The sequence below is a fragment of the Bos indicus x Bos taurus genome, chromosome 5 (genome assembly GCF_003369695.1).
Source record: "Bos indicus x Bos taurus breed Angus x Brahman F1 hybrid chromosome 5, Bos_hybrid_MaternalHap_v2.0, whole genome shotgun sequence".
Lineage (NCBI taxonomy): Eukaryota > Metazoa > Chordata > Mammalia > Artiodactyla > Bovidae > Bos > Bos indicus x Bos taurus.
In genome coordinates, this window is record NC_040080.1 from 91,107,432 (window position 1) to 91,251,610 (window position 144,179).

General features: G+C 39.5%; 2 protein-coding genes and 1 non-coding gene across 7 annotated transcripts; 2 read left to right on the top strand and 1 right to left on the bottom strand.

The window, feature by feature from the left end:
* Nucleotides 1–7,080: 7,080 nt before the first annotated feature.
* Nucleotides 7,081–71,430, top strand: ATF1 (activating transcription factor 1). Of its 5 annotated transcripts, none has more exons than XM_027542844.1 (8): nt 7,081–7,355; nt 15,365–15,463; nt 47,785–47,904; nt 50,369–50,469; nt 61,130–61,260; nt 64,650–64,832; nt 64,919–65,078; nt 69,898–71,430. In XM_027542844.1, the coding sequence occupies exons 2-8, from the start codon at nt 15,371–15,373 to the stop codon at nt 70,040–70,042; spliced, it is 933 nt and encodes a 310-aa protein (XP_027398645.1). In that variant the 5' UTR covers nt 7,081–7,355; nt 15,365–15,370; the 3' UTR covers nt 70,043–71,430. The 5 variants fall into 5 exon arrangements, with proteins under 5 accessions (XP_027398645.1, XP_027398647.1, XP_027398643.1 ...); XM_027542842.1 differs by lacking the exon at nt 7,081–7,355 and adding an exon at nt 7,596–7,940; XM_027542845.1 differs by lacking the exon at nt 7,081–7,355 and adding an exon at nt 7,886–7,974.
* On the bottom strand, nt 13,190–13,261 carry TRNAE-UUC. Its single transcript has one exon. It is a non-coding gene; the product is annotated as a tRNA-Glu (tRNA).
* A 22,710-nt stretch (nt 71,431–94,140) lies between the features above and the next one.
* Nucleotides 94,141–129,930, top strand: TMPRSS12 (transmembrane serine protease 12). Its single transcript, XM_027543494.1, has 5 exons — nt 94,141–94,351; nt 95,329–95,524; nt 114,207–114,475; nt 123,396–123,538; nt 129,595–129,930. The coding sequence occupies exons 1-5, from the start codon at nt 94,141–94,143 to the stop codon at nt 129,844–129,846; spliced, it is 1,071 nt and encodes a 356-aa protein (XP_027399295.1). The 3' UTR covers nt 129,847–129,930.
* Nucleotides 129,931–144,179: the final 14,249 nt, after the last annotated feature.

The following is a 144,179-nucleotide window of genomic DNA, read 5'->3' on the forward strand; positions in this document are numbered from 1 at the left end:
GTAAAGTTGTATACTAAAGACTACAAAATCGCTGATAGAAACTAAAGAAGATCTACACACGTGGAAAGTCATCCCATGTTCATGGATTGGAAGATTTAATATTGGTAGGATAGCAATATCCTCCAAACTGATCTATGGATTCAACATAGTATCAAAGTCCTAGCTGACTATTCTGCAAAAATGAACAGACTAACCCTAAAATTCATCTGGATGTATAAAGGACTCAGTAGTCAAAACAATCTTGAAAAAGAATAATAAAGTTGGAGTACTTACCTGCCCATATTTCAAAACCTACAAAGCTATAATAAAGAGTGTGATACTGGCAGGATAGACCTCTCAGGCAGTGGAATAAAATTGAAAGTCCAGAAATGGGAAAGTGAAATCTCCCAATTTAGCCAAGTTAATAAGTTAATAACACTATTAACACTGCATCTTATGAGGAAATGGTGGAGATGTCACCAGAGGTAGTGGTCCTTGTTTAAGCTCTTTTTAATTCGCCAGTTTGGTCCCTGCAGAAATTCATGGATCCTGGAGAATGGTGGTACATTACTGCAAGCTCAACTGAATAGTAGACCCAATTATAGCTGTTGTATCTTTGTTCAGTTCAGTTCAGTCACTCAGTCGTGTCCGACTCTTTGTGACCCCATGAATTGCAGCATGCTAGGCCTCCCTGTCCATCACCAACTCCCAGAGTTCACTCAAACTCACGTCCATCGAGTCGGTGATGCCATCCAGCCATCTCATCCTCTGTCATCCCCTTCTCCTCCTGCCCCCAATCTCTCCCAGCACCAGAGTCTTTTCCAATGAGTCAACTCTTTGCATGAGGTGACCAAAGTACTGGAGTTTCAGCTTTAGCATCATTCCTTCCAAAGAACACCAGGACTGATGTCTTTTAGAATGGACTGGTTGGATCTCCTTGCAGTCCAAGGGACTCTCAAAAGTCTTCTCCAACACCACAGTTCAAAAGCATCAATTCTTCGGCTCTCAGCCTTCTTCACAGTCCAACTCTCACATCCATACATGACTACTAGAAAAACCATAGATCAGATTAATAAGGTCTCAGTACATAGTATGTGGCCATTGATTTGACAAATGTGTCTTTTGTATTCCAGTCAGGAAAGAGAATCAATTAGTTCTCAAGGAAAATATTTTGTAACTAAATGTGATGGATATTAACTAGACTTACTGTGGTGATCATTTGGCAATATATACATAGATTGAATCATTACATTGTACATCTAAAAACTAATATGTTAATCATATCTCAATTAAAAATGTTAAAGAATCAGAAGTAGTTCACATAGAAAGGACAGGAACATACATTTATAGTTTTGCCTCAGAATTACATTACACGACATCACTCTGATCAGACAGAACAAGAAGTGATTAGTACCCTGAAGGTCTTGGTAAGCTGCATGCAATCCAGAGGATGGGAAATAAACTCTCTGAAGATTCAGAGGTCTAGTGGTCAGGGGGATGCTGACATAATCCCCTAAGATGGAAAAAACAAATCACTGCATCTTGCATCCCCTTTCTCAAAGGAAGACAATCCTTGGTAAGCCTCTCTGACAGCACATTTGATGCCTAGTAATACTGCTCTGGACAATAGCCAGGTGACAACTTTAAGGTTTGGAATCATATGATCTTGCAGATCCCTTGGTGGTGGAGGTGACAGTTGCAGGAAAAGAAGCAGTGGGATGTTTATGGCAAGACCCAGTGGGAGAATCAAATGCAAGCTATTGAATATCTTGAGCAAGGATATGCTAGCTGTAGCAGAGAATTTTAAGTCTTTTGAAAACAGCTTCTGGTGTGCTACTAGGCCATGATGGACACGGAAAACTTGACCAGGAGACACTAAATGACTATGCATCTGGAACTGTCCACCACTGACTGGATTCTGTCAAATGTACCAAGTCATAAAGTCAGATGAGCCTAACACCAAGACATCATAAGACAGAAAGATTACACCTGGGATCAAGCTTAAGCAGAATCGGAGGACACAAGCAAAATGTGTGCAGAGGTAACCCAGAAGCTCCTGTTCCCTACTGCAGTTACACCAGTGTTCTTCACTCAGCTCATGTCTATGGCCATAGTGGAGTACAGGGGTGGCTCCTGCTGAAGCAAGTGGGAAAAGCCCATTTGGCTTATGAGTCAATTATGGCCATTCTGAGGGGTAACTTTGAAAGGCAATTGCAAGGAAAATCTTCTTAATGGGCAGATAGATATTAACATGTGATCATCCATCCATCTTGTGTGGAAGGAGGAGTGGTTCAAAATGAGAATATATATGAATTCATGGGCAGTGGCAAATGGCTTGGCCAGTTGGTCAGTGTGTTAAAAGGAAAAAGACTAGATGATTGGCTGCAGCAAGATCTGGGGCAGAAGTATATAGATGGATATGGAGGAGGGAAGAAAGAGTATGAAGATCTTTGCTTCGTATGTCAATGCCCAAGAAAAAGAATTCACTTTGGCAGAGACACTTAACATCCAAATAGACAGAATGACATGGCTGGTTGATGTTAGCCACATACTGACCATCTCAGCATTAGCACGATAAGCATGTGAATTGAATAGGTACATTGGCAAAGATGTAGGATATGAAAAGACCCAAATCATGGACTCCCACTTAGCAAGGCTGATTTAGCTACTGCTGTCTCTGAATCTTCAAGTAAATACTGACAGAGTCCAACACAAAGCTTCCAAAGTGGCACTGTTTATCTAGGATACTAATTGGCTGCTTAATAGTAAGTCAACCACACTGGGCTTCTTCCAGCCTACAAGGGCTAGTGACTTGATCTTATGTTAATAAACAATTACTTCTGGGACTTACCTGGTGGTCCAGTGATTAAGAATCTGCCTCCCAGTGCAGGGGACATGGGTTCAATCCCTGGTCTAAGATCCCACATGCCACAGGGCAACTAAGCCTGTGCACTGCAATGAGAAACCCACCCATGCCACATCTAGAGAAAGCCTGCATGCCACAACAAAGACCCGGTGCAGCCAAAATTAACCCAAAGTAAAAAAAAAAAAAGAAGAAGAATTGACTCTCCTAGCCTCAGAGCCTTACTCAGCATCACTACCTGTGAGCTTACAAAGGTACATGATACTTGCAGGCTGCTCTGACCAACATGAAGGTTCCTTCAGGAAGCTGTTGTGAGTTGTCTTGCTGCCACCCTGTAATCATAATCTTGAAGGTAAATAATTTGATTACTTATAAACTCCAACTAACAGTAACCAGTATTTGTTCATTGTAGGATTTTACCTGGAACAAGCTAGGAGGCTACTGCAATCAACAATGCAAGAGATAATGATACAGCACTAGTGGTGAGGTACAGAGAAAGGGAGGAGGTCACAGGAAATAGTTTCTTCTATGTCTAGGTGTATTTGTTACGTGTAGTTAGTCTAGAAATAATAGCAACCGAAGTAAGCTACTTTAAATAGAAAAGTTGTGTTGATTACAAGGACAAAGGAGAGGCTCACGGTACCTAAGGGCTGAGGCAAGCAGCAGGTTCTAGAACTGGGACCTAGAAAGCCACTGGGTAGCTCCCTTGGCTCATTGGCTGTTTGCAGATGGAAGGGACTCATTACAAAGCTCCTAAGCTTTAGGTTCATTTACCTAGAGAGAGACTAATTTTTGTGCAAAGATAAATTTCCAGCTGGACTGATGGCCCAGCTTGGATCAGATGCCCACTGTTGGTAAGATATGGATGACTGACAAGTTCCTGTAAAAAGGAGGAGGAATGGATGGACACCACTACTCCAAGGGCCTCACAGTTAGTTCTACGAGTTCAAGCATATTAACACGAAGTAGGAAAGTTTCAGAGCTAAGTTATCTGTGACAACCCTGTTTTAAGAGTGTTAGCTGAGACAAGTACAGCTGTAGTTCGTATAATTCCTGCAGGCATTTAGAACCTATACTTGGTTAGGTTCTCCCGTGAGTGTAGACTTGAGTATTGAAAAGGGACAAAACAAAAAGAGAAACAAGCCTATTATTAGACCACAAAGCCTACATTTACTAGTTTTAATTAATTTTTTCCTTTTGAGAGGTGACCTGTTCCAGATACTGTTTCACAGCTCTCAAGTCCTCTTCTTCAGCTCAATCCTTTCGTTAACCCATGAGGCTTCTTGAAATGTGCAACCAATTAATGTTTTCAGCAGCTAAGTTTCTGGTAGTTATATTGCAGTATCTTTCATACTAATATCCAACATTTATTGAGTTCTTAAGTCTATCAGGCACTGGGTCTATCTTCATTGTGTTAAACGCATTCAATCTGCAAAGCCCCATGACACAGGTAGTGTTGTTTAACCTATTTCATTATAATGTCCCCTCTCTCCTAGCTAGAAAACAGTGGTCCAGGAGAGCCCGTGAGGTGCCACCACTGGTTTGACCAGTTTGCTTTAAAACAGTTACCTTTGAAAATTGAATTTCTTTGTTTTACTCTACTTCCTCACTTCTGAAGTCAAAGACCTGTCCTCCTGGTTTATAAAATTCTTACTATTGGGATAGAACTATGTGCATCTTAAACAAGCCTTTTCTTTTTTTTTTTGGTCTTCATCTTCAGTTGTTCCTCAAATTGCAGAAAAGCAGCTGGTACAGCTTGGGAAACTTCCACGAGAAAGAAACAGGCTGGTAGAAATATTAAATACTTGTGAGTGGCACTGTTGCACAGCATAAAATTTGATTTAGACTTAAATGCTTTATAGGTGGAAAAGGGACTAAAGAAGGAGTCCATGCACATTTTGAACGTTTCAGTAATATTTAGTTTCATGTGCTTAGTCATGTCTGACTCTTTGACTCCTCTGTCCATGGGATTTTTTTGATAAGGATACTAGAGTGGGTTACCATTTCCTCCTCCAGAACTCCCTGACCCAGGGATTGAACCCACATCTCCTGTGTCTCCGGAATTGCAGGTGGATTCTTTACCTGCTGAGCCCTCACGTCTTTCAATGGTTGATATTTTCCAGTCCCCCTCCCTCCGCCCCACCCCCCCACCCCGCAGGCAGTCCCTCTTGCCCAGATAATATTTGTTAAGCATCCGTCTTCCAAGGAGGAAATAACCCAGCAAGAAAAGAACAATAAATGTAGAACCAGCCTTTCAGTCATTAATATTCTGGATTCTAGAATGACTGTTGCTAGGCTTTGTTAATCATGAAAGGTTGATGTCTGAGAACCTCTTCTCCACTCTTTACTTTTATCAGTTCAGTTCAGTTGCTCAGTCGTGTCCAACTCTTTGCGACCCCATGAATCACAGCACACCAGGCCTCCCTGTCCATCACCAACTCCCAGAGTTCACTCAGATTCAGGTCCATCGAGTCGGTGATGCCATCCAGCCATCTCACCCTCTGTCGTCCCCTTCTCCTCCTGCCCCCAATCCCTCCCAGCATCAGAGTCTTTTCCAATGAGTCAACTCTTCGCATGAGGTGGCCAAAGTACTGGAGTTTCAGCTTTAGCATCATTCCTTCCAGAGAAATCCCAGGGCTGATCTCCTTCAGAATGGACTGGTTGGATCTCCTTGCAGTCCAAGGGACTCTCAAGAGTCTTCTCCAACACCACAGTTCAAAAGCATCAATTCTTCGGCGCTCAGCTTTCTTCATAGTCCAACTCTCACATCCATACATGACCACTGGAAAAACTATACCCTTGACTAGATGGACCTTTGTTGGTACTTTTATAGGACTATGCTTTCCTATGATATATGACATTTTGATTCTTTAAGTAATGTTGGGACATAAGATGAGTATTACACTTTCCCCAATTTTGATAAGACACATTTAGGCTGGATAATTTACCTAATCGAAAAGCTAAAGTAAGGGCAGTTGGGGACGTCCCTGGTAGTTTAGTGGTTAACTTTGTGTTTCCAATGCAGGAGATTTGGGTTCCCTGGTTGGGAGAACTGAGATCCCACAAGCCACAAGGCGCTCTGCCAAAAACAAATAAACCTCGGGCAGTTAACTGTTGTAGGTTTTAATAGGTAGTGTTTTTCTGAATGAATGACAATGGATAAATATTAGTGAGTTATTAGGAGAGTCTGGCACAGAGTAACTCTTGAGCTTTAAATCACATTATCCAGCCCTAATTTAATGTGATAACTAAATCACATTATCCGGCCCTAAAGGTCAAATGGGGAAGGGCCCTATCAACTCAATCAAGTTGCCTACATGGAGATCTCAAGCTAGGAAAATTTTAGAAAAATTATGGAACTTTTTGTCAAGAGCAAATTAAAAGGTCTATCATTTATTATCTCCAGAAAGCAAAGAACATTTTGCAAGGAAATGGATAAAGTTCAGGATGTATCAGAATAATACACCATCCCTTCTCCAGAAAGGTAGACACTCATTTTAAAAAGTTAAAAAAGCTTTTTGTAATGTATCAGAACCACGGTGTCACTGTATTATTATTATTTTTTTGGCCGGGTTGTGCGGCTTGCGCGATCTTAGGTCCCAGACCAGAGATGGAACCTTGCTTCCCCTGCAGTGGAAGCGCGTGATGCTAACCATTGCACCGCCAGGAAATTTACTGTAACTTTTCTCTAGTTTAAGTGGGCTAAATCTGTGCTTCAGCGACACTCTAACACACCCTACCGACACCTTGTGGGCTTTTAATCCTTTCATGTGTGATTAAAGATACAACTCTTAACGCAGTTTTATGGGATTAACATTAGTTTGGGTGGTAAGAAAAACTGAGGACAAGCCTTCAGGCTTCAAGTCACTCTGTCTACAACAGGCGGCAGGTCAGACGTGGGTCAAAGCCGGGACGACAGCTCTGGGCCGCACCAAGTAGGAGCTGAGCTGAGACTGACGCCACGAACCGAAGAAAACTGCCTCAGGCCGAGCGGCCTCTTGAGCCCCCGAGCGGGTGCTGGCCTCTGAAAACAGACGTCTGGGAGTAGTGAAGACAGAGCCCCTGAAGCTGAAAGGAACTGCAGGTAACGCCACGCCCAACTCTCGCCAGAATAACACCTTCGCGACACGAACTCGCCATCCCGGGATACCCCGGCACAAGATGGCGGCGCGTCACGTGCGCAACGTGGTGACGTAGGACGGCGCCCTCACGGAAGGACCGCCCTAACCTCACCCCCCACGCTCTGTTACTCAGTTTTACCCCCCTTCACTCCCCCGCCCCCGGCCTGGTGTAGATCATGCCGCCAGTGGCGGCCCTGACTGCCGAGGAAACGGTAGCTTAGGACAGTTGGCTGTTAAGTGACACTGATTCTCCCCGCCCCGCCTGACCCCTAAGAAAGAGGCGCGTCCCCCGCCGCGTGAGGGGGTGGGGAAGTGGGTAGTGAATTCGGATCCACCTGGGAGGGGGGAGTGGAAGTTCCCCGCCCCGGACAGCGGCAAGGCAGCAGCCACAGGTAAGCAGGGGGCGGGGGAGGCGGGTGGGGACGTGCTCCGTGTCCTCGGGCAAGAGGAGGGCGCGGGGACACGGCCCCCGCGGGCACGCCGAGGCGGGTCGCGCGTCTGGTGGGGGTCGCGCGGGGCGGCTGCGGTGGGGGAGGGGTGCGGAGGGCGCCTGGCGGAAGGGGGAGGGGCTGCTCGCTCTCCCCCGGCGGGGCGCGCTTCCGGTTCTCGTTGCCTGGCCTGCTGCACCCCTTTAGTCGGCAGTGTTTTCCTCCCTCCCTCCCGCCTGCTGTCGCCCAATGAAAATTAAAACGAAGACCTCCCGCCGCGGGGCGGTTTTCGCCTCTGAAGCCGCCTCCGCGGCCCAAGGCGAGAGCCCTCTGTCGAAGGTCTCGGGGTTGGGACGGGAGCCGTGGGGAGGGCAGCATGGCCTTGGCCTCCGCGCGTCGTCCGCCGAGCGCCGCCAGAGACCGGTTATCTTCGCCGAAGACCGTAGAGCGTGCCCGGCGCCCTCGGGGTGCGGGGCCCGGACCGCTCGCTGTTGGAGCAGAGCCATCCCTTACCATCCGGGAGCTTCCAGTCGAGTGGGGAGACATACGGTAGAATAATCATACACGAAGCAGTCATGGGAAGGTAGTGTGGAGTGACAGAACTCGTCTGTTTACCAACTGGACAGACATTCAAACCGAGAAAACGTTCTCTTCTATTTCCGCCTGTGTCACAAAACTAAGCATGGTATTTCAGAGCGTCCACTTCGCCGTGGAGCATCCCGCTTGGTCTCTACTTTTATTGTAGATGTCAATGACTAGTTGTTTTGTCAACTTTTGAGGTGTAATGGGCTAATAATAGTCATCCGGATCCTTTCCGTTTCTGAGGCTTAATTCAGCATAAATTTGGCAAGCATCTTCGCCAAACTGGCCTCTTTTGTGATGTTTGTTTTATCATAGCAAAGTATATTTGCTTATGTTTGCAAAAATCATTTTATCCCGAAAATTTCATTATGAACAGATGTATACCTTTTTATTTAAATGCTGTTTTTACTATAGACTGTATAATATGCAGTTTTTCTCTGTCTCAATTAGAATCAGTGCGGTGTTCTTAAAGCCGAATATGTGCTATTGAATTTGCGGTTAACTTTTAAGATTTGTCTGATACGTTTGTGCAGTCCTGCTATATCACCAGTAGGTGGTAGTGCCTTCAAAATGTTTTTTTCCCTTCACATGTCATCCCATTTATTTATATTGATACTACTGAATTTTCAGCTCTTAAAATAGGGTGTTCTCTTGTGCCTGAATTTTCCTGTTTCTAAAGCTGGGTTGAAGTAATTTTCTGAAGATATCTTGTTTGATAAGGTATTTGAAGATATCATTGTTTCCATCAGTTTTATGTAGGTAAACCCAACTAAACACGTTTTATTGCATAGTAGTAAGTGCAAGGTATTATTTTGGGAGTAGGATGTGGTCTTTGACTCCCTAGAGCTTGCCTTCTGGTAGGGAGACAGAAAACAGGTCATTTCAATTCTGTGATGAGTGCCATGAAAGGTAGAGGAAACTTGTACCATGGGGATACAGCCAAAGCTTCTAGACTTCATCTAGACCAGTCTAAGGGAGGCAGGAAAGTTTCCCTGTAAGACTAACTCATAGGAATAGGTCACATGAGGAGGGATAGTGTTTCTGGCAGAGGAAACAGCATACATAAAAGCTGGAAGGTGAGAGAAAGCATCGCAGGCACATTGGAAGATCTGAAACAAAATAAGTATGACTAATAGCAATTTTGAGGGGATATCATGAGTTGAGTTGTGGAAATGTTTAGCAATACACTTCTTGTCCTCAGACTTGTCCATCATCTACAGGTGGAGAAACTTAAGACCCGCTTCATAATACTGTATTTGTTGATGTTTACTGTTTTACCACATACCTGATGGTCTCTGCTGGACACAGACCATACATTCACGAGATAGAGGCCCTGTTCTTAGGCACCTTGAGACTGAGGGAAACAGACATGTCAGTAAACAGAGTTTAGAAAGTTAAGTAACCTCATTATAAATAACAAGGTACAGTGGAACAAGGAAGGAAGGACCCAGAGCAGTTGGGTTTGGGATGAAACTTAAGTTTGCCAGGTGGATAAGTTGGGGAGGTGAAGGTATTCCTGGAAGAGGGGCAGTGTAGAATGAAAGAACATGGATTTTGGGTTAAAAGAGTTTGGCTTCAGATCTTAAATTCACATCTTAGGTGAGATCCATAGAAGCAATTTCTTTGAACCTCCATTTCCGTTCAGTTGAGTTCTGTAGGACAATTGTGTCCAACAGTTCGCGACCCCATGAACTGCAGCATGCCAGGCTTCCCTGTCCATCACGAACTCCTTGAGTCCACCCAAAGCCATGTCCATCGAGTTGGTGATGCCATCCAACCATCTCATCCTCTGTCATCCCCTTCTCCTCCTGCCCTCAAATGTTTCCCAGCATCAGGGTCTTTTCCAATGAGTCAGCTCTTCGCATCAGGTGGCCAAAGTATTGGAGCTTGAGCTTCAACATCAGTCCTTCCAATGAACACCCAGGACTGATCTCCTTTAGGATGGACTGGTTGGATCTCCTTGCAGTCCAAGGGACTCTCAAGTCTTCTCCAACACCACAGTTCAAAAGCATCAATTCTTAGGCACTCAGCTTTATTTATAGTCCAACTCTCACGTCCCTACATGACCGCTGGAAAAACCATAGCCTTGACTAGACGGACGTTTGTTGACAAAGTAATGTCTCTGCTTTTGAATATACTGTCTAGGTTGGTCATAACTTTCCTTACAAAGAGTAAGAGTCTTTTAATTTCATGACTGCAGTCACCATCTGCAGTGATTTTGGAGCCCAGAAAAATAAAGTCAGCCACTGTTTCCCCATCTATTTCCCACGAAGTGATGGGACCGGATGCCATGATCTTTGTTTCCTGAATGTTGAGCTTTAAGCCAACTTTTTCACTCCTCTTTCACTTTCATCAAGAGGCTCTTTAGTTCTTCTTCACTTTCTACCATAAGGGTGGTGTCATCTGCCTATCTGAGGTTATTGATATTTCTCCCGGCAATCCTTGATTCCAGCTTGTGCTTCCTCCAACCCAGCGTTTCTCATGATGTACTCTGCATATAAGTTAGATAAGCAGGGTGACAATATACAGCCTTGATGTACTCCTTTTCCTATTTGGAACCAGTCTGTTGTTCCATGTCCAGTTTTAACTCTTGCTTCCTGACCTGCATATAGGTTTCTCAAGAGGCAGGTCAGGTGGTCTGGTATTCCCGTCTCTTTCAGAATTTTCCATAGTCTGTTGTGATCCACACAGTCAAAGTGTGGCATAGTCAGTAAAGCAGAAATGGATGTTTTTCTGGAACTCTCTTGATTTTTCGATGATCCAGCAGATGTTGGCAATTTGATCTCTGGTTCCTCTGCCTTTTCTAAAACCAGCTTGAACATCTGGAAGTTGACAGTTCATGTACTGCTGAAGCCTGGCTTGGAGAATTTTAAGTATTTACTAGCGTGTGAGTTGAGTACAGTTGTGCAGTAGTTTGAACATTCTTTGGCATTGCCTTTCTTTGGGATTGGAATGAAAACTGACCTTTTCCAGTCCTGTGGCCACTCTGAGTTTTCCAAATTTGCTGACATATTGAGTGCAGGACTTTCACATCATCGTCTTTCAGGGTTTGAAATAGCTCCACTGGAATTCCATCACCTCCACTAGCTTTGCTTGTAGTGATGCTTCCTAAGGCCCACTTGACTTCACAGTCCAGGATGTTTGGCTCTGGGTGAGTGATCACACCATCATGATTATTTGGGTCATATGATAGTCTTATTCCTAGTTTTTCAAGAAATCTCCATACCGTTCTCCTTAGTGGCTGTATCAGTTTACATTCCAGCAGTGCAAGAGGGTTCCCTTTTCTCCACACCCTCTCCAGAATTTATTGTTTGTATATTTTTTGATGATGGCCATTCTGACTGGTGTGAAGTGATAGCTCATTGTAGTTTTGACTTGCATTTCTCTAATAATCAGAGATGTTGAGCATTTTTTCATGTGCTTATTAGCCATTTGTGTGTCCTCTTTGGAGAAATGTCTGTTTAGGTCTTCTGACCATTTTTTAATTGGGTTGTTTGCTTTTCTGATATTGAGCTGCTTGTATATTTTGGAGTTGAATCTTTTGTCAGTTGCTTCATTTGGTGGCTCAGAGGTTAAAGCGTCTGCTTCCAATGCGGGAGACCTGGGTTCAATACCTGGGTCTGGAAGATACCCTGGGGAAGGAAATGGTAACCCACTCCAGTATTCTTGCCTGGAGAATCCCATGGACGGAGGAGCCTGGTAGGGTACAGCCCATGGGGTCGCAAAGAGTTGGACATGACTGAGCAACTTCACTTCACTCTCCTATTCTGAGGGTTGCCTTTTAATGTTGTTTATGGTTTCCTTTGCTGTGCAAAAGCTTTTAAGTTTAATTAGGTCCCATTTGTTTATTTTTGTTTTTATTTCCATTACTCTAGGAGGTGGTTCATAGAAAACCTTTTTATGATTTATGTCAGAGGGTGTTGTGCCTATGTTTTTCTCCAAAGTTTTATAGTTTCTGGTCTTACATTTAGGTCTTTAATCCATTTTGAGTTTATCTTTGTGTTGGTGTTAGGAAGTGTTCTAATTCCAGTCTTTTACATGTAGCTGTCCAGTTTTCCTAGCACTGCTTATTGAAGAGACTATCTTTTCTTCATTGTATATTCTTGCCTCCTTTGCCAAAGATAAGGTGCCCATAGGTGCATGGGTTTATCTCTGGGCCTTCTTTGTTCTTCCATTGGTCTGTGTTTCTGTTTTTGTGCCAGTACCATACTTTCTTGATGATGGTAGCTTTGTCGTATAGTCTGAAGTCAAGAAGGTTGATTCCTCTAGCTCCGTTATTCTTTCTCAAGATTGCTTTGGCTATTCGGGAACTTTTGTGTTTACCTATGAATTGTGAAATTTTTTGTTGCAGCTCTGTGAAAAATGCCATTGGTAATTTGGTAGAGACTGCATTGAATCTGTTGATTTCTTTTGGTAATAGAGGCATTTTCACAGTGTTGACTCCTCATCCCCAGGAACATGGTATATCTCTCCATGGTTTGTGTTGGCTTTGATTTCTTTCATCAGTGTCTTAACAGCTTTCTGTATACAGCTCTTTTGTCTTCTTAGGTAAGTTTATTCTTAACTATTTTATTCTCTTTGTTTTCTGCTCTATATTCTTGTGTTTTCTGAAATGGCATGTTTAAAAAGGCATTTTCAGTAGCAGTAATATGTAGAAAGTATAAAATTCCATCTTTGATGCTATCTCTATGTTTAATCTGTGGGATTACTACTTCTCTTAGTGTAGATTAAAAATCACTGCACTCTTCCTAAAGAAGAGTCCATATGTAGCTTCAAAAGCAGTTCCAGAAACAACAGGGAAGCACCAGATGAACTTGTCAGAATTTTGAAGTAATCATAATAAAGTCAAATTGGAATAGTATTTGTATTAACATGATAGAAAAAGTTTATATGAAGAAATAATACAGGGTAATAGGGACAACACTAAGATCTGATGAGTGGACAAATAATATAAACAGAGCTCACGCAATTAATGGAGAATTTTAAAAATGTATGACAGTGTACCATTTTCCATCTATTGTGTTGTAATGACTTTAAAAAATTCCCATTGCTTTCTCATGTGCTTCTAGTGGACTACAGTTCTTTCAGAAAGCTTTAAATATTCATACTGCTTAACCAAGTAATTCTCCTTTTTAGAATATATCTTGTAGAAACGATTTTGTTATGTTTATTTTAATTTTTTAATCAATTGGGCTGCATGACTTGTGGGATCTTAGTTCCCTGACCAGGTATTGAACCTGGGCCCCAGCATTGAAAGTGCCAAATCCTAAACACAGGACCATCAGGGAATTCTCTCTCTTTAAAAATTCTTTGAATTATGGAAAAATACACATAAAATAAGATGTATCATCATAAGTATTTTGAAGTATACAATTCAGTAGTGTTCAGTACATTACGTTGTTTTGCAGCCAATCTACAGAGCTTTTTCATACCATTAAACAACAACTCTCCATCTCTCCCTCCCATCCCTGTTAACCACCATTCTTTGTTTCTATGGGTTTGATTATTCCTAAGTAACTTAAATATGTGAAAACATTCAATATTTGTCTTTTGGGAACTGGTTTATTTCACTTAGCATTATGTCCTTAAAGTCCATTTATATTGTAGCATGTATCACAATTTCCTTCCTTTTTAAAGCCGAGTAATATACCATTGTGTACGTATATCACATTTTGTTTATTCATTCATCCATTGATGGACATTTTAGTTGCTTCTGCCTTTTGGCTACTGTATACAGGGCTGTATTCTGCCATGTACAGGGCTGTACAAATATCTCTGTAAGACCCTGCTTTCAATTCTTTGGATAGAGGCACAAATATGGGATTGCTGGATTATATAGTAATTCTGTCTTTAATTTTTTGAGTTACTACCATGTTCTTCCTAGTGATTGCACCATTCTACATTCCCAGCTACAGTGCACAAATGTTCAGTTTCCCCACATCCTTGCTAACCCTTATTTTCTGTTTTTTAATATTAGCCATCATAATGGATGTGAAGTGGTATCTTATTGTAGTTTTGATTTGTATTTCTCTAATACTTAATGAAATTGAGTATCTTTTCATTTTTTGCTGCCCAGCCTTTTCTCTTTTTATGTCTTTCAAAATGATTATAAAACCTTTAAATTCTGCCTAAAACTTCTGCTGCTGCTGCTGTTAAGTCGCTTCGGTCGTGTCCGACTCTGTTCAACCCCATAGATGGAAGCCACCAGGCTCCTCCATCTCTGGGATTCTCCAGGCAAGAACACTGGAGTGGGTTGCCATTTCCTTCCCCAATGCAGGAAAGTGAAAAGTGACAGTGAAGTTGCTCAGTCGTGCCCGACTCGTAGCGACCCCATGGACTGCAGCCTACCAGGCTCCTCCGTCCATGGGATTTTCCAGGCAAGAGTACTGGAGTGGGGTGCCATTGCCTTCTCGCCTAAAACTTCTACCAGTCTCTAAGTAGTTCTACTTGACATATTCCATCTCTCATAACCCACTTATTCTCATTCTTATCCAGCCTACATGTCCTGCAGTTGATTAGATCATCTAGATCTTTAGAAAGTCCTTAGGTATGATTTCATTCGTTTATTCTGTTCAACCTTTGCTCAATAAATTCTCTATATTAAACTGTGTATCCAATTAGAAACTGTTCCCTAGACTGCAGAAAAAAATGCTTGTGTCCCTGCATATCATACTTTTTAAAAAAACATTTACCTAATATTTAGTTTCAGCTGTACTGAGTCTCGTTACTGCATGTAGGCTTTCTCTGTTGCTGACGGGTGTGGGCGGGGGCGCTGCTCTTCGTTGTGGGCACAGGCTTCTTGCAGTGGCTTCTTGTTGCAGAGCAGAGCCCGGGATCAGTAGTGGTAGCACACGGGCCTAGTTGCTCCATGGCGTGTGCAGTCTTTCTAGACCGTGTCCGCTGCATTGGCAGGCGGATTCTTAATCACGGGACTTCCAGGGAAGTCCTGTCACACTTCTTGAGTGGGGTAGCATTTGAAAACGTAGTCATAATAATTTATGTTTGTATACCATTTATTAAATTTAAACATGATCATATGGGTCAAAACTCAAAAAAAATTAAAAGAATATGCAAGGAAAATCTTTATTCTCTTTCTATACCATAGCTACCAGTTGTCTTCCATGGAGGCAGCCAAGTTATATTCTATAGCACTTTTTATTTGCCATTTTAAAAGATTTTATCATTAGGTCACTGAACACCCAAGAGCAGAGGTATAGGAACATGAGTCTGGATAAACTGAACTAAGCCTTTAGTTTTGTTTTGTTTCTTCAAAACAAAAAAGCTCTGTTTTATTCTTCTGAAAAAGTATGCATGTTAAGAAGAGAAATGTCACAAGATTTCTTGAAAATGAAGTTAGCATCTTTTAACTGATTTTTTTTTTCTCCTTACAGTTGATTATGGAAGATTCTCACAAGAGTAACACTTCAGAGACAGCACCTCAATCTGGTTCCACAGTTCAGGCAGCTCATATTTCTCATATTGCTCAACAGGTAAGGCAGGAACCAGCCAAAATATTGAGCCAGTTAGCAGTGTTTGTTATTGCAGATGAATCTGTTGTTTCAAGTCAATAATTACTAACATTCAAAAAAATAAGCAATAGAGAAAAACTAAAATGTTGAAATGTATGGAAGGAAGGAATATTTACATATGTTGTCAAGATGATTCAGTTTTATTATCTTTTCTACAAAATATACTTAGTGTTGTTTTAATATGTATGTATTTCTCAGAACTTGAGATACTGATAAATTTCATGTGGTACATGATTGTTAAAATATTTTTGCTTAATGGAAAATAGGTATATTCATTTGATAATTTAAATTGATATACATGTACATTGCAGAACTGATGATTTTTTTGCTTTAATTTTTAAGTTAAAAAAAAATTTTTTTTGGCTGCATGGTAGGCAGGATCCTTAGTTCCCCGATCACGGGTTGAACCAGTGCCCTGTGCAGTGGAAGCACAGAATTTTAACCACTGGTCCGCCAGAGAAGTCCCGAGAATTAATGATATTTTAAAAATTAGTTTATTTATTTTTGATTGTGTTGGGTCTTCATTGCTGCATGGGCTTTTCTCTAGTTGTGGAGATTTAGTGACTACTTAGGTTGTGGTTGGAGAAGGCAATGGCCACCCACTCCAGTACTCTTGCCTGGAAAATCCCATGGACAAAGGAGCTTGGTGGGCTGCAGTCCATGGGGTTGCACAGAGTCGGACACGACTGAGCGACTTCACTTTCACTTTTCCCTTTCATGCGTTGGAGAAGGAAATGGCAACCCACTCCAGTCTTCTTGCCTGGAGAATCCCAGGGATGGCAGAGCCTGGTGGGCTGCCGTCTATGGGGTCGCACAGAGTCAGACACGACTGAAGCGACTTAGCAGCAGCAGTAGGTTGTGGTACATGAGCTTCTCATTGCAGTGGTTTCTCTTGTTGCAGAGCACAGGCTCTAGGGCGTGCAGGCTTCAGTTGGTACAGCTCATGGGCTCAGTAGTTGTAGCTGGTGGGCTCTAGAGCTCTGGCTTCAGTAATTGTGGTGCACAGGCTTAGTTGCCCCATGGCATATGGGATCTTCCCAGACCAGGGATTGAACCTGTGTCCTCTGCACTGGCACGCAGATTCTTATCCACTGTATTTTTAAAATTTCAGATTGTCTGATCCATGCATCTTTCTTCATATACCTCCACCAAAACAACATGTGGCATATATTTAATGTAGCAGCAGATAAAGAGAATTCAGGCATTTTCTATTAACTCAAACATTAAGGAGATAACACAGAAATGTAAAACAATGTCATTTCTCTCACTAACCTTGGGGGGAAATATTTAGTTTTATTAATTAAAATATTATGTTAATGTGTAGTGGATTTATGATTGTTATTTTAAAATGAACTATCAAATATTTTTAAAATATCATTTAAATCTTAAATGTAAGTATTAGATGAAAAGCTGACATAAATGAAAGTTCCCCAATAATTTTTCAGAGTATAAAACAGATGAAAAAGTGGGAAAACTAAGCATCTAAAGGATTAATCCTTCAGGCTTGATTTATTCTCTATTATTTGGCTATATCTGTGAAGAATAACAATATTGTCTCCATGTAGGGCTGGAAAAACAGTGATAGAGTTTTTCAGTTACCTTTCTGTTAGTAGAGCCTGTCACAGATGTTTTAATTCAGTTTACTTACTTACACATTTCAGTAATTTTGGTTAGATGTGAATGTTTTCCAAGTTTCCTTAAAAGCGCTTTTACAGAGATAGAATAAGTACACTTCTAGATCTTGAATAGTTTTATAGTGATTTTTAAAAATAATGACTTTGTATCCAAATTGTTGTTGCTTGCCTGCTTTATTAGACTCTAAATTCTGTGAGGAAAAAGTATCTAATACAGTAATTATTCAGTAATTCAGTATAAGGTGGGGATATAGCAGTGAACAAAGGTTTCAGTTCTCATGGAACATATATTCTAGTATTGGAGAGAATAAAACATATTAGTTGGTAATATGTGCTGTGAGGCTGATAGAGCAGGATAGGAGGGATCAGTTCAGTTCAGTCGGTCAGTCGTGTCCGACTCTTTGTGACCCCATGAATCGCAGCACACCAGGCCTCCCTGTCCATCACCAACTCTCGGAGTTCACTCAAACTCATGTCCATCGAGTCAGTGATGCCATCCAGTCATCTTATCCTCTGTCGTCCCCTTCTCCTCCTGCCCCCAGTCGCTCCCAGCATCAGGGTCTTTTCCAATGAGTCAACTCTTCACATGAGGTGGCCAAAGTACTGGAGTTTCAGCTTCAGCATCATTCCTTCCAAAGAACACCCAGGACTGATCTCCTTTAGAATGGACTGGTTGGATCTCCTTGCAGTCCAAGGGACTCTCAAAAGTCTTCTCCAACACCACAGTTCAAAAGCATCAATTCTTTGGCGCTCAGCTTTCTTCACAGTCCAACTCTCACATCCATACATGACCACTGGAAAAACCATAGCCTTGACTAGACGGACCTTTGTTGGCAAAGTAATGTCTCTGCTTTTGAATATGCTATCTAGGTTGATCGTAACTTTCCTTCCGAGGAGTAAGCATCTTTTAATTTCATGGCTGCAGTCACCATCTGCAGTGATTTTGGAGCCCAAAAAAATGAAGTCTGACACTGTTTCCACTGTTTCCCCATCTATTTCCCATGAAGTGATGGAACCAGATGCCATGATCTTCGTTTTCTGAATGTTGAGCTTTAAGCCAACTTTTTCACTCTCCTCTAAGGAGGGATAGGGGATTGTTAATGGGGATGGGGACTTGCCGTCTGATATAAGCTGGACAGAGAAGTCCTATGTGTGGAAATACCTCTTTAATTATATGGACCAACAACTGTGAACTCAGAGACTGAACTGCATTTGGCATGGTTAAGGGATAGCAGGGCAGCCACTGTGGTGGGAGAGGCAGGTGACACAGGCGAGGTGGAGAGGTTGGGTTGGGAGGGAAGAATGCCAGATAACGCAGGCCTTGCATACTACTATAAGATGTTTGCCTTTTAATCTCGGTAAGATGAGGAACTTTTGGAGTAGTGTAAGTAAAAATGTAATCTGACTGATATTTTAATAGGATCATTCTCTCTGCTCTGTGGAGTAGAAGTAGGAAAACCAGTTAGGAGGCTGTTAAAGACACTAAACGTGCATGAAAGACAGTTGTGGCTCAGACTAAGGTGAACGCGGTGGTGGTGAGATAAAGGTAGACTCTGGGTGTAATTTGATTGTAAAGCCAACAGTGTTTGCTTTGGGATTGGATGTGGGTTTAGAGGAAAAAGGAGTTAAGATTGACTCTACAGTTTTTGACTTGAATAACTGTAATAATGGAGTTGCCATTTATTGAGATGGACAATACTGGAACTTTTTCTTTGTTTTTGGGGGGATGTTGCAGGAATTTGGCTTTTGGGCATGTTGAGTTTATGGTACTATCTGTATTAGTTTTCTGTGTTGCAGAACAAATCACTACAAATACAGTGGCTTAAAACAACATGTATTGATTATCTCATAATTTCTGGAGGGTCAGGCACTTCTTAGTTGGGTTCTCTGCTTCAGAGTTTCACAAGCTTCATCAAGATGTTGGCTAGGGCTGCCTTTTTATCTGGAGACTAGGACAGAGAAGAATTCACTTCTAAGCTCACTCAGTTTGTTGGCAGCATTCATTTTGTTGCAGCTGTAGGACTGAGAACTTCTTTTTTGACAGGCGTCCACCTTCAGTTCTTAGAGATCATCTGCAGTTTGCAACTCACAGTATGGCAGCTTGCTTCTTTAAGTTCAGCAAGAGAATTAGAATGAGTCAGCTGGCAAGACAGGGCCTTATATAACATAATCAGGGGTGATACCCTATTCCTTTGCCATAAAATGTGACGTAATCACAGGAAATAACATTCCACCATCTTTGCCTTATTCTGATGGCTAGAATGCATTGGAGAAGGAAATGACAACCCACTCCAGTGTTCTTGCCTGGAGAATCCCAGGGACGGAGGGGCCTGGTGGGCTGCCGTCTATGGGGTCGCACAGAGTTGGACACGACTGAAGTGACTTAGCAGCAGAAGCAAGCTACAGATCCCTCTAACACCCACACAAAGGCATATACACCAGAATGTGGAGACCATGGGGGCCACCTTAGAATCTGTCTGGCAAATCATACAAGTAGACTTGTCCAGCAGGTAGTTGGATATATATGGTCTGGAGTCCAGAAGAGAGGTCCAGACTAGAAATACAAATTTAGAAGTTCTACATATATATATAGGTAATATTTGAACTCATGGAGTGATTTCTGGCTTCCTTTTAGGATGTAGAAAGCTGGAGAGCATATTGCTTCCACTGTGAAACAAGAATAAGCTATAGTATATAAAAAATCATGACTTCTCTCAATGCATTAGAAGTGGGATGTGGGCATGGCTCACCTGTAGCAGAGCACAGGAAGAAAGTAGGGCTTTACTACGGGGGAAAAAAGAATTTAGCTAAATTTCTAATGAATTGCCAAAGTCTAAATGTAGGCTAGCAAGGAATGACCCCTTGGGAGCTGCAAAACAAGGATAGGTAACACCCACTTTTAGGCTTTTCTCCAAGGACCTCCAAGAGTTGCTTATGAGAAAGATTAGGAAGCAAGGGATATAGAGAATACCTCTCTAGGTGGTACAGGCCTGCCTGGACCATTCATCCTTGTGGAAAAAAGCTTTAAGCAACCTGGGTAAGGGAATAAACCCAATTTTTCCATTATGGGTGGGAGAAGTGAAAAGAAAAAGAAAATCCATAAACCCTGAGGGAAGGGCAGAAAACTTTCCCAGGTTCAGATCATTAGTTTGCCTACTACTGGGAGAAAGCCTCACTTCCTGAGACTGACACTTGTTCAGTTGCTAGGTCATGTCTGACTCCGCAACCCCATGGACTGCAGCACACCAGAACCAGACATCCCTGTCCTTCACTATCTCCCGGAGCTTACTCAAATTCATGTCCATCACGTCGGTGATGCCATCCAACCATCTCATCCTCTGTCGTCCCCTTCTCCTCCTGCCCTCAGTCTTTCCCAACATCAGGGTCTTTTCCAATAAGTTGGCTCTTGGCATCAGGTGGCCAAAGAATTGGAGCTTCAGCATCAGTCCTTCCATTGAATATTCAGAATTTCCTTTAGGATTGACTCCTTTAGTTTGATCTCATTGGTGTCTAGGGGACTCTCAAGATCTTCTCCAGCATCACAATTCAAAAGCATCAATTCTTTGACGCTCAGCCTTCTTTCTGGTCCAGCTTTCATATCTATATGAGACTACTGGAAAAACCACAGCTTTGACTATATGGACCTTTGTCTGCAGTGTGATGTCTGGTTTTTAATACACCGTCTAGGTTTGTGATAGCTTTTTTTCCAAGGAGCAAGCGTCTTAATGGCTGCAGTCACTGTCCACAGTGATTTTTGGAGCCCAAGAAAATAAAATTTGTCACTGTTTCCACTTTTTCCTCCATCTGTTCGCTATGCAGTGATGGGACTGAATGCCTTGATCTTAGTTTTTTGAATGTTGAGTTTGAAGGCAGCCTTTTCACTTTCTCAATTTCATCAAGAGGCTCTTTAGTTCCTCTTTGCTTTCTGCCATTAGAGTGGTATCATCTGCATATCTGAGGTTTTTGATATTTCTCCTGGCAGTCTTGATTCCACCTTGTGATGTGTCCAGCCTGGCATTTCGAATGATGTATTCTGCATATAAGTTAAATAAGCAGGGTGACAAGTATACAGCCTTCACGTACTCCTTTTCCAATTTTGAACAGGTCAGTTGAGACTAGGCCAGGATAACAGAGAACTTCCCCATCTGCCCCCATTCCTCCAAGCACGTAAAGCAACAGCAGTCTATCCCCTACCCTTGGGGAGTGCTAAGAGTTTAGAGAGACACTGGGTCAGGTGTACAGAGAAAGCCTAAAGCTGAGGGTGGAGCAAGAACATTGAGAAAAACCCTCTGGCAAACCAGACCCTACCCTAAGCAGGTCACAGCAGAGGAATTTGGAGCTGGTAGTGCACTTAAAGGGAAGCCAGTGTCTCAGAGGTAAAGAATCCGCCTGCAGTGCAGGAGCCACAAGAGATGCCGGTGATCCCTGGGTCTGGAAGATTGCTTGGAGATGGAAATGGCAACCCACTCCAGTATTCTTGTGTGGAAAATCCTGTGGACAGGAGCCTAGTGGGCTACAGTCCAGAGGGTCTCAAAGAGTCGGACAGGACTGAGCGACTAAACACAGAAAGTGTACTTAAGGTAATCATAACAGAACCCAAGCTCCTGAATGGGGGTTTCAACTCCTGAATGGATTGACTCATCCCCCCCCCCACCATCACCTCCACTAAAAGCTTAGTAAAAGGGTGCCTATTTTTAGGCATAAATACTGTTTCCTCAGTCTCTACTCTCCTTACACATGATGTCCTTACACATGAAGCACATACAAAAAAGCAGGGGGAAAAAAAAAATCACCCACTGTCAGAAGTAAAAATGATCAGTAGACTCAGGGTGACTCAGTTGTTAGAAATATCAGATAGTGAATTTAAAATAACAATAATATATTAGAGGTTCTAGTAGAAAAGGTGGAGAACATGTATGAACACGAGGTAAATTTCAGCAGAGGAATAGAAACTATGCAAGAGTCAAATGGAAATGCTAGAAATAACAATTGTGAAACAGAAGAAGTATGTGTTAGGGTTTATTCATGCGCCTGACACAACTGAGCAAAGAATCCATAAACTGAGGATAGACCAACAGAATTTTTCCAGAGAGGAAACAGAGCAAAGGGAAAAGGAAAACAGAGCACCTGAGGTCCATGCCGCAGTATCTCGAGGTTACTGGGCTTGAGTGTAGTCAGAGATGAAATCAATGGATTTGATTCTGGGACTCCCAACATTTGGGGTTTGGGGAGATTGAAATGGGATGGCCAAAGTGGGGGGGAAAAATTAAGAGACATTAGGATTTTGGAAATTAAGAATGAGGTGATGGTCAGCTATGTAAGTTGCTGCTGGTAGGTCAGATGAGGAGTAACAGTAACTATTAATATAGTTGATTTTCACTTTTCAAGGATTCTGTATTTGCAAATTTACCTACTTAGTAAAATTTGTTTGTAAGCCCCAAATCAGTATGTACTTTTATGGTCATTAGTGGACATGTGTGTTGTAGTGAACAATATGAGTCACTTTCTCAGTTGAGGCTGAATAATGGCAGTATTTTGTCTTACATTAGCTCTCATACTATAAACTGTTCTCTGTGTGGTCTAGTTATTGCCGTGTTTTTCACATTACTGCGCTTTTTGTTGGTGATTTTGCTGTTTAAAATGGGTTCTAAGCCTAGACCTTAAGTGTTAGGTGCAAGAAGGTTGTGATGTACCTTGTGTAGAAAATAAATGTGTTCGATAAGTTTCATTCAGGTATGATTTGTAGTGCTGTTGACTGTAAGTTCGGTGTTAATGAATACTGTGTTCCAGACTGCTACAGTAAAGCTGATATTGCAATAAAGCCCAAGTCACACAAAGTTTTTGGTGTCCCAGCACATTTAAAAGTTATGTTTATAATGTATTGTAGTCTGTTAAAATGTGCCTTAGCATTCTGTTTAAATAGAGAACATACTTTAATTAAAAAAATACTTCATTGTGGGAATTCCTTGGTGGTCCAGTGCTTAGGTAGGTTAAGTAGGTAGATTGGGGATGAGCTATTCTGAAATTTTTCTTTTGATACATTGTTTTTCAGTCAAATAAAACATTTTGAGAACATAGGTAGACTAGGGATATGCAGTAGGATTGTTGGAAAGCATTAACAGTCCACTTGAGGCTAGTGATCATGAACTTAAAGTGAGACCATTAAGTTCAGTATGTTTTTTTTCTCCAGTTGGATTCAGATACTTACTTGTGTACCAGTTACAGGCATAGAGGATGTGAGTTAGCAGGTTGCTGTTTAGTCCAGAGACTACAGCAAAGCAAGAAAAGACAAGGACATTGAAGGTGTATGTGACACAGGGGTAATAATGCTGGACCTTGAAGTTGAAGCTGTGTAAGGAAGAAGTGGGTACTTGATGGAGTCGAAAGCAGGGAAAAGATGCAATGGATTATAGGTTTCTGTGGAGTCCAAGGATTGTCGAGATTCCAAGTCGTAGAGTTAATGAAGGCAGAAAGCGAAGAAGAATTAAAGAGCCTCTTGATGAAAGTGGAAGAGGAGAGTGAAAAAGTTGGCTTAAAGATCAACATTCAGAAAACTTAAGATCATGGCATCTGGTCCCATCACTTCATGGCAAATAGGTGGGGAAACGATGGAAACAGTGAGAGACTGTATTTTTGGGGGCTCCAAAATCACTGCAGATGGTGACTGCAGCCATGAAATTAAAAGACGCTTGCTCCTTGGAAGAAAAGTTATAACCAACCTAGCCAGCGTATTAAAAAGCAGAGACATTATTCTAAACATGTTTTAACACCTTCAAACCTCTTATCAACCTATTGTGGTTTTATAATCCCCATTTTAGAGGTTCTTACAACTATTAAGGCTAGAGATATAATTTGAATTCCAGCAGTTTGACTTCCCACACAGCTTGGGTTTCCTGGGTAGCAGACAGGACATTAGCAGGCAGGAAGTTTATTAGGAAGACTTTTGGGATTACCACCTGTGGAAGGGAAAGAAAGAAGTAGAAGGAAGCAGGATTGGGCAGAGGGAAAAGTTGGACTTTGATTCAGTCTCACTGAGGACCTCAGTGGGGATCTTTGAAGCTCAGATTGCTCTTCAGAATTGGGGTAAGGAACCAGCCAGGCCTTTTTATTCCTGCATGTACCACCAAGCATTGTGTCGTGACTGATCTGGGAAGGGGTATGTGTGACCTCAGGCAAGGTGACTCTAATCAGCCAGGGCTTTTCCAAAGGGGGCTGACCCCTGTCAGTAGCTGTCCTCCAGTAGCTGGGGAGTAAGGCTTTTACTGGAGAAAGGGATCGGCTGTTGTATCATGGTGTCTGTTACAACTGCAGACTTTATAATCACCACAGTTGTTTGTTGGCTCCAGGCAATGGATGAGGATAAATGAGGCTAATTTAAGAAATTCCAAATAAGCTTGGCTCCAGAACATTTTTAAAACTGATTGATTTTCATTCCATTCATATTTTTGACATGAGAACTTGACCCAAGGAGGGATAAGCTAAGAGTGTGTGTGTACGTGTGCACAGCAGTGTTTTTGGTAATCCTTTCTTACCTGGAGGTTCTCTGTCTAATGTCTTGGATGTTCTCAGTCATCTGGATTTTACTTTTCAGGAAAGAAAGAACTCTTCTATAGAGAGTTAGAAATCTAAGTTTACTTAGGTGTTTCCAGTATGGATGGTATGGGAACTAGAAGGGTAACTTTCCTTTTTCATTTGCTTAAATAGGGTCTTTCACAGAGCTGAAAGTTTTAAATTTTGATTAGTTTCAGTTTATAAATTTTTCCTTTTATGGACTGTGCTGACTCTAAGAACTCTTTGCTTAGTCCTAAATTTCAAAGACTTTCCCCCCATTTTCTCCTAAAGTTTTATAGTATTATATTTCACATTTAAGTCCATGATTCATTTTAAGATAATTTTTGTGTAGATTTGAGGGTTTTGTTTTCTGCTCGCCTGTGTGTGTACATTGCTATAGCACTGTTTGTTGAAGAGAGTCCCCTCCTCCACTGAATTGCTTTTGCCCTTTTATCCAAAATCGTTCGGGGATATTTGTCTGTTTCCAAGTTCTCTGCTGCGCTCCTTCCGCTGATCTGTGTGTCTGTCCCTGCCTCGGTGCCGCGCTGTCTTGTGTACCGTGTGTAGTGAGCCTTAACATTGAGAAGATGACTCCTCCCATTTCATTCTTTTTCAAAATTGTTTTGGCTATTTTAGGTCCTTTTCCTTACAGATTTTAGGAGAAGCTTGTCTGTGTCTGAACATGTAGATCAGTTGGGGAGAACTGACGTCTTATTCCCATATCTGTTTTGTTAGTCTTACAGCTAAGTATTTTATTTTCCTTAGAGCAGTTATAAATAGTATTGCATATTTTCTTTAGAGCTGGTGTAGGTGATATTGTATTAATTTTAGATTTCATTTATTGTAAGGACATAGAAGTGCAGTTGATTTTGGTTATTGATCTTGACCATGCAACATTGCTGAACACACTTATTCTAGGAGGGATGATTTTGGTGTTTTCATTTGTTTTTAATATTTCTTAGGATTTTGTATGTTTAGTAGTGTCAGCTGCAAATAGAGTTGGTTTTATTTCTTGTTTTCCAATCTGTATGCATTTTGTTTCTTTTTCTTGTGTTATTGTAATGGCTAGAGCTTCCAGAATTTTCTTGAATAGAGTGATGAAATGGACATCCTTTCTTTTCCCAGTTTCAAATGGAAAGCATTCATTTTTTTATCATTAAATCTGACATTAGCTGTGTAAGTTTTTATAGATCCTGTTTGTGAGTTTGAGGAGGTTCCCTTCTAAGTTTTCCGAGATTTTTTTTTTTTTTCCCCCATGAAATGATATTAAATCTGTCAGATGCTTCAGATGCTTTTTCTGTATCAGGTAGTGTGATCAGATGATTTTACAACTGGAAGTTTGTACCTCTTGATCCCCTTCATTTATTTCGCCCAACATTAATTCCCCTCCTTTCTGGAAAATCTGTTTGTTCTCTGTGTATGTGAGTGTATATCTTTTGTTTGTTCATTTAAAAAAAAATAGATTCCATATATAAGTAAAACTATATAGTGCTTGTTTTTCTCTGTCCCACTTATTTCACATAGCGTAATACCCTCTAGATGCATCCAGTTCAGTTCAGTCACTCAGTCGTGTCTGACTCTTTGTGACCCCATGGACTGCAGCATGTCAGGCTTCCCTGTCCATCACCAGCTCCCGGAGCTTACTCAAACTCATGTCCATCGAGTCAATGGTACCGTGCAACCATCTCATCCTCTGTCATCCCCTTCTCCTGCCTAAATCTTCCCAGCATCAGGGTCTTTTCCATGTTGTTGCAGATCACAAGATTTCCTTCTTTTTATGGCTGAGTAATATTCCATTGTTCATCATCTTTATCCATTCATTTATTGAAGGACACGTAGGTTGCTTCCATATCTTGGCTACTGTAAATAATGCTGCCATCAACATAGAGGTGCTTATACCTTTTAATTTACTTTTGGACGGTGCTGGGTCTTTGTTGCTGTGCTCTGGTTTTCTCTAGCTGTGGTGAGTGGGGGCTCCTCTTCATTGCGGTTCCTGAGCTTCTCATTGCAGTGGCTTTTCTTGTTGTGGAGCATGGGCTGTAGAGCACCTAGGCTTCGGTAGTTGTGGCACATGGGCTTAGTTGCCTGCAGCCTGTGGAATCTTCCCCCACCAATGATCGAACCTGTGTCCCCTGTAGTGGCAGGTGGATTCTTAACCACTGGACCACCAGGGAAGTACACATACATCTTTTTGAACTAGTGTTTTGGTTTTTTTGGTAAATACCCAGAAGTGGAATTGCTGGGTCCTATGGTAGTTCTATTTTTAATTTTTGAGGAATCACTATACTGCTTTCCATTGTGTTTGGACCAGTTTACATTCTCAGCAGTGCATGAAGATTTCCCTTTTCCTCACATGCTTACCAACATTCATTTATTGTTGTTTGTTGTCTTTTTGATGATAGCCATTCTGACAGATGGTGAGGTGATATCTCATTGTGGTTTTGGTTTGCATTTCCCTAGAGATAAGTGACATTGAGCATCTTTTCATGTGTCTGTTGGCCACGTGTGTGTCTTTTTTAGAAAAATGTCTATTCTGGTCTTCTGCCTATTTTAACATTTGGATTGTTTGGGGGGGTTTGGTGTTAAGTTATTTTGAGTTCTTTTTGTATTTTGGATATTAACCTTTTTTTGGATATATCATTTGCAAATATCTCCTCCCATTTAGTAGGTTGCCTTTTTTTGTTGTTGAGATTATCTTTCACTGTGCTAAAAGTATTTAAGCTTGATGTAGTACCATTTGTTTATTTTTGCTTTTTGTTGCCCTTGTCTGAGGAAGCAGATTCAGAAAAATATTACTAAGACCAGTGTCCAACGTCTACTGTCTCTTTCCCTGTAGAAGTTTTATGGTTTCAGATCTTGCACTTAAGTCTAGTCTTTTTTTTAAAATTTTTATCTGTGTATAAGAAACTGGTTCACTTGTATTCTTTCATTTTGAAAGCAGATTAAGAGTTATGAACAGCTCAGATTTTCTCATCATCTACCCATTCATTTTGCACAGTGTAAAATAAGATTTTGTTATAAGGGGATTACTCTTAGCTTCAAAAAGTATTAGAAAATGTGTAAAGAATAGCTAATTTCTTCAGTGGGATGTGAGAGTAGATATAAGTTACAAATATGCTAAAATAAAATTTTACCTATAGTAGACATTTTCGGATAATTTAGATACATCATTTTATCATAACAACTGTTTATAGTGTTAATACTCTGGACTTGGCCTAATGAACTGTTGGATTATAGTCCAAAATTATATAAAGTAATATGACTGAACTAATAGACCAAAGGTTCATAATTTAAGTTAATCAGTATATATGGAGGGACTTTAACATGAGAAGTCTCACTTAACAGTCTATGGTAAGAAATTAATGTTCCTCAGAATAGAACATTCTATCAGAACAAAATGTTCTGATTTATATCTGAAGTATAGTAGTAGCAAAATAGTTATTGTAATGTGTTAAGGTAGACTTGGTGAGGTCACTGAAGATGTCCAAATGTTGGAAACCCAAGAGGTCTTGAGTATATGTGAGCTTTTTCAAAGGAAATCTGAGTATACACAATAGCATTTTCTGTTGATGAAAAGTAGCATTTTCAAAGGAAATATGAGTAGCTTTTTCAAAGGAAATCTGAGTACACACAATAGCATTTTCTGTTGATGAAAAATATGAGTACACACAAATAGCATTTCCTGTTGATGAAAAGACCAAGAGGTCTTGAGTATATGTGAGCTTTTTCAAAGGAAATATGAGTACACACAGTAGCATTTTCTGTTGATGAAAAGAGGTTTTTGTAGTAAGAGGACTAAGAACAACAATTACACCTTAGAAGAAAACTCAGTACATTATATCATACACAACTATTTAGAGGAACGGTGACCAGCAAATTTCTGTCCTTAGGGTTATTAAGACTCCAACTTTGTTGAATTCATTAAAAAAAAAAAAAAATACTGAGTTTCAGAGAATTCCCTGGCGATTCAGTAGTTAGGATGCCTTGCTTCCACTGTCAGGGGCACAGGTTCAGTCCCTGGTCAGGAAACTAAGATAACAGCCTTTTTGTGTGTGTAGCACAGACAAAAACAAAACAAAACTGAGTTTGTATTTCAGAACTTTCATGTTGAGTGCATTTTGCTAAGTAATGATATAATTTGGAGTACCCTTTTTTTTTTTTTGGTAGCTACGTGTTTTGGCTTGTGAGATCTTAGTTCCCCTATCAGGGATTGAACCCAGGCCTTGGCAGTGAAAGTGCTGAGTCCTAATCATCAGACCACCAGGGAATTACCTGTTTTTTTCTTGAGAAGCAATTCTGTGGTTTCTTGATATATCTTCTAATGAAGTAATAGAACTCAATTTTGGTCACAAAATTAATAATTCCAAAACTAATTTGCAGTAAACTTTGCTATCACATAATCCATGGTAAGCTTTCAAAAATGTTTAGTGTGCTTTTGAAAAGAAGGTATATTCTGCATTTGAATGCAGAGTTCTATATTTATTAGGTCAGCTTAGGTTGTGTTGTTAAACCTTGTATGGCTTTATCACTTTTTGTTGATTCTTTGATTTGAGAGCACTGCATTTAATCTTCCATTGTAGTTGTATATTGTGATTGAAAGTGTGCTGTGAGGCTGTTTTAAATGAATGTAGATTTTAAAAGTATATTCCTGGAGAATTACCCCTTTTGTGTCTTTATTTCTAGAAAAAACTTTGACCTTAAATTCTGATTTGATACTAATTTTAGTATCTTAATGGCAATCTTTTTTCCTGCATCTCTACTTTCAGTCTTTCTGTGTCTTTAAGTTAGGTTTTAGGTGTATCTCTTGTTAATGCTATATAACTGGATTAAAAAAAAAAAAAGATCTCTCCTAGACGTTTTCCCCCTCAGTTTTTAGGTATTATAAATTACACTTAATGAATACGCTTGTACATATCTGCTGCATACGGGTTGGTATGCAGATATTTAGTTATATTCAATTCATTTCAGTTCAGTCGCTCAGTCGTGTCTGACTCTTTGCAACCCCATGAATAGCAGCACGCCAGGCCTCCCTGTCCATCACCGACTCCGGGAGTTCACTCAAACTCATGTCCATCGAGTCGGTGATGCCATCCAGCCATCTCATCCTCTGTCGTCCCCTTCTCCTCCTGCCCCCAATCCCTCCCAACATCAGAGTCTTTTCCAATGAGACAGCTCTTTGCATGAGGTGGCCAAAGTACTGGAGTTTCAGCTTTAGCATCAGTCCTTCCAATGAACACCCAGGACTGATCTCCTTCAGAATGGACTGGTTGGATCTCCTTGAAGTTCAAGGGACTCTCAAGAGTCTTCTCCAACACCACAGTTCAAAAACATCAATTCTTTGGCGCTCAACTTTCTTCACAGTCCAACTCTCACATCCATACATGACCACTGGAAAAACCATAGCCTTGACTAGACGGACCTATGTTGGCAAAGTAATGTCTCTGCTTTTGAATATGCTATCTAGGTTGATCGTAACTTTCCTTCCAAGGAGTAAGCATCTTTTAATTTGATGACTGCAGTCACCATCTGCAGTGATTTTTGGAGCCCAGAAATATTTGGGCTTTGCTGTTTCCCCATCTATTTCCCATGAACTGATGGGACCAGATGCCATGATCTTCGTTTTCTGAATGTTGAGCTTTAAGCCAACGTTTTCACTCTCCTCTTTCACTTTCATCAATACGCTTTTTAGTTCTCTTCACTTTCTGCCATAAGGGTGGTGTCATCTGCATATCTAAGGTTATTGATATTTCTCCCAGCAGTCTTGATTCCAGCTTGTGCTTCCTCCAGCTCAGCATTTCTCATGATGTATTCTGCATATAAGTTAGATAAGCTGGGTGACAATATACAGCCTTGATGTACTCCTTTTCCTATTTGGAACCAGTCTATTGTTCCATCTCCAGTTTTAACTGTTGCTTCCTGACCTGCATACAGGTTTCTCAAGAGGCAGGTCAGGTGGTCTCATATTCCCATCTCTTGAAGAATTTTCCACAGTTTATTGTGATCCACACAGTCAAAGGCTTTGGCATAGTCAATAAAGCAGAAATAGATGTTTTTCTGGAACTCTCGTGCTTTTTATATGATCCAGCGGATGTTGGCAATTTGATCTCTGGTTCCTCTGCTTTTTCTAAAACCAGCTTGAACATCAGGAAGTTCACGGTTCACGTATTGCTGAAGCCTGGCTTGGAGAATTTTGAGCATTACTTTACTAGCGTGTGAGATGAGTGCAATTGTGCGGTCGTTTGAGCATTCTTTGGCATTGCCTTTCTTTGGGATTGGAATGAAAACTGACCTTTTCCAGTCCTGTGGCCACTTTGAGTTTTCCAAATTTGCTGGCATATTGAGTGCAGCACTTTCACAGCATCATCTTTCAGGATTTGAAATAGCTCCACTGGAATTCCATCACCTCCACTAGCTTTGTTCGTAGTGATGCTTCCTAAGGCCCACTTGACTTCACATTCCAGGATGTCTGGCTCTAGGTGAGTGATCACACCATCGTGATTATCTGGGTCGTGAAGATCTTTTTTGTACAGTTCTTGTGTATTCTTGCCATCTTTTCTTAATATCTTCTGCTTCTGTTAGGTCCATACCATTTCTGTCCTTTATTGAGCCCATCTTTGCATGAAATGTCCCCTTGGTATCTCTAATTTTCTTGAGGAGATCTCTTGTCTTTCCCATTCTGTTGTTTTCCTCTATTTCTTTGCATTGATCGCTGAGGAAGGCTTTCTTATCTCTCCTTGCTATTCTTTGGAACTCTGCATTCATATGCTTATATCTTTCCTTTTCTCCTTTGCTTTTCACTTCTCTTCTCTTCACAGCTATTTGTAAGGCCTCCCCAGACAGCCATTTTGCCTTTTTGCATTTCTTTTCCATGGGGATGGTCTTGATCCCTGTCTCCTGTACAATGTCACGAACCTCCGTCCATAGTTCATCAGGCACTCTATCAGATCTAGTCCCTTAAATCTATTTCTCACTTCCACTGTATAATCATAAGGGATTTGATTTAGGTCAAACCTGAATGGTCTAGTGGTTTCCTTACTTTCTTCAATTTAGGAGTTCATGATCTGAACCACAGTCAGCTCCCAGTCTTGTTTTTGCTGGCTGTGTAGAGCTTCTCCATCTTTGGCTGCAAAGAATATAATCAGTCTGATTTCGGTGTTGATCATCTGGTGATATCCATGTGTAGAGTCTTCTCTTGTGTTGTTGGGAGAGGGTGTTTGCTATGACCAGTGCATTTTCTTGGCAAAACTCTGTTAGCCTTTGCCCTGCTTCATTCCGTATTCCAAGGCCAAATTTGCTTGTCCAGGTGTTTCTTGACTTCCTACTTTTGCATTCCAGTCCCCTATAATGAAAAGGACATCTTTTTTGGGTGTTAGTTCTTTTAAAAGGTCTTGTAGGTCATCATAGAACCATTCAACTTAAGCGTCTTCAGCGTTACTGGATGGGGCATAGATTTGGATTACTGTGATACTGAATGGTTTGCCTTGGAAACGAACAGATCATTCTGTCGTTTTTGAGATTGCATCCAAGTACTGCATTTCGGACTCTTTTGTTGACCATGATGGTTACTCCATTTCTTCTAAGGGATTCCTGCCCAGAGTAGTAGATATAATGGTCATCTGAGTTAAATTCACCCATTCCAGTCCATTTTAGTTCACCGATTCCTAGAATGTGGACGTTCACTCTTGCCATCTCCTGTTTGACCACTTCCAATTTGCCTTGATTCATGGACCTGACATTCCAGGTTCCTATGCAATATTGCTCTTTACAGCATTGGACCTTGCTTCTATCACCAGTCCCATCCACAACTGGATGTTGTTTTTGCTTTGGCTCCATCCCTTCATTCTTTCTGGAGTTATTTCTCCACTGATCTCCAGTAGCATATTGGGTACCTACTGACCCGAGGAGTTCCCCTTTCAGCATCCTATCACTTTGCCTTTTCATACTGTTCATGGGGTTCTCAAGGCAAGAACACTGAAGTGGTTTGCCATCCCCTTCTCCAGTGGACCACATTCTGTCAGACCTCTCCACCATGACCCGCCCGTTTTGGGTGGCCCCACATGGCATAGCTTAGTTTCATTGAGTTAGACAAGGCTGTGGTCCGTGTGATTAGATTGACTAGTTTTCTGTGATTATGGTTGCAGTGTGTCTGCCCTCTGATGCCCTCTCGGAACACCTACCATCTTTCTTGGGTTTCTCCTACCTTGGACATGGGGTATCTCTTCACAGCTGCTTCATCAAAGTGCAGCTGCTTCTCCTTACCTCGGACAAGGGGTATCTCCTTATGGCCACCCCTCCTGACCTTGAACGTGGAGTAGCTCTTGTTGGCCCTCCTGCTCCTGCGCAGCCGCTGCTCTTTGGACGTGGGGTAGCTCCTCTAGGCCGCAGCCCCTGACCTCAGACGTGGGGTAGCTCATCTTGGCTACTGCCCGTGACTAGGTGAGTAATTTTTTCTACAGTATGTCCAATTACCATCCCTTACTGTACAGTTTCAAAAATTCTTTTCCTTGTGCTGAGGAGTTTTAAGTTTTATTCTCTCAGCAATTTTAAAATAGGCAATACAGTATTATTAACTATAGTCATCATGTGGTAAACTGCCTTCCTGTGACTAAGCTGTATTTTAACTGGAAGTTTGTATCTTTTGACCCCCTTTACCCATTTTGCTCACTCCCTGCCTCTGGCAGACACCAGTCTTTCTCTGTGAGCTTGATGGTGGTGGTGTTTTTATTCCACATGTAAGTGAGGTCATGTGGTTTTTGTCTTTCTGTATCTGACTTATTTCACTTAACATAATGCCCTCAAGATCTATTCATGTTGTCCCAGCTGACAAGAGTCCAGTCTTTTTATGACTGAATAGCATTCCATTGAGGAGAAGGCGATGGCACCCCACTCCAGTACTCCTGCCTGGAAAATCCCATGGACGGAGGAGCCTGGTAGGCTGCAGTCCATGGGGTGGCTAAGAGTCGGACAGGACTGAGCTACTTCACTTTCACTTTTCACTTTCATGCATTGGAGGAGGAAATGGCAACCCACTCCAGTGTTCTTGCCTGGAGAATCCCAGGGACGGGGCAGCCTGGTAGGCTGCCATCTGTGGGGTCGCACAGAGTCGGACACGACTGAAGCGACTTAGCAGCAGCAGCAGTATTCCATTGTAGTCTTAGACTGAAAATCTTTTATTTAGTTAGTTTTGGCTGCACTGGGTCTGCATTGTGGTGCGTGGGCTTCTCGTTGCAGTGGCTTCTCTTTGTGCATCACAGGCTCTAGGGCTTGTGGGCTCAGTAGTTGCGGCTGGCAGGCTCAGAAGTTGTGGCACATGGGCATGTGGAATCTTCCCAGGCTGGGGATTGAAGCTGTGTCTCCTGCATTAGCAGGCAGGTTCTTTACCACTGGACCACCAGGGAAGTCCCTCCTAGACTTTTAACAGAGCTTTGATCCATGTACAGTTGACATAATTACTGATACGTATTTATTCTACTATCTTATTTTGTACTTTTCGACCCACAGGCTCCATGTTTCTTTTTCTCTCCTTTCTTGTCTTCTTTTGAGTTAATTGTTCTCATTCCATCCTGCCATGACTTTTATTAATTTGAACTATACATAAACTCACTACTAGTTTATTAGTGATTTTTCTTAATTACAGCATGCCTACTTAGTAAAGCCCAAAGTTAATTAATACTTTTCCTCTCAGATAGTCCAGTAACTTCAGAATATTTATTTCCCATTTATTGTCTTACTTTCTTTTAGTCACATAAAACATAATTATTTTATGTATTCATCATTTTATTCCCATATATTTATCACTTTTTTTGCTCCTCATTCCTTCTTACATGTCACAGCTTCCACTTGAGATGACTTTTAAGTATCTGCTTTAGAAAAGCCTCAGGACTATGGACATTTGGGGCTGGACAGTTCTTTGTTGTGGGGGACTGTGCATTGTGGGACATTTAGCAGCACCCGCATCTCTGCCCACTAGATGTCAGTACCAACCCCTCCACCCAGTTCTGACATCCCAAATGTCCCCACATGCTGTCAGATGTCGTTGAGGGGCAAAATCATTCCTGGTTGAGAACCACTGCTTTAGAATTTACTTTGGTGTAAGTCTGCTGCTCAGTTTTTGTTTCTTGAAAGTACCTCTTTCGTTTTCATTTTTAAAAGGTACTTTGCCTGAACGTAGAATTCTAGGTTATTTTTTAGCATGTTTAAAATAGCAGTCTGTTGGCTTCTGTCTTCCATTGTTGCTTTTGAGAAGTCAGATTAAGATATGACTATTGCTGTTTTAAATATAAACTTTTTTTTTCTTTCAGGTACTTTTATAGTCTTTTCTTTACCTTTAGTTGTTTTGCAGGTTCCCTTATATTGTGTTTCGGTGTAGAATTCTTATTTATTCCCCATGGGAGTTACCAGGGTTTTTGAGTCTATGGATTGGGGTCTGTTCTAAGACTACTTTTAGCCATTTGTCTATCCTCTTCTTTGTCCTTCTCACTCAACCTCTCATTTTCCATCTGTTTGTCTGTCCATATTGCAGTTCAGATAATTTCTTCATACCTATAATCCCACTCACTAAGTTTCACTTTAGCTTTATTTGGTGTATCTGAACAGTGATTTTTAAAATTTCAAGAATATCTTCGTTTTTAGAAAATGTTTGGTTCTTTTTCAAATCTACTATAGTTTTGTGTTTACTGAAGATATTTTCAAGCTTTTCTTGAAATATAGCCTACCGTTTACTTAAACATAGCGTAATTGTTTTATAATCTTTGATACTGTCATTATTTAAAATCATTTGGGTCTGATTGTGCTGTCTGTTGTAGTTTTTGCATCTTGTTCCTCCTACCTTGTGGTTATTTTTTCTTTACTGTCTATTAATCTTGAGAAACTGTGGACATTTTTTGTGGCAAAGGATGAGAGTTTTTCTCCAAAAAATATTTACTATTGCCAGGTGCCTGGGGAATCACCTCTAGAGTTTCAGGCTCTTCTTTTCTTTTTTTGTACCGTCTAGGTCATGTTAATTTGGGTTCTACTGGAGAACTAGTAACATTTTCTTTACCCCTTCCCTCCTCCATACCTATGGAATGTTCCTTTTATTACCTTACCCTGATGATGTGGTCCTTCTTATCTTTACCTAGAGAAAACCCTGGCTTCTTAATGTTCCCCTCTCCTTTGAGAGCAGTTCAAGTCCGCCTTGATAGGTGGTTTTATTTACTCTTTTACTTGTTCTTACTGTATTTCCGGTTTTGGCTTGGTGATTTAGAATCTTGAGTCTTTAGAATATAAGAAGCAGAGGACAGAGAAGCATTAAGTATGAAACATCTAAGATTGTATGCTGTTTTTAAGTTCAAAATATATTTAATAGCAGCGTTGTTTTCATTATTTTTATAGTTACCATATAGTTACAGCAAATGATACTAGTTTCTGTTTATCGTAGTGAAATAAGGTTTTCTTTTTAAGTACACTTGAGTGTACAAAAGGATATGTACTTAAAGAAAAATAAGAATTGTATAGGAGATACTTGAGTTTGGCATTTTCCTGAAAGCATACTTCTGAGTATGAATTTATTTTGTTTGTAATTTGAGTATGAATTCTTTACTTTGGTCAGTTTACCATGTATGAATCCTCTCTGCCCAATCTTGTTTTAAAGTGTATTTATTTTTGGCCGTGCTGGGTCTTCGTTGCTGCACGTGTGTTTCCCTAGCTGCGACTAGTGGGAGCTGCTCTCTCGTTGCAGTGTGCAGGCTTCTCTTTGCGATGGCTTCACTTGTGGAGCACGGGCCGTAGGGTGCAAAGGCTTCAGTAGTTACAATTCCAGGCTCTGGACTGCAGGCTTAATAGTTGTGGTGCACCGACTTAGTTGCTCCGCAGTATGTGGGATCTTCCTGGACCAGGGATCAAACCCATGTCTCCTGTGCTGGCAGGTGGATTCTTAACCACTGAGCCACCAGGGAAGCCTCAGATCATTTTGAATCTTTAGAGACCTAGAAAGAGAAACACTTTGGGGCAAGTACAGCATACTACGGGGAAAATGTTTTTTAAACCACAAGAACTACAGTTAAATTATCTTTAAATAATAAACCAAAAGATGTAAAAATTTGACTCATTTTATTTTTCATTTGTATTTTGAATTAATGGCTCCAATCATTAATGACTGAGCAGATACCCTGGGCTTACGGGTTTGCCGTAGTTGATACTGAAGTAAGTAAAAAATAATCATTCCAAATGTCAGAATAGTCTGTTCTTTCTTTTTCCTTGAAATGAAAAAGCAAAACAAATAAACTTATTATGTGGGAAGCAAATGAGAACATGCAGTGTGAGAGGTTTTAAAACTCAGTGGTAAGAAGGAAGAAGATGTCTTGCAAAGAGGATTGGGCTCTGGAGCCACACAGGATCAGCCACTATTGTGTTCACTGTTGCCCTGAGTATTTTTCAAAAAACTTAATATGGAAAATTTCAAACACATTCCGAAGACGAGATGTTTGAGCCATTATGGTTCCCATCACCCTGTTTCAGCAGTTATTAAACTCACGGCTCCTTGTCCCCTCTGGTCCCCCGACAACTGGATTATATTGAAGCAAATTCTAGTTAGCATTTCAGCCTTCAATGTTTTATTCTGTATCTCAAACAGAAGAACTCCTTTAAAAACATAACCACATTACTATTATCACCCCTAAATATTACTATTATTGTCATAAAATAACCAGTATTTAAATTTTCTTGTTATTTGTTGTGTGTGTGTACACAAACAAATCTTTTTTTTTCCCTAACAGTTTCTTGAAACAAGATCCAAGTAAGAGATATATATGCAGGCTCTTTCTCTTCACCTCCCCCATTCCATTTGTTTTTTACTTATTATTTAATCTTCACTACAACTCTGAAAAAGTAATATTCTATTTACAAAGGAGAACTGAGGCCCTTGGGGGGTTACAAATTTGTTCAGTGTCACAGAGCTGAAAATGACAGCCTTTAGCTGAAAATCAGCCTACATCTGTCTGACTCCAGAAATAGATGTGCCGTTTCTGGAGTTAGAAGACTTTGGATTCATACTCTAATAAATAGAGGTTTCTTGACCATACCATTCCACTAACTCTCCAGCCTCCCTCACCCAAGTGTTTATGGTCCAAGGACCCCCCAGTTAGTGAGGTGAAAGTGTTAGTTGATCAGTCATGTCCAACTCTTTGTGACCCCAATGACTGTAGCCCACCAGTCTCCTCTGTCTATGGAATTCTGTAGGCAAGAATACTAGACTGGGTAGTCATTCCCTTCTCCAGGGGATCTTCCCAACCCAGGAATCAAACCCAGGTCTCCTGCACCGCAGGCAGACTCTTAGGGAACCCCAGTTACGGAGCTAAAAAGCACTATGCTAATTTTTTGCCCAGCTATTTGTATAAGAATGAGCCCAGCTACCGTAGTGTGACAGGCAATCAGTTCCCCGAAGTTCCCAGTTTAAGCAGCTGCTGCTGCTGCTGCTAAGTCACTTCATTCGTGTTCAACTCTTTGCGACACCATGGACTGCAGCCCACCAGGCTCCTCCGTCCACGGGAGTTTCCAGGCAAGAGTACTGAAATGGGGTGCCATTGCCTTCTCCTCAGTTTAACCGAAGCAGCTCCAAAAAATCATTTTCTACTTCTTCTAACATCTCCCAAGAGAGATTCTGAGGTTAGTGCCATGGTGTACTAGTAGGTTCTACAGCTCTAAGGTCTAGAACTGTTCAGTGTGGTAGCCACAAATGGGTATTTCATTTTTAATTTAAATTACAATTAAATAAAATTAAACATCCCTCAGTCACACTAGCCACATTTCAAATGCTTGATAGTAACTACCATATTGCATAGTGCCGATTTATAACATTTCTATCATTGCAGAAGGCTCTGTCAGTGCTGAAAAATAACAGGTGGAGGCAATCATCTGTGTTTCAATCACAGATTAAAATTGGGGGGAGTGGGGAACAGCAGCTCCCTCTCCTTTTCTTTCTTTAAGAAGGACCTCAGGATTTAGATGGCCACGTTTGAGAGTGGCAGTGGGAAGACACAAGGCTTTAGGACTCTGAGTAGTAGGCATTTTGTGAAGTTAAAACAATGATTAGTAAGGCAAAGTGATGACTACTAGCTGAAACAAAATCTGGTGCCTTTTTTCCTTAAAATGTGCCAGATCCACAGCCTGCACAAAACACTAGGATTACCAGAAACTCTGGAGGAATGATTTACTTTTATCCTTTTAGAAATGTAAATTATCCCCCTCACAAGCTTGCCTCATTATTTGAGTGACTGGCTTTAGTTGTTCAGCAGCGAGTTGCTGAATAACCGTTGCTGGAGAATGTTGGATCACATCACCCACGTCTAAGGACAAAGCAGAAGCCCCAGCAAGATGGTAGGAAGGGCAAAATTGCGTTTAGACTCAAAACCCTTAGTCGCCAGAGAGTCTCAGAGGGCTCAAACAAACCTTGGGTGTACCAGGACCCACAGAGACTGAGCCAGAACTGTGATTGAGTGTCTCCTGGGAAGGTACAGGTCAGCAGTGGCCTGCCGCAAGGGCCTGCTGCAGGTATGGCATAAGCCCTCTTGGAGAAGGTCACCATCATCCCCACCATAGAGCTGCCAGAACTTACACAGGACTGGGGAAATGGACTCGTGAAGGGCACAAACAGAACCTTGTGAGCACCAGGACCCAGGAGAAAGGAGCAGTGACCCCACAAGAGTGATCCAGACTTGCCTGTGAGTGTCCAGGAGTCTCTGGTGGAGGTGTGGGTTGACAGTGACCTGCTGTGGGGTCGGGGGCACTGAGTGCAGCAGTGCTGCACTGGACCTTTTGAAGGAGGTCGCCATTATCTTCATTACCTCCACCTCAGGTCTAACAACAGGGAAGGAACGAAGCCCTGCCCATCAATAGAAAGTTGGATTAAATTTACTGAGCATGGCCCCACCCATCAGAACAAGACCCAGTTTCTCCCTCAGGCAATCTCTCCCATCAGGAAGTTTCCATAAGCCTCTTATCCTTACCCATCCAAGGGCAGACAGAATGAAAACTTAACCTAACTGATCACATGGACCAAGCCTTGTCTAACCCAAAGAAACTATGAGCCATGCATGCCCTGTAGGGCCACCCACCCATGGTGGATGGGTCATGATGGAGAATTCTGACAAAATGTCGTCCACTGGAGAAGGGAATGGCAAAGCATTTCAGTATTCCTGCCTTGAGAACCCCATGACCAGCATGAACAGGCAAAAACATAGGACACTGAAAGATGAACTCCCCAGGTCAGTAGGTGCTCAATATGCTGTGGGAGATCAGTGGAGAAATAACTCCAGACAGAATGAAGAGATAGAGCCAAAGCAAAAACAACACCCACTTGTGGATATGACTGGTGATGGAAGTAAAGTCCGATGCTGTAAAGAGCAGTATTGCATAGGAACCTAGAATGTTAGGTCCATGAATCAAGGCAAATTGGAAGTGGACAAACAGTGGCAAGAGTGAACGTCAACATTTTAGGAATCAGCAAACTGAAATGGACTGGAATGGGTGAATTTAACTCATATGGCTGTTAGTTACATCTACTATTGTGGGCAAGAATCCCTTAGAAGAAATGGAGTAGCCATCATAGTCAACAAGAGTCTGAAACACGTACTTGGATACAGTCTCAAAAACGACAGAATGATCTCTGTTTGTTTCCAAGGCAAATCATTGAATATCACAGTAATCCAAGCCTACGCCCCGACCAGTAACACTGAAGAAGCTGAAGTTGAACGGTTCTATGAAGACCTACAAGACCTTTTAAAAGAACTAACACCCAAAAAAGATGTCCTTTTCATTATAGGGGACTGGAATCCACAAGTAGGAAGTCAAGAGGCACCTGGGGTAACAGGTAAATTTGGCCTTGGAGTACAAAACGAAGCTGGTCAAAGGCTAACAGTTTTGCCAAGAGAATGCACTAATTATAGCAGACACCCTTATTCAACAACAGAAGACTCTACACGTGGACAACACCAGATGGTCAATACCGAAATTAGATTGGCTGTATTCTTTGCAGCCAAAGATGGAGAAGCTCTATACAGTCAGCAAAAACAAGACCAGGAGCTGACTGTGGCTCAGATATGAACTCCTTATTGCCAAATTCAGACTTAAATTGAAGAAATTAGGGAAACCACTAGAGCATTCAGGTATGACCTAAATCAAACCCCTTACGATTATACAGTGGAAGTGGATTAGATCTGATAGAGTACCTGAAGAACTATGGCCGAAGGTTCGTGACATTGTACAAGAGGCAATGATCAAGACCATCCCCAAGAAAAAGAAATGCAAGAAGGCAAAATGGTTGTCTGAGGAGGCCTTACAAATAGCTGAGAAAAGAAGGGAAGCCAAAGGCAAAGGAAAAAAGGAAAGATATACCCATTTGAATGCAGAGTTCCAAAGAATAGTAGGGAGAGATAAGAGAGCCTTCCTCAGTGATCAGTGCAAAGAAATAGAGGAAAACAATAGAATGGGAAAGACTAGAGGTCTCTTCAAGAAAATTAGAGATACCAAGGGAACATTTCATGCAAAGAACACAATAAGGGACAGAAATTGTATGGACCTAATAGAAGCAGACGGAGAAGGCAATGGCACCCCACTCCAGTACTTTTGCCTGGGAAAATCCCATGGATGGAGGAGCCTGGCGGGCTGTAGTCCATGGGGTCGCTAGGAGTCAGACACGACTCAGCGACTTCACTTTCACTTTTCACTTTCAAGCATTGGAGAAGGAAATGGCAGCCCACTCCAGTATTCTTGCCTGGAGAATCCCAGGGACGGGGGAGCCTGTTGGGCTGCCGTCTATGGGGTCGCACAGAGTCGGACACGACTGAAGCGACTTGGCAGCAATAGAAGCAGAAGATACTAAGGAGAGGTTCAAGAATACACAGAAGAACTACACAAAAAAGATCTTCATGACCCAGATAATCATGATGGTGTGATCAGCCACCTAGAGCCAGACATCCTGGAATGTGAAGTCACGTGGGCCTTAGGAAGCATCACTGTGAACAAAGCTAGTGGAGGTGATGGAATTCCAGATGAACTATTTCAAATCCTAAAAGATGATGCTGTGAAAGTGCTGCACTCAGTATGCCAGAAAATCTGGAAATCTCAGCAGTGGCCACAGGACTGGAAAAGGTCAGTTTTCAAAATCCCAAAGAAAGGCAATGCTAAATAACATTAAAACTACTGCACAACTGCATTCATCTCACATACTACCAAAGTAATGCTCAAAATTCTCCAAGCCAGGCTTCAACACTATGTGAACCATGAACTTCCAGATGTTCAAGCTGGATTTAGAAAAGGCAGAGGAACCAGAGATCAAATTGCCAACATCCACTGGATCATTGAAAAAGCAAGAGAGTTCCAGAAAAACATCTACTTCTGCTTTATTGACTATGCCAAAGCCTTTGACTGTGTGGATCACAGTAAACTGTGGAAAATTCTGAAAGAGATGGGAATACCAGACCACCTGACCTGCCTCATAGAAGCCTATATGCAGGTCAGGAAACAGCAGTTAGAACCAGACATGGAAAAACAGACTTGCTTCCAAATTGGTAAAGGAGTATGTCAAGGCTGTATATTGTCACTCTGCGTATTTAACTTATATGCAGAGTACATCATGCGAAATGCCGGGCTGGATGAAGCACAAGCTGGAATCATGATTGCTGGGAGAAATATCAATAACGTCAAATAGACCAGTGACACCACCCTCATGGCAAAAAGCGAAGAAGAACTAAAGAGCCTCTTGATGAAAGTGAAAGAGGAGAGTGAAAAATGTGGCTTACAACTCAGAATTCAGAAAACGAAGATCATGGCATCTGGTCCCATCACTTCATGGCAAATAAATGGGGAAACAGTGGAAACAGTGAGAGACTGTTTTCTGGGCTCCAAAATCACTGCAGATGTTGACTGCAGACATGAAATTAAAAGACGCTTACTCCTTGGAAGGAAAGCTGTGACCAACCTAGACAGCATATATAAAACGCAGAGACATTATTGTACCAACAAAGGTCCGTCTAAGCTATGGTTTTTCCAGTAGTCATGTATGGATTTAAGAGTTGGGCCTTAAAGAAAGCTGAGCACCGAAGAATTGATGCTTTTGAACTGTGGTGTTGGAGAAGGCTCTTGAGAGGCTCTTGGACAGCAAGGAGATCCAACCAGTCCATCCTAAAGGAAATCAGGTCTGAATATTCATTGGAAGGACTGATGCTGAAGCTGAAACTCCATTACTTTGGCCACCTGATGCGAAGAATCGACTCATTGGAAAAGACTGGTGCTGGGAAAGATGAAGGCAGGAGGAGAAGGGGATGACAGAGGATGAGATGGTTGGATGGCACCAATGACTCGATGGACATGAGTTTGAGTGAACTCTGGGAGTTGGTGATGGACAGGGAAGCCTGGCATCCTGCAGTCCATGGGGTCACAGAGAGTCGGACACGACTGAGTGACTGAACTGAACTGGCTTTAGTTAGGATCTGAAAAGTAAGGGAACCTCTGAGTGTAATGGTACCTCTAGAGCTAGACTCTTAAGATTCATGAGTTCTGTTTATTTTTACTCATTAATTTCTGGATCTCCATAGTGGGATACTGTCAACAAAAACACAGTTAGACACCTGTTAAAGGCAGCAAGATTTCACAATTCATTCATACAGTAGGGAAGAGAAACTCCAGCATAAATTAAGCTCAACTCTGCTAAAAGAAAAGTTGGGTCCCTTTTAAAATGCTGGGGTGTCCTAAAGGAAAAGTATTGAAGATGTTAGGTGGAGAGGTTGGTCAGTGTGATCAAGCCGTCTGTATCCGCTTGCTAATTGGTGCTTCTCAAATTGAGGTTCCCATCCTTCCACAAAGACTGGTAGACAAGGGCCCTTTCCTTCTCGGTGATTACATTTCAAAGGGAGGACTTTCAAGTCCTTGAGAGAGACATTTCTGGGTTGTAAAAGATTTGTATTTCAAGGGTCAGAGAAAGGATTGACAGCTGCAGTTTTTCTAAGGTTAAGTGCTCCAAGAAAAGCGAGGTCATAGGTATTGGCAAGAACAAGCAGTTAATTATTTTGGCAGCATTAAGCTTTCTCAGGGAGACCTTTTGAAGGTTCTGGGTCATCCTAGGGACACAGCCTTAAGCTGACAGAAGGTGTGCTAGAGTTTGGTCTTGTCTCTTAAAGTGTGTGAGGGCGGTTGAATGGAGTTGTTTGTGCTGGGAATCTACAGTTTTCAGTCCCTGGATAAAGGGGTTTCTGTATGTTTTTAATCGAAATATAATTGATTTGCAATGCTGTTACTTAATGCTGTTCAGCAAAGTGATTCAGTTACAACTAATAACAATAATAATAATCTCTCTTCTCTCTCTCTCCATATATATATGTGTGTGTGTTAGTCGCTCAGTCATGTCCAACTCTTTGCGACCCGGTGGACTACAGCCCACCAGGCTTCTCTGTCCATGGAATTCTCCAGGCAAGAATACTGGAGTGGATTGCCATTCCCTTCTCCAGAGTGTATGTGCAATATTCTATGCTGGGGCTTTCCAGATGGCACTAGTGGTAAAGAATCCACCTCCCAATGCAGGAGATGCAAGATATTGCTGGGTCAGGGAGATCCCCTAGAGTAGGAAGTGGCAACCCGCTCCAGTATTCTTGCCTGGGAAATTCCACGGGCAGAGGAGCCTGGTGGGCTACAGTCCGTTGGACAGCAAAGAGCTGGACACGGCTGAGTGACTGAGCACACACAATATCCTGTGCCAAACCATAAGGGAAAATAATGTTGACAAGAATAGTGTATGTATGTATGTTTTTTTTAAATATTCTTTTCCCTTATGGTGTAGCATAGGATATTGAATATAGTTCTCTGTGCTGTACCTGAGTGGGACCTTGTTGTTCACCCATTCTGTGTATAAAAGCTCACATCTAACTCCAACCTCTCACTCCACTCAGTCCCTCAACCCTCCCCCTAGGTAACCACCACTCTCTCCTCTCTCTGTCTCTGATTCTGTTTCATAGGTAGGTTCATTTGTGTCGTATTTTAAATTCCATATGTAAGTGGGTATCATATGGTGTGTGTCATCCTTCTTTCTGACTTCACTTAGTATGATAATCTCTAGTTGTATTCATGATGCTGCAAGTGGCATTGTTTCATTCTTTCTAATGGCTGTGTAGTACTCCGTTGTTTAGATATACTGCATCTTCTTTATCCGTTCATCTGTTGGTGGATGTTTCGGTTGTTTCCATGTCTCGCCTATTGTGTATAGTGCTGCCATGAACGTAGGGATGCATGTATCTTTTGAATTGTGGTTTTGTCCAATATATGCTCAGGAAGTAGGATTGCTGGATCATATGGTAAATCTGTTTTTAGTTTTCCAAGGAATTTCATACTGTTTTCTATAGTGTCTGCACTGCTTCACCAGCTTACAGTCTCACCAACAGTGTAGGAAGGTTCTTTTTTTTTTCTCTACACCCTCTCCAGCATTTGTTATTTGTAGACTTTTAAATATGGCCATTCTGACTGGTGTGAGGTGGTACCTCATTGTATTGTTTTGTGTGTGTGCAGGATCTTAGTTCCCTGCTACTAAGTCACTTCAGTCGTGTCCGACTCTGTGCGATCCCATAGACGGCAGCCCACCAGGCTTCCCCGTCCCTGAGATTCTCCAGGCAAGAATACTGGAGTGGGTTGCCATTTCCTTCTCCAATGTAGGAAAGTGCAAGTGAAGTTGCTCAGTCGTGTCTGACTCTTAGCGACCCCATGGACTACAGCCTACCAGGCTCCTCCGTCCATGGGATTTTCCAGGCAAGAGTACTGGAGTGGGGTGCCATTGCCTTCTCCATCTTAGTTCCCTGCTGCTGCTAAGTCGATTCAGTCATGTCCGACTCTGTGCGACCCCATAGACGGCAGCCCACCAGGCTCCCCCGTCCCTGGGATTCTCCAGGCAAGAACACTGGAGTGGGTTGCCATTTCCTTCTCCATCTTAGTTCCCTATCAGGGATCAAATTTGTGCCCACTTCAGTGGAAACTTGGAGTCCTAACCACTGGACCACCAAGGAATTCCCCTCCCTATAGTTTTGATTTGCATTTTTCTAATAAATTAGCAGTGTTGAGCATCTTTTCATGTGCCTGTTGGCCGTCTGTGTGTCTTCTTTGGAGAAACGTGTATTTAGGTCTTCTGCCCATTTGGGGATTGGGTCGTTTGTTGAGTTGTATGCTCTGTTTGTAAATTTTGAAAATGAAGCCCTTGTTGGTCACATCATTTGTTAATATTTCCTCCCATTCTGTAGATTGTCTTTTTGTTTTATTTATGGTTTCCTTGCTGTGTAAAAGTTTGTAAGTTTGATTAGGTCCCTTTTCTTTGTTTTTGTTATTATTTCTGTTGCCTTGGGAGACGGACCTAAGAAAACATAAGTACTATTTGTGTCAGAGAATGTTCCGCCTACGTTCTCTCCTGGGAGTTTTACGGTGTCAGGTGTTATTTTTGTATATAGTGAGAGGGTGTGTTGTAGCTGTCCAACTTTCCCAGCACTGCTTGCTGAAGAGACTGTCTTCTCCCATTGTATGAATATACAATATTCATACAATATTGTTTCCTGTGTTGAAGACTGACTGTAGGTGTGTGGGTTTATTTTTGGGCACTCTTTTCTGAGCCATTTATCTATATGTCTGTTTTTATGCCAATACCAGCCTGTTTTGATTACTGTAGCTTTGTAGTATTGTTGAAGTCTGGGAGGATTATACCTCATGTTTTGTTCTTTTTCTTCAGGATTTCTTTGGCAGTTCTGGGCCTTTTATGGTTCCATATGAATTTTAGGATTATTTGTTCTGGTTTGGTGAAAAACATCAGTGGTAATTTGAGAGGGATTGCATTAAATCTTTAGATTGCTTTGGGTATTATTGTGTTTTAACAATATTAACTCTCCCAATCCAAGAGCATGGCCTATCTTTCCATTTCTTTCAATTGTCTAATGTTTCCTTTATTCATGTTTTATAGTTTCAGCCTATAAGTCTTTCATCTCCTTGGTCAGGCTTATTCCTAAGTATTTTATTTTGGGAGAATGCAATTTTAAAAGGTGTTTTTTTTACACTCCCTTTCTGATAATTTGGATAAATTTTTATAGACAATATTTTATGACCTTTAGGCATTCAGGGGATAGTGAAACGAATTTTAATCCAACTTTGGGAAAGGATAAAGAACCTTAAATGAAAGTGAATAAGGCATTGTTATTGGGAACCTGTTGCATACACAGAAAAGAGTCACAAAGGTGATTTTCAGAACTTGAGGAGCAGCCTTGAATTTTATTTTGTGTTTAAGCCCAGGATGAATGATTAGAACCAGTATAGTCTAGGGGAAGGCAAGAGATCTGAAAATTTTTGGGAAAGCTTCTTGGAAGAGGTAGAACCTGAGCTGAGTCTTGAAAGATGATGGGTGGACTTTTCTTGGTTTAGTATTTTATTGTGGTATTTCCATAAATCCCCATCTGCTTTCCAAAGAAATAAAATATTTTAAGTAAAAAATTGAATCATGAAAAAAAATTTTTTTAAAGATGCTGCCCAAAGTTGGTATTTCTCACTTTTTAAAAAATTTAAAATTTTTTCTTGGCCACACCACAAATCATGTGGGATATTAGTTCCCCAACCAGGGATCGAACCTGTGTCCTCTGCAGTGGAAGCACAGAGTCTTAACCACTGGACTACCAGGGAAGCCCCTCTCTCACTTTTTGACCCTTGATTTCTTAATTGTTTTTTAACCAGCTGTCTTCAGAATGACATGTCCTAAAGAACAATGATGTTTTTATACAATCAGTTCCACCACCCAAAATATCTTCCAACCCTATTCCCCATGCATACCATCAGGAAATTATGTATCTTTCAAGACCCAGCTGAAAGAGCACTCTATCTTTGCTCCCACAGTAGATTGGTTTCTGTATTTTTGCTTGTATTATAACTCTTACTCTGTTCATTTTATACTCCTAGTGCAATCCCCTGCACACAGAAAATAGCTAATGTGTGATTAATAGATGTGGTTATATATAATAAGCTCTAAAATGTGTTTTTTAGTATAAAGAACTCAGCTTCTTACATGCACAGGTATTATATTATGTTAATTGAATTTTTATTTGTTCTTAGATGTCATTAAGAGGATCTGCGCCAGTGACAATTGTACCTCTTCCTGGAAAGCAAGTACAGGTTCAGGGGGTCATCCAGACAGCTCAGTCTTCTGTAATTCACCCACCACACGTGCAAACGGTACAGAAATTAAAAGACTTAGTGGCTGAGAGAGGGCACTTGTGAACCTGGAGTCTCTGGACAACTGAAGTTGCTATAGTTTCAATATTATAGACCAAGATAATGATGTCTTAGAGATTGGACTATAGAACAAATGAAGTGAATGGAAAAGTTTTAGAACTTCTAGTTTCATGTATATACTACCCAGTGAAAACAGAAGGCAATTTTGGGGAGAAGTTATTGTTTAGAATTTAAGGAAATGAAAGATTTTCTGAAGGGAAAGCACCTTTTTATCCTAGTGGTATCCTTCACGAAAAAGAGAATTCTGAAGAAAGGGTAATGATGTGAGTGTCTTAGCAAAATAAGAAAGTACCTACTTTATGCTTAATGGTGATCAAATAAAAGAGAGTTCCCTCATTGTAAAGTTCTTACTTATACCTGTCTGTCTGTTTACACCTGGCAACAATAGGAAGGAAAGAGCCATCCTGGGTTCTTTGCTTTTTACTCTTTCTCCCCATTTTATCTTCTGGCTCCTGTGAGTCTCAGAATGCCTTTGGTCATCTCTCATTTTTAGAAGCAGCTGTCTTGGAAGAAAAGCTGTGTAGCCCATTTTCCCTCTTGAGTATATACAGTGTCTGTATAACTCATACAGTGTCTGTGTAGCTCATTTCCCTCTTGAGCATATGCGGTGTCTGCATAACTCATTTTTCCTCGAGTATATACAGTGTCTGTGTAGCTCGTTTTCCCTCTTGAGTATATACAGCACCTGGCAGGGCTGTCAGCTCTGGAGCTGCGTCTTCATGTGTTTTTTCCTTTGTGAAAGGTGATTGCTGCATGGTTTTGCTGAGTTTTTAATGTGAAGATTTTACTCTTACTTGCTAGTGAGAAGTAAGGTTCTTCCTCTTAGTTATAAGTAATGTCTTAGTTCTAGAAATTATTTTCTTACTTGAGTTCACTGGGAGGCTTTGGAGTAAATCTGCAGACAAAAGGCAAAACAGCTAAGATTTAGATTAGAAATGGTATATCTGTGATGCTTGAGGAAGCAGAAGCGACTGATCTTCTTTAATTATTACTGTATTGTTTGTTACTGTGATTATTTATTAACTATTACTGATTATGACCCGTTCTTTCTTTTCTATCAAAAGATAAAGATTTAAGATATAAAAAAGTATAAGTACACTTGAACTCATTTTTGAAGGTGATTATACAGTGTAAAACAAGCTTCTTTGGAAATTTAAGATCTAAGTCTAAATAGTTTAGGGGAAGGCTTTCTGTATACAATAGGTAATGTAGAGAATTTATTTATTATGTCCTTTCTAGAAGCCTGTTTTATTTTTTTTAAAGAAGTGTCACAATGTAGCTTCAGAAAAATGAGAAATTTAATACGTTTTAAAAATTCTTATTTCCTCAATTGTAAGATGTAACTTAAAACTTTCATATGGTTATTGTGCTAACTAGTTTTAATAGGTTTTCCTTTTTTTCTCTGCTTGAAAGCTTTCTCCTCAACATCTCCAGTATTGGCTTCTCTTGCCTTTCAGATCTCAAGTTAAATATCAAGGAGGCTTTCACAAACAATCAATAGGTTTATTATTAATAGCAGTTAACATTTAATGTGTGCTTGTGCTGTGCCGTGCACTAAATGCTCTACATGTATTTACTAATTCAATTATGAAATGAGATAAAGCTAATTATTACAGATTTTTAAGTTCACTTGTTTGTACCTGCCCTTGCCAGTGACCTCCACTTTGCCAGATCTAATGGTTGTCCTGGGTCCTTATATTATTTCACCTGCTAGCAGAATTTGACATGGTTGATCATTCTTTTCTCCTTAATACTCGTCTTTGCTAGTTTTTCAAGGACACCACACTCATTTGGTATTCCTCCTGCCTCACTGGTGGCTTATTCTTGGCCTCATTTGCTGGTTCCTCCCCTTCTTTCCAACCTCTTACTGCTAAGAATGTCCCTGGGTTTTGTCCTATCTCTCCTTCCTGAGCTCACTCAGTCTTGTGGCTTTAAGGACTGTCCTAGAGAGCTGACTTCCAATACATATTTCTAGCCCAGAGCTCTTCCCTGACACAGGTTTGTATATTCAGCAGACTCCTCAATGTCATCATCTATTAACTAGATATTAGTTGGATATCTAGTAGCATTTCAAAGCATGTCCAAAATCCAAATCAGATAGCATTAATGATAAAAAAAATCTGAGTAGTGTGCATCAGTCTCAAGACTGATATTTACAACTCTAGTGCAGTAGTAGTGCTTTATTTGGGGGATAGACATCTTAGTTCTGAGCCTGTTCCTATAGTTTAGACTCCTGAAATAAACTTTCTCCTTTTTCTTTTTCTTTCTTCTTTTAGACCTTAGATTTAATGACAAATGAATTTGGGTGGTAGGAGACAGATCATTTTTTCTGAAAGTAAAAATGAAATTTAATTCTTTTCCCACTTGGTTTGTTCATCTTAGTAAAACCAGTTCTGTTTTTCAGGTATCATCTTTATCAGAGAGTGAGGAGTCTCAGGACTCATCTGACAGCATAGGCTCCTCACAGAAAACCCACGGGATCCTAGCACGGCGCCCATCTTACAGGTTAGTGCTCATGTATCAAATCCTGTGTGTGTTATATTAACCACAGGAGTTTGAATGATGTTATACAAAGCAAATTACATCAAGAAGGAACATGTGTTTGTATCAGAAGGCATGTGTTAAGAGAGATAGGCTTGAGCCAGGTTATGAAGGGCCCCTGTTGCTGTCCTAAGGAGGAATTTAGACTTACCTTCTGGCAAAGTATTAGATATCTGTATTTACTTTTAGTTAACTTTAATAGTAATTTGAAAGGACTGTAGATTTTAAGAATTGAACTACTCTGTGTTCCCTTCCTTAGCCTCCTAGCTTTTGTCTCTTCCTTATGTGTGTCCCTTTGGTGAAACACAACTCTTCTACATTCTAGGCCTCATTTCCTCCTGGAAGCATTCTTTGTTTATTTCTCTGCAGCTTCCCAAGACCAGGTTAGGTCTTTCTTCAGTGGCATCCTGTAACTGATTCCTTTTATAGTACTTTATCTCATCCTATTAGAATTCCAGTTTATTTATGGGCATGGTCTATGCATTATTTTTTGTGATTCCAGAACCTATCAAAACGACCAGCTGAAAGTGGATGCTTAATAATTACTTGCTGAAGTAATGGAGAGCTGAAGTAGTACAACTCACAGAAAGCTTTTAAAATAACCTGGGTGATTTCATATAGGGTAGTGGGATATCCGGAGAAGGCAATGTCACCCCACTCCAGTACTCTTGCCTGGAAAAGCCCATGGATGGAGGAGCCTGGTTGGCTGCAGTCCATGGGGTTGTGAAGAGTCAGACACGACTGAGCGACTTCACTTTCACTTTTCACTTTCATGCATTGGAGAAGGAAATGGCAACCCACTCCAGTGTTCTTGCCTGGAGAATCCCAGGGACGGAGGAGCCTGGTGGGCTGCTGTCTATGGGGTCGCAGAGTCGGACACGACTGAAGCAACTTAGCAGCAGCAGTGGGATATCTTTGACATGGGTGGATCTGAGACATTTCTGTGTTAGAATCGACAAAACCTGGTGACTAGAGGGTAGGAGGAAAGGGAGACAGAAAAGGATGAAATGTTTTTGAAAGACATAAACAAATGCATAAGGTTTTAGATCTTATAAGAGAATTTTGTATAGGGTGTAGGGTCATTCCTGCCTGATGGAACAAATGGGAAAGACTTCATAAAATATGTGATTTAGTTCATTATCAGTCTGATAAATTTTGAGAGTTAGGAGCAGGAATAGGTTTTGTGAGGCAGAAAGAGAGCTTCTTAGGCTGAGGAAACAGGGTAATAAAGGTGGATTATATGATATCGAAGAAGCTGGCCTGTTCTGGGAACTGGGAATTTAAGGTACAGAGAGGAATGGGTTGGTTTAGCAAGAAAAGGTAAACAGGAGCCTTGTTACTTAGAACCTTGTTACCATGTTAAGGAATTGAGACTCTACTGAATAAACAGTTAATGAACAGAAGAAATTTTGTCTGGAATTTGGGGGAAGGGGTATGTGAAAAATAAGCCTACTAAAAGGAGCTCGTAATCTGAAACTAAAAAAAAGTAATCCAGGGACTTCTCTGGTGGTCTAATGATTAAGACTCCATGCCTCTATGCAGGTGGCGGGGGTTTGATCCCTCATCAGGGATCTAAGATCCCACATGCCATACTGTGTGGCTTCAAAAAAGAGTAATCCAGTATGAAAGGAATTTCTCAGCTTTAGAAAACAATGTCCCAACCAGATAAATTAATATAAACTTACACCTAGATATATCTTATGAAGCAATAAAAATAAGATCTTTGGAAGAAAGCTTCCAAAGAGAAAAGATGTGACCATTAGACAGACAACAGATTTTTGAAGTGTAGTATTAGAAGACAATGGACTAAAATCTTTAAATGACAAGAGAGCATATCAGTTGGCCGGAAATTACACATCCACCTGAACAATCACTCAGAAATAATGGTGAAGTTAAAATCATTTGAAGCTGATACAAGAAATTACTAAAGGGTACATGTCAGGAAGAATAAAATGAAATGAAACAAAAGGAATGTGAATATAAGAATGGTGAACCAAGACATTAAGATACCATTGACTTTTTAGAATAATACTTAATAATGATTAATTTGAGTAGTTTAAAATGAAATGTAAAAAATATACCAGACAGAAACATATAAGACTGGAATGGTCTTCCAGAGTCTTGTATTAATTACTTTTAGACTGTTAGACATAATGACCAAAGGAATATGGGTAAAATGTTTACTTTTCAAATAGGGCTCTCTCAGCACAAAACAGTTAGCTCCTAGATAAAATACTTACTAATGAATTGTGCATTTATAGGAAATAATAGAAATGTCTTCTAACCCTACTCCAATAAATATAAAGCCATGTACATTAGCTGAAACCAGAATGGGAAGCAGAAGCAAGCAAGCATGAAAGCCAAGGTATACCCATTACTTCTGCAGGAAGGGACCATGAACCCAAGATTTTTGTATTAAGCTGAGAACCCTACAAGAAGCTAGAACATCTGAAACAAAGCTTCCCCAAGTTAAGTTTTCTGAATTTATCAAAAGTCAACCAAATATGGATTTACAGTCAGAAATCAAACATACGAGGAAATAAACCATCATAAGTGAGAATCAAAAGAAACAATATATAATCAACTCAAATGCAGAAAAAGTACTTAATAAAATTCAGCACCTACTCATATTTTTAGCAAGTAAAGAATAAAAATGGACTTTCCTAGCATACATAGACTTTGAGAACTGAACTATACATACGGCAGATCATAGGTCAAGTTCCAAACTGGCCACTACATGGTGCACACAGGGTCAAATCTGAAGAGCACTGCAGAGTCTTTGAAAACGGAAACGGATGTTGGAACTACAATGCACAGAAGGCCAATCAGGACTTGTGGCTTAGACACAACCAGGTTGATAGCCTGCTAAAAGAAGAATATCAAAAATTCTCTGCAGGATTTAAGAGTCAGGTGTCATAATATTGAAAATGTCCATTACTTGGCATACAAAGAACCTGGAAGAATCTTAAATTGTAAGGAAGACTATCAGCAAATGCCATCATCTCCTAGATGAACAAGATAAGATACTGGAATTATATGACAAGGACTTTAAAGGAGCTATTACTGCAATGTTCTGACTAACAAGTAAGGGTAGATTCTCTTGAAATGAATGGAAAGATAGAAACTCTCAGGAAAAAAAATAGATATAAAGAGAACAAAATAGAAATTCTATAGCTGAGAAATACAGTTAACAGAAAAAAAACCTCACTGGATGGATTCAATAGGAGAACAGAGGTAAGAAGTTACTCAACTTAAAGATAGTTCAATGGAGAGCATCCAGTCTGAAGAATAGAGATCAGAAAAATTAAGTCTCAGGGACTGGAGAAACAGTACCCAAAGATTTAACATTGTGTCATGCGAGTCATAGAACAGAAAAAAAGTATGTTGCAGAAAAAATAGTTTTTGAAATAATGACTGAAATGTTCCCAAGTTCAGTGAAACCTACAGATTCAGAAAACTTGGCAAATCTTAAACAGGATAAAACACAAAGAAACCTCTGCCCAGACATACCATAATCACATAGCTATGAAATAAACACATATTGTGAGCAACCACTTATATGACATACCACTTATAAGGGAATGCTGTGAAAGACTCTAGATTTCTCACCAAAACTGCAGGTTAGAAGAAATGAATAGCATTTTTAAAGTGCTGAAAGAAAAGAACTGTTAATCCAGAATTCTGTGTCTTGAAAAATAACCCTAGGAAATGGAGTTGAACTAAGTATTCTCAGATAAAAGAAAACTAAGAGAAATCATTAACAGTAGAGTTGCTCTAAAATAACTACTAAGTTATTAAGACCAAAAGAAACTTGGAATAGCAAGATTTGGGCAAATAGACCGTTCTTCTGTGAATAGTTTGATAGTTGAAATGTATTTGACAGTTGAAAAATGACACTGATGGGGCTTTCAGTGTATGCAGAGGTAATATATAAGACAACTTACAAGATAAATGGGATAAGGTAGGGATTTAATATGGTAGTAAGGTTTCTAAGGTTCACTTCAAGTGGTAATACATTGACTAAGTAGACTTGTCATCTGTATTGTAACACCAGAGCAACTACTAAAGAAACTATACGAAGAGATTTAGTCAAATACACAATAGGTAAATTAAAATAGAGTTTTTAAAACTCTTAACTCAAATGCAGAAGAATTTTTTAAAAAAGCAAATAATAAAATGTTAGTTCCACCAGTATCAATAATTATATTAAGAGAGCATGGGACTTCCCTGGTGCGCCAGTGGTTAAGACTCTGCACTTTCCAACCTAAATGTCCATCAACAGAGGAATGGATAAGAGAAGATATGGTCCATATACACAATGGAATATTACTCAGCCATAAAAGGAACAAAATAGTGCCATTTGCAGAGACATAGATAGACCTAGACTCTGCCATACAGAGTGAGGTGAGTCAGAAAGAGAAAAACATTGTATAATATTGTTTATATTTGGAATCTAGGAAAATGGTACAGGTGAACTTATTTGCAAAGCAGAAATAGTGACACAGATGTAGAGAAAAAATTTACAGATACCAAGATGGGTGAATGGGATGAATTGGGAGATTGGGATCGACATATATACACTATTGTGTATAAAATAGATAAATTAATGAGAACCTGCTGTATGTAGCACAGGGGACTCAACTTAATGCTCTGTGGTGACCTAAACAGAAAGGACATTTAAAAAGAGGGGATATATATGTATGTATAACTGATTCACTTTGCTGTACAGCAGAAATTAATACAACACTGTAAAGCAACTACACTCTATAATAAAAACCAATGTTAAAAAAGACTGCACTTCCACTACAGGAGGCATGGGTTCCATCCATGAGCAGGGAGGTTCCACATGCCCTGTGGTGTGGCCAAAAAAAAAAAAAAGAGCACATGACTTAAACTCACTAGTTAAAAGAGATTATAAAACTGTATACCAGTATTCCTTGTGAATACAGACACAAAAATCTTCAACAAAATACTAGTAAATCAAATTAACAAATAGAAGGTATTATATACCATACTTGAGTAGGATTTATTCCAAGAATGGAAAATTGGTTTAACATCTGAAAGTCAATTAATGTAATAAATCATATTTGTAGGATAAAACCAAAAAACGTATAGTCATCTCAACAGACACAAAAAGCATTTGATGAAATCGGGGTTAAAGGGCTTCCCCAATGACTTAGCACTAAGGAATCTGCCTGCCAATTCAGGAGATACAAGAGACACAGGTTCGATCCTTGGGTCGGGAAGATTTCCTGGAGGAGGGAATGACAACCTACTCTAGTGTTCTTGCCTAGAGAATCCCAGGGAGAGAAGAGCCTGGCAGGCTGCAGTCCAAAGAGGCACACACAGCTGAATGACCAGGCACACACGCAGTGCCCTTTAATGATAAAAATCCTCATCAGACAAGTAGATGGGAATTTCCTCAACTTGATGATAAGTATCTACAAAAGCCTGTAGCTGACATATTTAATGGAGAAAGATTGAATATTTTCTCCTCCTAAGAGCAGGCACAAGACAAGGCTGTGAATATCTCATTACTTCTACTCTCAGGCAGTTAAGAAAATTAAATAAAAAGCATACTGGAAAGGAAGAAATAAAAGTTTGCAGATGACAGTGATTACGTATATAGAAAATCCCAAAGGATCCACTAAAGTAGAAATAATAAGTTCAGCAGGATTGCAGGATACAAAATGAATTGTATTTCTCTACATTAGCAATAAACAATCCAGAAATGAAATTAAGAAAACAGTCCTACTCATAACAACATAAACTGTATAAAATACTTGAAATTAAATTTATAAATCCAAATTATATATCAGATCAGCCAAAAAGTTTGTTTGGGTTTTTTCCATATGGAAAAGCCTAAATGAACTTTTTGACCAGTCAAGTAAATTTAACAGATGTATATAATATTAATACTTGCATATTGAAAACTATAACACTTCATTGAGAGGAATTTTAAAAAATCTTACCTGAAGAGACATTACATGTTCATCAACTGGAAGACTGAATATTGTTAAATAACCCAGTTAAAACATGAGGAAAAGACTAGAATATCCAGAGAAGAAACACAAATGGCCAATAAGCATGTAAAAAATTGTTTAGCATGATTTGTCATTCAGTTCAGTGCAGTCGCTCAGTCGTGTCTGACTCTTTGCGACCCCATGAATTGCAGCACGCCAGGCCTCCCTGTACATCACAAACTCTCAGAGTTCACTCAGACTCACGTCCATCGAGTCAGTGATGCCATCCAGCCATCTCATCCTCTGGCATCCCCTTCTCCTTCTGCCCCATCATTAGGTAAATGCAAATCAAAGTAATGAGATACCACTTCAAACCTAGTAGGATGCTTAAAAAATCCCAAACAAAGCATAACATATGTTGGTAAGGGGGACAGTGTCTGTGGAAACAAGCTGGCAGTTCTTCAAAATACTGAACATATTTACCTTATAAACCACTACTACTATTGCTATACATATAACCAAGAGAAATAACATAATGAAAACAAAAATAAAGTGGATGTATTAGTATCATACAAAATAGACTTCAGAGCAAAAAAATTTATCAGAGATAAAGAGAAAATCAGTTCACCAAGAAGATATAACAACCTTAAATATGTATGCACTTAACAACAGAGCTTCAGAATACATGTATCAAAAACTTACAGAACTGAAAAGCAATATAAATCCACAGTTATAGTTGAAAATTTGTGTACATCTATCTTAGTATCCAACAGAAGTTACAGCAGAAAATAAGCAAGATTATAGAACTGAACAATACCATCAACCAGTTGGATCTAATTGGCATTGTTAGAACACTTCACCTACGTGCACAAAGAATATCCACCAAGAAAGACCACGTCCTGGATCATAACAAACCTTAACAAATTAAGAAAAATTGAAATTACACAGAGTTCTTTACTCATACTTGAATTAGACTAAAGCCAATAAAGGAAAGATAACAGGAAATCTCCATACAGAAATTAACACACTTAGAAATAATCTGTGGACCAAACAGAAAATCTTAAGGGAAATTAGAAAACATTGAACTTAATGAAAGATAAAAATACAAAATACCAAACTCTGTAGGAAATAACAAATCAGTAGGAAATAGACGGAAATTTACCTTATTAAAAACACTTTATAGGAAGGAAGGTCTCAAATCAACGGTCTCAGCTTTCACTTTAAGAAACTGGGGGAAAAACAAAATAAGCTTAAAACAAGCAGGAGAAACAAAATAATAGAGATTAAGAGCAGAAATCAGGGAATTCCCTGGCAGTCTGTTGCTTAGGACTCCATGCTTCCACTGCTGGAGGGTTCAGTTCCTGGTTGGGGAACTAACATCCTGCAAGACAAAGTGGCGCACGTGGGGGTGTGGGAGAGCAGAAACCTGTGAACTTAAAGAGAAAACAAATAGAGATAATATAACTGAAAGGTGGTTCTTTGCGGGGGTAGGGGGTGTGGAATCAGTAAAATTGATAATCTTGTAGCAAGATGGCTGGATGGTGACTATAAAGGGAAGAAGTCACAGGGACAAACCTTGGCAACCTTGTCATTTATTCTGGTAGGGAACCATTTTGCACACGAGTGATTTGATCTCACTGACATTTTAAAAAGATGACTGGTTGTTGTGTGGAGAGCAGGCTGTAGCAAGGAGAACCTGCTAGAGGCTGTTGTTCGGTCAGGAGGAGCTGGTGGCATGGACTTGGGGAACTATAGTGGAGGTGATGAGGATGGGTAAGATTCTGAATATATTTTCAAGATAGAGACAATGAGATTTGTTTATGAATTGGATAAAGGTTGTGAGAAAGAGGACAACTCCAAAATTTTTGAAAAGTAGAGTTGATATTTACTGACATGGGTAAGACTGCCAGGGGTAGGATATCTGATACTAGATTTGGAGGTATTAAGTTTGAGGTGCCTATTGAATGGAAGCATTCAATAGACAATTGGATATGTGAGTTTCGAGTTCAGGAGAGAAGCTGAGAAAATACCATTTTGAGGGGTCATCAGTGTACACAAGGTATTCAAGCCTTTGGGACAGATGAGCTCATTGGAAAGAATGTAGATGGAGAAGTCCAAAAGACGGCTCTTTAAGATGCTCCAAGGTTGAATAAGGAGGATGAGGAAGAATGTAAGACAATGGCAAATAGTATCTCAAAATATAGTAAAAATAAAGTAATATATGCGGGAATGATAAATAACAATTTAGATAATGGCACTCATTGAGAGGGAAAAGGGAAAGGAATTGGTGGTGACATTTTGGTATATATGTAACTTAATTCCTGTTAAAATGAGGTATCTGAAGCAAACATGGCAAAATGGCAATCAGTTGATTCCTGGTATATGGTACATAGGTGTTTTACCTTCTATCCTTTTTTTTGCTGAGCTGGGTCTTGCACAACTTTTCTCTCGTTGAGGTGAGCTGCTCTTGAGCTACTCTCTAGCTGTGGCGTGCAGGCTTCTCATTGTGGTGGCTTCTCTCGTTGCTGAGCACGGGCTGTAGGGTGCACGCGCTCAGGAGTTGTAGTTCTCTGGCTCTAGAGCACAGGCTTAGTAGTTGTGGCACAGACATAATTGCTGCACAGCGTGTGGGATCTTCAAGGAACCAGGGATTGAACAGTGGCTCCTGCATTGGCCAGCAGATTCTTTACCACTGAGCCACCAGGGAAGCCCTTCTGTACTTTCTGTGCTCAAAATCTTTCGTAACTTAAAACTGAAAAAGATGGGCACAGCATTCCACCTCTTCAGGCAAGGTTGGCTGCTTAGGACCATGCAGGCAGTTTGTTAAATGTATTCTCGAGCTCTGTCCTGACCAGCTCACTCAAATCATCAGAGGCGCCATTTGGGAGCCTGGATTCAATAAGCCTCTCCAGATGATTCTGGTACATAGCAGGTTTGGGAAGCACAGTGGCGGTTCTGCAGATGGCTAACACAGAGTTCACAGGACCGCCACGTCCTTTGTTCTCCACTGTGGAACTTCTGGTAGTGTACTCTACACTTGTAGTTCTTGCTGGGAAGACTGTCCAGGTTAAGGGGACCAAGCTGGGAAAGGATCTTCAACATGTGATAAGAGAACATCTGAAGGATCTGAAGTTATCTGGCCGCCAATGAAGAACACCTGAAGCAGTTGTCAGATACTGCAAAGCTAGGGCATGGATATAGGATTAGGGTATAAAGTTTAACTTTCTCTGGTTTCACTGGGTGGAATTAGCTTTGAATCTAAACAAGGATGAGCTCTAGCCATCCAATAATTGAATAGTTTGCTTTGTGAAATTGTGGATGCCTTATTCTTATAAATAGAAGCTGTTAGTAATGTTAGAGAATTCCTGAATGGACTGGAATTTTAGCATAGGTAACATGAAAGATCTCTTTTAATGCTAAGGGTTATTTTGTTTTTCTTTGTGATTCTTTTTTGTTACTGTTTTTGCACAAGTAGTTAAGGTTTTCTAATTTTTCTCCAACAAACGTGGAATTCTTGAGTAAAAATTTCTTTTTTCTTTTCTTCTCAGAAACAAATAATGCTCCTTCCATCCCCAGCTGTGTTTTGGAAGACCTTTCTTTTCAGCAAGGCATCTTTTTCCATTCCCTTATTTTTGCCTTATTTTTGTGGAGTCAAGTATACTTCTTGTTAAAATAATGAATTTTATTTATCACAAGGTACTCTGTTTTTATAGTATTTTTTTTATAATTTCCATCAAAGTTAGGAAAATGGACTCTATCCCCCTAATTTATACACACATATATACATTTTTTTACACATGGTTTATCACCAGATATCGACTGTAGTGCCCTGTGTTATGCAGTAGGGTATTGTTTATCCATTCTAAATATTACCAGTTTGAATTCACTAACCCCAAACTCCCAGTTCATCCCCTTCCACCTTGGCAACCACCAGTCTTAGAGTAGTATTTTTAATCTTCTTGTTTCTTTCTGAGAACTATAGGTTTCTCTTCCTTTATAGAGTTGAAGGTTGAAAAATAAGTTTAATCTATTGATTGATCACTGCACCATGCAGCATGTAGGATCTTAGTTCCCAGACCAGGAATCAAACCCGTGCCCTCTGCAGTGGAAGTGTGGGTTCTTGACCATTGGGCCGCCAGGAAAGTCCCCAATTTGATCTTTTTAAATAAAGGTAACTGACACTGTTTAGAAAATGAATAGCACCTTGTACTCACAGTGGAGCCACCTCTCCTATAAAGAGACCTTTTCTACCTCTGCAAGGGCCTTGTTGTTGGAAAGGCACTCTGTGGGTCTTTGTTCGTTGTCTCTTTTCAGGTCATCATAAACTAAAATGTAACCAGCCTGCTAAACAACGTCTTGTTGTTTAGTCACTAAGTCATGTCTGCTTCTTTGCAGCCCCATGAACTGCAGCACACACCAGGCTTTCTTGTCTTTCACTATCCCTAGCTTGAGATAAAAAAATAGTATGTGCTAAACAAATGATTCCTTGACACCACAGTTGAGGTGTTTACTGCTGCTGCTAAGTCGCTTCAGTCGTGTCCAACTCTAGGTGTCTCCTAGATCACTGTATTTTTAACCTGAAATTGAAAGAGGTTTAGTAATTTCTTTTTGTAAAGTTGTCCTCATTACCAACATTAATAATTGAGTTCTATTTTTCACAGAAAGATTTTGAAAGACCTATCTTCTGAAGATATACGGGGCAGAAAAGGAGACGGAGAAAACCCTGGAGTCTCTGCTGTCACTTCTATGTCTGTTCCAACTCCCATCTATCAGACCAGCACCGGACAGTACAGTACGTACCGGAGGCATTTCCCACCTGACAGACACAGAAAATAACCTTCCTGGGTGAAGAAGCTGGTATAGACTGTCATGCTTTAATAGTGATGAGTATTAAAGGATAATAAGTAACATTTTGAGCCAGAAATAATGCAGAGTTCTTTTTTAGCATTATCTCATTTATTCCCTACAACAATTTTGTAAGGTGGGCGGTTACCAATTTATGAGGGAACTGAGGTTAGAGAGTTAGACAATTACTATCCCTAAAGTCACACAGCTTGCTAGTGATACATAGCTTACATACTTATTTTGGGGGTAAGTCTGTGAGTTTTGACAGATGGAGTTGCCTAAGCACCACCACAATCAAGATACTTCATCACCCCCAAGAAATTCATTTGCGTTGTCCCATCTGTAAATAACCTCTCCCTTCTCTCATAAGCCCTGTTCTTTAAGTCTAATTGGCTCTTGCCACAAAACAGCTGTCCTATTCTAACCACCTCTCACCATCTCTACCACCTGGGTTTATACTGTCATCTGAACTACTGCAGTATCCGATTAGTTATCTTGCTTCCCATTCTTGCTCTGATAGTTTTCAATATTGCAGCCAAAGCAGTTTCTTTTAAATGTCTATTAGATTATGCCACTTTAGCTCAAAATCTTCCAGTGGCTTTCTGACACATTTAGAATAAGTCCTACACGTCCTGCATTCAGGATCTGGCTTTGCCTACTCTGGTCTCATCTCCTGCCACTTGATGCCATTTGGCCACACAGACTTTCTTGCTGCTGCTTAAACACATGAAGCTCATTTCTGCCTCAGGATCTTTGGAGGTGTCATCCCTACCACCTGCACGTTCTTGACCCAGATCCTCACATGGCTTACATCCTCACTCTTGCTCTGCTTAAGTGTCACCTCCTCAGAGAGACCACTGTGGCTAAAATATATTGCTCCACCCTTTATTTTCTTAGGTACTTTTCCAATATAATTACATGTAAATGCTTTAAAGTATATTTGTTTAATTATAGAATATATATAATTATAGATTAGCTTATTTGATTTATGAATATAGTTCCTTGAGGGAGAGAACTTTGTCTTGTTCACAACTATAACCTTGGCATATTGGGTCTGGCACATAGTAGGCTTTCAGTAAAATGTGTTATGAACATGTAGTTTAAGAATATATATAGAATATTTTTGAGAACACAAACTGGGAAAAGTGGTTGCAAGGAAGGAAACTTAGGAGCAGAGCTTAGAAGCAGTTGGGAGGTTCACTTTTCATTTTAAACAAAACTGAATTTTTTTAATCATACATGTATTATTATTTCCAAAAATATTTACGACAGCGTATTAGCAAAAGTTATGATACATGGTTTACTATTATGAAAACTATATAGAAACTTAGGCCAGTATTTCATATGTTACAATCCAAGTACAGAACAGTACATGTTGTATTAAGGGCAGTTTGATGCAGCAGAACTTCCTTGGTGATGCAGATGTTCTATATCTGCATTGTTCAGTACAGTAGCTCCTAAGCTGTGTGACTACTGAGCACCTGGTGAGACTGAGGAACTGAATTTTTTATTTTAATTAATTTAAATAGCCATATGTGGCCCATGGCCACTATACTGAATAGTACAGATAGAGAGTAAATTCAACCAGGTAAATACATATGTTAATCAAGTACAGGAAGATATATTGCAAAAATGAAAACACTTCTGTATTAATGTATACATTTGCATAAATCAGAGGACGTGTATCTATAATGTGTGTGAATAGATACATGCATCGGGTCTTAGTTGTGGTGCACGGACTCCCTAGTTGTGGCCACGGGCTCAGTCGTTGCAGCACACAGGCCTGGTTGTTCTGCAGCATGTGGGATCCTAGTTCCCCGACAGGGGATGAACGAATGCAAGGTACCTCTGTCTGCTGCATTGCAAGGCAGTTCTTAACCACTGGACCGTCATGGAAGTCCCTGTATTTTGATATTATATATCAGTCTATATGAGCATAGGGAGATGCCAGGAAGGATGTGCACCAAAAATAATGGTTACCTCAAGAGGGTGGTAGGAAATGGCAAGTGGAATAAATAGGGATAATGGGCCTTTTACTTTTTTTTTAATATATTTTATTTTTTATTTATCGGCTCACTGGGTCTTCATTGCCGCGTGCAGCCTTTCTCTAGCTGTGGAAAGCAGGGGCTGCCCTCTGGTTGTAGTGCATAGTCTTCTGACTGTGGCAGCTTCTCTTATTATGGAGCATGGGCTCTGGGGCAGGCCGGCGCAGTTGCCCTGTGGCTTATGGGATCTTCCCAGACCAGGGATCGAACCTGTGTCCCCTGCCTTGCAAGGCAGATTCTTAACCACTGGACCACCAGGGAAGGCCAGACTTTTCCTTTTTATATATATTTATGTATGTATGTATGTCGGAGAAGGCGATGGCACCCCACTCCAGTACTCTTGCCTGGAAAATCGCGTGGACAGAGGAGCCCAGTAGGTTGCAGTCCATGGGGTCACGAAGAGTCGGACAGGACTGAGCTACTTCACTTTCACTTTTCACCTTCATGCGTTGGAGAAGGAAATGGCAACCCACTCCCGTGTTCTTGCCTGGAGAATCCCAGGGACAGGGGGGCCTGGTGGGCTGCCGTCTGTGGGGTCGCACAGAGTCGGACACGACTGAAGCGACTTAGCAGCAGCAGCAGCATGTGTGTATGTAGTGTCTGTTACAGGGAAAGAGATGAAAGTAAGTGCTACTGTAAATTTAAAACAAATCTCTACATCTAAAAAACTTGAATGTCTTTTCTTCTGAAGTCATTTTATAAATTATGTGGGAGTATTTGTGGTGTGGCAGTAGGGAAAGGCTGAGGATAACTAGAAACAGTGTCACCACTGGAGAGTGGAGCTGAGAAAGCCTGTGAAGATTTATTTTTTCATTACGTAACCTTTTATCCTTTCTGAATTCCATAGGCACACTTACCTAGTCAAAAAATTTTAAGATAAAATCTTTCTAATGCTTTTAAATAAAAATTACAGACTGTGTTACTCTTTCCTTCTACTTACTTTTGCTTTAAAAGTTAGTTGTCAGTGGTATCCCCTTCTCATGCCCCAGAACTGCTGTGACAACATTAACAATTAGCATGTAGTGCTCCATAGAGCCCCAAATGACCAGTTATTGTATAATTTAAGACTAAATTTAAGATTAGTGCAAACTTTTATCTGAAATACAAAATTTTATCAAGAAATGCCAAATTTTCCTTCTTTTACATGGAGCTCAACAAAAGTAACCAACAGTCATCAAGTGAAATTGCATTTAAACCTGTTTTAATAAAAAGCGATTGTTTTGTTTACCAGTCCTTTGTAGTAAGTATGTTGTATAGCCTTACATTAGCTATGTTTTCTCTTTGGTTAAAGTTGCCATTGCCCCAAATGGAGCCTTACAGCTGGCCAGTCCAGGCACAGATGGAGTACAGGGCCTTCAGACATTAACCATGACAAATTCAGGCAGTACTCAGCAAGGTACAACAATTCTCCAGTACGCACAGACTTCTGATGGACAACAAATACTTGTGCCCAGCAACCAGGTTGTTGTACAAAGTAAGTATGCTTAAGTATCTATGGAAAGCATCCAGAGTACTTTGAAAGATACGTATGAATTTTAACTCATTCTTTGGACCACACAGCTGCGTCAGGAGATATGCAGACATATCAGATCCGTACTACACCTTCAGCTACTTCACTACCACAGACTGTGGTGATGACATCTCCCGTGACCCTTACATCTCAGACATCCAAGACAGATGACCCCCAACTGAAAAGAGAAATAAGGTTGATGAAAAACAGGTAAGTAGTAAAATTATACTATCAGAATGGGTGATGCGTGTTTATAAATCTCAGAAAGATTTTAACTGAGATTATATGTTAGAAATGAGAAGAGTTTGTATCAGTTCTATTTTAATTGTTAATCTGTCTTGTATGTTTCTAGCAGCTCAGTGAGTCCCTTTGCACAGTCTCTTATTAATATGTGACCTAGAGCTCTTCCATTTCTGTTGTGTTCTTCAAATAGCACTCTTAAGAAAAACTTTTTAAACAGTATTGTTCTTGTTGGGTTGACAAAGTTAAGTGAAAATAATAATTTGCTGCTTGCTGTTTGTTGACTAGAGTAAGAATAGGGAAGAATTACTAGGTTTCTGCCATAATACCTAGTATACTTATGGATACAGAATAGTTCTTAAAAATGAATTTTGATCGTGAAAATGTAGTAGTCATTTAACCCCCAGAAACATTACCTTTCATTTACTATATATTTTAAACAACGCTGTTTGCATCTCATGTACATCTGGTATTAAAACTAATTCTTTGAGAAAAATAATCTAATGGATAGCTTTTTGCAGTGTGTTCAGGGGAGAAGAAAAAAGATACCAATAAACTATATTAGAAACAAAAAAGGGTAAATAGCTACAGATTACAACAAATTTTTAAAATTTTAATAAAGTTCTATTTTCAGATCCTCTTGAGTAAGAAAATCAGAATAAAAGGATAATTTTCTAGAGCAATAAAAATTACCATAAAGGAGCAGATGGATACACTTAGTTACTTCAAGATAAAATGTTTTACTAAAAATAAAAGGGAGCAATTATCACTGTAAATAAAATTGGAAACAAGGCAGAGACCATCTGTTGTTTTGGAGGTTCCAACAAATACAGTAAGACAAGTAAATGAAATAAGTCATGTAAATATTAGAAAAGAATCCTATTTCTTTGCTGATGATATGATTGTGTACCTAGGAAACCCAGAAGACTTGTTAAAAATTACTAGAGTGAGACTTCTCTTTCTGACAGTGTAACTTCAACTGCATAATATTTTTAAAAGCTTGATGAAATATAAAAACCATTCTTTTACATGATTGGATGAGCATACAGAAAGAGATCTGTTGAGGTTAGAAATGAACCAGAAGCACAGGACCATGATGTTAATAAGCACTGAAGCAGCTGCTATATATTCCTGGGGATAAGTTCAGATCTTTGTAATTGGCATAGCTTTTGTATGCAGAGGGGACCAGGGACAGAGCGTAGGGACTCCACCTTGGAGAACTGGACCAAAGATTTTCTTCCTTGAGGTCAAGACCCAAGAAGATCTACACCCATAAGCTGAGAATTGTAACTTAAAAAATGGGTATCGGGACTTCCCTGATAGTCTGGTGGCTAAGAATCTGCCTGCCACTGCAGGGGACACTGATTCAGTCCCCTGGTCCAGGAACTAAGATCCATATGCCACTAAGCCTGTGCGCCCTATAGCTGTCTTCTGCAACAAGAGAAACCGCCACAGTGAGAAGCCCACGTGCCACAACTAGAGAATAGCCCCGCGCACAGCAACAGAGGTCCAGTGCAGTCCAAAAAAATAGAGAAATAACGGGTGAGGGTTCATAGGGCCCCCGGTTGCTTGGAGAGAGCAACCTCAACACAGGCTCTAAAGAATTCCTACACATTGAATTCTAACAAATATAAGTTGAAAGATCAGAATACCCGAAGAATTAGGCCTCCGTTATATATGCCAAGCCCTTAGACCATTTTCACAAAAAATTATTTCCATTTTCTTAAGGAAACTGAGGCCTAGAGAAGTCTAGTTACTTGACCAAGATTACACTGCCCAGTAAGTGATAAGAGGTAGGATTTAAATTCATGGGTCCAGGTTTTAGGGTCCAGAGTCTTGAGGAATAATACCACACAGCCTTTTAGAAGCAAGAGTCAGCAGAAAGAGCAGACAACAGAATGAGTGTTGTGAAGTCTTCAGTTATCTAATAAGAGAGATGGAAAGAAGCATGTTTTTCATATTTAGAAAAGGATGTCATTGAAAATCATCAAAGATCAAGAGACTATAAAAATGATAAAAATTGGAGAAGAAAAGTAAAACTGCTATTTTAATTTTAACAAAGATACATTCATTTGCTTAGAATATCCAGGAGAATAATCTGCAAACTCTCTAGAAATGAAAAAGAACCAGTTCTCTTCAACACTATACTAGAAATCCTTGCCAGTTTAGTAAATCAGGAAAAAAGAGGGGATATTACAAGGATTTAAATGATTCTTCATTTAATAGCTGTTACTATTTTTTGTGTGATTGCCTGATTTAAAAAAAAAAATTTTGATTTAGAGAAGGATTACTGTAAGTAATGAATTTATAAGGTTACTAGATATAAAATCAGTTTCAAAGATCAACTGTCGTCTTCACATCAGCAATAAAGAGTTTGGTAAATAGTTATTTAAAAGATACTTATATTATCAATAAATGAAATATATGAGAATAAATCTAACAAAAGATGTCCAGGACGCTTATGGAAAATATTGTTTTTTAGAGACATTAAAGAAGATCTAATAAATAAATGGAGAAATATACAATGTCCACAGATACAGAAACTCAGTATTATAAAGATGACTATTTTTCCCCCCAATTGATCCATAGATTCAATGCAGTTCCAATCAAAACCCAAACAGGTTGTTTGAAGAACTTGACAAGTTGATATTAAAATTTATAAAAGAGTAAAAAAAAGGGTCAAGAGCAGCCAAAATATTCCAGACAAGAATAAGATGAGGAGATAATCAAATCTTGTTTAAACCGTGAATTAAAATAATGTGATACTGGCATCGAGGTAAACAAAATCACTAGTGAAATAGAGTAGAGAGCTCAGAAACACATCTGTGAATACATGAAACCTTGGTAGGGCAGATTATTGGGGGAAGGAGGGACTCCAATAAATGATGCTAGGATAGTTACTTTATGTGAAAAAATTTCAAATTTCTTCCTCACACCATAGCAGATGAATTAAAGAGTATGTGAAAGGTGAAATTTTAAAGAACTTTTAGGTTGAAAATATATAATCTCATAGTTTCAAGTGTAGGCAAGATTCCTTAAAATAACACACACATAAAAAATTAACATGAAAGATTGATGAATCTTCATTAAAATCAGTAACTTATTAAAAGAAAGTGAAAATATAAACTTCAAACCTATAGAAGATATTAGCAACATATCTGCCCCCCCAAAAAAAGATTTCTTTGAAAAAATATAAAGATCATCTGAATTAATAAGTACAACCCAACTGAAAAAAAGTTGAATATGTTTTTGAAATGATACACAACTCCACATCCAGAAGAAAATTAAATTGGACTCCTATTTAATACCACATACAGAAGTAATTACAGATGGATTAAAGCAAACTCTGAAAATTAAGCAATAAACTCTTGAAAATAAAATTTAGGAATATATAGTGCATGGTAGTTTTTAATCTAAGCCAAGAAAAAGACTAAAAAAGAGAATTTATCATATAAGAAATAAAAATATCAGAAATCAAGTGGTAGATTAGAAAATTATATAGAAACAGATAATGGGTTAGTATGTATAATTCATTGAGAGTTCTTAGGTTGTGTGTCTTTATAGTAATTTCTAAATGTAAAATAGGCAAAAAGTATGAATGAACAGGCAAATAAATAAGAGCAGACCCAGAGCAGACTGTTAAACTTTTGAAAATGTTCCGTTTCACTAGTAGTTAGGGAAGTGAAATTAACAATGAAATGCCTGCATGACAAAGAACTGTGTACCAATATAGAGACATCATTAAAATAGTATGTGTCAAAAAAAGCAAGTTGCAGATAATAATATCTTCAGTTTTTAGTTCAAAAAAAAATTCAAAATACTTTACTTGTTGTATATGTATATAAAACTTCAATGAAAATCCACAGAAATATTCTAACAGGACATGTACAAAACTGAGTATCAAAACATTGTTTATAATTAAAAATTGGAGTTTAGAGGACTTATATGTCCAAAGGTAACCAGAGGACCCACACATTTCACTTCTTGGTGTTCATCCAAGAGAAATGGGACATATGTTCTCAGAGACTGGCACAAGGACATGCGTAGCAGCTAAAACTAGTAAATGGCTCAACAGAATGGATAAACTGTATCCAGTTTATCCATGTATCCAAACATGATAAAATGTAATGATATCCATACAGTGGAGGATGGATAAACCTCAAAAATACACTGAGTGACAGGAGACCAGACACAAGAGTGCATTCTGGATAACTGTTGTCTGAAGGAAATTCTGTTACAGAATAGGAAAAACTTCATCTCCGGTGATAAGAGGGGACTTCTGGGGCAGTAAACATGTCTGACTCGATGGATGTGTGGGTTATATAGGTGCATGCATGCATTTGCCATAGCAAATTGAATTCTGCACTCACTGTATATAGATGATACCCTAATTTTGTTTTAATGAGGGGAGAAAAAGGATGACCAGGGAAAATTACTGAAGTGCATTTACCATTTAAAGAATGTGAACTTTTTTCTAACTTTTTTCACCTGGGCTTCCCAGGTGGTGCAAGTGGTAAAGGAGCTGCCTACCAATGCAGGTTAGATGTAATAGACATAATACGTGCCGGGTCGATTCCTGGGTCAGGAAGATCCCATGGAGAAGGGAATGGCAGTCCACTCCAATATTCTTGCCTGGAGAATTCCATGGACAGAGGAGCCTGGCGGGCTGCACTTCATAGAGTGGCAGAGTCAGACACTACTGAAGCAATTTAGCACACACACAGCACACATTTACCATTTAAAGAATTTGAACTTTTTTCTAACATTGGTTTTTAATGCTTATATTTAGAGAAGCTGCTCGAGAATGTCGCAGAAAGAAGAAAGAATATGTGAAATGCCTGGAAAATCGAGTCGCAGTTCTGGAAAATCAAAACAAAACTCTAATAGAAGAGTTAAAAACTTTGAAGGATCTTTATTCTAATAAAAGTGTTTGATTCTTAAGAAAGAAAATATTTTTGTGGACTTGCCTAAAAATTAGATGGATTTCTTTTTAGTGGAGTTTTATGAATTAAAAGGTCAAAAATGAAGCTTTTTATTTAGGTTTTTACAACTCAAAGAGAAATACCTTACATGAGAGATCTGGTGACAGAGGATAAAGTGGAAAAAGACCTTCAAGGAAGTTACTGGCACAACTGGAAGCTCTGTAAAAATTAAACATACTCAAGAAACATTTGAAATGAACTTTCACCAATTCAAATTTTCTAAATAACAATAGTTGCCAATATTCCAGAAATGGTAGATAAGATGAAATTTGGTAAATCAAATCTTTACAAATAAATCAGTTTACCGTTACAGGTTTGCATTTCTGTTTCCTAAAATTTATCTTTCTTCAATTGTGTGTGTGTGTTCTGTTTCTGCCAATAAATTCTACATTGCAAATAGAAAAGAAAAGCTAATACATAACTAAATATATAAATTATGTATCTTGATTATATATACTTGTTCCGTTGTCAGGTCTCAAATGGGTTTTTAAAAGTCTGTTCGTTGGACTCAGGAGGGGTTTTGAGACTAGGTTAACAATTTTTGAGGCCTTGTCCTAAAAGACATCTAAGGTACATGAATGGAGTATGGTGATTTTGTAACATTTTTTATCAGAAAGGAAAAAGAATTGTTTAAAAGTTTGATACTTTTAAATAGTTTTTTGGTTACTCTGGGAATGGTGATTTTCTACCAATATTTAATAAATTGTTTTTTGATTCTATATTCTGTATGCAGTTGAATATACCTTACTTACTCTGTTGTGCTTTAATAGAATGGAATGTTTACAGGCCCTTAAGATAGAGTATTTTGAAAACCTTCTGAAGATGCATACCAAAGTTTTCCAAGAGGATTTTATAATCAGTTTAATGTAAGGTTTATCAGATTCTAAATACAGTTACTAAGGCAATTTTATGTTAGAGACTATTTTGTAATGTAGTGAATGGTACATTTATAAGAAAAGTGACTGCCAATATATTTTTATAGCTAATCTTTATAAATTCTAAAGTTAAGTTTTTAATGATTATTTTAAATGTTTATATAGTTTGTTAGTAAAAAATATTTTGCATCTCAAAGTATCATTTTTATATTATGGGAAGCAAAGTTTCCAGATTGGCTAATATTTGAATTGTAAGTTTTGTATGCAGTTTATCCAAAGTCAAGAAATGCTGTCAGCACACCAGTGTTCAACCTCTGTATTCCAACTTGTACACACTTTGAAATTGTACTGCAAAACTATTGTGCGCTTCTTATACAATATGTATCATATTGTTGTGTATGAAATTAAAGGACATTTGATAAAATTAAGTTTGCTGAATATAAAATACATTGCTTGATATATGAATGACAAGCTTCCTGATAACCGTTTTGTTAATTATACTAACTATAGTGCATTCCTAGTTTTGAAATGATAAATTTACAAATCTGGGCTGCACAACCTATTTTAAGAAGGGGATATGTTTAAATGTTTTGCTTCAGTCAGAACCAATTATAATAAAGATAGCTAAATATTTTGTTCTACAAGTGTTTAGAACATGGTTAAGGGGCCTGTCATGTAGAAATTTTAATTGATAAATCTATTAATTCTAATAAAATTTTTCATTAACAGGGTCAGGGTCTTTTAGAATGGGGCTTTTTGTTGATCTTTTAAAATGGGACTTTTTTTTGTTGATTTGTCAGCAGTTTATGAAAAGAAAGAAAAGTCTGAACACCAGTGAAATTACTTCTATCACTATCCTAAAGCCTGAGTCTCAAAACAGTGGCCCATCAGGCTAAAGAATATTAGGGGTATGGGGTCAGTGGATTATATCAAGAGTGTTTTAAAAGTTAATTTATTGGGTGGATGTTGCATTTGGCTCCAGTAGCCTAGCTCTTAGCAACTGGACATAAACAAATACTGTAAACTCTCCACAACCTACACATCTCTGGTGTAGGGTCTTGCTCACTAGTTCACATTATGTAGTTAAGCTGTATGTAACAGGCATGGACAAGCCACTGAGGAGTCCATAAATGCATACCAATTTATGAGGCTTATGACACTTTAAAGGTGATTATACTACAAGCCTGAAATTAAGATTTCAAAAGTTTGAGAGACCAATGAAATTATTTCCTTAGTTCAATTTACTATTGAATTTATAAGTAAATTATCACTTACAGTTTGTTACATTGATGGAAATAACATTACTGCCCACAAATGCATCCTTGAGCATATAAGATTTAAAAAAAAAAAAAAAAATCCCTTTAATTTTATTCCTCTTCTGTGAAGAATGGACATGTGTTAAAGCTTCAGAAATCTTACCATATTTATTTTTTCATTCAGCAATTACTATTTTAAAGTTACTGTGTTTTTCTCCAGTTAAAACATATATTATGCCTTGGAATTATAAAGTTATAATTGCAATTCAGATTCCCAGATGCTGAAATGATACAAACTGAGTGAATTTGACTAAGTTAAAGGAAAAGTCATAGGTTATAGTGAAACAAAATGTCAAAGTATATCAGTCTAATTGCAGTAATTGTATTATTTACTATTACTCAAATTTGGTTTTTATTTTTTAATAAATACTGCCTTTTTTCCCCCAAAACTTTTCCCTATAAAGTAAGTAAAGGAACACTTAAATCAAGGTTGTAGAATTCAGAAGCCCACTCTAGGGAGTGTTTCGCAGAAGTATATTTTTTTGGCCATGCCATGCAGCATGCAAAATAGCATGTGGAATATTAGTTCCCTGACTAGGGACCAAAGCCACGACCCTTCAGTGGAAGGGTGGAATGTTAACCACTGGACCACCAGGGAAGTCCTTGGCAGAAATCTTTGAGAGTCAGTTGAAGGAGATGTAGGCCATTTGACTTTTTTTTTTTAAGGGATTTTGGTAACTCAGTCCCTTTTTATTCATGTACATTTCTTTACAGCAAACACAGGGATTAGAGACCAAGTCTTTGCCATTTCATGGTTGAGATCCTTTTCCTCAAAATTGATGGATATATGTGATACTTTGCTGCCTTCAATAAGTATATATGTTTTAACATATAAATATATATTTATTACAAAATTGAGTTACCTATATATATAACATGAACAGTTTTACCATTTCCTTAACATCTACTATTTATTGAGTAATTACTATGCATGTGTGTGTGTGTGAAATCGCTCAGTTGTGTCCGACTCTTTGCGACCCCGTGGACTGTAGCCCGCCAGGCTCCTCCGTCCATGCAATTCTCCAGGCAAGAATACTGGAGTGGGTTGCCATTTCCTTCTCCAGGAGATCTTCCCAACCCAAGGATTGAACCCGGGTCTCCCACATTGTAGGCAGACACTTTACCGTCTGAGCCACCAGCATAAGAAACTATTAAAGTAGACATTCATTCTGAAGATACTTATTGAAGGCCTTTTACATGCCAAGCATTACAGGAAGAGTGGCAGACAAGGCAGAGTTGTGTCTCGTATGGAACTTAGGTAAGTACCAGTCTCACAGGATGACATTAATATCTAACTAAGGTTATATGAGTATTAATAACTAGGGATCTGGGATTTAAACCTAACCTCTAACCATTCACTATAAAACAGCACATATACCCTTACCCCCAACAACACACACCTTTATTTTAAACTTGAAGGGGAGCCTGCATGCATCTTCTGCTTTTCTGTACCCCCGCCCCCCCAGGTCTAGGGCAGTCCTTACCCGGTTTAAAGGAGTGCTCTATTGTTGTGATAGTCACTATGTCGTGTCCGACTCTGCGACCCCCACGGACTGTGAAAGTCACTCAGTTGTGTTTGACTCTGCAACCCCATGGACTGTAGAGTCCATGGAATTCTCCAGCCCAGAATACTGGAGTGAGTAGCCTTTCCCTTCTCCAGCCTTTACCCTCCAACCCAGGGGTCGGAGCCAGGTCTACCCATGGATTCTTTACCAGCTGAGCCACAAGGTTCCTCTGTCCATGGGATTCTCCAGGCAAGAAGATGAGGGGGTTGCCATTTCCTTCTCCAGGGGATCTTCCTGACCCAGGGATCGAACCCTGGTCTCCCGCACTGCAGGCAGATTCTATAACTAATGTTATTCTACCTAGGGTTACTTGGTAAATAGGGTTTGGACCTCAGCTTGATCAACTCCAAAGTCTGTGGTCTTAATCTAGAGCGTACCTTCTTAACATGTGCTGGAAAGCCTGAAAAGCTTCACTGAATCTGTGCACTAGAATAGCACAGATTTTTAAAGTTCTATTTAAATGTGTCCACTAGATGGCAACCTCCGTTTTAAAAATCACAGAAGTTTTACAAACTTTAAAAATTACATAGAAAACTACACAAGTTAACATATCAAATCCTTGTACATGCACCATTCAGAATTAATAAATGTTAACATTTTGTTGCCTTCAGCTCATTTTCTGAATAGGAAAAAATGCACAGATAAACTCCTCATCTTTCTTTCCCTAGTCCAATTTCCCTCCCTGAAGGAAACCACTATCATGAATTCAGTATGGAACCAGTCCGTGTTTTTATGTTTACTATATGAACCCATAAATAACATGTCAGACTAGTATCTCTTAGAAGTTTATAAATGGTACTTTAATTCCTCAAATGAAAGATCAAGCAGACCAAAGAAAGTTTAGGATTTTAGCTATGATAAAGTAATAACTTTCTTTTGGAAAAAACCTGAATATGAGAGCAATTTTTTTTTTCTCAGCTGACAATTTTCAGAATTTACCATCATTTCTGAAAAAAATGCTTGCCAAGAAAAAAAATTTTTTTTAATTCATAAGATGTGCAAGAAAGCTTAGGCTTAGTTGATAAAACAGTAAACAAAAACAGACCTGCAATGAATTTTAAAAAGAAAAAGTTACATAATTTCTTTCCCCACTACCCACTGCCATCATAAATAAGCAATCAAATAAAATTTTGAGGAATTAACTGCTCAGTGAAGGATGCTAATTAAACATGAAACATGGTGTTTCACAAGCTCAGACTCCTTGCGGAAATGACAGAGGACATTGGAAGACCCGCTCTACTTTTCACTACATTATTTGCATGTTCTAAGAAATCTAGAAATCTATACCCACTAAAAAAATTCTCATTAATCCAAAAGAAACAGGCAGGACAAATTGCCTCCCCCCCAAAATTATAGAAATCTATGGATATTAGTAATCATAATAAATGTAAATGCACTGAGCATTTTAGTTAAAGACTGCCATGTTTGATTAGAAAACAAAATTCAGCTATATGTTGTTTATATCCCTAAAATATAAGGATACAGCAAGGTTGACAGCAATTATTAGCCAAAAGAAAGCACAAAGCATAAATAGCAGATCAGATCAGATCAGTCGCTCAGTCGTGTCCAACTCTTTGCGACCCCATGAATCGCAGCACGCCAAGCCTCCCTGTCCATCACCAACTCCCAGAGTTCACTCAGACTTCACGTCCATCGAGTCAGTGATGCTATCCAGCCATCTCATCCTCTGTCGTTCCCTTCTCCTCTTGCCCCCAGTCTCTCCCAGCATCAGAGTCTTTTCCAATGAGTCAACTCTTCGCATGAGGTGGCCAAAGTACTGGAGTTTCAGCTTTAGCATTATTCCTTCCAAAGAAATCCCAGGGCTGACAGCTATATTTATGTTGAACATAAAAAACTATGGCTTGGGACAAAATAGTCACTATAAAAAGATTTTAACTCACTTGGAAGATAAAAATACATCTAAACTTATATGCACCTAATAATACAGGGTCAAGATGTTAAGCAAAATGCAGAAATAAGAGAAAAAAATTCATAATCTTAGTAGAATTTAATATACCTCTCTCATAATTGATACAAAAAGCAGGAAAGTAATCAGTATAGCGGAGAAGGCAATGGCACCCCACTGCAGTACTCTTGCCTGGAGAATCCCAGGGACAGGGGAGCCTGGTGGGCTGCCGTCTATGGGGTTGCACAGAGTCGGACACGACTGAGGCGCCTTAGCAGCAGTAGTAGCAATCAGTATAGAGACTTGAACAATGAAAAAACTTGACCTAACATACTGAATTTCATCATCTGTAAGCCATCACTGATTATAAGACAAGCTATTAAGTACCACTAAGAAGGAAAGGCCATTGCCAGTTAACTATACCACGCCATTGATGGCCAGATGCATACTTGATTTCAGAGATGTTTCAATGTGGAAAACACATCTTTTAATCAACGAAATTTGATGTAGAAAATGCAACTGTAAATAACAAGTATTATTTATGAAAGTAGAACCATATAATATGGGCAATAAAGTAAGTCTCAACAAATTTTGAGGGCTTCCCTTGTGGCTCAGCTGGTAAAGAATCTGCCTGCAATGCAGGAGACCTGGGTTTGATCCCTGGGTTGGGAAGATCCCCTGGAGAAGGGAAAGGCTACCCACTCCAGTATTCTGGCCTGGAGAATCCCATGGACTGTATACTCCATGGGGTTGCAGAGAGTCAGACACAACTGAGTGACTTTCAACAAATTTTCAAAGAGTTGGTTTGATATGGACTATGTTCCATTGGTCTATATGTGTCTATCCTTTCAATAAAACCACTGTCTTGATTACTGTAGCTTTATAATAAGTCTTAAAATCAGGTGGTATGAATTCAAGTTTTTTTTCCCCAAAAAATTATTTTAGCCATTCCAGTTCCTTTGCCTTCTATGTGAATTTTAGAATCAGCTGGTTTGTATCTACAAGAGATCCTTCTAGGACTTTGGGGTTGTTAAAAATATATGTAGATTAACTGGGGAAGTACTGACAACTGAACAATATTGAGGCATCCAATCCATAAATACAATATATCTCCACTTAGTGTTTCTGATTTTTTTTTCTTCACTGTTTTGTACTTTTTGGCAGAGACCATGTACATATTCTGTTAGATTTGTACCTAATTACTTTTTCTTTTTTCTTATGGGTATTTTAAATGTTTAAATTGTTCTTGGCTAATATATGAAAAGAGAAATTTTGTCGTGGGATCATACTAAATGCACTTAGTAGTTCTGCTGCTGCTGCTGCTGCTAAGTTGCTTCAGTCATGTTCGACTCTTCGCAACCCCATGGACTGCAGCCTACCAGGCTCCTCCGTCCATGGGAGCTTCCAGGCAAGAGTATGGGGTGGGGTGCCATTGCCTTCTCCGTTAGTAGTTCTGATGCTGCTAAGTGGCTTCAGTCGTGTCCGACTCTGTGCAACCCCATAGACGGCAGCCCACCAGGCTCCCCCGTCCCTGGGATTCTCCAGGCAAGAATAATGGAGTGGGTTGCCATTTCCTTCTACAGGTTAGTAGTTCTAGGAGCTTTTAAAACAGATTTTCTTGGGGGATGGGAGGCGGTTTCTATCTAGACAGTGACATTTGTGAATAGAGACAGTTTTATATCTTTCTTTAAAGTATGTCTTTATCTTGCTTTATTGTACTGCCTAGGATTTTTTGTACAGTATTAAATAGCACTGGTAAGAGTGGACTTCTTTTTTTTCCTTTGGTCATGCTCTGTGGCTCGTGGAATCTTAGTTCCTGTCCCAGGGACTGAATCTGGGCCCCGGCCATGAAAGCACCCAGTCCTAACCATGGACCTCCAGGGAATTCCCACTAGTTAAGGGAATTCCCATACTGTTAAGTCCTAATGCAGTAATACAAGAAAAGGAGATAAAAGGTATACAGATTGAGAGGGAAGAAATAAAATTTTCTTTGCTCATAGATGATATGATAATCTATATAGAAAATCCAAAAGATTCTACAAAGGAACTCCTGTAATTAACAAGTGATTACAGCAGGGATGCAGGATACAAGATTCATATACAAAAGTCATTTGCTTTCAGATGTAACAGCAATGAATAACTGGAATTTTAAATTAAAAATATAATACTATTTACATTAACACCCCCCAAAATGAAATACTTAGGTATAAATCTAACAAAATAAGTACAAGATTTGTATGAGCAAAACTACAAAACTCTGACAAAAGAAATCAAATAAGAACTAAATAAATGGACAGGTATTCCATGTCAATGGATAGACAGTTAACACTGTCAGGATGGCAGTTCTTCCAAACTTGTTCTACAGGTTCAAAACAAGCCCAATCAAAACCTCAGCAAATTATTTTGTGGATATTAACTGACTCTAAAGGTTATACAGAGAGGATAAAAGACTCAGAATAGACAACACAGTATTGAAGGAAAAGAACGAAGTTGAAGAGCTGCCAGTACCTGACTTAAAGACATACCATAGAGCTACAGTAATCAAGATGATATTCACAAAAGGACAGACAGATAGGTCAATCGAATAGAACAGAGAGCCCAGAGACAGACTTCAATAGGTACAGTCAACTAATCTTCAGCAAAGGAGCAAAGGCAATAAAATGGAGCAAAGACAGAGTTTTTAATAAATGATGCTGGAATAGCTGGAGATCCACGTGAAGAAAAAGGTGAATCTAGATATAGACCTGTATCCTCCACAAGAATTACCTCAAAAATGGACCACAGACCTAAATGTAAAACACAAAAGTATAAAACTCTTAGAAGATAACATAGAAGAGGGCTTCCCTGGTGGTCCAAGGGCTAGGACCCCATGCTCCCAATTCAGGAGACCCAGGTTCAATCCCTGGTCAGGGAACTAGAACCCACATGCTGCAACTAAGACCCAGCAACAGTTAACTAAATAAATAACTATTTTTTTTTTTTAAAAAAAAGGAGAAAATCTAGATGACCTTGGGTTTGGCAATAATTCCAAAAGTATGATCCATGAAAGAAATAACTGATAAATTAGACTTCATTAAAAGTAAAAGTTTCTGCTCTGTGAAAGACGATGAAAAGAAAAGCTACAGACTGAGAGAAAATATCTGCAAAAGACATACCTAACAGAGGACTAGGGGCTTCACAGGTGGTGCTAGTGGTAAAGAATCCACCTGTCAATGCAGGAGACATAAGAGACACAGGTTCGATCCCTGGGTCGGGAAGATCCCACATGCTATAGAGCAGCTAAGCCCATTTGCCACAACTACTGAAGACCACACACCTAGAGCCTGCGCACCACAACAAAACGTAGCCCTGTTCTCCACAACCAGAGCACGGCCATAGGCAGCAAAGAAGACCCAGTGCAGCCAAGACCTAATTTTTAAAAAATGAGATTCCACTAACACACTCACTCATTGTTCAGTCGCTAAGACTCTGCGGCCCCATAGACTGCAGCACACCAGGCTCCTCTGTCCTCTACGGTCTCCTGGAATTTGCTCAAACATGTCTGTTGACTTGGTGATGCTATCTAACCATCTCATCCTCTGCCACTCCCTTCTCCTTTTGCCTTCAATCTTCCCCAGAATCATGGTCTTTTCCAGTGAGTGGGCTCTTCACATCAAGTGGCCAAAGGACATGATGGAGTTTCAGCATCAATTCCTCCGATGGATATTCAGAGTTAATTTCCTTTAATATTGACTGGCTTGATCTCTGTGCTGCCCAAGGGACTCTCAAAAGTTTCTCCAGCACAATTCAAAAGCATCAGTTCTTTGGCACTCAGCCTTCTTTTTGGTCCAATTCTCACATCCGAACATGACTACTGGAAAAACCAAAGATTTGACTATACAGACCTTTGTTTGCAAAGTAATGGCTCTGCCCTTTTTTTTTTTTTAATTGAAGCATAATTGCTTTACAGAATTTTGTTGTTTTGTGTCAAACATCAACATGAATCAGTCATAGGTGTACATACGTCTCCTCCCTCTGGAACCTCTCTCCCATCTCCCTCCCCATCCCACCCCTCTAAGTTGATACAGAGCCCCTGTTTGAGTTCCCTGAGACATATGGCAAATTACCATTGGCTATCTATTTTACACATGATAATGTAAGTTTCCATGTTACTCTCTCCATACATCTCACCCTCTCCTCCCCTCTCCCTGTGTCCATAAGTCTGTTCTCTATGTTTGTTTCTCCACTGCTGCCTTGAAAATAAATTCTTCAGTACCGTCTTTCCAGATTCCATATATATGTGTTAGTATATGAACTGTGGTGTTGCAGAAGACTCTTGAGAGTCCCTTGGACTGCAAGGAGATCCAACCAGTCCATTCTGAAGGAGATCAGCGGGGGGGATTTCTTTGGAAGGACTGATGCTAAAGTTGAAACTCCAGTACTTTGGCCACCTCATGCGAAGAGTTGACTCATTGGAAAAGACTCTGATGCTGGGAGGATTGGGGGCAGGAGGAGAAGGGGACGACAGAGGATGAGATCGCTGGATGGCATCACCAACTCGATGGACATGAGTCTGAGTGAACTCCAGGAGTTGGTGATGGACAGGGAGGCCTGCATGCTGCGATTCATGGGGTCACAAAGAGTCGGACATGACTGAGCGACTGAACTGAAACTGATATGATATTTATCTTTCTGATTTACTTCATTCTGTATAATAGGCTCTAGGTTCAGCCACCGCATTAGAACTGACTCAAATGTGAATATTCCATTGTGTATATGTATCACAACTTCTTTATCCATTCATTGGTCAAACATCTAGGTTGCTTCCACATTCTAGCTATTGTAAATAGTGCTGCAGTGAACACTGGGGTACATGTGTCTTTTTCAATTTTGGTTTTCTCAGGGTATATGCCCGGGAGTGGGATTGCTGGGTCATATCGAGGTTTTGTTCTTAGTTTTTTAAGGAACCTCCATACCATCTTCCATAGTGGCTGTATCAACTTACATTCCCACCAACAGTGCAAGGGGGTTCCCTTTTCTCCACACCCTCTCCAGCATTTATTGTTTATAGACTTTTTGATGAGGGCCAATCTGACAGGTGTGAAATGATATCTCATTATAGTTTTGATTTATATTTCTCTAATAATGAGCGATGTTGAGCATCTTTTCATGTGTTTGTTAGCTATCTGTATGTCTTCTTTGGAGAAATGTCTGTTTAGGTCTTTTCCCCACTTTTTGATTGAGCTGTTTCTTTTTCTGGTATTGAGTTGTATGAGCTGCTTATATATTTTGGAGTTTAATCCTTTGTCAGTTGTTTCATTTGCTATTATTTTCTCCCATTCTGAAAGTTGTCTTTTCACCTTGTTTATAGTTTTCTTTGCTGTGCAAAAGCTTTTAAATTTAACTACATCCCACTTGTTTACTTTTGCTTTTATTTCTATTACTCCAGGAGGTGGGTCAAAGGGGATCTTGCTTTGATTTATGTCATCAAGTGTTCTGCCTATGTTTTCCTCTAAGAATTTTATAGTTTCTGGTCTTATATTTAGGACTTTAATCCATTTTGAGTTTATATTTGTGTACGCTAGTAAAGTAATGCTCAAAATTCTCCAAGCCAGGCTTCAGCAATACATGAACCGTGAACTTCCAGATATTCAAGCTGGTTTTAGAAAAGGCAGAGGAACCAGAGATCAAATTGCCAACATCTGCTGGATCATGGAAAAAGCAAGAGAGTTCCAGAAAAACATCTATTTCTGCTTTATTGACTATGCCAAAGCCTTTATGTGGATCACAATAAACTGTGGAAAATTCTGAAAGAGATGGGCATACCAGACCACCTGACCTGCCTCTTGAGAAACCTGTACGCAGGTCAGGAAGCAACAGTTAGAACTGGACATGGAACAACAGACTAGTTCCAAATAGGAAAAGGAGTACGTCAAGGCTGTATATTATCACCCTGCTTATTTAACTTATATGCAAAGTACATCATGAGAAACGCTGGGCTGGAGGAAGCACAAGCGGGAATCAAGATTGCCGGGAGAAATATCAATAACCTCAGATATGCAGATGACACACCCTTATGGCAGAAAGTGAAGAGGAATTAAAAAGCCTCTTGATGAAAGTGAAAGAGGATACTGTATTGGTGTTTTTCTTTCTGGCTTACTTCACTCTGTATAATAGGTTCCAGTTTCATCCATCTCATTAGAACTGATTCAAATGTATTCTTTTTAATGGCTGAGTAATACTACAGTATACTAACGCACATATATGGAATTTAGAAAGATGGTAACAATAACCCTGTGTATGAGACAGCAAAAGAGACACCGATGTATAGATCAGTCTTATGGACTCTGTGGGAGAGGGAGAGGGTGGAGAGATTTGGGAGAATAGCATTGAAACCTGTATAATATCATGTATGAAACGAGTCGCCAGTCCAGGTTCGATGCACGGTACTGGATGCTTGGGGCTGGTGCACTGGGACGACCCAGAGGGAGGGTAGGGGAGGGAGGAGGGAGGAGGGTTCAGTATGGGGAACGTGGGTATACCTGTGGCAGATTCATTTCGATATTTGGCAAAACTAATATAATATTGTAAAGTTTAAAAATAAAATGAAAACAACAACAACAAAAAAAGAAAGTGAAAGAGGAGAGTGAAAAAGTTGGCTTAAAGCTCAACATTCAAAAAACTAAGATCATGACATTTGGTCCCATCACTTCATGGGAATTAGATGGGGAAACAGTGGAAACAGTGTCAGACTTTATTTTTTTGGGCTCCAAAATCACTGCAGATGGTGACTGCAGCCATGAAATTAAAAGACCCTTACTCCTTGGAAGGAAAGTTATGACCAACCTAGATAGCATATTCAAAAGCAAAGACATTCCTTTGCCAACAAAGGTCCATCTAGTCAAGGCTATTGTTTTTCCAGTGGTCATGTATGGATGTGAGAGTTGGACTGTGAAGAAACCTGAGCACCGAAGAACTGATGCTTTTGAACTGTGGTGTTGGAGAAGACTCTTGAGAGTCCCTTGGATTGCAAGGAGATCCAACCAGTCCATTCTAAAGGAGATCAGCCCTGGGTGTTCTTTGGAAGGACTGATGCTAAAGCTGAAACTCCAATACTTTGGCCACCTCATGCAAAGAGTTGACTCATTGGAAATGACTCTGATGCTGGGAGGGATTGGGGGCAGGAGAAGGGGACGACAGAACGTGAGATAGCTGGATGGCATCACTGACTCAATGGACATGAGTTTGGGTGAACTCCGGGAGTTGATGATGGACAGAGAGGCCTGGCGTGCTGCAATTCATGGGGTCGCAAAGAGTCGGACATGATTGAGCGACTGAAATGAACTGAACTGATGGTGTTAGGAAGTGTTCTGATTTCATTCTTTTACATGTAGCTGTCCAGTTTTCCTAGCACCACTTACTGAAGAGGCTGTCTTTGCCCCATTGTATATTCTTGCCTCCTTTGTCAAAAATAAGGTACCCATAGGTGCATGAGTTTACTTCTGGGCTTTCTATCTTGTTTTACTGATCTATATTTCTGTTTCTGTGCCAGTACCATACTGTCTTGATGACTGCAGCTTTGTAGTATAATCTGAAGTCAGGAAAGTTAATTCCTCTGGCTCTATTCTTCTTCCTCAAGACTGCTTTGGCTATTCAGAGTCTTTTTTGTTTCCATATGAATGGTAAATTTTTTTGTTCTAGTTCCTTGAAGATGTGATTTTAATTTGATAGGGATCACACTGAATCGCACTGTAGACTGCATGTGGTAGCTTAGTCATTTTTATAATATGAATTCTTCCTATTCAGAAACATGGAACATCTTTCCATCTGTTTATGTCATCTTTGATTTCTTTCATCAGTGTCTTATAATTTTCTGTATACAGTTATTTTGTCTCCTTAGGTAGGTTTATTCCTAGATATTTTATTCTTTCTGTTGCAATGCTGAATAGGATTCATTTCTTAATTTCTCTTTCTGATTTTTCATTGTTAGTTTACAGGAATGCAAGTGACTTCTGTGTATTGATTTTGTATCCTGCAACTTTGCTAAATTCACTGATTAGCTCTAGTAATTTTCTGATAATATCTTTAGAGTTTTCTATGTATAATATCATGTCATTTGCAAACAGGGAGCACTCTTACTTTTCTGATCTGGATTCCTTTTCTTTTTTTTCTATGATTGCTGTAGTCTAGACTTCCAAAACTATGTTGAATAATAGTGGTGAGAGTGGACACCCTTGTCTTGTTCTTGATCTTAGAAGAGATGCTTTCAGTTTTTCACCATTGAGAATAATGTTTGCTGTGGGCTTATCATATATGGCCTTTACTATATTGAGGTAGTAGGTTCCTTCTGTGCCCATTTTTTGAAGAATTTTAATCATGCTGCTGCCGCTGCTAAGTCACTTCCGTTGTGTCCGACTCTGTGTGACCTCATAAACGGCAGCCCACCAGGCTCCACCATCCCTGGGAGTCTCCAGGCAAGAACACTGGAGTGGTGCCGGGAGCCAGCACGGGAGTTCCCACCCATGACAAGGTCATGTGGGAGAGCCCTGATGGGCAAGGCGAGTCAGGGCTCGAGAGGCCCCCTGGACCTGCCTGAGCATCTACCCCAAAACCAAAATCTGTCTGTTTTACTATTTCACAACTTTCACCAACTCTTCTGACATGAACGGGGGGCTATCCCCGACCACCTTTCTCTGTAAGAAAATCAACTTAAAACTCTAGTTAATAAGTCTCCTGGGCGTAAAAGGAGTGTTTCAATTCAAACCCCTCTGATGACTTTCTAGCTTGCCTGACAGGTTTGTTCGGACTCCTGCAGCTACGCATGTGATTGTTCACAGCCTCCGAACCACGAGAGGCACAGGAAGCTTAAGATATTCTAACAATGCAGAGCTTCTCAGAGAGTTAAAATTGTTAGAATAGAACTAGTAGAGGATTTCTTTGTTGAGCTAATGCTTGCTGCCAAGTTTCCATATCCCTTACCTACTGTGTCCCTGGGAGTATATTGATTAATATAGTTGGTGTATAGAAATGTAAGTAGTAGCTTTAATGTTTGTAACCTTGGACCCTTGAGTTAATTCTTTTCTTGTTATAGCCCACCACATTTTTGCCCTATAGGAATGCAAACTTTAATGCTTTTGGAGGGTGGTGCCTGACTTTAGAATAATCACCTTTAGAGAAAAATAAGTTTTCTGAAGAAAGGGTCATAAAATGTTAACAGGCCTCCTGGCCAGAAGATTATGTAAATCACCTAAAGCTTTTGCATATGATAAGTTTGTAGAAAGAAAGCCTGGCTTCAATAAGGATCAAGGACTGCTGACCTTGCATGACTCTACCCTTCCCGCCCCGCCCCTCCCATTATCCTCTATGCACAACTTAAGGTATAAAAACTACTTTGTAAAATAAAGTGTGGGCCTTGCTGAAACTTGGTATCCCCATGTCGTTCTTTGTCTTTCCTTTTCAGGCTGATTCCCTGGAGCACAGGGGCCCTCTGCGTTCACTTTCCTGCCTGGGCTTCTAAGACCCACTTGAGAAGGTGCCTAAGGTGGGGCACCTTCAGCTATTTGAGAGGGCGCCTGCGGCCTACATGAACAGAGCAAGTCCCATGCTGGGGCTTTATTGGCTTTCTGTGTAAACCAAGGAATATCAGCCTCTTTTCTCTCCTCTATTTTCTTAACTGCAAAATTCTTTCCTTATCTCTTTCTCTATTTCTCTCAGTCCCCGATGCCATCCTCCCAAGGGAATCCCTGGATTCAACCAGGGCTGGACCCCGGTAGAGTGGGTTGCCATTTCCTTCTCCAATGCATGAAAGTGAAAAGTGAAAGTGAAGTCGCTCAGTCGAGTCCGACTCTTCGAGATCTCATGGGCTGCAGCCTACCAGGCTCCTCCATCCATGGGATTTTCCAGGCAAGAGTACTGGAGTGGGGTGCCATTACCTTCTCCCATTTTAATCACAAATGGGTGCTGAATTTTTTCTGTATCTATTGAGATTATCATATGGTTTTTATCTTTCAATTTGTTAATATGGTATATCACATTGATTCATTTGTGTATATTGAAGAATTCTTGAATCCCTGAAATAAACTCACCTAGATCATGGTGTATGAGCTTTTTAATGTGTTGGTGAATTCTGTTTGCTAAACTTTGTTGAGGATTTTTGCATCTATGTTCATCTGTGATATTGGCCTGCAGTTTTCTTTTTTTGTGTTGTCTTTGTCTTGTTTTGGAATCAGGGTGATGGTGGTTTCATAGAATGAGTTTGGAAGTGTTCCTTCCTCTGCAATTTTTTGAAAGAGTTTTAGAAGGATAGGTATTAGCTCTTCTCTAAATGTTTGATATAATTCCCCTGTGAAGCCATCTTGTCCTGGGCTTTTGTTTTCTGGGAGATTTTTTATCACAGTTTTGATATCAGTGCTTGTTCATAATTTCTATTTCTTCCTGGTTCAGTCTTGGAAGACTGAACTTTTCTAAGAATCTGTCCATTTCTCCCAGGTTATGCATTTTATTTCCATACAGTTGCTCATAATAGTCTCATAATCCTTAGTATTTCTGCATTGTCTGTTGTAGCCTCTCCTTTTTCATTTCTAATTTTGTTGATTTGATTCTTTTCTCTTTTTTCCCTGATGAGTTTGGTGAAAGGTTTGTTAATTTTGTTTATCTTCTCAAAGAACCAGCTTTTAGTTTTATTAATCTTTATTATTGTTTCTTTCATTTCTTTTTCATTTATTTTTGCTCTGACTTGTGATTTCTTTCCTTCTGCTAATTTTGGGGGGGGGGGGTTCTGTTGTTCTTCTTCTTTTCCCAGTTGTTTTAGGTGTAAAGTTAGGTTGTCTATTAGACGTTTTTCTTGTTTCTTGAGGTAGGATTGTATTGCTATAAAATTCCCTCTTAGAACTGCTTTTGCTGCATCCCATTGGTTTTGAGTTGTCATGTTTTCATCTCATTTTGTTTTTTCTTTATTTCCCTTTTGATTTCTTCAGTAACCTGTTCCTTATTTAGAAATGTATTGTTTACTCTCCACATGTTTGTGTTTTATACAGTTTTTTTCTTGTAATTGATATCTAGTTTCACAGTGTTGTCGTCAGAAGAGATGTTTGATACAATTTCAGTTTTCTTAAATTTACTGAGGTTTGATTTGTGATCCAAGATGTGGTCTATCCTGGAGAATGTTCCATGTGCACTTCAGAAGAAGGTGTATTCTTCTGCATTTGGATGGAATGTCCTGAAGATATCAATGAAATCCATCTCATCTAATGCAGCATTTAAGATTTGTGTTTTTGTATTTTCTGTTTTGATGATCTGTCCACTGGTGTAAATGGGGTATTAAAGTCTCCTGATATTATTGTGTTACTGTAAACTTTTCCTTTTATGTTTGTTAGTGGTTGTCTTATATATTGAGGTGCTCCCATGTTGAGTGCATAGATATTTACAATTGTTATGCCTTCCTCTTGGACTGTTCCCTCATTATGTAGTGTCCTTCCTTATCTCTTGAAACCGTCTTTATTTTAAGGTCTATTTTGTCTGTTATGAGAATTGCTACTCCAGCTTTCTTTGGATTTCCATTCACATGGAATATATTTTTCCATCCTTTCACTTTCAGTCTATATGTGTCTTTAGATCTGAAGTGGGTTTCTTGTAGACAGCATATATATGGGTCTTATTTTTGTATCCACTCATCCAGTCTGTGTCTTTTGGTTGGAGCATTGAATCCATTTACATTTAAAGTAATCATTGATATGTTCTTATTGCCATTTCCTTAATTGTTTGGGGTTTGTTTTTGTAGATCTTTATATTTTCTTGTATTTCCTGACTATATAAGTCCCTTTAACATTTGCTGTAAAGCTGGTTTGGTGGTACTGACTTCTCTTAACTTTTGCTTGTCTGTGAAGCTTTTGATTTCTCCATCAATTCTGAATGAGATCCTTGCTGGGAAGAGTAATTTTGGTTGTAGATTTTTCCCTTCCAGTACTTTAAATATATCCTGCCATTCCCTTCTGGCCTGCAGAGTTTCTATTGAAAGATCAGCTGTTAAACATATGGGTTTCCCTTGTATGTTACTTGTTGCTTTTCCCTTGCTGCTTTTAATAGTCTTTGTGTTTAATCTTTGTTAGTTTAATTAGTATATGTCTTGGCGTGTTTCTCCTTGAGTTTATCCTGTATGGGACTTTTTGCATCTCTTGGACTTGATTGACTATTTCCTTTTCCATGTTGGGGAAGTTTTCAACTATAATCTCTTCAAAAATTTTCTCATACCCTTTCTTTTTCTCTTCTTCTTCTGGGACCCCTATAATTTGAATGTTGGTGCATTTAATATTGTCCCAGAGATCTCTGAGACTATTCCCAGTTCTTTTCATTCTTTTTACTTTATTCTGCTCTTCAGCAGTTATTTTCACCATTTTATCTTCCAGCTCACTCATACATTCTTCTATTTCAGATATACTCTTGATTCCTTCTAGAATATTTTTAATTTCAATAATTGTGTTGTTTGTTTATTCTTTAATTCTTCTAGGTCTTTGTTAATTGATACTTGCATTTTCTCCATTTTCAAGATTTTGGATCATTTTTACTATCATTATTTTAAATTCTTTTTCAGGTAGTTTGCTTATTTCCTCTTCATTTATTCGGACTTGTGTGTTTCTAGTTTGTTCCTTCATTTGTGCAATATTTCTCTGCCTTTTCATTATTTTTTTTTAACTTATTGTGTTTGAGATCTCCTTTTTCCAGACTTAAAGGTTGAATTCTTTCTTTCTTTTGGTTTCTGCCCTTGTAAGTTTGGTGCAGTGGTTTATATAAGCTTCATGTAGGATGTAACTTGTGCTTATGTTCTGGTGGAAGGAGGTGACTTTTTTTTTTTCCTCTGATGGGCAGGGCTGAGTGCGGTGGTACTCCTGTCTGCTGATGACTGGGTTTGTGTTTTTGTCTTGTTTGTTGTTTGGATGAGGTGTCCTGCACAGGGTGCTACTGATAGTTGGGTGATGCCGGATCTTGTATACAGGTGGTTGCCTTTGTAGGAGTTCTCACTATTTAATATTACCTAGGGTGAGGAGTTCTCTGGTAGTCTAGGGTCTTGGAGTCAGTGCTCCCACTCCAAAGGCTCAGGGCTTGATCTCTGGCCAGGAACAGAGATTCCACAAGTGGTCTGTTATGGCATTAAATGGGATTAAAATAAATACCCCAAAACGAAAAGCCAAAGACAACCACAGACAAATGGCAATTACAAAATCAGGCAAATAATAATTAAAATAATGGACTATACACACATACATATACATCCATAAGCAAAATCAAAACAGTCCAACAAAAATGAAGTATAACAGACTGACCCGGTGAACAAAGGAAACCAAAAATGTTACCCACCAGTTAAGAACAAAACTAACTAAAGCACAAACTGGAAAACAAAACTAAAGCAGGGTACCAACTGGGGAATAAAGCAATGAAAGCAAAACTAACAAATATGGTGAGAAAAAGAAAGGAAAGAGAGAGAGAATAGAAATGCAAAGTTAAACAGAAGTAGATAAAGAATACTTATATATATTAAAGATTAACAGCAAGGGGTAAAGAACAGTAGGAAAAGCAAACAAAGGAATAAATGTAGAAAAAATAATAAGTTTTAAAAATTTAAATAAAAAGAGAGAGAAAAGGAAAACTCTACAGAACTGCAAAAGGCCAACATAGAGACAGAAATAACAGTGTGATTGAAAAAAAAAATCTCAAAAGCTTAAATAGATTTCACAATGCTAATAAAACCAACAACTACAACAGAAGGGAGGGAAAATAACAAAAATAAATCCAAAGAAACTAAAGAACAAGTCAAAATATAAGAATAATAAATGTTTTTCTTGAGCCTCTGCTGTCAGCGTCCTTTCCCTCACTGGGAGTCACAGTCCACCTCACTTTGCTAGGATGCCCTCCAACACTGTGCTGGTCTCTGGACCTGCTGTGAGGGCAGCTTAGACTATAATCTGGTCCTACTCCTGTGTGTTCTTGCCTCCAATGTCCACAGCTGTCAGAACTAGTGCATTTTCTTTTGTGGGAGTGCTCAATGTCTTTTTATATATTCCATAGACAACAGGGTCTGACTAGTTGATCATGTGGATTTAATCTGCAGCTTGTACAGCTGCTGGTAAGGTTTTGGGCCTTCTTCCTTAGCCACACTGCCCCTGGGTTTCAATTGTGGTTTTATCTCCACCTCTGCATGTGGGTAGTCCACTGGGGTTTGCTCCTGATGCTGCCTTGAAGAACTTAGGTCTGCTCCAGTGAGTGCCAGGTATTGAGGTGGTGCAGCTGCTTGGGTTGCGGGGACCCTGGTGGCACCAAGTGTGCAGGGATGTGGACTGCCTCAGCCACAGGAGTTAAAGGAGCGTATGAGGGACTTAAAGGGGCACACTGGGTGGAGTCCTACTCTACTGTTCCCTGCATCAGGCAGTTGATGGGCCAGCCTTTATTGTTCAGCTGCTGGTGCTGATGTGCGGGGAGAGAGAGGCTATGGTGATGGCTCCACCCCTCATGCATGACTCAGCAGTATCCCTGCTTCCATGGCTGCCTCGCTTTCCTCTATAGGCACTTCCTCCCTCACGTCCTCTCAGTCTGTCTCCAAGCAGTCAACAGCAGCCTTCGCCCTGGGATTGTCCACAATCTCTATGCTCCAGTTCCCACCTGCTGCACTTTCTAGGGGACCTGCGTCCCTGTCCAGGGTACATATGTCTGTAGCAAGGATTGTCTGATTCTCATTTCATTTAAGTTGTCACAGATCAGCCGCTTTATGTTTCTTAGCCTCAAATGTTTCTCCTCTGACCCAGACAATTGCCCTGATGTGGGGATCAGACCCCTGCTTCAGTTCCCCCACCCGCCGAGGGTAGGTCCAGTCCTACTAACACTCCCTGCTTTTCCCCCTAGTTCATTCATCCTACTGAGTTTTGCGTGGTTCTATATATTCTTTTCCAGTGGTCAGGTACTCCTGCCTGTTCTCAGTAGGTATACTGCAAGCCCTTCTGTGTCTGAAGGTGTATTCTTGATGTATCCGTGGAGAGAGATGTACTCCACGTACACCTACTCCTCTGCCATCTTGTTCTCTCTCAAAAACTTTTCTGCTTTTTAATACACTCTCTAGGTTGGTCATAGCTTTTCTTCCAAGGAGCAAGCGTTTTTTAATTTCACGGTTGCAGTTACCATCCACAGTGATTTTGGAGCCCAAGAAAATAAACTCTGTCATTGCTTCTACATTTCCCCCTTCTATTTGTCATGAAATGAGGGAACTGGATGCCATGATCTTAATTTTTTGAATGTTGAGTTTCAAGTCAGCTTTTTGACTCTCCCCTTTCACCCTCAAGAGGTTCTTTACTTCCTCTTCACTTTCTGCCTTTAGAATGGTGGTGGTGGTTGTTCAGTCACTAAGTTGTGTCCAACTCTTTGCGACCCCATGGACTGCAGCCAGGTTTCCCTGTTCTTCATCATCTCCCGGAGTTTGCTCAGATCCATGTCCATTGAGTCTGTGATGCTATCTAACTATCTCATCTTCTGCTGCCCTCTTTTCCTTTTGCCTTCAATCTTTCCCAGCATCAGGGTCTTTTCCAATGAGTTGGCTCTTCACATTAGGTGGCCAAAGTATTGGAGCTTCAGCATCAGTCCTTACAATGAATATTCAGGGTTGATTTCCTTTAGGATTAGAATGGTATCATCTGTATATCTGAGGTTGTTGGTATTTATCCCAGCAATCTTGATCCAGCTTACAATTTATCCAGCCCAGCATTTTACATGATATACTCTGTATGTAAGTTAAATAAGCAGGGTGACAATATATAGCCTTGACATACTCTTTTCCCAATTTTGAACCAGTCTGTTGTTCCATATCTGGTTCTAACTGTTGCTTCTTGACCTATATACAGGATTCTCAGGAGACAGGTTAGGTGGTCTGGTATTCCCATCTCTTTAAGAATTTTCCACAGTTTGTTGTGATCTACAGTCAAAAGACTTCAGTGTAGTTAATGAAGTAGATGTTTTTCTAGAATTCCTTGCTTTCTTTATCATCTAACAGATGTTGGCAATTTGATCTCTGGTTCCTTGGCCTTTTCTAAATCTAGTTTGTACATCTGGAGGTTCTCAGTGCACATACTGCTGAAGCCTAGCTTTAAATATTTTGAGCATAACCTTATCAGCATGTGAAATGAATGCAACTGTGCAGTAGTTTGAACATTCTTTGGCACTGCCCTTCTTTGGGACTGGAATGAAAACTGACCTTTTAGAATAGGCCAATCCAAATCACCAAATGCTGCTAAGAATGTGGAACAGGAACCCTCACTCATTGCTAATGGGAATGCAAAAATGGTACAGCAAGTTTGGAAGACAGTTTGGCCATTTCTTACAAAACTAAACATACTCTTACTGTATGATCCAGCAATTGCACTGTTTGATATTTGCCCAAAAGAGCTTAAAACTTATGTTTATACAGAAATCTGCACACAGGTATTTATAGCAAATGTACTCCTAATTGCCAAAACTTGCAAGCAACTAAGTTATTCTTCAGTAGGTGAATGGATAAGCTTCGGTATATCCAGATAACAGAATACTATTGACCACTAGAAAAAAGTGAGATCTCAAGTCATGAAAAGATATAGAGAAATGTTAAATGCATATTGCTAAGTAAAAGAAACCAATCTGAAAGGCTACATACTGTATGTATGTATTATATATTCTGAAAAAGGCAAAACTATGGAAACAGTACATGAAGAGTGGCTGCATTAACGAAATCCATAAGACAAACACATAAAAGACCTAAGCAGGTACTTAATATGACATAATTAATGTCCCTTAAATACAGGATGAAAACATGAAAACATATTCAAATATTCAAATTCATTTAAAGTCAGGAAAATGCAGATTGAAACCATGAGCCCTCAATTTATACCCATCAGACTGCTAAATTAAAAAGCAGCAGAAAGGAGTACATCAAGGCTGTATATTGTCACCCTGCTTATTTAACTTATAGGCAGAGTACATCATGAGAAATGTGGGGCTGGAAGAAGCACAAGCTGGAATCAAGATTGCTGGGAGAAATATCAATAACCTCAGATATGCAGATGACACCACCCTTATGGCAGAAAGTGAAGAAGAACTAAAGAGCTTCTTGATGAAAGTCAAAGAGGAGAGTGAAAAAGTTGGCTTAAAGCTCAACATTCAGAAAACTAAGATCATGGCATCTGGCCCCATCACTTCTTGGCAAATAGATGGGGAAACAGTGGCTGACTTTATTTTGACTCCAAAATCACTGAAGATGGTGATTGCAGCCAAGAAATTAAAAGACACTCCTTGGAAGGAAAGTCGTGACCAACCTAGACAGCATATTCAAAAGCAGAGACATTACTTTGCCAACAAAGGTCCGAATAGTCAAGGCTATGGTTTTTCCAGTAGTCATGTATGGTTGTGAGCACTGGACTATAAAGAAAGCTGAGCGCAGAAGAATTGATGCTTTTGAACTGTGGTGTTGGAGAAGACTCTTGAAAGTCCCTTGGATTGCAAGGAGATCCAACCAGTCCATCCTAAGGAAGATCAGTCCTGGGTGTTCACTGGAAGGACTGATGTTGAAGCTGAAACTCCAATATTTCGGCCACCTGATGCAAAGAGCTGACTCATTTGAAAAGACCCTGATGTAGGGACAGATTGAAGGCCGGAGGAGAAGGGGATAATAGAGGATGAGATGGTTAGATGGCATCACCGACTCAATGGACGTCAGTCTGGGTAAACTCTGGAAGTTGGTGATGGACTGAGAGGCCTGGTGTGCTGCGGTTCATGGGGTCACAAAGAATTGCACACGACTGATCATCTTAGGCTGAACTGAACTGAACTGAAATTTGATTCTATCAGCTCAGCCTAAGATGATCAGTTGAAGGTAAACTACTACAAAAATATAGTAAGATCAATGTGTACAAATGAAACTGGCCTCAGATCCCAACCTCCGTACTTCTCTGCCTTCTGCTTTACATTTCCCTTCTCCAGCTTACCCACTTCAGTTTAGACGCTCTTCCTTCTGGAAGCCTTCCTGGCCCTGGAAATCTGAGCTAGCAGCGCCCTCCAGTGGTTCCAGCTCTAAGCGTGTAGATCTGGCTCAGGAAGGTCTCATCAGCGAATCCGCAGACCCTGGCTGAGGGCGATACTCCGTCTGTCCGGTAACTAGAACAACGGGGAGGCCTGATTCATCCAGGTTATCTCGGCAGCCTCACAGGCCTCACGTATGGCTTCTAGCCTACTTCACGTGCACAGTCCTTCCCCGCCGCCCCGCGCGCTTCGCCACTGCCTTCCACTCCCCTCTCTCCCACCTCGCAAACCACATCATCTAGGCCGCAGGCCCACGAGCTCGCGGAGAGGCGGGAGCCGGCAAGAAATGCCTGCCGCCATCTTGCCCACCGGGAGTTCAGACATGGCGCTGGGGCTCCCGAGTGCAGCGCTGTTGTTTCTGGCGAGCGCTCTCATATGCTCAGAACACTACTCGCTCTTCTCTGAAAGGAGTAGGCGCGGCTCCTCGTGGGAACAGGCTGGCGGTCTGGGGTGGCCTGAGGCCGTGAGTAGGAGGCCCAGAGGGCAGAAGGCGCGCGAGGCCCGCGAACAGCAAGAGTTGGACGCAAAGGGCAGTATCTGTTCTCTTCTTTAGTCAGTCGCCCTTTCTTTCTTTTGTCCCACTTAAGTAGTATTTGAATTTGGGGCCCTCCTTTTCTGTTTTTACCAACTGCCTTTACCTAAAAATGTACAGACCCTAGCTGCTGCTGCTTCTAAGTCGCTTCAGTCTGTCCAACTCTGTGCGACTCCATAGACGGCAGCCCACCAGGCTCCCCCGTCCCTGGGATTCTCCAGGCAAGAACACTGGAGTGGGTTGCCATTTCCTCCTCCAATGCATGAAAGTGAAAAGTGAAAGTGAAGTCGCTCAGTCGTGTCCGACTTTTAGCGACCCCATGGACTGCAGCCTACCAGGCTCCTCCGTCCATGGGATTTTCCAGGCAAGAGTACTGGAGTGGGGTGCCATTGCCTTCTCCCATACAGACCCTTGCAGTTCTATATTAATGATGACTGTAATAGTAGTACTTTTGGTAGAAATGACATACACTTGTGCGTCTGTATATGCACCTTAAAATATTCTGGGGTGTGTCATTCCCACTTTACAGATTAATAGTTCATTGAAATTCAAAGCTTAAAGGGCTGTTAGGTGACTTTTTCATGCTGTTCAGAAAAATTAACCCCACAAGTTAAACGGCAAGTATTAGAAACTATAGCTCTTGGTTCACCAGTCCCAGGAGCTCTCAGTTGCCATTTCAGATAGGGAAAAATGTGTTACCTGACCAGAGAAACTTATCTCACTATTACACTTTTCAGAAGTAAAGTTTTAAAATTCATGAATTGAGCTTATTTGATGTCTATTTGTAAGCAATCTGACATCATGTTTGTTTTAACTCGCTAAGATTTTTTTGTCAAATATGGGCATAGCTTAGGTATCCAGCTTGCTCTATCAGTTTTTTTTAATAGGAATTTAAAGATTATATAAATGTATTAAGATTAGAAACAAATACATATAATAATATGTTCAGTTCAAATAATATATCATTTTTATTTTTAGATTGTGGAATAGCACCACTTATGCATATGTTCAAGGGGTCTCGGATTGTAGGGGGCACAGAGGCTCAAACTGGCGCATGGCCATGGCTAGTTAGCCTACAGATTCATTCTGGCAGATTTGGTGCTCATGTATGTGCGGGAAGCTTAGTGAAAAATAGATGGGTCCTCACGGCTGCCCACTGCACTAAAGACGCTAGGTATGTATTCAGAACATTCCTACTTTATTATTTTAGGGGATATTTTGAAGCTCTTCTCACCTATTAAGTCCTGACATTGCACCTTTACTGGTCTGTTCCTTTGAGACGGTGGGGAGACTAACGCATTTGGAGAGGGGCAACCTGTATCCTAGTCCTCCTCTGACACTTTGTGGTGCAGTGGTTTTAAGTAAGGTTCCAGAACCTACTAGATGTACCAACTTGATCAAATAATATAGCTGTGTTATACTGTCACAGAGGGTGACTTCCCTGGTGGCTCAGACGGTAAAGCATCTGCCTACAATGCGGGAGACCCAGGTTCGATCCCTGGGTAGGGTCGTGAAGAGTCGGACACGACTGAAGGACTTCACTTTCACTTTTCACTTTCATGCATTGGAGAATCCACTCCAGTACTCTTGCCTGGAAAATCCCGTGGACGGAGGAGCCTGGTAGGCTACAGTCCATGGGGTCACAAAGAGTAGGACACGACTGAGTGACTTCACACTTCACATACTGTCACAGAATCTAAGAGTTCACAGAGGTATTTTAAGGGTTTAGTTCAATTCTCTGTCCTATATTTGAATCCTTCTTACAGTACTGAAATAAAGGGTTCTCTAGTCTGAAATAATTATTGCTTTAATGCATTGAGCCGGGCATTTTTTCATACACAATTTCCACTACTCCCCACAACCACTCTTTGCTAGAGGGAGACCCTGACTGGAAAGCAACAAAATCAGGGATCAAATCCAGGTGTGTCAGAATGAAAATCCACACACGTAACCATACCATTTGGCTTTCTACTTAAAAACTACCTTTTGTGATGATGAACCTTGGAAAGAACCTCATTTAAATTTTGTACAGCTTTAATTCTTAGAAAGCCTTTCCTTATGCTGAATAAGTGTCTTGACTTTTATTCTGCCTGTTGAAGCCATATGTATTAAATTTCATTCCTCTTCCAAGCATTTGAAGATATATTAATTTTCCACCTAACAGTTCTCAAACCTAAATCTTATTGATATTTTTACCTTTTTACTCAACAAAAACTTACTCAATATGTTATATACTAGGAACTGGGCAAGATGCTGAGGAAGTCAACATTACTGAAGTACAGTCTAGTTTTTAGGAGTTCCTCCTGTTTCAGAAAACTCTGCTACTTCTATTCCTGTTCCCCTTCATTTTCTAAATCTTGCACCATCAGCTGTCCCTTATTCCTCCTTAAAACAACTATTTATCAAAGACCTGCTCTGAGATTAGGTACTGTTTAAGGATGTTACATATAATTCTGTATTTAAATAGAATACCCTCTCAGTAGCCCTCTGGGAGAAGGCAATGGCAACCCACTCCAGTACTCTTGCCTGGCAAATCCCATGGATGGAGGAGCCTGGTAGGCTGCAGTCCATGGGGTCGCTAAGAGTCAGACACGACTGAGTGACCACTTTCACTTTCCCCTTTCATGCATTGGAGAAGGAAATGGCAACCCACTCCAGTGTTCTTGCCTGGAGAATCCCATGGACGGAGAAGCCTGGTAAGCTGCAGTCCATGGGGTCGCACAGAGTCGGACACGACTGAAGCGACTTGGCAGCAGCAGCAGCAGCCCTCTGAAATTGCTGTTACCTCCATTTCACACTTGAGGAATCCAGAGATCAGAGAGATTTGGTAACTTGCCCAAGATCACACTGCTGTAAAGTGGCAATCTATTGATTTAAACCTATTCTCAAATCTATGCTGTTTCATTATATCTCACTGTCTCTTTAGTATTTTTCAATATTTTCCTCGTTTCTTCCCTACAGCTTTCAAACATGTGTAGCTCAACTCATCATTATTTAACAAACAAACGAACCCTACCTGTTTCTGTTCTTCCTTTCTGTTCGGGTTTTTTTCTCCAGGACTTGGAAATGACGAACCTGAAAGAATGACATTTGGACAGTCTCTTGTAAGGACTGACAAGTTTATTTTTGTAGTCAAGTTTTTTTATAGAAGCAGGAACAAAGAGCTTAAAGTATGCGGCCGGCAGAGCGCATATGGAGTTAACACATAATCAGTAAAGACATTTTAAGGACAGCGCGCTCTAAATGACTCATGGGCTTATCTCACCACCCGCTCTCACAAGTAACATCCCTACTTATTATTAACTCTTGGTGCTGAGCATAACCAAAGGCAGGAGATATTTTATTGTCTGCAGTGTAAAGCTGAGTATTTTTGGCCCTTTGTCATTTTTTCAAGGACTTTCTCCTTTTACGGCTATTTTGCACTATGCTTCTCAACACTTTCACTACTAGATTCCTTGAAAAAAAAAGGCTCCTTTTGTTCCACCTGCATTGACTCATAAAATCCCAGTTGCAATCTGATTTCCCAGCGTGCAATAGAACACACTATTAAAGACCCACCTCCATGCCAAATCCAATGAGCTCCACTCAATCCTTATCCTATTTTATCTCTATAACATTTGGCAAAGTTGATTACTGTTCTCTTCTTTCTTACTGGCTGCGCCATGTGGCTTGTAGGATCTTAATTCCCTGACCAGGGATCCAGCTCACACCCTCTGCATTGGAAGTGTGGGGTTTAACCACTGGACCACCAGGGAAGCCTTGTCATCTTTTAAATGACAGTATTTTCAAGAGTTCCACCTTCTATCCTCTTTCCTTATCATCTGAACTCTTTCTGAGAGATGTCTCATCTCGGAAATGAGATGAGACTCCTGTTTTAGGAGTCATCATGTGCTAGTAACTCCCAAGTCTCTCCAGCTGAGTCATATTTCCAGCTCCCTCCTATACATATATATTGGAGTCACATTCTCAAGAAGTCTAAACATGAAATTTTAAAATCTTTCTTCTAATTCTTTCCCTTCTCTATTTTCTTAGATAATAGCTTCACCAACAGTTCCATTACCCAGAGAGTTAGTTGACTCTCTGCAGTATCTCTTAAATTTGTTTCTTTTTGTCTCCCAATACTACTCTCCATTGATTAGAAGTAGATTCAGAATATCAGTCTCCATATCCTTAGTTCCTTACTCCTTACACTGTTACTGTGGTAAATATCTGAATGAATGTGAAGTGGTATCTCATTGTGGTTTTCATTCACATTTCCCTAATGATTAGTGACGGTGAGCACATTTCCATGTGCTTTCTGGCCATCGTATTTCTTCTTCCTTTTTTTAAAGTTTGATTTACTTTAGCTTTGGCTGCACCATGCAGCATGTTCTGTATGCAGGTCAGGAAGCAACAGTTAGAACTGGACATGGAACAACAGACTGGTTCCAAATAGGAAAAGGAGTACGTCAAGGCTGGATATTGTCAACCTGCTTATTTAACTTATATGCAGAGTACATCATGAGAAATGCTGGGCTGGAGGAAGCACAAGCTGGAATCAAGACTGCCGGGAAAAATATCAATAACCTCAGATGTGCAGATGACACCACCCTTATGGCAGAAAGTGAAGAACTAAAGAGCCTCTTGATGAAAGTGAAAGAGGAGAATGAAAAAGTTGGCTTAAAGCTTAACATTCAGGAAACAAAGATCATGGCATCCAGTCCCATCACTTCATGGCAAAGAGATGCAGAAACAGTGGAAACAGTGACATTTTATTTTTGGGGGGTCCAAAATCAGTGCAGATGGTGACTGCAGCCATGAAATTTAAAGATGCTTACTCCTTGTAAGGAAAGTTATGACCAACCTAGAGAGCACATTAAAAAGCAGAGACATTACTTTGCCAACAAAGGTCTGTCTAGTCAAGGCTATGGTTTTTCCAATGGTCATGTATCAATGTGAGAGTTGGACTATAAAGAAAGCTGAGTGCCGAAGAATTGATGCTTTTGAACTGTGGTGTTGGAGAAGACTTGAGAGTCCTTTGGACTGCAAGGAGATCCAACTAGTCCATGCTAAAGGAAATAAGCCCTGAATATTCATTGGAAGGACTGATGTTGAAGCTGAAACTTCAATACTTTGGCCACCTGATTCGAAGAGCTGACTCACTGGAAAAGACCTTGATGCTGGGAAAGATTGAGGGCAGGAGAAGGGGAGGACAGAGGATGAGATGGTTGGATGGCATCACCAATTCAGTGGACGTGAGTGTGAGTAAACTCCGGGAGTTGGTGATGGACAGGGAGGCCTGGTGTGCTGCAGTCCATGGGGTTGCAAAGAGTCGGACATGACTGAGTGACTGAACTGAACTGAACTGAACTGAACTGATGCAGCATGTGGGATCTTAGTTCTTGGACTAGCAATCAAACCTGGAAGCATGAACCACCAAAAAAGTTCTGTATTCTTCTTTGAAGAACCATTTATTCAAGTCCTTTCCCCATTTTTGAACTGGGCTGTTTGGATTTTTGTGGATATTGAGCTGTAGGAATGCTTTATTTATTTTCAATATTAATCCCTTACTAGTCAAGGCTATGGTTTTTCCAGTGGTCATGTATGGATGTGAGAGTTAGACTATGAAGAAAGCTGAACGCTGAAGAATTGATGCTTTTGAACTGTGGTGTTGGAGAAGACTCTTGAGAGTCCCTTGGACTGCAAGGAGATCCAACCAGTCCATCTTAAAGGAGATCAGTCCTGGGTGTTCTTTGGAAGGACTGATGCTGAAGCTGAAACTCCAATACTTTGGCCACCTCATGCGAAGAGTTGACTCATTGGAAAAGACTCTGATGCTGGGAGGGATTGGGGGCAGGAGGAGAAGGGGACGACAGAGGATGAGATGGCTGGATGGCATCACTGACTCGATGGACATGAGTTTGAGTGAACTCCGGGAGTTGGTGTTGGACTGGGAGGCCTGGCGTGCTGAGATTCCCGGGGTTGCAAAGAGTCAGACACGACTGAGTGACTGAACTGACTGACGGAAATATATATGATTTGCAAACATTTTCTCAAATTCTGTGACTTGTCTTTTCACTCTCTTAATAGTGTCCTTTTATGCAAAAGTTTTAACTTTGACCAACTCCAATTTATTTTTTTCTTTTGTTATTTATATGTTTGATGTCACATCTGAGAATCATTGCCAAATCCAATATCATGAAGCTTTTCTTCTGTGTTTTCTTCTAAGAGTTATATAGCTCTATTCTTACACTTAGGTCTTTGATCTGTGTTGACTTAACTTTTGCATATGTTATAAAGTAGGATCCAATTTCATTCTTTTGTATGTAGATATCCAATTTTCCCAGCACCATTGCTGAAAAGTCTTTCCTTTCTCTATTGAATAGTCTTGGTACTCTTGTTGAAAATCAACTGACCACATATGCAAGAGTGTATTTCTGGGCTCTCTAGTCTTTTCATTGCCATATATGTCTGCCCTTATGCTAGTACCACACTGTTTTGATTACTGTAGCTTTTCATTAAGTTTTGAAAACTAGAGGTATGATCCTCCAACTTCATTCTTCTTTTTCAGATTTATTTTGGCTACTTGGGGTCTTTTGATATTCCCTATGAATTTTAGGATTTTTTTTTTTAATTTCTGCAAAAACATTGGTATTGGTATAGGTGCTGCATTGACTCTATGGAGCATTCTGTGTAGTACTGTCATTTTTAACAGTATTAAGTCTTCCAATACATGAACAAGGGATGTCTTTCCATTTATTTACATCATCTTTAATTTCTTTTAGCAAAGTTTTGTAGTTTTCAGTGTATATAACTTGCTTTCTTAATCTTATGGTCTGAATATAAATTGAAGTCAGTTCAGTTCAGTTGCTCAGTCATGTCCAACTCTTTGTGACCCCAATGGACTGCAGCACTCCAGGCTTCCCTGTCCAGCACCAACTCCTGGAGCTTGCTTAAACTCATGTTCATTGAGTTGGTAATGCCATCCAACCATCTCATCCTGTCATCCCCTTCTCCTTCTGCCTTCAATCTTTTCCAGCATCAGGGTCTTTTCCAAGGAGTCAGTTCTTAGCATCAGGTAGCCAAAGTATTGGAGCTTCAGCTTCAGCATCAGTCCTTCCATGAATATTCAGGACTGATTTCCTTTAGGATTGACTGGTTGGATCTCCTTGCAGTCCAAGGGACTCTCAAGAGTCTTCTCCAACACCACAGTTCAAAAGCATCAATTCTTCGGTGCTCAGCTTTCTTTATAGTCCAACTCTCACATCCATACCTGACTCCTGGAAAAACCATAGCCTTGACTAGATGGACCTTTGTTGGCAAAGTAATGTCTCTGCTTTTTAATATGCTGTCTATGTTGGTCATAGCTTTTCTTCCAAGGAGCAAGCATCTTTTAATTTCATGGTTGCAGTCACCATCAGCAATGATTTTGGAGCCCAAGAATATAAAGTCTGTCACTGTTTCCATTGTTTCCCCATCTATTTGCCATGAAGTAATGGAATCAGATGCCATGATCTTAGTTTTCTGAATGTTGAGTTTTAAGCCAGCTTTTTCACTCTTCTCTTTCACCTCGTCAAGAGGCTCTTTAGTTGTTCTTCACTTTCTGCCATAAGGATAGTGTCGTCTGCATATCTGAGGTTACTGATATTTCTCCCGGCAATCTTGATTCTAGCTTGTGCTTCATCCAGCCCAGCATTTTGCATGATATACTCTGCGTGTAAGTTAAGTAAGCAGGGTGACAATATACATCCTTGACGTACTTCTTTCCCAGTTTTGAACCAGTCAGGTTCCATGTCTGGTTCTAACTGTTGCTTCTTGACCTACATACTGGTTTCTCAGAAGGCAGGTAAGGTGGTCTGGTATTCCTATCTCTTTAAGAATTTTCCAGTTTGTGGTGATCCACACTGTAAGTAATACAAACTGATTTAGCTATTCTTTGTCATTTGATGGAGGATTTAATCTGTTTACATTTAAACTAATTATTGATAGGTAAGGACTTACTATTGCCATCTTAATTGTTTTCTGGTTTTTTTTATAGATCCATTATTCCTTGTTTATTAGCCTGCTGTTTTGTGTGTGCGTGTGCTTTGATGTCTTTTGGTATGAGTAAGCCTTGACTTCTTTTTTTAAATTTATTTTTAATTGGAGAATAATTGTTTTACAAAGTTGTGTTGGTTTCTGCCATACAACAATGTGAATCAGCCATAAGTATACATATGTCCCTGCCCTCTTGTCACAGAGCACAAGGTTGGGGTCCCTGTGTTATACACCAACTTCCCACTATCTGTTTTACACATGCTAATGTTGCTTTGACTTCTTTATTGTGTCCTTTTGTGTAATTGCTACAGGTTTTTCCCTTGAGATTTATCAAGAAGTTTACACAAACTACCTTAAAATTATAACATCATATTTTAAGCTGTTACAACTTCAATAGAATTCCTAAACTTTACACTTTAGCTTTTCCTCCACCTCACATTTTAGGATACTGTTGTAATGATTTATGTATTTTTATGTAACTAATGGATGATTATAGTTATGATTATTTTTACTACATTAATTTAACTTTTAAACTAAAATTGTAAGTAAATTATATGCCACTATTACCAAATTACCGAATGTAAGTTTGACTGTATGTTTACCATTACCAATGAGTTTTGCACTACCTTTTAATGTCTTTATGATGTTAATTAGTGTCCTTTTACTTTCACTCAAAGAACCTCCTTTAGCACTTCTTGTAAGGTTGTTGTTCAGTCGATCAATTGTGTCTGACCCTGTGACCCAATGGACTGTAGCACGCCAGTCTTCCAAGTCCTTCACCATCTTTCAGAGTTTGCTCAAATTCATGTCCATTGAGTCAGTGATGGCATCCAACCATTTTGTCCTCTGTTACCTCCTTCTCCTCCTGCCTTCAATCTTTCCTAGTATCAGTAAGTGTGTTAGTCACTCAGTCATGCCTGACTCTTCGCGATCCCATGGACTGTAGCCTGCCAGGCTCCTCTTTCCATGAAATTCTCCAGGCAAGAATACTGGAGTGGGTTTCCATTTCTTTCCCAGCAGAGGGTCTCTTCCAGTAAGTCAGCTGTTCACATCGGGTGGCCAAAGGATTGGCACTTTAGCTTCAGCATCAGTCCTTCCAATGAATATTCAGGGTTGATTTCATTTAGGATTGACTAACTTGATCTCCTTGCAGTCCAAGGGACTCAAGAGTCTTCTCCAACACCATATTTCAAAAGCATCAGTTCTTTGGCACTCAGTCTTCTTTATGGCCCAGCTCTCACATCCATACATGATACTGGAAAAACCACAGCTTTGACTACATAGACCTTTGTCAGAAAAGTAATGTCTCTGCTTTTTAATACACTGTCTAGGTTTGTCATAGCTTTTCTTCCATGGAGCAAATGTCTTTTAATTTCATGGCTGCAGTCACCATCCACAGTGATTCTGGAGCCCAGGAAAATAAAGTCTGTCACTGTTTCCATTGTTTCCCCATCTATTTGCCATGAAGTGATGGAACCAGATGCCATGATCTTAGTTTTCTGAATGTTGAGTTTTAAGCCAGCTTTTTCACTCTCCTCTTTCACCCTCATCAAGAGGCTCTTTAGTTTCTCTTCACTTTCTGCCATTAGGGTGGTTATCATCTACATATCTGAGGTTATTGATATTTCCCCCAGAAATCTTGATTCCAGCTTGTGAATCATCCAGCCCAGCATTTCACATGATGTACTCTGCATATATGTTAAATAAGCAGAGTGACAATATACAGCCTTGACGTACTCTTTTCCCAACTTTGAACCAGTCCATTGTTCCATGTCCAGTTCTAACTGTTGCTTCTGGACCTGCATACAGGTTTCTCAGGAGGCAGGTAAGGTGGTCTGGTATTCCCATCCCTTTAAGAATTTTCCACAGTTTGTTGTGATCCACACAAAGGCTTTAACATAGTCAATGAAGCAAAAGATGTTTTTCTAGAATTCTTTTGTAAGGTTAATGTAGTAGTAATGAACTCCTTCAGCTTTTGTTTGTTCAGGAAGTCTTTATCCAACAATTTTCTGTCTACAAGGGACTCACTTTAGTTTTAAAGGCACACATAGGGGACTTCCCCGGTGGTTCAGCAGTTACAAGTTTGTCTTGCAATGCAGGGGGTGCAGTTCAGTTCCAGGGAACTAAGATCTCATATGCCATGGAGCAACTGAGCCTGCATGCCACAACCAGACAGCACACACATCACAGTGAAAGTTCCCACATGAGACTATGAAGGTCCCATGTGCAGCAACGAAGATTCCATGTGCAGCAATCTTCATTGCTGCACCAGACCACCTTACCTGCCTCCTGAGAAACCTGTATGCAGGTCCAGAAGCAACAGTTAGAAGCAGCCAAATAGATAAATTAAAAAAAATTTTTTTAAGGCACATATAGACTGAGAGAGAAGGGATGGAAAAAGATATTTCAAGAAATTGGTAACCTCCTAAAAAAGCAAGGGTATTTATATTAGACAAAATAGACTTTAAGCATAACATGGTAAAAGAGACAAGAAAAGATCAGCATACAATGGAAAAGACCCTGATGCTGGGAAAGATTGAAGGGAAAAGGAGAAGAGGGTAGGAGAAGATGAGATGGTTAGATAGCATCACCCACTCAATGCACATGAATCTGCAAACTCCAGAAGATGATGAAGGACAGGGAAGCCTGTTGTGCTGTAGGCCATCAAAGAGTCAGACACAACTTAGTGACTGAACAACAATAATAAAGGGGTCAAGCCATCAAGAAGATATAATAACAGTAAGTATTTATGCATCCAACACTGGAGCGTCTAAATATATAAAGCAAGAACTAACAGAGTTAAAAGGAGAAATAAATAGCAATTCAGTAATAGTTGGGGACTTTAGTTGGGGATCTTAACAATTGACAGATCATCTAGAGAGAGAATCAATAAGGCAACAGCAGATTTAAACAATGCTATAGATCAAGAAGGACTTAACAGACATAGACAACCTTCTAGCCAACAGCAGCAGACTATACATTCTTCTCAAGTACACATGGAACATTTTCTATGACAGACCATATGTTAGGCCACAAAACAAGTCAGCAAATTCAAGGAGACCGAAATCATACCAAGGATCTTCTCTGAACACAATAGCATGAAAGTAGAAATCAATAAAAAGAGGAAAATTGGAAAATGCATGAATACATGGAAATTAAACAATACTCTCCTAGGAAACCAATGGATCAAAGAAGAAACTAAAAGAGAAATTTAAAAAGGATTTTGAGACAAAAATGGAAACACAACTTAAGCAGCAAAAGCAGTTCTAAGAGAGAAGTTCATGGCAATAAATGTATATATTAAGAAGCAAGATAATACCAAATAAAGAACCCACCTCTGTACCTGAAGGAACTAGAAAAAGAAGAAACTGAACCTAAAATTAGAAGGAAGGAAATAATAAAGATTAGCACAGTGTTAAATAGATACCAAAAATATATAAAACATTAACCAAACTAAGAGTTGGTTCTTTGAAAAGATAAACAAAATGGATAAACACTTATTTACCAAGGAAAAAAGAGGGAGGACCCAAATCAACAAACTTATAAATGCAAAAGGACATAGTATAACTTATACCACAGAAATACAAAGGATCATAAGATTTTTTAAATGAGTATAGAATCTGAGTAGATATTTTTCCAGAGAAGATAAATGGTCAACAGGTACCCAGAAAGATGCTCAACTCACTAGTCATTAGGGAAATGTAAATTAAAACCACAATGAAATATTACCTTACAATGACCATCATCAAAAAAGACAGCTAACAAATGCTGGTGTGGATATGGAGGAAAAGGAACACTTGTGAACTGCTTATAGGAGTATATAAATTGGTATATCTACTATGGAAAAACAGTATGGAGGGTTCTCAAAAAATTAAAAATAGTACTATAACATGATCCAGCAATTCTATCTCTGGGACTATATCCAAAAGGGATGAAACATTAACTCGAAAAGATACCTGCACCCCATGTTCATAGCAGAATTATTTATAACAGCTTCTAAGTGACAAGTAATGGATGAATGGATAAAAAAGTAAAGAAATGTGATGTGTGTGTGTGTGTGTATAATTTAGCCATAAATAATGAGGAAATCCTATCATTTGTGACACTGTGGACGGATCTTGAAGGCATCATGCTAAGTCAAATAAGTCTGACAGACAAATTCATACTGCATGTTCTCTGTTATAAGTAGAATCCAAAAAAATAAAAAATCCCCACCAAATTCAGAGAAAAAGAGATGAGATTTGTGGCTTGTTTCCAGAGGCAGGCTGTGGGGAGAAGGGATATTGGAGGAGAAGTAGTCAAAGGTACAAACTTCCATCATTAGATAAATAAGAACTAGGAATATAACGTACAACATGATGAGTATAGTTAAGACTGCTGTATGATATACAGGAAAATTGTTAAGAGAGTATGTCCTAAGAGTTTTCATCACAAGGAGAATTTTTTTCTTTCCTTTTTATTGCATATAAATGAGATAATGGATGTTACTTAAACCTTTTGTGGTAATCACTTTACAATATATGTAGATCAATGTGCAGTACACCTTAATCTTATACAATGATGTATGTCAATTATTTCTCAATAAAACTGAAAAAATTTTAATTCAAGAAAGATAAATTAATTTTATCTTTATCTTTAAAGATAATTTAATTCAAGAAAGAAAAGAAACATTATTTAAAAGTTCAGTTCAGTCGCTCAGTCGTGTCCGACTTTGCAACCCCATGAACCGCAGCACGCCAGGCCTCCCTGTCCATCACCAACTCCCAGAGTCCACCCAAACCCATGTCCATTGTGTCGGTGATGCCATCCAACCATCTCATCCTCTGTTGTCCCCTTCTCCTCCAGCCCTCACTGTTTCCCAGCAACAGGGTCTTTTCAAATGAGTCAGCTCTCCACATCAGGTGGCCAAAGTATTGGAGTTTCAGCTTTAGCGTCAGTCCTTCCAATGAACACCCAGGACTAATCTCCTTTAGGATGCACTGGTTGGATCTCCTTGCAGTCCAAGGGACTCTCAAGAGTCTTCTCCAACACCATAGTTCAAAAGCATCAATTCTTTGACATTCAGCTTTCTTTATAGTCCAACTCTCACGTCCATGCATGACTACTGGAAAAACCATAGCCTTCACTAGATGGACCTTTGTTGGCAAAGTAATGTCTTTGCTTTTTAATATGCTGTCTAGGTTAGTCATAACTTTCCTTCCAAGGAGCAAGCGTCTTTTAATTTCATGGCTGCAATCACCATCTGTAGTGATTTTGGAGTCCAGAAAAATAAAGTCAGCCACTGTTTCCACTGTTTACCCATCTATTTCCTATGAAGTGATGGGGCCAGATGCCATGATCTTCGTTTTCTGAATGTTGAGCTTTAAGCCAACATTTTCACTCTCCTCTTTCACTTTCATCAAGAGGCTCTTTAGTTCTTCTTCACTTTCTGCCATAAGAGTAGTGTCATCTGCATATCTGAGGTTATTGATTTTTCTCCCAGCAATCTTGATTCCAGCTGGTGCTTCCTCCAGCCCAGCGTTTTTCATGATGTACTCTGCATATAAGTCAAATAAGCAGGATGACAATATACAGCCTTGACGTACTCCTTTTCCTATTTGGAACCAGTCTGTTGTTCTATGTCCAGTTCTAACTGTTGCTTCCTAACATGTATACAGGTATTTAAAAGTAGCTTAAAGCATTTAAGCTATAATTTCCTTTTAAACACAATAGAACTAGGACTTTAAAATATTTTTACAAAGTTTTTAGAGGTTACCTAGTCCACTTTTAAGATAGCTAAATATCTTCTACTTCCTTGGAATAAATTCTAGAAAGCTGAATTGCAGTGTCAAATACAACATAGTTTTTATAGGTTACTGGTACATGCTGCCAAAGTACCCATCTATTTGTATTTTCCCCAATGAATGAGAGTAACTTTGTTCCTCTGACTCTTGTCTGTACTGAGCATAATCATCAAATATGCATACACACAGTTTGCCAATTTGAAGGATGAGAAGAGCTTTAGCATTTGTAAACAACAGGGTATAAAGTAAATAGTTCCTCCAAACCAAATTCAAATGCAGTAACTATTAACCACTTGGGGCTTTAATTGTTAATTTTTGACCTATAAAAGATTTTTTGGTTTAGTTTGATTTCTGCTTGCTTTTTTTTAAAAGACTGTCAAGATCCATTCAGTTCAGTTGCTCAGCCATGTCCAACTCTTTGTGACCCCATGAATCGCAGAACGCCAGGCCTCCCAGTCCAACACCAACTCCCGGAGTTCACTCAAACTCATGTCCATCAAGTCGGTGATGCCATCCAGCCATCTCATCCTCTGTCGTCCCCTTCTCCTCCTGCCCCAAATCCCTCCCAGCATCAGAGTCATTTCCAATGAGTCAACTCTTTACATGAGGTGGCCAAAGTATTGGAATTTCAGCTTTAGTATCATTCCTTCCAAAGAACACTCAGGGCTGATCTCCTTTAGAATGGACTGGTTGGATCTCCTTGCAGTCCAAGGGACTCTCTAGAGTCTTCTCCAACACCACAGTTCAAAAGCATCAATTCTTCAGCACTTAGCTTTCTTCACAGTCCAACTTTTACATCCATACATGACCATTGGAAAAACCATAGCCTTGACTAGATGGACCTTTGTTGGCAAAGGAATGTCTCTGCTTTTGAATATGCTATCTAGGTTGGTCATAACTTTCCTTCCAAGGAGTAAGTGTCTTTTAATTTCATGGCTGCAGTCACCATCTGCAATGATTTTGGAGCCCAAAGAAATAAAGTCTGACACTATTTCTACTGTTTCCCAAGAAGTGATGGGACCAGATGCCATGATCTTCGTTTTCTGAATGTTGAGCTTTAAGCCAACTTTTTCACTCTCCTCTTTCACTTTCACCAAGAGGCTTTTTAGTTCTCTTCACTTTCTGCCATAAGGGTGGTGTATATGCATATTTGAGGTTACTGATATTTCTCCTGGCAATCTTGATTCCAGCTTGTGCTTCTTCCAGCCCAGCGTTTCTCATGATGCACTCTGCATATAAGTTAAATAAGCAGAGTGACAGTATACAGCCTTGACGTACTCCTTTTCCTATTTGGAACCAGTCTGTTGTTCCATGTCCAGTTCTAACTGTTGCTTTCTGACTTGCATATGGATTTCTCAAGAGGCAGGTCAGGTGGTCTGGTATTCTCATCTCTTTCAGAATTTTCCACAGTTTATTGTGATCCACACAGTCAAAGGCTTTGGCATAGTCAATAAAGCAGAAATAGATATTTTTCTGGAACTCTCTTGCTTTTTTGATGATCCAGCAGATTTTGGCAATTTGATCTCTGGTTCCTCTGCCTTTTCTAAAACCAACTTGAACATCAGAAGTTCACGGTTCACGTATTGCTGAAGCCTGGCTTGGAGAATTTTGTGCATTAGTTTACTAGCATGTGAGATGAGTGCAATTGTGCGGTAGTTTGAGATCCATTAGTTGCTTCTTTTACATTTAGTGTCTTGCTTTATAAAGTCCTTTCTCACAAAGATACAGTCCAGAGGAATATATAAGTCGTTCCCAACATCAAAGTTATATATTCATCTATATTTTCTTTCCAGTTTAAGTTTTAAACCTCTCATCCTAATTTAATATCCAAATATTTTATTCAAGGATTTCAAAAATGTTAAAAAGTAAACAGTTTAGTGAATTCCCAATACATATTACGAAGCTTCGGTTCATCAGCTCATGCCTGATCTTATTTCATCTTTATTCTTGCCAACTCCCCCTCCAATTATTTTGAAAGTAATCTCAGACATACCACTTTATGTGTCTCTGAAAGATAAGTCTTTATTTAAAAGATCTGTGTATTTAAATATTTAATCCATTTGGAGTTTATTTTACTGTTTAATATTTTTCAGAGATTTAATTTATTTCACTTTTCAAACTTGTTAGTTCCAATACCATTTATTGAATAATTCATCCATTTGTCCATTGATAAGAACTGCTCAGATCAGATCAGTAGCTCAGTCGTGTCCGACTCTTTGCGACCCCATGAATCGCACGCAGCACGCCAGGCCTCCCTGTCCATCACCAACTCCCGGAGTTCACCCAGACTCACGTCCATCGACTCAGTGATGCCATCCAGCCATCTCATCCTCTGTCATCCCCTTCTCCTCCTGCCCCAAATCCCTCCCAGCATCAGGGTCTTTTCCAATGAATCAACTCTTAGCATGAGGTGGCCAAAGTACTGGAGTTTCAGCTTCAGCATCATTCCTTCCAAAGAAATCCCAGGGCTGATCTCCTTTAGAATGGACTGGTTGGATCTCCTTGCAGTCCAAGGGACTCTCAAGAGTCTTCTCCAACACCACAGTTCAAAAGCATCAATTCTTCGGCGCTCAGCCTTCTTCACAGTCCAACTCTCACATCCATACATGACCACAGGAAAAACCATAGCCTTGACTAGACGAACCTTTGTTGGCAAAGTAATGTCTCTGCTTTTGAATATGCTATCTAGGTTGGTCATAACTTTCTTTCCAAGGAGTAAGTGTCTTTTAATTTCATGGCTGCAGTCACCATCTGTAGTGATTTTGGAGCCCCCAAAAATAAAGTCTGACACTGTTACCACTGTTTCCCCATCTAATTCCCATGAAATGGTGGGACTGGATACCATGATCATCGTTTTCTGAATGTTGAACTTTAAGCCAACTTTTCCACTCTCCTCTTTCACCTTCATCAAGAGGATTTTTAGTTCCTCTTCACTTTCTGCCATAAGGGTGGTGTCATCTGCATATCTGAGGTTATTGATATTTCTCCCAGCAATATTGATTCCAGCTTGTGCTTCTTCCAGCCCAGCATTTCTCATGATGTACTCTGCATATAAGTTAAATAAACAGGGTGACAATATACAGCCTTGATGTACTCCTTTTCCTATTTGGAACCAGTCTGTTGTTCCATGCCCAGTTCTAACTGTTGCTTCCTGACCTGCATACAAATTTCTCAAGAGGCAGATCAGGTGGTCTGGTATTCCCATCTCGAAGAATTTTCCACAGTTTATTGTGATCCACACAGTCAAAGGCTTTGGCATAGTCAATAAAGCAGAAATAGATGTTTTTCTGGAACTCTCTTGCTTTTTCTATGATCCAGAGGATGTTGGCAATTTGATCTCTGGTTCCTCTGCCTTTTCTAAAACCAGCTTGAACATCAGAAGTTCACGGTTCACGTATTGCTGAAGCCTGGCTTGGAGAATTTTGAGCATTACTTTACTAGTGTGTGAGATGAGTGCAATTGTGCGGTAGTTTGAGCATTCTTTGGCATTGCCTTTCTTTGGGATTGGAATGAAAACTGACCTTTTCCAGTCCTGTGGGCACTGCTGAGTTTTCCAAATTTGCTGGCATATTGAGTGCAGCACTTTCACAGCATCATCTTTCAGGATTTGAAATAGCTCAACTGGAATTCCATCACCTCCACTAGCTTTGTTCATAGTGATGCTTTCTTCTTCTTTTTTTTAAATTTTATTTTATTTTTAAACTTTACATAATTGTATTAGTTTTGCCAAATATCAAAATGAATCTGCCACAGGTATACATGTGTTCCCCATCCTGAACCCTCCTCCCTCCTCCCTCCCCATACCATCCCTTGGGTCGTCCCAGTGCTCTAGCCCCAAGCATCCAGTATCGTGCGTCAAACCTGGACTGGCATCTCGTTTCATACATGATATTTTATATGTTTCAATGCCATTCTCCCAAATCTTCCCACCCTCTCCCTCTCCCACAGAGTCCATAAGACTGTTCTATACATCAGTGTCTCTTTTGCTGTCTTGTACACAGGGTTATTGTTACCATCTTTCTAAATTCCATATATATGTGTTATTATAATGTATTGGTGTTTTTCTTTTTGGCTTACTTCACTCTGTATAATAGGCTCCAGTTTCATCCACCTCATGAGAACTGATGCAAATGTTTTCTTTTTAATGGCTGAGTAATACTCCATTGTGTATATGTACCACAGCTTTCTTATCCATTCATCTGCTGATGGACATCTAGGTTGCTTCCATGTCCTGGCCATTATAAACAGTGCTGTGATAAACATTGGGGTACACGTGTCTCTTTCCCTTCTGGTTTCCTCAGTGTGTATGCCCAGCAGTGGGATTGCTGGATCATAAGGCAGTTCTATTTCCAGTTTTTTAAGGAATCTCCACACTGTTCTCCATAGTGGCTGTACTAGTTTGCATTCCCACCAACAGTGTAAGAGGGTTCCCTTTTCTCCACACCCTCTCCAGCATTTATTATTTGTAGACTTTTGGATCACAGCCATTCTGACTGGCGTGAAATGGTACCTCATAGTGGTTTTGATTTGCATTTCTCTGATAATGAGTGATGTTGAGCATCTTTTCATGTGTTTGTTAGCCATCTGTATGTCTTCTTTGGAGAAATGTCTGTTTAGTTCTTTGGCCCATTTTTTGATTGGGTCATTTATTTTTCTGGAGTTGAGCTGTAGGAGTTGCTTGTATATTTTTGAGATTAGTTGTTTGTCAGTTGCTTCATTTGCTATTATTTTCTCCCATTCTGAAGGCTGTCTTTTCACCTTGCTAATAGTTTCCTTTGATGTGCAGAAGCTTTTAAGGTTAATTAGGTCCCATTTGTTTATTTTTGCTTTTATGTCCAATATTCTGGGAGGTGGGTCATAGAGGATCCTGCTGTGATGTATGTCAGAGAGTGTTTTGCCTATGTTCTCCTCTAGGATTTTTATAGTTTCTGGTCTTACGTTTAGATCTTTAATCCATTTTGAGTTTATTTTTGTGTATGGTGTTAGAAAGTGTTCTAGTTTCATTCTTTTACAAGTGTTTGACCAGATTTCCCAGCACCACTTGTTAAAGAGATTGCCTTTAATCCACTGTATATTCTTGCCTCCTTTGTCAAAGATAAGGTGCCCATATGTGCGTGGATTTATCTCTGGGCTTTCTATTTTGTTCCATTGATCTATATTTCTTTGTGCCAGTACCATCATAGTGATGCTTTCTAAGGCCCACTTGACTTCACATTCCAGGATGTCTGGCTCTAGGTGAGTGATCACACCATCGTGATTATCTGGGTCGTGAAGATCTTTTTTGTACAGTTCTTCTGTGTATTCTTGCCATCTCTTCTTAATATCTTCTGCTTCTGTTAGGTCCATACCATTTCTGTCCTTTATCGAGCCCATCTTTGCATGAAATGTTCCTTTGGTATCTCTGATTTTCTTGAAGAGATCCCTAGTCTTTCCCATTCTGTTGTTTTCCTCTATTTCTTTGCATTGATCGCTGAAGAAGGCTTTCTTATCTCTTCTTGCTATTCTTTGGAACTCTGCATTCAGATGTTTATATCTTTCCTGTTCGCTTCTCTTCTTTTCACAGCTATTTGTAAGGCCTCCCCAGAGAGCCATTTTGCTTTTTTACATTTCTTTTCTGTGGGAATGGTCTTGATCCCTGTCTCCTGTACGATGTCACGAACCTCATTCCATAGTTCATAAGGCACTTTATCTATCAGATCTAGGCCCTTAAATCTATTTCTCACTTCCACTGTATAATCATAAGGGATTTGATTTAGGTCATACCTGAATGGTCTAGTCATTTCCCCTACTTTCTTCAATTTAAGTCTGAGTTTGGCAATAAGGAGTTCTTCTCAGGTACTTGAATCCGTTTGAGACTTTCTGTCCCACCGATCTTTTTCTCCTTTCAAAACTACATCACAGTAGTTAGGTTTTTCCTTGATACGACTTTGTCAGATGAAAGTAGGATTAATTTTTTTTTGTTATTAATCTAACATGAGAAAAACAAAAACTAGTGGGAGAAAAAGAATATTTACTTAAATAACCATGTTTATAACAAAAGCATTTACTTTCTTTCAGAAATCCTGTAATATGGAGAGCTGTGATTGGAACTAATAATATAAAAGGGAGTGAGCCATACAGCAAGAAGATCAAAGTTAATGCAATCATTATCCATCCAGACTTCAACGTGGAATCTTATGATAATGATATTGCACTTTTTCACTTAAAAAAAGCAGTGCGTTATAATAATTACATTCAGCCTATTTGTCTACCTTTTGGTGTTTTCCAAAGACTAAACAAAAACACAACATGTTTTATAAGTGGCTGGGGAAGAACAAAAGAAGAAGGTAATTATAATCTGAGTTTTGCTGATACAGGTTTTCCTGATAATCGGCAGAGGGTGAATTCTTTTATGTATGTTTTTATATCTCTTTATATCATGAGTTTAAACAGTAGGTCTTTATAAACCAGTGAAAAGAAAATGTGTTTTAATTTTCTATGTTTTTTTCTTCCTTGTGGGAGAGAGAAATTTATCTTCCAAAGCAGAAATAGAGACTTCTTTTGTTATATGTGCCTACATGTCAAGACACTTAAACTTTTAGACTATCTCAGAGAGAATGATGGTTCCAAGTGTTTCTATAGTTTCTGAGACTCCTAGGTGATAAAGCAAGTTCTGTGGCAGATCTGCTTATCTTAAATGATAAGCTTCTGGCTATAAGGAATCAAATTTAGTATCCTTTTTATTTAGTGTACTGTTTAGTATCAAACAAGTTGATTGCTATGTATTTTCTACAGTACACAAAGGTGCACAAAAAATTGACTATCTGAACTAATGGAAGGAATTAAAAAAAATAGAAAACAGTCTCTGCAGACAATATTAAAGAAAAATAGAATTGTACGACAAACATTATAACTTCCCTATGATAGTAGGGAATTTTCACACAACTCTTTTATTATTGGCATATTATGCAGATGAAAAATTAGTAAAGATTTATAATGTTTGCTTTTCCAGTAAGTGGCCTGAGTGACCTCTAAAAATGGTGGGCTATTCACTTGACCCAGACAACCCCACAAAATCATGCAAATCAAGAGGTTCAAATCTTCGTGTTCACTTTAAGAACACTCGTGAAACTGCCCAGGCCGTAATGGGTATGCATATCCGAAAAGCCACCAAGTATCTGAAGGATGTCACTTTAAAGAAGCAATGTGTGCCATTCTGTCATTACAGCGGTGGAGCTGGTGGGTGTGCACAGGCCAAACTGGGGCTGGACGCAGGGTCGGCGGCCCAAAAAGAGTGCTGAGATTTTACTGCACATGCTCAACAATGCAGAGAGTCATGCTGAACTTAAGGGCTTAGATGTAGCTTCTCTGGGCACTGAGCACATCCAGGTGAACAAAGCCCCCAAGATGCGGCGCAGGACTTACAGAGCTCACGGTTGGATCAACCCCTACATGAGCTCTCCCTGTCATATTGAGATGATCCTTACTGAAAAAGAACAGATTGTTCCTAAGCCAGAAGAGGAGGTTGCACAGAAGGAAAAAGATATCCCAGAAGAAACTGAAGAAACGAAAACTTATGGCCCCGGAATAAATGCTGCAAAAAATAAATGCAAATAAAAGTGTTGGTTGTAAAAAAATAATAATAATAAAATTATAATGTTTGAATTAGCAAGCTTGATTTAATAGCCAAATCAGAAAATTCTGCACCCCAAAATCAGACACTTTCATCTTTTCAAGTACAGGTAGAACCTTTATAAAAACTGACCGCTAACTAGGCCATAAAGAAAATCTCCAAGTTTGAAGGACAGGTAATGTACAGACTATATACTCTGATTACAATTAATTTAGAAATAAGAGAGATGGGAATATGATGGAATAAGGAGGTTGGCAAATCCTCATCCCCCAACATAAGCATAAATTGGAAAAAAAACTCAAAAACTGTCAAAAGCAACCATTTCAGAGCCCTGGAAATAAAAACGCACAATAAATTGAAGAGTATTTGTTTATTATAAGCATCTAGAAATTTGGGTAAAAAGAGGAACTTGTAGTTTTCTTGCTGTGGCTGCTCCTAACTCCCCTTCAGATCAGTCAGTATAATAGCTTTACCAAGATCAAGAGGATCAAGAGGATCATGAGGAAAAAGGATCTTGCTACCAGAGGATATGGACTTGATTTGGAGTAGTAGTTGATAATCCAGGCCAGCAGCACTGTCAATAAAAGTAATTGATTCAAAAAACTAAATAAAAATTTTTTTAAATAAATTTTAAACAAGTATTGGACTCAGCAAGAGATGAATGGGGGAACACACAGCTCTGCTGGTCTGGGATTGTGATCCTAGATGCAGCCAGGAGTGGAAAAGTTCAGAAATTTGACAAGAAGAACCTCAAAATTAGACAGCTACAGAATGGCTAGATAAGCTCTCCAAACATCCTTGGTTTACTGGGAAACACACATGTATACACGTGTGGGGAAAAAAACCTGAGAGAGCTTAGCATAAAATGAAAACCAAGGCAGACTTGAAATCTGACTGAACTCTGAACATGCTCCCCAAACCATACATAGATTCATCAGCAGAGGATGAAAGCCCAAATCATTAACTGATTAGTAAACTATACACATACATGGATAAGCCCTGTGAAGGCAGGTTAAAAGGTAAAAATCAGAATTAAAAGACTGAGCAGAGACATCAACAGTCACACAGTGTGGGACACACAGATTCTACAGTTTAAGTCCAAGCAAGTTATTTTTAAGAAAACACAACAACATTGTTGAGAAGAGAATCAAAACCCAGAGTTGTTACAGTACATTAATCTGAAAATGCACAATTTTCAACAGAAATACTGTAAGACATCCAAAAAACTAAGAAAAAAAACCAAACAAACCCACAGAAATGTGACCTATATTCAGGGGAAAAAAGTAGTCAATAGAAACTGACTCTGGAGAGGTTTAGATGTTGAATACAGCAAAGACTTCAAAGCAGCTCTTTAAATATGTTTGACAAATTAAACAAATTATTGTTCAAAGAATTAAAACCGTAATGACAATGACTTAACAAATAGGGAATGCCTGTGGAGAAATAAACAATTTAAAAAAGGACCGAATGGAAATTCTAGAGATTTGATATGGCACAAGAAAGCATCTGTAAACTTAAACTACAGAACAGAAATAATATAATCTGGAGAAAACAGAAAAAATTCTTGAAGAAAAATAAACACACTCAGAGAGGCCTGTGGCACAACATCAAGTATACCAGCATACATATGGTGGGATTTCTGGAAAGGAAAGAGAGAAAAAATGGGGACAAAAAAATAGCTGAAGAAAATAATGGCCCCAAACTACCTGAATTTCATGGAAAAAGAAAAACAACACAAAACTTTAATTTAAAATAAAGAAGCTCAACGAATCCCAATTAAGATTTTAAAAAAACTAAAAATGTGCAAAACATGTATGCTTAAAACTACAAAATGTTACACAGGGAAATTAAAGAAGACCTAATAAATTGAAAGACATACTACATTCATGGATTCAAAGACTCAATATTGTTAATATGGCTATTATCCTCAGACTGACCCATATATTCAATGCAATCCCTATCAAAATCCCAGCAAAGTTTTTTATACAATTTGACAAGTTGATCCTAAAATGTATTTGGAAAGGCAAAGAACCTTGATTTCTTGATATTTTTTGAATAGTCAAAAAGTTTTTTTGAAGAACAACAAAACTAAGTTACTCTACCTAATTTAAATTTACCTATAGTAAAAACTACAGCCATTAAGACAGTATGGTATTGATTTATTTTCTGGTAGCATGTTTAGAATTTTCTATGTATAGTATCATGTTATCTGCAGATAATGACAGTTTTACTTCTTCCTTTCCAGTCTGGATTCCTTTTCTTTCTTTTTCCTCTTCAACTACTGTGACTAGGACTTCCAAAACTATGTTGAATAAAAGTGGCAAGAGTGGGCATCCTTGTCTTGTTCCTCATCTTAGAAGGAATGCTTTGACCTTTTCACCATTGAGTATGATGTTAGTTATAGCGTTTATTATGTTGAAGTATGTTCCCTCTATGCCCACTTTCTGGAGAGCTCTTCTTGTAAACTGATGTTGAATTTTATAAAAATTCTTCTGTATCTATTGAGATGGTCATATTGTTTTTATTTTTCAATTTGTTAATACAATGTATCAAACTGATTGATTTATAGACCTTGGAAAATCCTTGCATCCCTGGGCTGAATCCAACTTGGTCATGATATATGATCCTCCTAATGCATTGTTGGATTCTGTTTGCTAGTATTTTGTTAAGGATTTTTGCATTTATGTTCATTAGTGATACTGCCCTATAATTTTCTCTTTTTTGTGATATCTGTAGAATTCAACTGTGAAGCCATCTGGTCCTGGATATTTGTTTGTTTGTTGGGAGTTTTTAAATTACTGATTCACTTTCAGTACTGTTAATTCAAATTTGGTTTCTTTTTGGTTGAGTCTTGAGAGATTGTACCTTTCTAAGAATTTGCCCATGTCTTCTAAGGTATCCATTTTATTGGTGTATATTTGCTTGTAGTAGTCTCTTATGATCCTTTGTATTTCTGCAGTGCTGGTTGGTTAAACATAGCAGAGATCAATGGAACACAATACAGAGTCCAAAAAAACCCCCAAACAACCCAACTTATGTTTATGATCAACTGATTTATTTATACAAAATTCCTAGAAAAGGCAAACCTACAGAGACAGAAATTCTATCAGTCATTTTCTGAGTGTGAGGCTGGAGGTGAGAACTGACTGCAACTGGGCATGGAGAGGACTCACTGGAGTGGAAGTATCCTAAAACTGGATGTGAGCCTGGTATAAATTTACCAAAAATCATTGAACTGCCTTCTTACAGTCTGAGAATTGTTATGTAAATTAAACATAAATAAAGCTTCTTTAAAAATGACCAAAAAAATTTAAATCACACATTTGAAAAATTTTAAATATACTACTAAATAACTCCTATGTCAAAGAAGAAATAATTATAATCTTAAATCCTTGTATCTATATAATAATTTATATCAGTTCAGTCAGTCAGTTGTGTCCGACTCTTTGCAACCCCATGGACTGCAACATGCCAGGCTTCCCTGTCCATAACCAGGGAAGTTTACTCAAACTCATGTCCATTGACTCAGTGATGGCATCCAACCATCTCATCCTCTGTCGTCCCCTTCTCCTCCCACCTTCAATCTTTCCCAGTATCAGGGTCTTTTCCAATGGTCAACTCTTCGCATCAGGTGGCCAAGTACTGGAGTTTCAGCTTTAGCATCAGTCCTTCCAATAAATATTCAGGACTGATTTCCTTTAGGATGGACTGGTTGGTGCTCCTTGCAGTCCAAGGGACTCTCAAGAGTCTTCTCCAACACCACAGTTCAAAAGCAGCAATTCTTTGGCGCTCAGCTTTCTTTATAGTCCAACTGTCACATCCATACATGACTTCTGGAAAAACCATAGCTTTGACTAAACAGACCTTTGTTGGCAAAGTAATGTCTCTGCTTTTTTGTTTTTTGTCTCTGCTTTTTAATATGCTGTCTAGGTTTTAACTGTCTAACTTTTCTTCCACAGAGCAAGCGTCTTTTAATTTCATGGCTGCAGTCACCATCTGCAATGATTTTGGAGTCCCCCAAAATAAAGCCTCTCACTGTTTCCATTGTTTCCCTATCTGTTTGCCATGAAGTGATGGGATCAGATGCCATGATCTTCGTTTTCTGAATGTTGGGCTCTAAGCCAACTTTTTCACTCTCCTCTTTCATTTTCATCAAGAGGCTCTTTAGTTCTTCTTCACTTTCTGCCATAAGGGTGGTGTTATCTGCATATCTGAGGTTATTGGTATTTCTCCCAGCAGTCTTGATTCCAGCTTGTGCTTCCTCCAGCTCAGCATTTCTCATGATGTACTCTGCATATAAGTCAAATAAGCAGGGTGACAATATACAGCCTTTCCCGATATGGAACCAGTCTGTTGTTCCATGTCTAGTTCTAACAGTTGCTTCCTAAACTGTATTCAGATTTCTCAAGAGGCAGGTCAGGTGGTCTGGTATTCCCATCTCTTTCAGAATTTTCCACAGTTTGTTGTGATTCACACAGTCAAAGGCTTTGGCATAGTCAGTAAAGCAGAAGGAGATGTTTTTCTGGAACTCTCTTGCTTTTTTGATGATCCAGTGGATGTTGGCAATTTGATCTCTGGTTCCTCTGCCTTTTCTAAATCCAGCTTGAACATCTGGAAGTTCACGGTTCATGTACTGTTGAAGCCTGGCTTGAGAATTTTGAACATTACTTTGCTAGTGTGTGAGATGAGTGCAATTCTATGGTAGTTTGAGCACTTTGGTATTTTGAAAACTGACCTTTTCCAGTCCTGTGGCCACTGGTGAGTTTTCCAAATTTGCTGACATATTGAGTGCAGCACTTTCACAGCATCATCTTTTAGGGTTTGAAATAGCTCAGTGGGAATTCCATCACCTCCACTAGCTTTGTTCCTAGTGATGCTTCCTAAGGCCCAGTTGACTTCACATTCCAAGATGTCTGGCTCTAAGTGAGTGATCACAACATCATGGTTATCTGGGTCCTGAAGATCTTTTTTGTATAGTTCTTCTGTGTAATGTTGCCACCTCTTCTTATCTGCTTCTGTTAGGTCCATACCATTTCTGTCCTTTATTGTGCCCATCTTTGCATGAAATGTTCCCTTGGTATCTCTAATTTTCTTGAAGAGATCTCTAGTCTTTCCCATTCTATTGTTTTCCTCTATTTCTTTGCATTGATCACTGAGGAAGGTTTTCTTATCTCTCCTCTTTGGAACTCTGCATTCAAATGGGTATATCTTTCCTTTTCTCCTTTGTTTTTTGTTTCTCTTCTTTTCTCAGCTATTTGTAAGGCCTCCTCAGACAACCATTTTGCCTTCTTGCATTTCTTTTTATTGGGGATGGTCTTGATCACTGCCTCCTGTACAATGTCAAGAATCTCCATCCATAGTTCTTCAGGCACTCTGTCTATCAGATCTAATCCCTGAATCTGTTTGTCACTTCTAGTGTATAATCATAAGGGATCTGATTTAGGTCATACCTGAATAGTCTAGTGGTTTTCCCTACTTTCTTCAATATAAGTCTGAATTTGGCAATAAGGAGTTTGTGATCTGAGCCGCAGTCAGCTCCCGGTCTTGTTTTTGCTGACTATATATATAGAGTTTCTCCATCTTTGTGCAAAGAATATAATCAATCTGATTTCGGTATTTACCATCCGGTGGTGTCCATGTGTAAAGTCTTCTCTTGTGTTGTTGGAAGAGGGTGTTTGTAATTGAGCAGTATAGTATTTGTGCAAGAATATTCTAAGTAACCAGTGGAACAGAACAGAAAACACAGGCATCTATTTCTGGACTCTCTTTCTCCTATTCACTTCAAAAATCGCTAGTTATTTTGAATAACCCTACACCAATATCACACTGGGTTAGTATTGTTCATAAATCAGGTAGTAGGTTTACAGATGTTCATTCCATTATTATATCTGGTTAACATCTATGTTACATATACTCTTTTATATACAGCCAGTATTACTTTAATTATTTGAAAACCAAGGGTAGAAATGCGTCTTTCCTCTAGGAAGCACTGATCCAGGAATTTGGATGTCATTAGATATACTTTATTTTTATTTCCTTTTCTTATTCTCTATCCATGTTGACTTTCCTTTCTCAGGCTGCCTGTCCTCATAAGTGTGGAACTATGGCTGCAGGCTGATTTAAACTTATATTAATAGCTAATCATGTGACTAGGGTGAAACAGATTCTTCTCTGGTTGCTGGTGCTTCTAAGTCACTTCAGTCATGTCCTACTCTGTGCAACCCCATAGACAGCAGCCCACCAGGCTCCCCGTCCCTGGGATTCTCCAGGCAAGAACACTAGAGTGAGTTGCCATTTCCTTCTCCAATGCATGAAAGTGAAAAGTGAAAATGAAGTCACTCAGTCGTGTCTGACCCTCAGCAACCCCATGGACTGCAGCCTTCCAGGCTCCTCCATCCATGGGATTTTCCAGGCAAGAGTACTGGAGTGGGGTGCCATTCCCTTCTCCTATTCTCTGGCAGCTCCAGTTAAAAAAGCTGGATAAGTATTCCAATTGACTAGGCTTATACCAACGGAGAAGGCAATGGCAACCCATTCCAGTACTCTTGCCTGGAAAATCCCATGGGCAGAGGAGCCTGGTAGGCTGCAGTCCATGGGGTCTCGAAGAGTTGGACATGACTGAGCAACTTCACTTTCACTTTTCAGTTTCATGCATTGGAGAAGGAAATGGCAACCCACCCCAGTGTTCTTGCCTGGAGAATCCCAGGGACAGGGGGGCCTGGTGGGCTGCTGTCTATGGGGTCACACAGAGTCGGACATGGTTGAAGTGACTTAGCAGCAGTAGCAGCAGCAGGCTTATACCAAATATAGTCACCTCTAGACTAATTCCAGGAGAATGGAATTCTGTGAATGGAACAGTTTGGTCATTTTCCCACTTGCAGTAAAGGGTAAAATGTCTTATTACTTGAAAAGCCAAGGAAGAATGTGGTGCACATAAAATATTCAGCTTCCACATGTGATAACTGCAATTCTGAGACAGTCTGATGGTATCAGATGCTGCTGTTACAGTAGCTTTTCTGTGGATAAATCTTAGAATAATCTGAAGTGTTATCTTGTATCTTCCTATCTTTTCTGTAGCAAAGAACCACTTTATGTTCAAGAATAAGCATAGAAGTTATGGGAATACATGAATTAGAAATCTGCTTTATTTTCACGTTCAACATTTTGCAAGACGGCATCATTAGAAAATTTAATTAAAATTATTCACAACTTACAACATAAGACTGACCTCAGCATTTACCTCTTTCAGTTCAGTTCAGTTGCTCAGTCGTGTCCGACTCTTTGTGACCCCATTTACTTCTTTAGCCCTTGATAATTTTTATAGTTTTATTTTGCAACACTACAGATCCTTCTGTGAGACCTCCAAGAAACACAAGAGAGCAAACATTAAAAAAAAAAAGTAACCTGAAATTCCTACTATCTAGAGATAACTATCGTTAAGACTTGGTAGACTTTCTTTCACCATATCTCCAGGCATTCATACATGCATACATATCTGGATACAATTTTACATAATTGTTCAATCAGTCACTATGGAAAGAAAACCTGTTGAACATGAACATTTCATATTGCTATCAAAATGTCTGCTCTCCAAAATAATTTAACTGGTATTTTTTTGTTGTTGTTGTTAATAGGTAATGTTACCAAAGAGTTACATGAAGCAGAAGTGCATTATATTTCTCGAAGTTTCTGTAATTCTGAGAGGAGCTATGGGGGTATAGTTCCTAACACCTCAATTTGTGCAGGTGATGAAGATGGAATTTTTGATTCTTGCAGGGTAAGACCAAATAATTTTCATTAGCAATATTTTCTAAAGACAGAAAGGAACTGAACAAGTCTTTGATCACTTTCTGGTGAAGTCTTAATTCTCAAGTCTAAATTATTTTTCTCCTTTTTAAGTATTCCAACAATCCAAATCATCGTGCTTGCCTGATTCCTTGGTTTCTACAATCATGATCAACCTTAAGAGATATTTGCCTTGAATCTTTTTTTTTTCATTACCACCTTTTTAAAGGTGGTACAATTTATAATTTATAATTCACCCATTTAAAAGTGGGGGGTTTTATATTTAGAGTAGTGAACCATTACCGTAATCTAATTTTTAGAACACTTTTGTCACCCCCCTCAAAAAAAAAAAAAAAAAAAACTCTTCCCATTAAGGCAACCATTAGCCTGTAGAGATTTGCCTATTCTGGAAATTTCCTATGAACAGGATCATTCAATTTGTGGTCTTTTGTGACTAGGTTCTTTTACTTAGCATAATGTTTTCAAGGTTTGTCTCCATTATAGCATGTATTAATACCTTTTCATTTTATTGCCAAATAATATACCATGGTTTGGATATGTCACATTTTATTCATCCATCCATTTGTAGATGGATATTTAAGCTATTTCTGCTTTTTTGGCTATTACAAATAACATGGCTATAAATATTTGTGTACATGTTTTTATGTGTAAGTATGTTTTTCTTTCTCTTGGAAATTCTACATAGGAGTGGAACTGCTGAGTCAATTCTTAACATTTTAAAGAACTGTCAAACTGTATTCCAAAGTGCCTACACCATTTTACATTCTTGTGCAACAATTTGAGACTTCTTCTGTTTTTTATTGGAATATAGTTGATTTGCAATGTTGTGTTAGTTTCAGGTATAGAGCAAAGTGAATCAGTTATACACACACACACACACACATATATACACATATATTCACTTTTTTAAGGTTCTTTCCTCATATAGGTCATTACAGAACATTAAGTAGAGTTCCCTGTGCTATACAGCAGGTTCTTTAGTTATCTGCTTTAAATCTAGTCGTGGGTATATGTTAATCCCCATCTCCCAATTTACCCCTCCCCTCTGATCCCCTATTAACCATGAGTTTGTTCTCTACATCTGTGACTCTAATTCTATTTTGTAACCAAGTTCATTTGTACTCCTTTTTTTTAGATTTCACATATAAGCAATATCATATATTTGTCTGTGTCTGACTTATTTCACTCAGTATGACAGTCTCGAGGTTCATCCATGTTGCTGCAAACAGCATCACTTTTTAATGGCTGAGGAATACTCCATCGTATATGTGTATCACATGTTCTTTATCCATTCGTCTGTTGATGAACACTCAGGTTGTTTCTGTGTCCAGGCTATTGTAAACAGTGATGCAATGAATGTTGCAGTACATGTAATCTTTTTGAAATATAGTTTTCTCTGGGTATATACCCAGGAGTGGGATTGCTGAGTCATATGGTAGTTATAGTTTCAGTTTTTAAAGGAACCTCTATACTGTTCTCCTGGAGAAGGAAATGGCAACCCACTCCAGTGTTCTTGCCTGGAGAATCCCAGGAACGGGGGAGCCTGGTGGGCTGCCGTCTATGGGGTCGCACAGAGACGGACACGACTGAAGCGACTTAGCAGCAGCAGCAGCATACTGTTCTCCACAGCAGCTATACCAATTTACACTCCCACTAACAGTGTAGAAGAGTTCCCTTTTCTCCACACCTTCTCCAGTATTTACTGTTTGTAGATTTTCTGACGATGGCCATTGTGACTGCTGTGAGATGATACTTCATTGTAGTTTTGATTGGCATTTCTCTAATATTGATAATTAGTGATGTTGAGCATCTTTTCATGTGCCTTTTGGCCATCTCAGCAATGTATCAGTTCACTTCAGTCACTCAGTTGTGTCTGACTCTTTGAGACCCCATGGACTGCAGCATGCCAGACCTCCCTGTCCATCACCAACTCCTGGAGTTTACTCAAACTCATGTCCGTTGAGTTGGTGATGCCATCCAACCATCTCATCCTCTGTAATCCCCTTCTCCTCCTGCCTTCAGTCTTTCCCAGCATCAGGGTCTTTTCAAATGAGTCAGCTCTTTGCATCAGGTGGCCAAAGTATTGGAGTTTCAGCTTCAGCATCAGTCCTTCCAATGAATATTCAAGACTGATTTCCTTTAGGATGGACTGACTGGAGCTCCTTGCAGTCCAAGGGACTCTCAACAGTCTTCTCCAACACCACAGTTCAAAAGCAGCAATTCTCCAGCACTCAGCTTTCTTTATAGTCCAACTCTCACACCCATACATGACCACAGGAAAAACCATAGCTTTGACTTGATGGACCTTTGTTGGCGAAGTAATGTCTCTGATTTTGAATATGCTGTCTAGGTTGGTCATAACTTTCCTTACAAGGAGTAAGCATCTTTTAATTTCATGGCTGCAATTACCATCTGCAGTGATTTTGGAGCCCAAAAAAATAAAGTCAGCCACTGTTTCCACTGGGTCCCCATCTATTTCCCATGAAGTGATGGGATCAGATGCCGTGATCTTCGTTTTCTGAATGTTGAGCTTTAAGCCAACATTTTCACTCTCCTCTCTCACCTTCATCAAGAGGCTTTTTAGTTCCTCTTCACTTTCTGCCATAAGGGTGGTGTCATCCGCATATCTGAGGTTATTGATATTTCTCCCGGCAATCTTGATTCCAGCTTGTGCTTCTTCCAGCCCAGTGTTTCTCATGATGTACTCTGCATATAAGTTAAATAAGCAGAGTGACAGTATATAGCCTTGACATACTCCTTTTCCTATTTGGAACCAGTTTGTTGTTCCATGTCTAGTTCTAACTGTTGCTTCCTGACCTGCATACAGGTTTCTTAAGAGGCAGATCAGGTGGTCTGGTATTCCCATCTCTTTCAGAATTTTCCACAGTTTGTTGTGATCCACACAGTCAGAGGCTTTGGCATAGTCAATAAAGCAGAAACAAATGTTTTTCTGGAACTCTCTTGGTTTTTCGATGATCCAACAAATGTTGGCAATTTGATCTCTGGTTCCTCTGCCTTTTCTAAAACCAGATTGAACATCTGGAAGTTCACAGTTCATGTACTGTTGAAGCCTGGCTTGGAGAATTTTGAGCATTACTTTACTAGCGTGTGAGATGAGTGCAATTGTGCGGTAGTTTGAGCATTCTTTGGCATTGCCTTTTTTGGGACTGGAATGAAAACTGACCTTTTCCAGTCCTGTGGCCACTGACTGAATTTTCCAAATTTGCTGGCATATTGAGTGCAGCACTTTCACAGCATCATCTTTCAGGGTTTGAAATAGCCCAACTGGAATTCTATCACCTCCACTAGCTTTGTTCCTAGTGATGCTTCTTAAGGCCCACTTGACTTCGCATTCCAGGATGTCTGGCTCTAGGTGAGTGATCACACCATCGTGATTATTTGGGTTTCTAATTTCTCCACATCCTTGTCAGCACTTATTATTGTCTATCTTTTTTTAAATAGAAACACAATTGATTTTCAATATTGTATTAGTTTCAGGTGTACAGCAAATTGATTCAGTTATATGTGTATACTTTTCCAGATTATTTTCCATTATTGTTATGACAAGATACTGAAATCCTTGTTGCTTATCTATTTTATGTATAGTAGTTTGTATCTGTGAATTCCATACTTCTAAATAATTTATTCCTCTCTATCCCTTTCCCCTCTGGTAATCATCAGTTTATTTTCTATGTCTATGGTTTGTTTCTGTTTCGTTTAATGATTTTTAAAAACAACTTTATTTCTTTTTGGCTGTGCTGGGTCTTCACTGCTACGCAGGCTGTACTCTAGTTGTGGTGAGTAGGAGCTGCTCTTTGTTGCGGTGTGCAGGCTTCCCATCGTGGTGGCTTCTCTTGTTGCACAGCAAGAGCTCTAGGCACACAGACTTCGCTAGTGTGGCACGTGGGCTCAGCACATGCAGCTCCCAGGATCTACAGCACAGGCTCAGTAGTTCTGGTACATGGGCTTAGTTGCTCCACAGCATGTGGGATCTTCCTTGACTAAGGATCAACCTGTGTCTCCTGCACTGGCAAGCAGATTCTTTACCACTGGGCCACCAGGGAAGGGCCATCTTTGATTTTTTTTTTTTTTTAATATTTACTTGGCTGTGCTAGGTCTTAATTGTGGCACTCGGGATCTTCAACCTTCACCGCAGGATCTTTAGTTGTGGTAATTGAAGTCTCAGATCTGGGAGCACAGAGTCTTAGCCACTAGACCACCAGGGAAGTCCCATCGTGTTTTTTTTATTTTTCTCACTTTTTGTTTTTGGCTGCACTGGGTCTTTCAGAGAAGGCAATGGCATCCCACTCCAGTACTCTTGCCTGGAAAATCCCATGGACGGAGGAGCCTGGTAGGCTGCAGTCCATGGGGTCGCTACGAGTCGGACACGACTGAGCGACTTCACTTTCACTTTTCGCTTTCATGCATTGGAGAAGGAAATGGCAACCCACTCCAGTGTTCTTGCCTGGAGAATCCCAGGGACAGGGACCCTGGTGGGCTGCCATCTATGGGGTCGCACAGAGTCGGACACAACTGAAGTGACTTAGCAGCAGCAGCAGCAGCACTGGGTCTTCTTTCTGCACATGGGCTTTCTCTGGTTGCAGCGAGAGGGGGATACTCTCTAATTGCAGGCTTCTTATTGTAGTGGCTTTCTTGTTGCAGAGCACTGGCTCTAGAGGGTGCAGGGTTCGGTAGTTGCAGCATCAGGCTCTAGAGCAGGGGCTCAGTAGTTGTGGCACAGAGGCTTAGTTGCCCTGCACCCTGTGAAATTTTCCAGAACCAGGGCTCAAACCCATGTCCTCTGTATCAGCAGGTGGATTCTGAACCACTGGACCACCAGGGAATTCCCATCTGTGATTTTTTTTTTTTTTTTTTACAAAATCCAATTTATCTGTTTTTTTGTTTTGTCCCTTGTGGCTTTTAAATCTTTCTTTATTCCTCTTTTTTCTTCACTGCTTCTAAATCTACCAGCACATCACTCCCAAACAGTGCCCCATGCTCTGATCTTTTCCTACTCATTTTGATTTCTGCTATTCAGGGTTTATCTTTCCTGTATCTTTTTCCTTAAAAATCTTACTGAAAAGAAGGATTCAATCTAATTTAATTGCATTCATAAATGAAACATTCTAATTGTCAAAAAATAGTTTTTTAATGCTTTCCTTATATAGAGAATTTGAAAACACCTTAGAAACATGGTCTTTAAACTTTAAGCATTAAAACAGTTATCTCAGTGTCCTTATTGTTTTGAATGATTAATACTCTTCAGTAATGGTGTTTCAGTGTATTAACAGTCGAGTATAAACCATGACAAAGATTTGTCATTTGTAATACCATTAAATGTTAGCTTCTCAGTCATGTTGACTCTGTGATCCCATGAACTGTAACCCACCAGGCTCCTCTGTCCATGGAATTCTTCAGGCAAGAGTACTGGAGTGGGTTGCCATGCCCTTCTCCAGGGGAGCTTTCTGACTCAGGGATCGAACCCCAGTCTCCTGCATTGCATGCTTAGCTATTTATTCCTATGATCCTGCACCAGTCAATGTCAACACTCAGAAAGATGCCATGTCTTGCAAGATGCCTGTTCACTCCTGTCCTCTAGTTAGCAAACCACACACACACCTAAATGAATCCATTATATATCTTAGTTCTACCATTCCTACATAGCATTAATACAAGTATTCTAATAGACAATATTTATAGTATTTTGCACAGTTCCTAAATTATATTCCTCCTGAGTAACTACACTAAAAAATCCAAACAATTCGATTTATAGTATTTTGGTTCAAAACTATGCAGGTGGAAAATTTATCCACCAGCTATATGGTTCCTCAAAAATAACAGGCCAGACTGAATACCTGTTTCAGTTGGAATATAAAACTGAAAATCTATGCATCTTTATAAGTTAGAAGTAAGTTAAAAATGTATATTTATATAAATATATGATTAGTGTGATTAATTTATTCCAGATTTATTGTTGTTTAAAGCCTACTGGAAGTAACTAATACTATTTTGGGACTTTTTTAATAGGGTGATAGTGGTGGACCATTAATGTGCTACCTACCAGAACGTAAACGATATTTTGTAATGGGAATTACCAGTTACGGATACGGCTGTGGTCGAAAAAATTTTCCTGGTGTCTATAGTGCACCATCCTTCAACCAAAAGTGGCTGACAGAGCAACTCTACCAATCAAGCAATAAAGGCATACTTAATATAAATATTCTACTTGGACAGGTCCTTATAGCCTTAGGTTCTGTTGTCTTACTTGCAACTCCATAAAAAAATTCTGAAGAATCTTTATTTTGCATCGTGTCCCTTTCCAGGTTCTACATAATGAAAATCATTTATTCTTTTGATAAATAATTGCCCATTTTAGAGTTCCCATGTGAACATTTTTTGGAATAAAAGGACTGTGACATATTAGATAAGTGATTACAAATTTGGCACTCAATCACATTCTTCCTTCATGTATCTTGTTATACTTTATAATCATAATTTTGCATTTGGAATATCTTCCTAGAATTTGTATAAACAGCTATATACTTAATGTATATAAATGTCAAATAATAAAGAGTTAATTAAAAGAAAAGTTGGTTTTTGTTAATCAAAACTTTTAAGTTAGGTTTTATTTTATTCAAAAACATTTGGTTGTATGATATATAGTTTTTGAATTATCATCTTGTTTCTGACTCTCAAAGGATATTTGAAGAAGTATCTGCCTATTATTCAAATTCTAATTAGAACTATTTAATATTAATACTTCCTTTCCGATGCCAAGAGAGAATTGTGGTGCAAACACCTCCAAATAATTTACTTCTTATTTAGAAATGTATACTAAGACTTTTTTTTTGCAATGTTATAATCTACTTTCTGAACGTTATTTTCTTGAAGCCCATGCTAAAAGTCTGTATTCCTTGGGCCCTTGAATTAAATGTGAGGAGAGGTGACTGAGAAGCATGCTCAGAAAGCAAGAATACCAACCTGGGATTAACTTTATGATGACCAATCTATAATATGAATTATTAAAACAAAAAAGACAGTATTAGAATCTACTCACATCTCCCTTAAACTCTGGAGAACTCATGCATAAAGGAGAAGTAATTATTTTCTCATCCTTCCTTTTAATATTCAACCAGTTAAAACCATGTATTTTTGTTGTTTTGTTTTGCTTAGCTTAAACCTAATTTTAGGATTTAACTGAAAGTAAGCATGAGTTTTCCATCAATTAATTCCCTTGGGGATCATCAGCAGTTTAATGTTCAAGGGGTAGAAAACTGATTTTTTTATAGACATGTGAGCAACATTCAGGGGATACTGACTCTTCTTTTTTGAAGGAGACCCTAGTTTATCCATTGACAAGGTCTTATAAGGAATTAGTGGGTGATGCTTCTATAACAATCAGTATAATACATTAGTCATTTTCTGTTTATTCTACCTGACTATCATTCAGATTCACTTGATAAGCCCTGGATATTAATGTTAAGAAACTCTTCGGAATGTATTGACAGCACTGGAGGGAAAATCCTTGCTTTTCAATTCAAAGGTATGTCCTACTTACTGCTTAGGTCTGCCAATCTAATCAGGCAGCATCTATTATCTGCAACCTCTTATCTTTTTGCCCAGTTTAGTTCACTTATTTCAGCCAACCAGAATTCAGTTGTATAACATTTCTCTACACCACAAGAGACTATTAGAGGATAGATTTTGGAACCTAAGACAGACTTTGTTTCAAATTTCATTCTGTTAACTTAGTATTTGTAAGAGTTGGGACAATTATTGATACCTACTTGGCGCCAGTGTTGTGATAATTAAACAAGTTGATTATACAAAGTTTTGATATACTGAAGGTACTCAGTTCCTATTATTATTATCCCAGGTAGCACTAGGGCTAAAGAACCCACCTGCCAATGCAGGAGATATAAGTGATGCAGGTTTGATCCCTGGGTTGGGAAGATCTCCTGAAGGAGGAAATGGCAACCCACTCCAGTATTCTTGCCTGCAGAATCCTACGGACAGACGAGCCTGGCCTGCAGAATCCTACGAACAGAGGAGCCTGGCAGGCTACTGTCCGCGTGGTCGCACAGAGTCGGACACAACTGATGCAGTTTAGCACACACATGATTCATACAGTCTTTTCATTATATATATCAGATAGATAACTTATTTCTTTCAAAATCTGAAAAATTTACTACAACGAAGGACTTGTTATTACTTATAAACTCAAATTTTAATGTATATTATTTTTAACATAAAAGAAGCAGACTCACAGATACAGTGGTTACCAGTTTGGGGTGAGGACGATATAGAGGTGGGGAGTGGGAGGTACAGACTACTGCGTATAAGATAGGTTCGAGGATGCACTGTGCAACATAGACAATATAGCCAATATTCCGTAATGGAAAGCGGAGTGAAGTCAAGTGGCTCAGTCGTGCCCGACTCTTTGCGACCCCGTGGACTGTAGCCTACCAGGCTTCTCAGTCCATGGGATTTCCCAGGCAAAAGTACTGGAGTGGGTTGTCATTTCCTTCTCCAGGGGATCTTCCTGGCCCAGGGATCGAACCCGGGTGTCCTGCATTGTAGGCAGACGCTTTACCCTCTGAGCCACCAGGGAAGCCCAATGGAAAGTGGAAAGTTACCTTTAAAAACTGTATGCTTTCTATTTTACACAATGACAACACCTTTACAATCATTGTGTAAAATAGAAAGGACAAGGACAAATGCAGCATAACGACTAATAAATTGCAATTCTCGACACTTTCTATATGATTGGAATCCCTGCCCCCTTTTTTCTTTTTCTTTTGTCTCCTGATGATTAGGCCAGGGTCTAGGAGTAGAGAGGGGATTAGGTACTGGGAGCAAAGAAAGAATTAGTGTGGAACTTTTGAGATGATCCCTAACATACTGTACTACTTGCTTTTACAATGTGTTAGCAGAGACCAATGTGTTATAAATGTAGAGTGACGTGCTTTCTGCCAAGTGGTATATTCACCCTGGTTTGCTATGTTAAAGCTGTAAATACAACAGAACATTAATAAACGTCTCTTGTGTAGCAAAAAAATAAAAAATAAAAATAAAATAAAATAAAAACTGTATGCTGCTGCTGCTGCTGCTAAGTTGCTTCATTCGAGTCTGACTCTGTGCGACCCCATAGATCGCAGGCCACCAGGCTCCCCCGTCCCTGGGATTCTCCAGGCAAGAACACTGGAGTGGGTTGCCATTTCCTTCTCCAATGTGTGAAAGTGAAAAGTGAAAGTGAAGTCGCTCAGTTGTGCCTGACTCTTAGCGACCCCATGGACTGCAGCCTACCAAGCTCCTCCGTCCATGGGATTTTCCAGGCAATAGTACTGGAGTGGGTTGCCATTTAAAAACTGTATAAAATCGGGCAATTCCCTGGTGCTTCAGTGGTTAGGACTCAGTGCTGTCACTGCTGTGGTCTGGATTCAATCCCTAGAAGATCCCAAAAGCTGTGTGGCGCAGCAAATAAAATATTTTATAAAATTAAAAAATTAAAGTGTACTATTATAAATTTTAATTTTTCCAATTCCCAAAATAGTCTATCCTCATATTATGCTATCAAAATCTGAAGTACAGAAAATTAGTAGAGAAAAAATCGTACATAGGCGTACTATGCAAAGGCAGCTACCATAAGTTCTGCCTATTTCATTTACAAGGAGGATTTTTACAGACTCTTCTTAAGCATTATTTTATCCCAGCTATTTTCAGTCTAAAAGGTGAAAGATGAGTACTACGACTGTCCGCCTTTATTCGCCAAACATTAAACTCTTGCCCTGTTTGCACATTCTTTTTTTCTCTCTCCACACACACACGCTTTTTTTTTTTTTTTTTTTTGGTTTTTAACAACTGAAAGCAAATACTACAACACATTATCTCCCAAGAGCAAGAATCACAATACCATTATCCCACCAATGAAATTTAACAATGATTTATTAATACCATTAATATAGGGTCTATATTCCAATCTTCCTATCTTAAAAATGTTTTTATAGTCTCTGCCCTACTCCAGTATATAATCCAAATTCCACACATTGCAATGTCCTTTAATTTAAAAGTTTCCTCTGTCCTTATTTTATATTCTTTTTTGTCTTTCATAACAGCGATAGAGTCCAAGTCAACTATCTTATAGAATCCTCTGCATTCGGGCTCACCACAGGGACGGGGATACTGGCAGCAGCAGTCCTGGAAGATCCCCCTAGGCATAAGCCCTCTTGGAGGTCACCATTAACCTCACCATACAGCCCACAGACCCCAGGCCTGGGTTGCTTCAGGCCAAACAACAGGAAGGGAGCAAAACCCCACTTCAGTTCAGTTGCTCAGTCATGTCTGACTCTTTGCATCCCATGGACTGCAGCACGCCAGGCCTCCCTGTCCATCAACAACTTCCAGAGCTTGCTCAAACTCATGTCCATCGAGTTGGTGATGCCATCCAACCATCTCATCCTCTGTGTCATCCCCTTCTCCTCCTGCCTTCAATCTTTCCCAGCATTAGAGTCTTTTCTAAGGAGTCAGTCCTTCACATCAGGTGGTCAAAGTACTGGAGTTTCAGCTTCAGCATTAGCCCTTTCAATAAGTATTCAGGACTGATTTCACTTAGGATTGACCCCTTTGATCTCCTTGCAGTCCAAGGGATTTTCAAGAGTCTTCTTCAACACCACAGTTCAAAAGCATCAAGTCTTCGGCACTCAGCTTTCTTTATAGTCCAACCCTCACATCCATACATGACTACTAGAAAAACTGAGCAAGGCTCTGCCCACCAGAGCAAGACCCAGTTTTTCCTGGTCCTTCCCATTAGGAGGGGCTTCTCTCATAGCTCAGTCGGTAAAGAATCTGCCTGCAATGGAGGAGACCTGGGTTTGGTTCCTGGATCAGGAAGATCCTCTGGAGAAAGAAATGGCAACCCACTCTAGTATTCTTGCCTGGAGAATCCCATGAACAGAGGAGCCTAGCAGGCTACAGTCCATGGGGTTGCAAGAGTTGGACAAGACTTACCAACTAAGCCACCAGGTAGTAGTTCTATTTTGTTTTTTTGGGAGGGTCAGTTGGTAAAGAATCCCTGTACAAAAAATATCTTCACGACCCAGATAATCACACTGGTGTGATCATTCACCTAGAGCCAGACATCCTGGAATGTGAAGTCAAGTGGGTCTTAGGAAGCATCACACGAACAAAGCTAGTGGAGGTGATGGAATTCCAGTTGAGCTATTTCAAATCCTGAAAGATGATGCTGTGAAAGTGCTGCACTCAATATGCCAGCAAATTTGGAAAACTCAGCAGTGGCCACAGGACTGGAAAAGGGCAGTTTTCATTCCAATCCCAAAGAAAGGCAATGCCAAAGAATGCCCAAACTACCACACAATTGCACTCATCTCACATGATAGTAAAGTAATGCTCCAAGCTGGCTTCAGCAATATGTGAACCGTGAACTTCCTGATGTTCAAGCTGGTTTTAGAAAAGGCAGAGGAACCAGAGATCAAACTGCCAACATCCATTGGATCATGGAAAAAGCAAGAGAGTTCCAGAAAAACATCTATTTCTGCTTTATTGACTATGCCAAAGCCTTTGACTGTGTGGATCACAATAAACTGTGGAAAATTCTGAAAGAGATGGGAATACCAGACCACCTGACCTGCCTCTTGAGAAACCTATATGCAGGTCGGGAAGCAACAGTTAGAACTGGACATGGAACAACAGACTGGTCCAAATAGGAAAAGGAGTATGTCAAGGCTGTATATTGTCACCTTACTTATTTAACTTATATGCAGAGTACATCATGAGAAATGCTGGGCTGGAAGAAGCACAAGCTGGAATCAAGATTGCTGGGAGAAATATCAATAACCTCAGATATGCAGATGACACCACCCTTATGGCAGAAAGTGAAGAGGAACTAAAGAATCTCTTGATGAAAATGAAAGAGGAGAATGAAAAAGTTGGCTTAAAGCTCAACATTCAGAAAACTAAGATCATGGCATCCGATCCCATCACTTCATGGCAAATAGATGGGGAAACAGTGGAAACAGTGTCAGACTTTATTTTTTGGGGCTCCAAAATCACTGCAGATGGTGATTGCAGCCATGAAATTAAAAGACACTTACTCCTTGGAAAGAAAGTTATGACCAACCTAGACAGCATATTCAAAAGCAGAGACATTACTTTGTCAACAAAGGTCCATCTAGTCAAGGCTATGGTTTTCCAGTAGTCATGTATCGATGTGAGAGTTGGACTATAAAGAAAGCTGAGCACCAAAGAGTTGATGAACTGTGGTGTTGGAGAAGACTTGGGAGTCCCTTGCACTGCAAGGAGATCCAAACAGTCCATCCTAAAGAAGATCAGTCCTGGGTGTTCATTGGAAGGACTGATGTTGAAGCTGAAACTCCAATACTTTGGCCACCTGATGTGAAGAGCTGACTCTTTTGGAAAGACCCTGATGCTGGGAAAGATTGAGGGTGGGAGGAGAAGGGGATGACAGAGGATGAGATGGTTGGATGGCATCACTGACTCAATGGACATGAGTTTGGGTAAACTCCAGGTGGTGATGGACAGGGAGGCCTGATGTGCTGTGGTTCATGGGGTCGCAAAGAGTTGGATGGGACTGAACAGAACTGGTAAAGAATCTGCCTGCAATGCAGGAGACTCCAATTCAATTCCTGGGTCAGGAGAAGGGATAGGCTACCCACTCCAGTATTCTTGGGCTTCCCTTGTGGCTCAGCTGGTAAAGAATCCATCTGCAATGTGGGAGACCTGAGTTCGATCCCTGGGTTGGGAAGATCCTCTGGAGAAGGAAAAGGCTAGCCACTCCAGTATTCTGGTGTGGAGAATTCCATGGACTTTATTGTCCATGGAGTTGCAGAGAGTTGGACATGACTGGGTGACTTTCACTTTCCCATTAGGAAGCTTACACAAGCCTCTTAGCTTCCTCCATCACAAGGCAGACAGAAGAAGCAAGAAGAACCACAATGCCATAGCTGCTAGAACAAAAACCACATTACAGAAAGTTAATCAGGAGGAAAAAGCAAAATGTCCCAGATGGAAGGACAAGATAAAATCCCAGAAAAACAACTAAATGAAATGGAGATAGACAATCTTCCAGAAAAAGAATTCAGAATAATGATAGTGAAGATGATCCAGGATCCCTAGAAAACAATGGAAAAGAGGCAAGAAATGTTTACCAAAGACCTACAAGAACTAAAGAACAAGCCAAGAGGAATAATACTCTAGAAGGAATCAATAGCAGACTAACTGAGGCAGAAGAACCAGATAAATGACCTGGAGGACAGAATGGTGGAAATCACTACCATAGAACAGAATATAGAAAGAAGAATGAAAAAAAAAAAAAAAATGAAGACACCCTAAGAGACCTCTGGGACAACATGAAATGCACCAACATTCACATTATAGAGGTCTCAGAAGAAGAAGAAAGGACCTGAAAAAATATTTGAAGAGATAATAGCTCAAAAATTCCTGAACATGGGAAACGAAGTAGTTAACCAAATCCAGGAAGTGCAGAGTCCCAGGCAAAATAAATCCAAGGAGGAACACACTCAGACACGTAGTAATCCAACTGACAAAAATTAAAGATAAAATATTAAAAGCAACAAGGGAAAAACAACAACGTACAAGGGAACTCCCATCAGGTTATCATCTGATTTTTTAACAGAAACTCTATAAGCCAGAAAGGAATGGCACAATATACTTAAAGTGATGAAAAGGAAGAACCTACAACCAAGAACATTCTACCTAGAAAGATTCTCATTCAGATTTGATGGAGAAATTCAAAGCTTTCCAGACAAACAAAAGTTAACAGTATTCAGCATCACCAAACCAGCATTACAACAAATGCTAAAGGAACTTCTCTAGGCAAGAAACACAAGAGAAGGAAAAGATCTACAGAAAATAAACTCAAAACAATTAAGAAAATGGTAATAGCATCATACACATTGAAAATTACATAAATGTAAATGGATTAAATGTATCAACCAAAAGACATAGACTAGCTGGGCAGGTGAAAACATGTTCATCTATGCACTTCCACTTACCACATCACTCTGCTTGAACACCCCAAATTGTATGTAATTATTCTATGTTGTTAGGTTAATCATGTTCCTATCATGGCTTGCAGTTGTAATTACCTTTTACTTTCTGTCTGGCTATTGATTGTGAAAACTGATAAACATCTTTTACTATTCTGATTATGCACCTGTTACTCACTTAGTACCATTATATCATGATTTGTCATTGGACAAATAACAGAAGTCTATATCATCAAAACTACCATTTAATAGGAAAATATGTAATCACTTTTTAAAATACAGATGCGTATCAGAATTATCTTGAAATTTTTTTGAAAAATACAAATGTCCAGGTATTTTTTTCTCTCCAAAGCTCCAGATATGTTTCCAATGAGCAGCCATGTTTAAAAACAACTAGACTATATGATGATCTTTTATCTAGCTTGTTTTGCTTTTTCTATTTCATATTCAGTGCTCTCATTTCATTTAGTTTATGTTTTCCAATTTCTCCATCTCTTTTTTTCTTTCTCAAGCCTTTATCAAGCAAAGTTTTTGTATACTTATAAATAGTATGTATAATATATATCAGAAAACTTACAAATTTTAGCCTAACTAAAAAATTTATAACATTTTGATTCCTCTTGTTTGACTTAATATGAAGAGAATGCTAGATTTCTAATAAAAAAATAGGTATGCAACAAGCAACAAAGAGTTACTGTATAGCACAGGGAACTATAGTCAATATCTTGTAATAACCTATAATGGAAAATAATTTCAAAAATAATATTTGTGTATATGTATAACTAAATCACTTTGCTGTGAACCTGAAACACTGTAAGTCAACTACACTTCAATAAAATATATATATTAAGCAAAAAAGAATCAAAATAGACTTGAATAAATGAAATGCTTTAATACTGTGAATTTTAATAAAACACTTTGTTAAACCTTTGACATTATTTAAGGATAGTATGGGATTTTAAGCATATTAACATTGATTTAAAAAAAAAAGAATCTTCTGCACTCTGAATTTATCTGAATTCCTCATGATAAGTCAGAGTAAAGGTTTTTTCACAAGTACTGTTGTTGTTGTTCAGTTGCCAAGTTGTGTCTGACTCTTCACTACCCCCACAGACTGCAGGACACAAGGCTTCCCTGTCTCTCACCATCTCCCAGAGTTTGCCCAGGTTCATATCCATTGAGTCAGGTGATGCCACCCAACAATTTCATCCTATGTCGCCCTCTTCTCCTTCTGCCTTCAATCTTTCCCAGCATTAGAGTCTTTCCCAGAGTCAGCTGTTTGCATCAGGTTGCCAAAGTGTTGGAGCTTCAGCATCAATCCTTCAAAGAGTTTTCAAGGTTGATTTCCTTTGAGGTTGACTAGTTTGATCTCCTTGCTGTCTAAGAGACTCTCAAGAGTCTTCTCCAGCACCACAGTTCTTTAAGCATCAATTCTTCAGCACTCTGCCTTCTTAATGGTCCAGCTCTCACATCCATACATGACTACTGGAAAGATCATGGCCTTGACTATATGGACCTTTGTCAGCAAAGTGATGTCTTTGCTTTTTAACACACTATCCAGGTTTGTCATAGCTTTCCTGCCAAGAAGCAGTCATCTTCTAATTTCATGGCTGCAGTCACCATCTGCAATGATTTTAGAGTCCAAGGAGAGGAAATCTGTCACTGCTTCCTCCTATTCCCCTATCTGCCATGAAGTGATGGGACCGAATGCCATGATCTTAGTTTTTTTAATATTGAGTTTTAAACTGGCTTTGTCACTCTCCTTCTTCACCCTCATCAAGAGGCTCTTTAGATCCTCTTTGCTTTCTACCATTTGAGTGGTATCATCTGCATATCTGAGGTTGTTGATATTTCCCCTGGCAATCTTGATTCCAGCTTGTAACTCATCCAGCCGAGCATTTCGCATGATGTACTCTGTATATAAGTTAAATAAACAGGGTAACAATATACAGCCTTACTGTACTCCTTTCTCAATCCTGAACTAGTCAGTTGTTCTTCTACACAGTGTTCTGTTGCTTTTTGACCTGCATATAGGTTTCTCAGGAGGCAGGGTAGGTGGCCTGGTATTCTCATCTCTTTAAGAATTTTCCAGTTTGTTATGATCCACACAGTCAAAGGCTTTGGCATAGTCAATGAAGCAGAAGTAGATGTTTTTTCTGAAATTCTCTTGTTTTGTCTACGATCCAACAGATGTTGGCAATTTGATCTCTGGTTCTTCCGCCTTTTCTAAATCCAGCTCGAATATCTGGAAGTTCTCAGTTCATGTGCCGCTGAAGCTTGGCTTGGAGAATTTTGAGCATTACTTTGCTAGAATGTGAAATGAGTGCAATTGTGTGGTAGTTTGAACATTCTTTAGCATTGCCTTTCTTTGGGATTGGAATGAAAACTGACCTTTTCCAGTCCTGTGACCAATGCTGAGTTTTCCAAATTTGCCGGCATATTGAGTGCAGCACTTTCACAGCATCATCTTTCAGGATTTGAAATAGCTGAACTGGAATTCCATCACCTCCATTAGCTTTGTTCGTAGTGATGCTTCCTAAGGCCCACTTGACTTTGCACTCCAAGATGTCTGGCTCTAGGTGAGTGATCACACCATCATGGTTATCTTGCCACCTCTTAATCTCTTCTGCTTCTGTTTGGTCCTTACCATTTCTGTCCTTTATTGTGCCAATCCTTGTGTGAAATGTTCCCTTGATATCTCCAATTTTCTTGAAGAGATCTCTAGTCTTTCACATTCTGTTGTTTTCCTCCATTTCTTTGCATTGATCACTTAGGAAGACTTTCTTATCTCTCCTTGCTATTCTTTGGAACTCTGCATTCAGATGGGTATATCTTTCCTTTTCTCTTTTGCCTTTCACTTTTCTCAGCTATTTGTAAGGCCTCCTCAGACAATCATTCTGCCTTTTTGCATTTCTTTTTCTTGGGGATGGTTTTGACCACCGCCTCCTGTACAATGCCACAAACCTCCGTCCATAGTTCTTCAGGCACTCTATCACATCTAATCCCTTGGATCTATTTGTTACTTCCACTGTATAATCATAAGGGATTTGATTTAGGTCATACCTGAATGGTTCTAGTGGTTTTCCCTACTTTCTTCAATTTCAGTCTGAATTTGGCAATAAGGAGTTCATGATCTGAGCCACAGTCAGCTCCCACTCTTGTTTTTGCTCACTGTATAGAGCTTCTCCATCTTCAGCAGTAAAGAATATAATCCATCTGATTTTGGTATTGACTATCTAGTAAAAATAGGAAGTCAAGACACACATCGAGTAACAGGCAAATTTGGCCTTGGAGTACGGAATGAAGCAGAGCAAAGACCAACAGAGTTTTGCCAAGAAAATGCACTGGTCATAGCAAACACCTTGTTCCAACAACACAAGAGAAGACTCTACACATGGACATCACCAGATGGTCAACACCAAAATCAAATTGATTATATTCTTTGCAGCCAAAGATGGAGAAGCTCTATACAGTCAGCAAAAACAAGACTGGGAGCTGACTGTGGCTCAGATCATGAACTCCTTATTGCCAAATTCAGACTGGAATTGAAGAAAGTAGGGAAAACCACTAGACCATTCAGGTATGACCTAAATCAAATCCCTTATGATTATACAGTAGAAATGAGAAATAGATTTAAGGGCCTAGATCTGATAGATAGAGTGCCTGATGAACTATGGAATGAGGTCCATGACACTGTACAGGAGACAGGGATCAAGACCATCCCCATGGAAAAGAAATGCAAAAAAAGCAAAATGGCTGTCTGGGGAGGCCTTACAAATAGCTATGAAAAGAAGAGAAGCGAAAAGGAAAGATATAAACATCTGAATGCAGAGTTCCAAAGAATAGCAAGGAGAGATAAGCCTTCTTCAGTGATCAATGCAAAGAAATAGAGGAAAACAACAGAATGGGAAAGACAAGAGATCTCTTCAAGAAAATCAGAGATACCAAAGGAACATTTCATGCAAAGATGGGCTCAATAAAGGACAGAAATGGTATGGACCTAACAGAAGCAGAAGATATTAAGAAGAGATGGCAAGAATACACAGAAGAACTGTACAAAAAAGATCTTCATGACCCAGATAATCACAATGGTGTGATCACTGACCTAGAGCCAGACATCCTGGAATGTGAAGTCAAGTGCGCCTTAGGAAGCATCACTACGAACAAAGCTAATGGAGGTGATGGAATTCCAGTTGAGCTATTTCAAATCCTGAAAGATGATGCTGTGAAAGTGCTGCACTCAATATGCCGGCAAATTTGGAAAACTCAGCAGTGGCCACAGGACTGGAAAAGGTCAGTTTTCATTCCAATCCCAAAGAAAGGCAATGCCAAAGAATGGTCAAACTACTGCACAATTGCACTCATCTCACACGCTAGTAAAGTAATGCTCAAAATTCTCCAAGCCAGGCTTCAGCAATATGTGAACCGTGAACTTCCTGATGTTCAAGCTGGTTTTAGAAAAGGCAGAGGAACCAGAGATCAAATTGCCAACATCCATTGGATCATGGAAAAAGCAAGAGAGTTCCAGAAAAACATCTATTTCTGCTTTATTGACTATGCCAAAGCCTTTGACTGTGTGGATCACAATAAACTATGGAAAATTCTGAAAGATGGGAGTACCAGACCACCTGATCTGCCTCTTGAGAAATTTGTATGCAGGTCAGGAAGCAACAGTTAGAACTAGACATGGAACAACAGACTGGTTCCAAATAGGAAAAGAAGTAAGTCAAGGCTGTATATTGTCACTCTGTTTATTTAACTTATATGCAGAGTACATCATGAGAAACGCTGGGCTGGAAGAAACACAAGCCAGAATCAAGATTGCCAGGAGAAATATCAATAACCTCAGATATGCAGATGACACCACCCTTATGGCAGAAAGTGAAGAAGAACTAAAGAGCCTCTTGATGAAAGTGAAAGTGGAGAGTGAAAAAGTTGGCTTAAAGCTCAACATTCAGAAAACGAAGATCACGGCATCTGGTCCCATCACTTCATGGGAAATAGATGGGGAAACAGTGGAAACAGTGTCAGACTTCATTTTTTGGGGGCTCCAAAATCACTGCAGATGGTGACTGCAGCCATGAAATTAAAAGACGCTTACTCCTTGGAAGGAAAGTTATGACCAACCTAGATAGCATATTCAAAAGCAGAGACATTACTTTGCCAACAAAGGTCCATCTAGTCAAGGCTATGGTTTTTCCAGTGGTCATGTATGGATGTGACAGTTGGACTGTGATGAAGGCTGAGCACCGAAGAATTGATGCTTTTGAACTGTGGTGTTGGAGAAGACTCTTAAGAGTCCCTTGGACTGCAAGGAGATCCACCCAGTCCATTGTAAAGGAGATCAGTCCTGGGTGTTCTTTGGAAGGACTGATGCTAAAGCTGAAACTCCAATACTTTGGCCACCTCATGTGAAGAGTTGACTCAATGGAAAAGATTCTGATGCTGGGAGGGGCTGGGGGCAGGAAGAAAAGGAGATGACAGAGGATGAGATGGCTGGATGGCATCACCGACTTGATGGACATGAGTTTGGGTGAACTCCAGGAGTTGGTGATGGACAGGGAGGCCTGGCGTGCTGCAATTCATGGAGTTGCAAAGAGTCGGACATGACTGAGCAACTGAACTCATTTATATTAGGCTGTCTTGTTACTGAATTAAGAGTTCTTTTTAGATATTGAATGTAAGTCCTTTGTCAGATATAAAAGATATTTTCTTCCATTCAGTGGTTTGCCTTTTAGTTTTGGTGTCTTTTCAAAGAGCAGAGATTTTTAATTTTAATGAACTGCAACTCATTATATATGTGATATGCTTAATGTCATTTATATAACACACACATATATACATATTTATATATAATACACAGCTTATATGTATGATTTGTGCTTTTTATATCTATCCTAAAATTTTTTGCCTAAAATAAAGTCGTATGGATTTTCTTTTTAGAAGTTTTAAGTTTTTGCTTTTATATTTAGGTCTATGATCAACTCTGAGTTTTTGTATAAATGAGGCAAAGTTTGCAGTTTAGTTTTCTATATAAGGATATTCAGTTGTTCCTGTCATTGTTTAAAAGATTACCCTTTTCTTCATCAATTTACCTTGGCAGTTTTTTCAAAAATCAATTGACCATATATCATGGGTGTAATTCTGGACTCTATTCTATTCATTGATTGATATATTTATATATACACAAAAAACACATTGTCTTCATAACTAACTCTTTTTGTAACATAGTTTAAATCCTCTAGCTTTACTTTTCTCTTTCAAAATTATTTTTGGCTACTCTAGATCCTTTGTATTTTAATAGAAATTTCAGAAACAACTCCTAATTTTTACATAAAATTTGCTGGGATATTTACTGGAATTGAATTAAAGTTACAGATTAATTTGGGAAGAATTGACATCTTAATCATACTGAATCTTCTGATTCATAAACCTGCTGTATCTTTCCATTTATAATCTTTAATTTCTCTCAGCAGTCTTTTGTGGTTGTTATTGTATACACATTTTTGCTAAGTTTATCTCCAATTATTTAATGTCTTTGATGCTATTTACATGACAATTTAAATT

Excerpts from the sequence above, each read along its gene's own strand:
- ATF1 (XM_027542842.1), top strand. The coding sequence starts at position 7,641 with ATGAAAATTAAAACGAAGACCTCCCGCCGCGGGGCGGTTTTCGCCTCT. Across the intron at positions 61,261-64,649 it reads GACCAGCACCGGACAGTACA|TTGCCATTGCCCCAAATGGA; the intron begins GTACGTACCGGA and ends CTTTGGTTAAAG. Across the intron at positions 64,833-64,918 it reads CAACCAGGTTGTTGTACAAA|CTGCGTCAGGAGATATGCAG; the intron begins GTAAGTATGCTT and ends TGGACCACACAG.
- TMPRSS12 (XM_027543494.1), top strand. The coding sequence starts at position 94,141 with ATGGCGCTGGGGCTCCCGAGTGCAGCGCTGTTGTTTCTGGCGAGCGCT. Across the intron at positions 94,352-95,328 it reads AGAGTTGGACGCAAAGGGCA|ATTGTGGAATAGCACCACTT; the intron begins GTATCTGTTCTC and ends TTTTATTTTTAG. Across the intron at positions 123,539-129,594 it reads GAATTTTTGATTCTTGCAGG|GGTGATAGTGGTGGACCATT; the intron begins GTAAGACCAAAT and ends CTTTTTTAATAG.